At 39.3% G+C, this 140,540-nt stretch overlaps 2 protein-coding genes across 3 annotated transcripts in view; both read right to left on the bottom strand.

Annotated features, from left to right (window-relative positions):
• BVES (blood vessel epicardial substance) overlaps positions 1 to 1,637 on the bottom strand; it is a 46,700-nt gene extending 45,063 nt beyond the window's left edge. The window contains 1 exon segment of the mRNA XM_057375405.1: positions 1,535 to 1,637. The gene's annotated coding sequence lies outside the window, so the exon portion shown is untranslated.
• A 23,778-nt stretch (positions 1,638 to 25,415) lies between these two features.
• PREP (prolyl endopeptidase) lies at positions 25,416 to 113,017 on the bottom strand. Of its 2 annotated transcripts, none has more exons than XM_057375412.1 (15): positions 112,275 to 112,517; positions 111,426 to 111,500; positions 105,062 to 105,195; positions 102,156 to 102,286; positions 98,696 to 98,905; positions 97,343 to 97,464; positions 87,765 to 87,870; positions 72,594 to 72,785; positions 63,954 to 64,151; positions 61,483 to 61,586; positions 41,867 to 42,003; positions 37,147 to 37,241; positions 33,884 to 34,015; positions 29,468 to 29,624; positions 25,416 to 28,683 (listed from the first exon to the last, which is right to left on the bottom strand). In XM_057375412.1, the coding sequence occupies exons 1-15, from the start codon at positions 112,347 to 112,349 to the stop codon at positions 28,389 to 28,391; spliced, it is 2,163 nt and encodes a 720-aa protein (XP_057231395.1). In that variant the 5' UTR covers positions 112,350 to 112,517; the 3' UTR covers positions 25,416 to 28,388. The 2 variants fall into 2 exon arrangements, with proteins under 2 accessions (XP_057231395.1, XP_057231394.1); XM_057375411.1 differs by lacking the exon at positions 112,275 to 112,517 and adding an exon at positions 112,793 to 113,017 and having other exon boundaries at positions 25,417 to 28,683.
• Positions 113,018 to 140,540: the final 27,523 nt, after the last annotated feature.

Here is a 140,540-nt window from a genome sequence, read left to right as displayed (position 1 = left end):
TGTGTCCAACACATAAACACAGGCTCTCTATCATCATCTGCAGACACTGACCAGAGCTCTTTTTTTTTGCAGAGTAGGGGAACACACTAACATGATAAAATAAAATCTCCTCTCTGAAGAACCCACACACTTAATAAAAAAATCGAACGTAGCTTTAGCTAACAAGCCTTTTCTTGAATCTCTAATAAACTTCCTGTTCTCAGCTTTCATCGTAAAAGCTTCACCTGACACAAACTTTGCCTTCACAGATAACTGTGAAGGCAAAGTTTGTGTCAGGAACCACAACTAAACCACAGTTTGCAATTTCTTCTCTTTCAATATCTATGCTCCTCACAAGAGGACTTGCAGTGCACTTACGATTTGCAGACAAGGCATTTCTTTAAAACTTGACATATTAAGCTACTTTATTATTTGGCACCACACAGAACTTTGTGGAAAGCCTGACCAGCACCAGTTCTGCAGAAGTGGAAACTATCTCTCRTTTTGCTGTGGTCAATGAAGACATTTAAACATGTATGTATACAACCATATTCCCATTAAGGAGCAAAGCAGCAAGAAGCCCCAGTTCTGGGACTCAGGTATCCATCAATTACATCTGTGTAGCACTATCAGGCGGTCCGTGGTGCAACATTACAAGAGATCTGCTATATAAAATGTTTGCCCRTATAGTGATTGACAGCCTAAATGCACACCAAGATTTACAGAACAGATGAAGAAAATGTGATAAAATAATAGAGTTTGGAAGGACGTGYTTAGCAAAAAAATTATACAGTTTGGGAAAAGAAGTGCTTTGTGTCGCTTGTTCTATCTTGGGAAAAGAGCAACTGCAAATGCAATTTCTGGRTTCATCTACTCTTACCATTTGTTGATGCAGAGAGGGAAGAATCAAATAACGCCAGCCTACGAGGCAAACCCCCAGCCTGAGGGAAGAAATTCCCGGATCCCGAGGTGATTTTGTGACAGTAGCGATACTCCCGGAGCCAGCTCTTCCGTCAGTAAGCGGCAGCAGCTGCACCAGGCAGAAACCCCGATGCCGTAAGGGATAAACCCCAACCCGAAACACACAACGAAGAGTCCCAGCTCAGACAGAGCCCTGGCGAGGGRAAAGGGGAAGGGCTGGGCAGCGTGTCGCGCTGCTCTATGAAGGGGACACGGCAGAGCTCTCCAACTTCCAKGCAGGGCTGAGTCGGGAGCTCCGGTTACCCGGGCTGGGCGCGCAGGGGAGGAGCGCTCCCCTCCCGGGGCAGTGACCCCCCGTCACCCCGCTCAGGACGCCGCCGAGTCCTCGGGGCGGGCAGCCCTCCCTGGACGGCCGCTCCCCGCCGCCTCCCCTGCCCCGGCGCGGGTGTCCCGGAGCGCGGCGGTGCCACAGATATCCCCGGCTCGTCTCGCCCCCGGCCCCGGGCAGAGCGGGCGGCGCTCCGAGCGCTGCCTGGCTGGACAGCGCCGGCGGGGGGCGGGCGGAGGCAGCGCCGGGGCTTCAGCCCGCCCCGGCTCGGTTCGGCTCGGCCCCCGCCCTGCCCGCGCCCCTTACCTGCCCGGCGCCGCGGGAAAGTTTCCCGGCCGCCCGGACGGGACGGACTCGGGCTGCCGCTCGCCGCCGGCGGGCACGGAGCCGCGGCTGTGACTAAAATAGGCAGAGGAGCCGCGGGAGCTGCGGGCGGCGCCAGCACCGAGCGGCCACAGCGCGCAGGCGCCTCCGCGGGCCCGGGGCTGAGGGCGCGGGAGCCCCTGGGGAGCCGCGGGGAGCGGGGCCGGGCCGGGGCAGCCGAGGGGCGGGAGCTGCCCCCCGGCCCTCAGGGCCCCGCTCCCGGGCGAATCTCCCGTACCAGAGGGGCACGGGGGAGGCGCTGCCGCCGGCGGCGGGGAGCCCTCGGGGACGACAGAGTCCGGAACTCGGGCACCCTAAAAGCCGCTGCGGGCCCAGCCCGGGTGCCGCGCTGGGACGGGCACGCAAAACCTGCCGCTCCTGAGACAGGCGGGGAACGGTGTCTCCTTCGACACGGCTGTCTGGGGTTAAACTGTCTGTAACTGCTGGTTTGGAATAAGTGAAATTACAATCCTCTTCTCGTTCACCTACTCACCCCAGCAACGTGTTTGTTCCGGAGGGAGATGCACGCGTTCAGGGCCGCCTTYATCACAAGGCTGGCGCACCATTCATCCCCGGTTTTCAGTGACTTCGTTTCCGAAGAAGCAAATGCCTCCCCAAGAACACAGAGGTGTCAGTGCATGAGTCTTTCAGTGTACTAGCCACGCATTTGTTCTGGGCATCGCTTTGTATCCCGGGGAGGGAGAGTTTATTGACGGAGGAGGAGGAGGAGGCAGATTTACAAGTTGTTAAGATAGAAAAAAAAATCACAGCATATTAAATGTGCAACTCGTGTTACTACAGAAGCTATTTGTCAGTAACTGGAATATAAGTAATGTGTTTTAAATAGTAAGTGTGGAGAAGCTTTTGTGCGTGCCGGTGGCCAGCTCTGAGGTCCCACGGSAGGCTGACACGCTCTTTGTGCATCAGGGGATTCAGGGCAGGACACTGACGGGACCTTCTCCAGAAGTYAGAGGACAGAGCAACCTGTCCTGCTCTAGGCAGAGGGCTCAACACTTCTGTGAACTTGTTTTCCCGCGGGGGTTCTTTATTTTCAAAGATTTTTTTTTTGCTTCATGTCTTCCAGGGGAGAAGATGCGTACATTTTTTGAATAATTGATTCTCTTAGAACCTGAGAAAAAGCGAGTCAGAGCACTTTAAGGCATCCTGAGTTACATATATTCAAATCTTCATTATCTGATTTCAGATATTTACTTATTTTAATATTATCTTTRAGGGGAAAAGAAGAATTTTTATATWTCTATTATAGTATGTATTAAGRTTCTTGTARTTAACAAAACATTTAAAGGGGTTTCCAGTGTAGCTCCAATACTAACCTTTCAGGGATGCTTTGCATATACTGTTTCACAACTAGTTTAATTCTAGCAGTATAACTTGAGAGACTTTGATACTGGCAAAACTAAGGCAATACTGATTCATTTTTCTCCCCTTTTGTTTCTTTATACTTGTGTGGAGTTGAAAGCACTTATTCAGATTTATCCCTAGTTGCATTAGGCAAAAATTTGCCCATTCTATTTACTCTTCACTGGAACGATAACCAAGGGATGGGAAAATACACAACAAAAGAAGAATCCAAAGTTTTATTTCATCTATGTAACTGAAATTCCATTATTTCAAAAAAACCACTGTCATATCCATTAAGACATGTTCCTCCTAATCATCAAAAAAGAAGCTTCTGACTTTTTGTAAACAGCTCTCCGCTCACAGCTGGTACTGGATTTATGGGAGTACCTTGGATGCACCTATACCTGGACATGATTCATCCTAGGAGAAGCCTGAAAGCTCTATAAAACATACTGATAGCCTTGCTGCTGGCTCCTCCACTGCCCCGTTTCTAGATGCTTCTTGTAATGTTGCTGCAGCCAAGGCAGGGTTACTGGAGAAGGCGTCCAAAAGTGCCCCCTTAGAGCTGGCACCAGACCTTCCCTTGGGTGTGCCAACCACTTCCCCCAGAGAGAGGAAAAAGAAAGCTCAGTGTACRATTTCACTGTCCAGAAAACAGCCCCATCTATTTCTTCAGCATCTGCTTAGAGACTGTCTTATAGCATCAGATGGCTGCCTCCTGCATTATCTCTGAACTAAAGTAATGGTRTTCCCTACATCATGCTGTCCTCTAAGAGGAGAAGTTATCAATAACTGCTTAATGGGAAGATTTTTAATATTTTCTTAGACTTTTAAAATGTTTAATACATGTCTACTGCATTTTTCTTTCCCTGCATTGTCCTTGGTCAATAAAAATAAGTTATGAAGCAGKGGGACATGGTAGCAGGTGGCAAGATGAATTACCTCTTTAAGAAGCTATGTTCTTTTCCACTATGGATGTAATGTTCTTTCCAGGTAGTCGTAAGAGGGCTCTTCTGTAGGAGCTTTTAGTAATTTTGGAAAGAGAATTAAACTCTTTGTGTACTTTGAAAAGGTTTTAGCAGACTTATGTATAGTTGAGTTCTAAYGAAACTCATCCTCTCTTTATTTGTGAGTAATGAAGTAAACAGAATCAGGTTTGCATTTCTGTCGTAAACCAATTTTCATTGCTAACACTTACAAGCAAGTCTTCAACCAACTCGTGTCAGAACACAACATAATACTGTAATTCAGATCATATCCAGCCTGCAGAACTGAGCAAAATTCAAATTGAAAACCTTTTTTAAAATGTCATTCAATTAACAGCATTGCCTGTCAGGTACAGATAAAATAGTTTTAATTTATAGCTTAAATTTAGGAAGAAGCATTTTTTTTTTTTTTACACATCAGTAAAATAAAATGCTTAATAGTACACTTAAGTTTTTATCTTTCTGCATGTAAAAGCTCTCAGATAATAGACTTGGAATTTAATATCTCCATACCCTGAGCTGCAGTTAAGGTGGAGACCCTTAGTACTTCTTCATCCAGGTCTCCGTAAGGAAGGGTGTAGGAGATAYAGTTCCCTGACCAAGTGGTTCCACACCTTGAAGCAGCCTGACCACCGAGAAGGAGATTTYTCCTTCTGGAAACTGGCTCTTCCCATCCTGAGCTCATTTCAAACACCAACATGAAGAAGAGGTGGAGTAGTATGCAGTGGAGGATTTAGCTGTAACAAAAATTCACATATCCCAGTGAGTGGCTGCTGCTGGATCTGTTTAAATCTACTTAGTGAGTGCTTTGCTGGGTTTAGGTTTGTAAAGAGCCCTCTGTGATTCCTACATGTGTCCAGTCACTCTAGTCAGGGCACTTTCCACGGACCTTGCTGGGCTGGACCACAGGTCAGCCTCAGAGCATGCTTCTCTTGCCCTCAAAAACTGGAGCCCTGCAAAAATTTCATCTATTGTCAAATGTAGGAACCAAAGAAGGCTCTAAGATTTCTATGGGGGGGAAAAATGGGGTGTGTTGAAAGTCCAGGGTCCAGAGCACTCAAAGTGGGAGAGGAAAGACTTGCATATTCTCAAGATAATTTCCACTTTGCAGCTAATACGGTTTATTGCCAAGAAATCAAATCTGGAAGCTAGCACTAAAGCTGGACTGTGTGCCAAAGCCACTGTCCCATGGCATCGCTGCTTCATTCAGATACATCCCACAGACACTCAGTGTGTCCAGCGTAGGGTTAGCATGTTCAGAAGCTGGCAAACAGAGCACAGAAAGTGCTTGTATGGCAAAAAAGGGGTTTAGATTTGAATTGTTCTAGACAATTGTGCTTGGATGGGTGTTTAACCATGAGTCTGTGGGGATGTGGCTGAATGATGGCTCTGTGAGACGAGCTGCTTCACTGGGCTGATGTTTGTTGGCATCATTGCAGAGCTGTGGTTTAGTTCATCTCTCGAGTAAGATGTTTGCTCAGGAGTGAAAATGTAAAGTTWAAAATACAGAGTGTAAACCTAAAAGCTGTTCAAAGCATTATGTAACTACGGAAGATATCAACTGTGAAAGTGAAAAGGTTGTATTATAGTCAGGCAAATAAAGCAGGTACTTTCCATCTTTAAACAAATGTTTAAAGATTTCAGGAATGGAGATTATTTCTGTTAGCAGTATCTGATACTCTCTCTTGCTGAAGTTCTGAGCTGTCATCAGCCTCCTACTAGATGTTGCTGGAAAAAGGAAGGAAACCTTTAATTCCCATCCTAAGCTTGTATGTCAAATATTTTAGTAGTTACATAAAGCTTTCAGTMGTTGTTGGATTTACACTTCTTATTTTTAACTCTACACTCTCACTGCTCATTTTACTTTTTCACCTTCTTCCTGCTTACCCTTCATCTATTCCCAGAAGCCTTCTGCCTCAGTCCTTACCAATCAAGCTATTTTCACAAGCTTTGTCATTAACAATAGATAAAGATCTTTTAAATAAATTATTATCTTTACTTAGAAAGATCCAGATGACCAGATGTGCTAATGCAAGAGATCTGTTTGCCTGGGGGAGCCTGTGTTCTTGTTAAAACCAAGTCTGGGCTAGCTCAGAGTTGCATCAATTTCAGTTGACACACACACAATGTCATTTAGCTCTTTTTTCAGCCACTGTAGCACTGCATTATGAAGACACATATATAAAAATGTGTTACTTTAATTGCAGGTGGAAACTCTGGGTCAGACATAAGTCACTGAGCCCTAGCAGTGAACAGAACCAAGCTGAGCCCTAGTGGGCAGGCTTGTAATGAAAGCTTATGAAGTATAAGAAAAGCTACTCCAATATTTATCAAAAAATGTCTCCTCTTCAAATCAAACCCTTTATCTTGAAGCATTYAAAGAGAGAAATATCACCTAGCATACAAAGCTCCATGTAGGTACAGAGAGTGGCACGGTGCAGGGAGAATTCTGCCTGTACTCTGTATCCATTGAAGTGCAGCTGGARTATGGAAAAATCGTTGCAAATATCTGTTCTTGGATGTGGCTGCACTAGTTTAGTTCTAGGCTTATCTGCCAAGGGGCTATCAGTGACACTGAGATATGGGGCTGAATTCCACCACCCATTACATATTTCTGATCTGAAYGATTGGACTCGAAAATCTTAAAGGTCTTTTCCAATCTAAAATTTTCTATTATTCTATGAATTGTGGTCATTAATACAAAAAGGATTCCAATGCTGCAAACAGGTTCCCCATATCATTAACTATCTACGTCATGATCGTTGTTCTTACATTCTGCTTCAGACACAAAGCTTTGCAGAGAGCCACAGATAGCAAGGATGCAGCTATATTTAATTCAAAGGTATAAAAATASGAAGTGAGCATTCACTTTATTATGTTGCTAATGAATTATAAAATGTATATCATCAAAATAAATATTCTTGAAATTGCTTCCTAATGAATCCCTAACACAATGTGCCTACTCAGTTGTGTCAATGATTAATTATATTCTTGCCTCCTTCCCAGAATACAAATGCTTTTATTAAAGCAATCCAATGGCAGTAAGACAACAGACTCATTCTTATGGTCATTCATTTGGCTGTGGATTGATAGAGTTTTCCTTTCAGTGTCTTTAGAGTGCATCTGAACAGCTGCAAGTGGCTGTGACATAAATGAAAGTTCATGTCACCTTAAGCAGAATGAGATGAAAGAAAGTCTATTCATCCAGTTTCAGCTTATCAGCACACACACAGTCATTAAATACTAATATTATCTGGAGCACTGTGATAAATACAGAGCATACCGTGCCAGCTGCAGGCATCATCAGATGGGAGCTTTTTTACAGCATTCTGATGCAGRGAGGTGAATTATTCCAGAATATTAAACATTTCATTAGTTCTCAGCTTCAAGATACAGCTTTGAATGTGTCCRGTCTCACAGAAGTCATTACCACTGAATGCAATACTTACAAATTGGTATTTATGAAGTTCAGTGACTGCCACTGTGAAAGAGCCTCAGAAACCTTTGTGTAGGTGACATCGTTCTGCAAGGCTGAAAAGCAGTTGCTTATTTGCATAATGACATTCACATCATTGTTGAAAGATTAGGATTGATTTAATGAAAGTGGTCATGGGCAGAGAAAAATGCTTTTGTACTGAATTTAAATAAGACARTCCTGAGCTTAGGTATTCCTCTTTTGGCACCAGACACATGGAAAACTTTGACTGCCAGCTGTCCTTGGCACYGATGGGTTTCATGTCAGTGAAGATAATTAATGATGTTGTTTCTTATGCCCAAATACTTAGATGTCAGTAAGCAGATAATTTTAATCTAGCAAGTCAACATCTGCATTTACATGGAAAGAAAGGAGCACTKGAGAATTTATTTAGTATGGTTTGTYTTACATAATGCAAAGTGACCATTTTACAATGACAGGAAATGAGGAAGGGTGGTAGTAACTAGGAATAGTTATCCACATGTGGCTGTGGGATGCAATTCTTTCAAGGTATACAGTTTGGCTAAAATCCRTGAAAGTTAAAGGAAAAACCAAAATACAATTAAGCTGTTATGAAGAATATCCAGACATCAAGAACCCATATTTTATGTACTCTCTGTATTAAAAATATTTTTTAGTTAAAAAAGTGCTCAGAGTTACCTTGTATGTAGGCTGCAGCAAAATAAAATTGGTAACTCACAGAAGAAGAAAGTAAAGATTTTCAAAATGTGTGTAAATGCATTGGGTACCTGACAGAGTACCTGAACCACAACTGACTGCATTTGACTCTTTTACTTCAAAATCCAGCAATTACATGGAAGGAAAATGACATTAAAAAAAAAAAAAATCCAGACAAAACCACAGCAAAGAAGAACACTATTTCCTACACCTATTGACATTCCTCTTTCTAGGTTCAATCCTGCCTTTGTTTTTGCACAGGCATCTCACCGAATTTAGTCAGTGGCCCTCTGGATGACCCCTCTCCAAATCCATTATGGAAAAGGAGACTCTTCCTAAGAGCAGTGAGGTCCTGCAGCCTGGCCAGCAGGGACAAGGCAGGCTCTCACCATGGCTGGCAGATGATGGGTGCCTCCCAGGGCTGTTCATGCTGGGGAGCAGGGCCCTCAGGCTGTGTGCCAGGGAGGAAGGATGAGGGAAAACCCAAAGGCTCCCTCTTTGCAGTCTGCCGGGCTCATCCTGACTGGACAGAGCTGCCGGTGCCTCCCTGAGCCACGGGAGGAAAGGCAGAGGTGCCGGATGCAGTAGCAGACATCTGCTCCTGGTGCCAGGCCCTGGCTTGGCACCATCCCCCGGTTTGTTTGGGCAGAGAAGCCCTTGCAAGAGCTACTCAGACGCTTTGGGCAAAATCTGYTTTTCCCTGGCAGTGCCAGCAAGCGCCTGGCCAGCCAGGCTCATTAGCCTTAAAGAGCAGATGTGACCGCCTTCCTGACACCTGAGTTGGCTTGTCCCTTCCTCATTCATTCAGGTACAGATGACAAAAGATACAAACATTGGGAAGCCAGACCATTGTCTGTGTGGTGTGGCATCAGGACAGCTGCTGTTTCCTCAGAAAATCTATCCCAGGGCTTCCATGGCCCCCGGGCCATTCCCACAGATCGCTCCCTCCTCCTCATCTCCAGATGCTCGCCCAGACTGTGCCCATGTGCAGGGCCAGACCGAGCACGGGAAACAGACAGAGAAGGAGCAATTACTGGGTTAATGATCTCCGCTGCTACTGCAGAAGCAGATTTCTGTGCCATGGAAATCAGCAGGAAGGTACAAGAGCAACAGAATGTGGAAATTAGTGAGGACTGGTGTGCCAGGGCTTAGGGATTTATTTTCCCCGAACAGGAACGTGCTTCTGTTTTCAYTGAGCAGCGTGAAGCACCTCTGCTGTCCGTGTATCAGCTGTACAAATGCATCACAGACACAGCCCAGAGTGGGGGAAATGAGTGCCTTGAGGGAGGATGGAGYTCGGGATACATGTGCTCACACCAGGCACACAGACACAAGCCCAGATAAGAAAATGGATAACAACTGAAATTAAATTTACGGACTTCATGGCTTATTTTTTCTGGAAAGTGTCATCCACTTCAACATATTCCTTTATCTTGTTCTCCCTTGATAAGGATAATGTCTTTCAATTGAGTTAACTCTCCTTGTTGCTTAATTACTTTAAAAGAGGATCTCAATTACTCTTTTCAAAATCTGTTGCCAGGCATGTTTGCCTGCACTTATAGCAAAAGAGAATTTATTTTTCTTTAGCCTTTTCTGGCATTATTTTTACTATTTGTGGTGCATGCTTTGGCTAAACACATTCAGCCAAGAGTAACACAGACAGATCTAAATGCAGACATGAATGCTAAAATGTACCTTCAGTGGGATTGCTCTCAACAGTGAAGCTGTTCACAAGTATTTATGAAAGTGGGAACTGAATTGTGTTCCTGAAGGCTGGAAATTTGGGAAAGTCATTCTGCTTATTAATGTGGATTGCCTGCCATAATGCCAACAGGGCTGTGTATCAYTGCACACATAAAATTAATAAATGCTACTAAAAACTGCTCTGCTTTTGCACTTATTATATGCAGAGAAAATTATGTCTGTAAGAGTATCTGAGCATGGATGACATGATTGTCTGCATATGGAAATCAAAGGGGAATAAAGAAAAAATACTGTGTTATTACTTTCTTCCTGCTTCAGTGCTTTACTTTYGGAAGTAAACATGTGGACAGATACATATCAGAGATTTATCCAAGTTAATTTTCGAAACACAGCTCTCTGAACATGCTAATTTACTGTGCTATGGTATTTCTGTGCAGCAGCGGTAAAGTAACCATACGTGGTTTAGTGCAAAACTAACTCAGAGCTGTCTGTGCTTGCTTAGCCTTGCAGGCACATAGATGCATTAGAAATCATGTCCAGAAATTTTCAGGAAGTAAGATGGAACCTAGGGGGTGGATATTTTACTTTTTTAATATATTATTTGCACTGGTTACAAAGCATTGCACAGGAAAAAACAAGAAGTGGAAACCTAATTTATCACACTACATTTTACCAAATGGTCTCTGGCRTAAAACAACAACAAMCAAAAAAAYAACCTCAAGAGAGTGATATGGCTGCAAAGCTCCAAAATATTTCCCAATGTGCTTCTCAGCTCRTGTTTATCATAAAACAATACTGTAGTGCTATCTGTAATACACTGAATAACGCAAGATCCRACTTGAACAGTGTGAGAATCTCATCCTGCTGCAAATTGCTGAGAAGSGAAGAGAAAGGAAGGGAAGAGCAAGCTAATGTGAAAAACATGCAAAGCACAAACATTAGGTTGGATTTAGAGAGCTGCAAGTTATTTTACGAGCATTATAAACGGGATATTTTGTCATTTAAATTAAGGTTTTGAGATCTCAGCCAACTTACATTATAACTCAAGCATCAGCATTAAAATGAGGATCAATAAGTGGTGAAAACATTTGCAGATAACCCAGTCTCAGTCTTTACCCTCATGTGCAGGCTAAGCAAGCAGTGCTGCAGGGTGGTGATGATTTCCTTCTGTCCAGCTCCAGAGCCTGCAGCTCCGTGCCAGAGAGGGGCTGGTTCTCCTGCTAACCCACCCTGAGAGCTTTATGCTCCTTTTTGTCAGATGAGGCTCAAATGAAGGAGTATCCAGAAATAACGGAACCATCTGCTATACTTCATTACATTTCATCCTGATTTTTGGCATTGAGATAATAATTTGATATCAGATTAACGAGTTTTGATATCCCTTCCTACGCTAGTTGAAAACAAGCAGAAGAACTCCAGTTGTGGTTGCCAAATCTCCTTTTGAATCTTGCTGACTTCTTGATCTGGGTGATTTACTCTGGAAATGAGTGGATAATAAGTCATATGGAAAATCAACCGTTTCCTCARTGATAGATTCCCTGCATTGCCATTTCACCAAGGAAATTTTCTTGGCTGGAATAACAGCAATCCCTCTTGCTAGGGAATAATTGTTATAGCTTTTATAGATGAACATCACCTTCTCAAACCTTCACTTCTTTGAAAATGTCAGCAACAGTTGAATAAGAAAAAGCTGGTCGTGCTGTCTACTCTTATTTCCAAAAGGCTTTCAGTGAGGTCCTTCACCAGAAGCTGTTAAGGAAGCAAAGCAGCTGAGTGTCAAAAGGGAAAGTTCATGTGTAGATAAATAATTCATTTAAAAAAAAAGAAACCAAAGGGTGGGAGAAAGTGGTCATTCTTCATGGTGAAGTGAGATTGTAAGGGGAGTGTTGCAAGAAACTCTTACTGGGACTTGTGCTTCTCAGCACTGTCATACAGGACATGGAGAGAGCTGAGGAGCAGGGTTTGCTGATGATATGAAGTTAATAATTCATTCTGGATAGCAAAGATGATGGTGCAGACTTGCAGAAGGAGCCTGCTAGATTGAGTGGGCAATAAAATGACAGATGAAATTTGATGCAGACAAATATGAAGGTGGGGGAAAACCAATCCTATTTTCATRTATAAAAAGATGGGTTGATTGCTTCCCTCAACAGCCAAAGCTCTGGGCTATGACAGATCGTGCCATGAAAACTATTCATGCCTGTTATCAGTATRCAGTCTAAGGCAAGGCAAGTATTAGCAACTGCCAGGAAAGAAAGAAAGAAARAGAAAACTGGACATTATCATKATATCACTTTATATGTCCACAATTTCTCATTCCTTCTATTCTGCAAGCAGTTCTGGTCTTTCTTCCTTAAAAAGGCTCAGAGATGCTGAAAACCTTTCAGAAAAGGGCAACAAGGATGATCAAAATTACTAAACTGCTTTTGTATGAGGAACAACAAGAGGAAGGGAGCAAAACAGTCTGGAAAAGAGTGAGTGAAATGGCAGGGAAGTGAGTCAGCACAGAAGTTAATGAAGTGAAAGGCACTGAAAGAGAGGATCAACAGCACGMTCCTGGTACAGGAATSRGGCACTGGCAGAAGAAARTAGTAGGAAACAGGTTCAGCTGASAGCACTGGAGGTTGTTCCACCCTGMGGGTGTCCCTGAGGTGTRAGCTCCTGCTCACAGCCATGGATGTCCAAAGTTTGCAGGTACTCAAGGGGCACAGGATAAGCTCATGGAAAAGAGCTTAGTGGAGGATTACAGGAGACTGTGAGTCACTTGCAGGCAGTGCTGAAGAGAAGGCAACACCTTAAGAACTTTCTGATCTTACATTGTAATCACCAGCTTTAAGCATTTTAAAAAATTTGTTTAAAAAAAAAACAGATTTTTTTTTTTTAATAGGATAAATGGTGTTGCTTACCTGAAATTTTGAAACAGAAACCTACAGTGAAAAGACAAATGCTGTTTGAACCTTTACATTTGAGCCTGGTGTCGGGCCCTTCCAATTTACTTTCCTTCCTTGTCTGTACCCGCTGAGAGCACTCACAGGGAACCCCCTGTCTGAGTAAAAGCCGTGTTTGTGGCCACTGTGGTCCCTGAACTTGTTTCCGCCACTCGACTGTAGTACAGTGCAATGTTATTAAAAGTGTTCTGTTTTTCAATAAAGGTGGGACTCCTTTGGCCAAAACCACATTAAACATGACACTGAATCAAAATGTCCTGATCGTTTTTGACATTCCTATCCAGCTCAGCTCACAGTGCTACCTGTCCTTTAAAAATGATCAAAGAATATACAATTGTTTAAAAACTGCTGAGCTACAATTGTTTAAAAACTACTGCTCCAAGCTACGCAGGAGAACAGATAATACTGTGAATTGGAGTAAAGCCATGCTTTTACTTAGAACTAAAAGCACCCTAAGGCTAACCAGGAGTTGGTTAGACTAAGTGCTAGGCTGTGTTTAACATCGTGTTTTAGCTGCCATTTGTTAGCCCACTACATTTCCTTTGCGAAGGAGAAGCTTTGCTCTGATCAATTCTGTCGCTGCTAACGATGGGCGAGGGATTTTAGAAAGCATCCCCAGGGTGCAGAGAGCACTGCTGGGCTGTTTGCCTTCCTCCCAGAGTTTTCCTGTGGAAGGGTAAAATATAATTCTTTGGTTTTAGCAGTTAATTTACATCTGTTGCTGTCTCTCATCTGTTATTCCTCCTCCCCACGCCTGAGACTGTCATACTTTGTCCTTGGCATAATGGGTTTCAGTGAGTGTGTATGATGTAATGAAGAGGATTATTAGCTTCTAAATTATGACAAGCRAGAGCAAATGAAGACTTAAAGCAAAGATCTGATTTCCCTGAAACAATACTAGAATGAAATTAAAGAAATATGGAATAGGAGATACAGACAAAATTGTTTATAATTACCTTGGGGTTTTTTTTCTGTATAGACCACATGCTCTTTGCACTATTTGTTAAATAGACCAATGACTCTTCTGTCAAACAATCTTTTGGTAAACGGTCAGAAAGCCTTCTTTGGGGTGACTGTTGCAGAAGAAGAACAACAAGTGTGTAAGGCAGCAATCCCAAACAGCAAACCACTGAGGCCCTTTCCAACATTTTCTGAATTGGCTCTGTGGGTCYCCACTGTACTACAGACCACCAGCAAAGCCTGTAAGCCAAGTAAAGATCTCCAGTCTGTCTAAGCATTGCACTTGAAGGTCTGCAGAGACAAGGCTTGGTGCCCCAATCCTTTTGTGGCTCTCTGGGGCACAGCAGAGCAGGTGTGGAGTGAGTACAGGAGACTTTTAACCAGGTATAGGATGAGCTCTCTGCTTCTGATCCAATGAAAAGTATTTTCTTTATTCAACAGATGAATGCAGAAAACATGAGCTCAGAAACTCGAGCCAGTATCAYTTGGAAGCCAATATACAGCAACTTCACTTTTCAGATCTTTAGAGCATTCATAGGTGGTCTATACTGAAAAATGGGCATATGAAATAAACTCTGACAGCAGAGGCAGCATCTGAATAGTTGAACTAAGCTGCCAGTCTTTGAAGTAACTCCTAAACCCCCATGAAGTACATACTCACACCAGTAACCAGAAAGCTTTRCACTACAAAGCTTCAGCTGCTGAGACCCTGCCCTTGAAGAGTTCATTTGGTATCCAGCTTTAATTTCTTGCTATCTCAGGACAAAAGCAATTTGAAAACAATAAAATGCCACCTGATAAAGACTGCATTTGTATTTGTAGTTGCTGAACAGTTTCTATTTTTGAAGCCAAGTGAGTGAGTATAAATTCTGTATTTGTGGCAGCACAGTACTACTGAAACATATTTAAACACTTGAATTGTAAAGTTATGAGTAATCTCCTCAGAGCAGGGATATTGGTATCAGAGCGGTGACTGGGCATCCACTTCCAAGCCCTGCTCTGAGAAAGAAGGTAAAAATAACTGYGTTTCTTTTGGAGGGTGGCTAATTCTTGGGTGACTCAAGGTTCCCTTCAGAAGGGTCTCAGCCTTGCTGTCCGTGTTGTGGACATGAAATGCACTTAGATGTGCTTAGATAAGGCTCCCATTATGCTCAGTGGGGACCAAGGGCTGCACCCAAGCACCCAAACACAGGCACCTATGGCCATTTGAGGTGCTTGGAAGTATCTCCTGGCCAACTCCACTGCCTCTCCAGTGGTCTGTGGATGTAGAGTCTGGGTTGTATCGGTGCTGTGTGGAATCACAGATGCTCTCAGGCATCTCAGATGATGCACTGGTTTTGGCTGGGATAGTTAAGTCTTCTTCACAGTGGCAAATATGGGACTATGACTTGTATTTGTGCTAGAAACTTGTTTTAACTGGCGTGTTTTAGCTGCTGTTGAGCAGCACTGACACAGAGCCAAGGCATTTTTTGGCTCTCACACCACCCCACCAGTGAGGGGTGGGAGGTGCAAGGAGTTGGGAGGTGGCACAGCCTGGACAGCTGCCCCCAAATGACCACAAGGATATTCCAACTGACCACAGGGATATTCCAGACCATTTGCATCATGGAGGAAGAAGGAGAAAGGGGGAACATTCAGAGTTATGGCGTTTGTCTTCCCAAGCCACTGTTAGGTGTGACGGAGCTCTGCTCTCCTGGCCATGTCTGAATGCCTGTCTGCCCAGGGGAAGTGGTGAATGGATTCCTCGCTGTGCTTTGCTTGTGTACAGTTTTTGCTTTACCTGTTGAACTGTCTTTGTCTCAGCCCAYGACTTTCCTCACTTTTACCCTTCCAAGTCCCTCCCCCACCCCACTGGGGGCATTGAGAGYGTGGCTGTGTGGGGCTGAGATGCTGCTGGGGTTAAACCATGGCATAATTAGGCATCCCAATTTARGTGTCACCCTAGAGCTGGCATTCTGCAGGTTCCAGGTGCCCAGACATAAGAAGGTGGCTCAGTTTGAGATGCCCAAGGGTTGTCTGTGATGTCTCTGCAGGGCTGGCACACACCTCCCAAGGCCTGGSAAACCTTCACCCTTTGGGAGAGCCCCTGGAGGCTGAAGAAATGCTCAAGAGCATTTCAAATGTCACTAGACATGTGTGGGCAACTGAAGTGTTCCCCTGGTGACATACCATTGATCAGGCACTTCTTAGCAATCACGTGAGCTCATCAGACATGAGGGCTATGCAAGACTTAAAAGTTACTTGTGTAAAGATCTTTTAAAAATGTGTAAAAATGGGATCTTTTGTTGTTTTATCTTTTTTAAAAGAAGTGGTTTTTTTTGGTGCAACACAGAACTATAAAGCACATATATTTACTATCTGAATTACATTTTAACAGGGTGTCCTAGCAGACTTCATGCAGTCTCCTTTCTCTGATTTGTTTATCCATAATCCAACCTTTTACTATTCCCATTTCCCCTGCTCTATTTCTGAAAGAAACTGTGCTGAAAACACTCTGGAGAAGTGTAAATCATTGTAGCTTGCTTCAATCTGATGAAGTTGGAAGRATTTATATTAGGGAAGGATTTTGCCTTTTCATCTTCAGTTGTCATGGATTTCTCCAGCTATCTTTGCTGGAAAACCCAAGGGGTGAAAACTTACATGATGAAATAGTATTGTGTAATTTATTCAGATGGTTAAGATTTATCTGTTCATTATAAATTACAGATTTCTGTTCAGAATTTATTAGGTTTAAGGATTTTTAGAAAAATAATTTCTGATATTTTGATTAATTATAATGTGCTATGAAAGTCATCATGTGTCTTCCACAGAACACACTCCCATGTTAGATGAAATAAAGACTTGGAGGGCAGTAATGGATGTGTGGTCTAAGAATAACTGTACTGACGTGGAAAAAATATTCTTTGTGTAACAGAGGCATCACAGCCTTTAAGACATCATTTTTTCTGGGTATGTAAAGTACAAGAAAACYTTTCCTTTTCAGAATAATGGAATCTTGTCAGGAATTATGAGCRCAATTTTTCTTTTTCAGGTTTTAACACATTGCTAAAGAAATGGAATTTTTTGCTTTTGACAGAGACAATAGCTAATAATTCACTGTGCATGAAAATAATACCAAGATGGGACAAATCTGCAAAAGACATTGTTAACCGAGCTGACAACAGCCGTTAATCTTAACATTTTTTTTTTCAGCTGGCAAACTAAAAGATATTTTCCATTTTGCTCTGAAGATRTGTCTATGAGATTCATTGCAGCACCATGGTAAATGGGCAAGAATGACRTAAAAATGGGATGGTATAACCTGAATTGTCTGAAGGGCTTAAGGGAAACCTTCCAGTAGGCTCCTCCTAACCGAGCATCTTTAAACTGAGCTTGGTGCACATGCGACTCCCAGTGAAGTTGCTGGGAAACACAGCAAGGAGGTAACGGCATCCCACTGTGCATTTTACTGCTGGAATCATTCCTGCCTTTCCCTGCACATCCATGGCACCTGCAGCACCCCCACTCTTCCTGGCAGGAAAGGCAGCCTTTGCTTGATGAGGTCTGGTGGCCACTGCTGAAAGTGAAGGTGAGGTACCCAGGCCCTGGACATGGCAGGGCTCAGCTGCTGCAGTGACACAGAGCCCTGGGARGGGCTGGTGGCTCCCACAGCTGCTGCTGTGTCCCTGTGAGTCAGGCTTTGTTTCCTGAAAGATGGAAATGATGCAGGAGCCCGAAACCCACAGTTTGTCACTACTGTTTCAGACTTGTYCTCGAGGATCAGAGTTTTCCTTGCTGACTCTGAGACTGTAAGGGAAAGGGAAACCAAAGCACACAGAAAGGGGAAAAGAAGAAAGCGTCCCCATCCACTGGGCAGAAGCATTTGAAGATAACACTTACAAATCTTAGGGCAAATCTTGCAGCCAAATATGAATTTAGGAAGACAAAAATGTGACTGCGACAAGTCCAACGGAGGACACATGGGAAAATCTCTTGATCCAGCAAAACTGTCACTGTAGTTAAAACAATAAGCAAGARGTCACTGATTATGAATGGAGGCTGAGAAATAATTCCCCAAGTGCTGTTTTCAACTGGCAAGAATTTGGCAGGAGGCACTGATTAATGCTATTGTGCTCTAGTTCCTGTTGAGAGCTTATAGAAAAAGAGAGAAGCAGCAGCAGACCTGTTCTTCAAAGAAGTCTTATAAAGGTAAAGGTAAAAAGAAGTCTTATAAAGGTAAAAATCTCTCACAGGCTTACAAATGCTTTAGAAAAAGCTTGGGAGTCTTACAATAATGTAGGGTTATTTGAGCATGAAGGACAGTGCAGGGCAACAACAATATGCTCAAATAGGACTCCACACTTTAGGACCACACAGTGATGTGTTCACGACCAATTCAATGAATTGTTGAAAAAGAGTCTCASAGAATGTTGGCAAAATCAAGTAATTTTATTTTCAAATTGCTCCCTTTTGTGATAGATGTGTTTAATTGTTTCTTTCTTGGACAAAYGACAAATTTTCTGCAATTAAATATGAATTCTATGACATGCATTTTAGTGAGGGAAAAAACCAAATGGCAAGCCATTGAACCCATGAGTTTGACCAGAAAACTGTAAAACCACATTCTGCATAAATAACAGAGGTGAAAAATAGAAGTGAAAAGGCAGAGACCAGCGGCATCAGTGTCAGCATCTACAGAGCAGTCAGTTCATTTATAAAACAGAAGGAATGAAAGGAAATCAGGTTAATTGTCAGTTGTCAARCCAGCTTATAATTAAATGTGAGTAGAGCAAAGGATGTGTAGGTATTTAAAGGCATTTCTAGTAATGAGCTGGCACATAAAGCTTAGTTTTGTTTTGATCAGAAAACAAAGAGTTCAGGGAACTCCTTCATAACCCTTGTGTGAATCCAAGTAGTAAGGGAGCAGTAATGCATCGGTACATATATGGTCCTTTGCATAAAACCATTTAAACATTTCACCTGTTTCTCTCTTTGAAAACACTGTGCTGCTCAACCTTCCCACAGGCCACCAAACACCTCAGATTGTCACAGGGCATGAAGACACTGAAGGACTGAGCACAGAAGTGTATTCCTTTGGTTGAAAAATCCCATCAGTGGTGACGTATCATATTCAAAGAACATGTGATCTTAGTCTTTATAATCTTACTCCTTTTTAGATCTTAAATGGCTTCAGATAGCAAGAGCTGGAAAKGTTTTAAGAATAAAGGAAAACATTTCCTTTTTACAACCACTTCCTCACTKTTCTCCCACCATCTCTCTAGCTTGAACAATCTTCAGGATGCATCATGGAGACTTGAGCACCATAATTTTTAATTTWTTTAAAATTTCAACAGTAAATTGTACATAAAAGTGACTTGCTCCAGTTCAGAGGGGATTGTCTACACTTTTGTGATAAGGTTCAGTCTTCCCAGGACTTTAGTGTGCAGGTGCAACGGGGTCTTAGGCTGCCGCTTTTCTAATGCTGAGTTTCTCCCAGGGAAGAAGCTGTTAAGAAAGTTTGCAGGGCTCCCTAGGGTGACCTGCTGGCATGGATCCAGGTGGGGAACTTCCTGGGGATCGGGCACAGCTCCCTGGCTTCTTCCCTTTGCCAGCCACTCCCAAAATGTGTTCTCATCTGCCCCATCACTGAGGGTGGCTGTGATAATTGATGACCTTCACTTCCCAGATTCAAGGACTCAGCCAACTATAGGCATAAAATTAGCAGTGGCAGAACTRCCCTAGTGAGGTATACTGAAAAATGTCAACAGGTATTCCAGGGCTCTTTTGTACCATCTATGCTGCAACTTCACAATTGCACTAGTAYGACAATTTCCCTGCTGCTTTTGGGTCTGATCTGAAAGTTCATTGCCAAAATGGGAAGATTCACATGGATTGTTGTGCTTTGGATGAAGACTGMCTTCTGCTGTCAGTCATTTTTCAGCTTCCAATACTGAAAACCTTGYGTTGGGGGGATGGTGTTTCATGTTAAGGGATCCCCAAACTCCTCCATTCTGGATTTTGTTTGATTTAGACCCTGCTGGTTGTGTTTTCTTGAAATGAGAAAAGGGAAATGTAGTGCCAGACATACTGTGTGTCTGCAGGAGATGCTGTAATGAAAACAGCACGAAGCCTGCAGGAGAAGAAGCCCACTTTGTCTTGTGGGGGGTTTGTCTCTGAGACAATTACTGGGAAAAGCGGCTGCTGCAGAGGAGAAATCACCATCAGAGACAAAAGCTCTGCAAGCTCCTCATCTTCCAGCATGGAAAGCAGACTCAGACAATGTCTTTTCATAGRCAATTTCAAGGAATGAAATGGAGATGCACAAGAGGTGGCAGCAGTCTGTGGGGACAGCTTGCCCTGGTGAAATAATGAGGGAAAGGAAAAAACAACAGAAGCTAAACCACAGCTAGTTCCAGCTAGAGGAGCTAATTAAACAGGCCAGGAGGAAGTTCAGAGCAGCAGTATGTCTTGGGCATTACTTGTTTGTCAGCTAAGGACAGCCAGTTCTCACAGAAGCACCAGAGCCACARTGTTCCAAAAGTGTTTCTTTAAAAGCCAACAGCTGGAGTTTGCAACAGATGGTGGAAACACAGTGAACGCAGGGATTACACCACAGGGCAAAATGTGAATTGTAATGCTGGTTCTAAACATTCCTGATGGGCGAGAGTCAGCCGTCCGTGGATAATAGGCATGCTGTTGCAGTCCCCGCCGCATCCCAGAACTAAGATTTGAGCGAAACAGTCCTTAGGAAGACTGTTGTGGAACCATATGGCACCCAAGGAGAACAGCTAGTCTTCAAAAACTGTCCCAARGGATTTCTGAATTTCTAAAGAGTGATCTGGARCAAAGCAGAGAGAAAATGAAGCATAACCTCAAGGAAAGGTCTCTCTCTGCATGTGTTTGTGTCTCTGTGTGTGTGTGAGCCTGTAGCTTGTTTGTTCTGCCACAAGCTTCGTAGTGATTCCCACATGCAAAAGCTCCAGACTATTCAGAGCAGTCAAAGTTAAAAAGCAAGGTCAAAGAATGAAAAATGAGCAGTTGTAATGTGATTAGGAAAGATGAGAACACCTTTTGGAGCTCAAAGGCGGGTAAAGAAAGGTATTCCTGTTACATGCAATAGAGTGTAGAGAGAATGGGAGGGGAGAATAAGGATGGAGCTGCTGCTTTAAGATATGGACTCAGTGTCAATAGGAGGATCTATGTTAGACAGGTTTTAGGCTTTTAAGTCTGAAACTGTCATTCAGAAAACCCTGTCAATTCATTGTTTCCCTCCAAAAATGCCTCTCACAAAGCCAGGAATGTCCCTTAGCAGCTGGAGGTCTCTGCTGTGCCGAAGGCCTGACCTGGACAGGACTTCCCCTCTGCCCTGTGAGACAGGCCTTGGTTATTGAGTGGCAGGATTAGTTTCCTGCCAGCCTTGTGCTTTACAGTACAGCAAGACAGCTCAAACAAATGAGCCAGTGGCAGAATTTTGGAAAGCCCTGGAGAGATTGGGGGTCCCCAGCTTTCCTTGCCTTGGCTGCTTTTGCTGGCTCAAGGGGTCTCCTTGCCCATGGCATCCCCCTTATCTATAGATCTGGGTGGGTCCTGGGTTGGCAAGCCAGGGAGATCAGCTCCATGTTTCCGCTGCAAGAAGGTAAACTGGTATTTTCTAAGGTAAAATGGTATTTTCTAAGGAAAACTGGTATTTTCATCAAAATTTGTGCTGGAGATAAGGATGACATGTTCTCCCAAAAGGCTTGCACAGCCTTCTAGGGCTTGACAGAAAAGTAATTAGCTTCCCTTGATGTCTGCTGTCATCCTGAAGAGTGGMGAAAACCCAGAAATGAGAGGAGCAATCTAATAAGCTTGAAAAAAATACAGCTTTGAGTGTAGATGTTTAAAGGAAGAAAAAGGTAGCCTCTGTAATTTGGCAGCATTCAGGCCCTCTGCTGAGGCAGGGCAGGTGGCCCTAGAGAACTCAAGTTCCAAATTTATTTCCTGAGTTTCTATGTAAGCCCATTTTTCTCCAAGATCCACGTCACAGAATCAAGCACACTGAATCACTTAGGTTGGAAAAGACCTCTAACCTTTGACCAACTATCCCTTGTCAGGTAGACCACAGCATGAAGTCCCGTTGTTCCTTGAACACCTCCAGGRATGGTGACTTCAACACTTCCCTGGGCAGTCCATTCCAGCGCTTAACAACACTGTGAAGAAATTCTTCCTGATGCTCAATTTGAATGCTCCCTGGCACAGCTTGAAGTTAGAACCTCTGAATTTCACCATGGCAGCCACACAAAAATGATGAACACCAGGCTTCTTGCACCTTAGTTCAGGAGAGGCATCTCTCACTAATTGGATCTTAACAGGGAACAAGTACCAAAAATAATGAAAGCAGTCCAAAATATCTAATGAAACATTCTCAGTAACTGTCCAACTCATTAGCTGGAAGTAATTTTGTAACTTTGATACCCCTCCCCCTCATCTGACTTCTGGCAATCACAGTGGCCCTGGAAGGCTTCACCAGGCAGGAAGAATGGGCAGCAGGCCCATGGCAGCAAACTGTTTAATGACTGGGTTGTTGTGAGAGTGACTGTCATCTGTGAGAGGAGGATGTTTTCCAGCTTGTCCTTGGCAGCTGAGGCTTTGCTGAAGGATAACCACATTGCAAAGACAGGGAATGTCAAGAACTACTTTTGCTTTTAGGCATTTTGAGTGATGGGTGCWCTTATGAAGTTCAGATTTGGATCTRTATTTCCTTGAAGCTMAAGAAGGGCTGAGCATCCCTTAATTAGGAAAAGTAATCCCTTTAATTTCAAAATACAGCTAGAGGCTTGTTTACGTAGTCAACCACAGAGGTTTCTCGAACTCTTCAATTTATAGGCAGTGATCACTAATTGTTAATTCACTTTTTTACTGTAATGTGAAGTTTTTCAAGTTCAGTCTGGAACAAAGAAAGAAGGCTTTGGGCTGCCCTAATTGTGGCCTTTCAGTACCTGCAGGAAGCCTATGAGAGAGAAGGAGACAGACTATTTACTATGGCATGTGGTGACAGGACAAGGGGGAATGGCTTCAAATGSAAAGAGGGCAGGTTTATATTAGATACCAGGAATAAATTCTTCACTATGAGGGTGGTGAGGCACCAGAACAGGTCATCCAGAAAATTCTGGATGYCCCATTCCTTGAGTGTTCAAGACCMTGTKGGGCTGTGAGGACCCTGGTCYAGTGAAAGGWGTCTCTGCCCAYAGCAGGGGARTTGGAACCAGATGATCTTTAAGGTCCCTGYCAATCAAAACCATTCTAYGATTCTGCCTGTGTCTACCCAGTGAAACACAAAATGAAAGTTAAAGCAGTCAGGAGCTGAAGCCTAGGTCCCTTGTGAATGGTCTTATGTCTACAGATTTATGCCTTTTATAATGAAAACATGATTCTAATGCTGAGCAGCTTTAAACYAAACCAAAAAGCAGTTTCAGCAGTAAAATGTTAATTATTAACATCAAATATATGAAGTAGGAAGTGTTTAACAGCTTGGCCCAGCTACTGAAAGAGATACCTGCATATACCTACATTACAAAGCTTGTTCTACTGTAGCAGAGCTTCCTCTGAAATAGCAGCACTACCAAAARCCAATATATTTGGTTGAGAAATAATCCCATTTCATTTGAAACAATCAGAAGACAATAAGTATTGTTTATCTGTTTCTGTTACTGTTCCAAAGGATTCTGAATAGTGAAATGCCCAAGCCCTTTATTCAGTTTCTTTCTCAGGAAGGAAGCAACAGTCCAAGTCACAGCATTTTGTTACTTGCTGTCACAATAACATGCTGTTGTTGCACTCCAGAAATGGCCTAAAGGAATAAATCAGCATGGATGACAGTTTTTCACAGCCAAGCACTCCCCAAATGTCTAAAAAATTGCATTAACTGTAAAACTAACAAATAAACTCCTCTGTTATTTAGTATGTTCATAGTTGTTCAGTAACTGCTAGGTGACAAAGCAAACTTCTTTTTCTGCTGCTCTTGTCTTCTGATACTTTCAATGCAGCAAAGCAGAATATATTTGATGGCATCACTGAAATGCAACATACCTCCACATTCATCTGTTCTTCTACTGAGGGGATGTCAGAGGTTAAGTACAGCTCTTCACAGGGAAAGAAAAGCAGCATGAAAACCATGGTGCTAAGAATTAAATGAAGTTACCACCTCCCATTAGTTCAGGTGTCACTGCTGAACTTCTGCTTTTCTTCTGATCATTTCCCCAGTACTTTAAGAATGAGGCTGAGATAAAAATTGTAGATAATATTTTGGGCCCTGTATAGGTTACAGAGAAGTATCTAATTTAATGCTGTTAAGATTCCTACCTGTATGCATTTTAAAACAGCATGTCCCKCCACCTTAGGGGCTTCAAGAATAGTCTCTTCTTCCTTTTTGCACACAGAAGGCCTGAGAGGCATTGAAAGTACTGCACACATACAAACTGTAGTCACCTGAGCAGCACGTGATTTCACATTTGAGGGACATCATCCATACACTGACTCCAGCTGTTGTTCTGCATCTTTGGGAGCTGGAGAGGTTTAGTGAAGTCACCACACATTGACTCTTCTATTCAGACTTTCAGCATTAAACTGCGATGGGTAAGGGCATGAGCACCAAGTTTATTCCTTGCCTCTGTTACTCCTGGTTAACAARGCAGGGGGATGTCTACAGGAAAGATTCTCACTAAAAGGTTATTGCTTAGCTTTGGTTTTAAATGATTTTTCAGTTATTCTTATGGAAAATTAGGAGAAACAGCCAAATCCAGAATTTGAGGTAATTTCTGTGCCAGTAGCTAGTCCAGCTTCCACTGAGGGACTCCATCACCAGGATCGCTCTGCCATGAATAAACTGAAGACATGAGCTTATTCAGAATTTTCTATTCATGAATAATGTTATTTTGAGGACACACTATAGTTATCTTCAGGGACATGAGAACTGGAAGGCTACCCCACCTCACCCTTCTGCAAGAGCAAGTTAAAAAAAGCCCRTGGAATGCCTCTTTTTTTCTTTTTCTGGCATGCTGTATATGAAGGCAGARGCAATTAACGCAAGGAGAACAAAGTTGCCAAACCTGGCTGTTCAACCAGCAAGACCTATCCAAACTCTGCGAGGTCTGGACAAGGAGACAATTACAGAAAAGTGGTCTATGGAAGATTCTCAAAATAGAAGAGCTTGACAGAAAACTGTGTGGTTGTTTCCTAGCCTGGCTTCCAAGTCCCTCCCTTGGCCTTCCCCCTAAATCCTATTCAGCTTGGAAAAGCCCTTTCACAGGAGAGACTGTCACAAGTCTATAAGCAGATCTTYAGGCAATCCTGAGGGACAACCTCAGGCTAAAAATAAATGAATGACCTGGCAACACTGATCTTTGAAAGCAGCTGCTTGCKGTATTGAATCCAAAAGTACTGCTGCTCATATTTCTGCCTTCCTAGACAGAAGGCAAAGGAGAGCCAAGTCAAGAAAATCTTGATCAAGAAGCCCTAGGTGCCAGAGGCAGGTGTCTCCAAACTCTGTCTTGAGCACCTTTAATTCTTACATACTCACAGGCCAGCTGCCCTCTTCCACCCTTAGACAAAAGACTGCAGCTCCCAGTTGAAATCAGTACACACATCTATATTTTTTTATGTCTGTCGATCTATCTGTCTATATCTGTCTATCTATCTATCTATCTATCTATCTATCTATCTATCTATCTATCTATCTATCTATCTATCTATATTTTTTGCAGCTACCAAAATGTAAATTAACTCCAATGCAAAGGAATTCAAATATCTCTCTCTGTAAAGAAAATTAAGACTCAGCTTTTAAAAATACTAGTTACCTTTTTCACATAAATCAACTCTAATGTAAATGTACACTCATGGGAGGAAAGACAACTAAGTATCYTTACATCTATTGTGAAGAGTGTCAGGAGAAATATGTAAAAAGTTAACATATTTCCACATAAAAATATTTTTTTCTTCATGTAGCATAAGCCTTTTACAAGACTTTTTTGGTTTGGATCTTGGTGCAAAACATTAGCACCTATTTTTCTAACATGGTTTTGAAAAAGCAGATAGTTGTAAGGAGACTACCTTGCCCAGCTAGTGAATTTTGCTTCACATACTGGAAAYAAAAGCCATAAAACACAGAGCATCTTTATAAAATAGCATTTCCAGTATAGAGAAAAGAACTTAACTTTGAAGCAAGGCTAGCAGAAATTTCATTATGTTTTATACAGCAGGAATGGTTTGGCTCCAGGTATATTTAATGAAACCCCTGAAGGTTTAAATCCCACTATATTACAAGAGCATTACTCGCTCAGACTTAATTACGGATTCCAGTTGCAGCATGACCCTATCTGCCCCAATGCAGCAACTCAGATAACAGGACAGCTTCGCAACACCATTTTCTTGGCACCTGAATTCTGAACTTGGCACAGCTGATTAAGATCAAATAAATGTTGACATGAAGACCCTGTTACAGAAAGACAATGCCTTCCCAATTCACCAGCATTCCACAAGGGATACTCTGAAACACTTACTTTGTGAGTGGTGTCTCCAGCAAGCCAGCTCCACCTTCAATACTACTGATTATCACTCAAAGAGAAATGCTTGTTTCCAAACTCCCCAGATTATGGGATGTCTGTGATGACACCAATTCAGGAAACTCAGCTTCAACAGAAGGCTTCAGAAAGGAAAGGAGTTCCTTTCAACCAGTKCCAGAAGTTTTGTGTTTGAGCAATTGGAGGACACGGAAAAGCATTTTCAGGAACAGACCTAGAGATGCATTTGCAATTCACTGCACCTACACAGTTCAGCTCTATTTCTTGAATGTCTATGTCATATTTTCCACACACCCTATCCTGAAAAGCTCYGTACCAGAGGAGAAGCTCTGCCCTCTTGACAGTAACCGTAAATTCAACAGAATGCCACATGCCACAACTGTGAACATTTCAAGTGGAGATGGCAGTGCTGTATGTGCTTTGTTTCTACCATGTGGAGAAGCTGTTGAAAATTTCCAGATGATCAAAGAAAGAAGTTCACATACATCTGGAAAAAGGAGGGTGCTGAACCTGCACCCTGTTTTCACAGCCTGGAAGGAAAAAAAACAACCCTCTCCTCAACTCCCTATTCTGATTGTTTAATTCAACACTGTGATCAGAATGCAAGAGTCTACAGAGTATCTTATAAACAACTAGTAATGCCTGTGGATCCCAAATAAATCCCAGATCACATAMAGGTTTTAGGTGTGGTATTTCATATAAAAGCAGAAATAATTTTTAATTTTCTCCTAAAATCAAATTAACTATAGATAATAAGGACAAGGAGATTATGATCTTTTCTGGACTCCAGCGGGAACTTAAAGAAATCCAGATGATAAGAGAAACACAGTGTGACTCTGGTACAAATTTATTTTTATTTTTGCTGCTGTTCAGAGCATCCTCCTCTCCTTTAAGCACCACTCCCTCATCTTCCTCCACTGAGACACTGTTTGCTTAGAGATAAAACTCCTGAGCCCAGAGTTAAAATACACTCCTTAGGGTCTAYGAATATAATGACAAGCATGATTCTGGAAGATTGTATTAGTTCATCCAAAACTGAGAAACAGTGATGTTTCTCTCAGTGAGGGGCAACAAGACTAATAAAAGTTGATAGAATACTTTTTTTCTCTGCAAAATCAAACTCTAATTGCTGCAGTGCATCAGAGAYTAGACAGTAGGCAAATCTCTTTACAGCTCTACAGCCTAGATGGGAAAAATGGCAGTTCAAATAATGTTCCTGTGTCAAATCATTAGGGAATCTGACTATGAGCTCTTGTTGTTTTGCAGCCAAAACTAGGTTATATACGCATGTTCAGACTTTGGCTTGCTAGAGAACGTCCTGTCAGAAGCATCAGAAAAAACTGAACCTGAACAATCTGGACAAAGTTGTGGCTTTARGTTGAAGTGGGTTTTGTTTCATTTTGTGTTAATTTAATATTTGTTTGTTTATTTAAATCAGCATGTGGTCTACCCTTCRGAAACAGTTCAAGAAATAACTGCACATGGGTTGTTGGAGTGTATATGTATGGCTTGAGTTTTCTCTTCTGTGTGGAAATAAGTGGCAGAAGAGACAACTGGTGACATTTTAAAATSTCTTTGTAAGGAAAGAACAATTTAGCAACATCATTATTATAGATTTTAACATGTTYATGAACAGCATGTAATATATGCTTTTTAATAGTATTTGACTTAACTGGATTACTGTCTCTTCAGTTTTTCATGGTTATCACTGAACACCTTCAATTTACATTCTTAAATAAATTACTGTGTAAATAAAATATGCTTAGAGTTCTTGTATGCGAACAGTACTTACATTTAATTACAAATGATCTGGATATGTTTATAGGTGAAATACATTGAAATTGTTTACAGGAAATAAGCTCAACTAGCATTAATTTTGAAACCTAAATTTTCACAACAGTACTGAAAGTAGCTCAGCTATTTTTTTGAACATGCTTTTCAAAATGGAATTTGGAATGCAGTAGAAAAAAAATCAAAGAAATGCCAAAAAAAGAGGGAAGCACAGAAGATCAAAACTCCATAGCAGGTCAGATCAATAAAATATTAAACTGCAGTTCTTAAATGTAAGTACTACACCAAGTTGTAGTCTGGCTGTTCTTAAATGTTAAAGCCCTTGTTTTCTAAAGGAGACAGTAATAAGCATTTTGCCTATTCAATCCACTCGAGATTTAGACACCGTGCTATAAAAGCAAACATATCTGACACTTCTTCTATAACTTTAGCTGTTGGTTTTCCCGCTCCGTGCCCAGCCTTGGTGTCGACATGGATGAGAAGTGGATTGGTTTGTTTATTGCTCCGGCCCACMACGTACTGCAGGGTGGCGATGAACTTCAGAGAATGCAGAGGGACCACACGGTCATCGTGGTCCGCTGTGAGAAGCAGCGTGGAGGGATACTGGATGCCATCTTCTTCTGGTAGCTTGACATTGTGAAGTGGAGAGTACCTGAGAAAAGCACACAGATGTTTGTGCATCTTTTTCCTCAAGACCCAACAAGAAGGTCCCCTCCTACCGAAATCGTCACAGTGGCATTTGATAGCACTCAGAATAGAACAGTTCTCAGTTACAAAAATTAGAGCTGCACTAATGGCAAGTGACACATAATAGTGGCCACAGATCTCTGGCTCTGAAGAAATGTATTTGCTTCACATTTCAATTTCAGAGTGACATACACATACATCTCACTGAAATATCCAAAGTATCAGGAACAGGCAACAAGGAAACTGTAGCAAAATTTGTCAAGCCCATAGCAGGATCCATCTTGCTGGAAACAGGGAAATTGAGACTCTCAGCAAGCAGCTAAGAAATTAATTAAGATTCTATTATGGTCTAGTCCCATTCAATTCCTACAAATAAATCCCACACACTGTATAATACAATTCACAATGGTGACTGCCTCTCCCTCATGATAAAAAATACAATTAATGCAGTAGTTCACTTGAGAATATTCTGTTATGATAGCCTAAAGGAGTTATTCAGAAAGAAAACCTTACGAGCTGTTAAAAGCTGCTGGGAGAACAAGGTCTTTGAAAATATGACCACTTGATTCAACAGGGCTTTGAAGGCAGTCTTTAATTCAAAACTGACTTGTAAGGAAATGCTGATCTCCCTAAATTCAGTGTGGGAAATGATGCAGTMATCATTAGAACAGCTATTAATCATGACAACGTAAAACCATTGAGCAGACCACGCGTTTTAACAACCGCAGCAAGTACTGAAAGGCACTTACTTGCACAGCCATTCAAACTGCTCTTTACAGTCAGAGCAGCCATAGTCAGTGGTCCAMGCATGGCCAATGGTGTACTTGTGGAACTTGAGCATGTCCATCACTCCCACTTGGGCAATAGCACAACCAAACAGGTCAGGACGCTGGTTAGCACAGGCAGCTTTAAAGGGAAAACATTTCCATTAGTGTTCAGATCTTAAGCTCAGCAGTAAAAGGTTCACTACCAAATTGCACTGAGAGAAGGCTGTCAGTGAATATGAAGTCATAGACACTTTCAAGCAACACTGCAAGCAAATACACAAATAGATAAAAAACGTAACTCYGAAAGATGGTATATTGAACAGAAGAAGCATTTCTGTGGTCTTCAGACACCAAACRTGCTGTTCTATTCACACCATCAGACTGGGTCTGAAGGAGAAATGATTTTTTTAAGCACGTGAGATTTTGGACTACTGAACTGACTGTTCCTAAACCATTCACTTTTTAAATTTTAATATTAGTATCAAGAAAGAAAAGGGCACTAAGGATCAAGAGCCCTCCATTTACTGACAAAAGTTTTCTTCGATAATCACTAAGTAAACCCATATGAAAAAGTTTTGATAAAATCAGACTGCTACAAAATTAGAATAACCTCAGCTTAACAAAGTGAATTACTGCTGTATTTTCTTGTTTTACGATTTTTATCTTTCTACAGTCGGAAGGGAAAATTTCTTTAAGGATTATGCTTGCYTCATATATTTCAAAAATAACCACAGTAGGCCCATCAAGCTCACTGTTCAATTTATAAGAGTGGCAACTGGCAGATGCTCTGGGACAAGGTGTTTAACAAATACTGGGAGATCTCTCCTGTAAATTATTATCTGATGAACTAGTTATTTATGTTTTCTCTGAGCTGGAATTATCTCCAGCTATCCTATTAAACAGCTATTAAAACACACATCCTCTGTAAATACAACTATTTCCACTCTTAATGTTTATTCATCCAGTGTTCATCATATCCTGTAGCAGTAAGTTCCTCAATTCCAGTTCCTGTTTCTTGATTTAAACCTGTTGTCTGATGATTTTAAAAATTCCCCCTTTTTTTTTTTTTTAATTTTAAGAAATAAGAGCACTGAAATTTCCACATAACTACTACAATGGATCCCTTATTTAATTCAGAACTACTCACTGTCCATCAACATGGAGATATAATCTTTCCCAAATTCTTCATATATCCTCATTTTTGTCCGTTGTGAAAATGGATTGATTATTGCCATTTCTTGCCTCCAGCTAACCATGATATTTCTATGACATGACTTTGCTTCCTGTTCAGCAAGGACTTTCTTTCACAGCCTTATGAGGAACCTTGTCAAAAGGTTTTGAAAATCCAAGAATAATTCCTCACCTAGATGACTGTTACAAGGCCCATATGCAACCTGACTCCTTTAGAGAGCTGTAATACATTTGAAAGCTGCAACTTCAGCCTGCAGAATTCTTTATGTCAGCTATTATTTACTGGTTTCAATAGCTTGTCCATTAAGAGAAGTCAGATTTACTCATCTGCAGCTTGTGGATCACCATGACCCATTTAAAACTTGGCATTACACTTGCCCCCTTCTGTTCCTCAGATATTCAGGCTTAGTAGCCTGCAATTTCCTATCAGAGTTCAGTTAGGATCCTGCATGTGCACCATCTGTTCCTGGCAATACACTACTTTTTGTTGGATTGATTCATTCCAAAACCTCTTCTGCTGATGCTTCAACCGGAGTCAGCTCCCCAGAATATTCCTTATGAAGGCAGAAGGGTTCAGGGAACCCCCTACGCTCCTCAGGAGGGAACATCAATACAAACAGACCATTTAGTTTGTCTGCTTTGCCATTATTTTTCTTTAATGCTCCTTTTATGTCTCACTAACCTGCAAGTCCCACAGATCCTCTGGGCAACTTCCTGCCTCTGATGAGCATAGAAAAATTTCATTGCTAATCTTAATATTGGAAGCAATTTGCTCATCAGTCCCTGCCAAGAATTTACACTTTACCCTCTTTTCTTCATTCAAACATGATTTCTATTTTTTGAAAGATGAAATTTTACTTCTGGTCATCTCTGATATGAATAATGCTTATTCTTCCTTATTTATGAGCCATTTCCATAAGGTATATATAGAGAGTTAAAGAGATGCTAGGTAAAAGATCTTTGTTTTAACTGAAGCTTTTGATCAGATYCCTCCCCTTCAAGCTCTTTTCTTTTATAAACATAAATTGCATTCTGGTAGGAAAGAGTCARAACAACTACCAGAGCATTTTATTTTAATACTCTCTATTTCAAAGGGTCCCTTGAAGCACTGCCTGTTGCTCAGGACTTTTTAAGGGATTGCTGCTTGCYAGYTCAAATGGTTACTTCAGTAAGCAAWCACTTATGGACACACTCATCCATGCACACTGCACCTTTTTAATCAGCCATAATACCTAACTATATGCATTAATAAAGTGTAATATGGAAAAACAATATACTTGTGAATTTTATCTCTCAACACATAATTTTGAGTTTTAAAATTCAGTACTAAAGTAAGCCTTCAAAACATAGGAACTGGTTTTGTCTAAGCAAGCATGAGAGGCCAAACACAGCATTTGCAGGAAAATTTTCAGCTCACAGCTGTGCTGCTCTGCTCAGCTTGGGGAGCACACTGCAGGACAAGGAAGTCTTGTTTTGTGGTTGAATGAAGCAAGAGCTGAGGGCTTTCCAGTCCTTAGAGTCACCTCCTATTAGTCTGACTGAAAGGAAACAGTATTTTGGAAGTGACAATACTCTTCCTTGTCAGTTTTTTCTTCAATTAATAAGAATAGCGAAAATCTGACAGTGGGTCCTTGCACCTAAAGGATGAGTTATGATCTCTAGTGWTCCATCAACAACTATTGCAAAATTTATTCTTGCTTTGATGAAAAAGGTCTTAGAAGAATTTCCTAAATTCACATAATTTTACCCAGTCAAGGAAAATTCCTATCTGGCTCATCAAAAGGGTGGAAATCCTGCTTGATTGCAATTTACCAGTAAATGCAAGGRAAAGATTCTACCAAGATTTTGTGGATCAGGGAGGTCTAGATTCCTMATAMCTGTCTGCTATCAGAATGACATACSCCTTTGYAGATGTCACTTGCTTCCCCTTATAGACACAAGGAGCCCAGCTGAATAGTTCAGCCAGTATACCATGGGGTTATTACTGAAGCTGGGTAGAATGAACCTCTTCCTGACTGAACCTTTAGTCCACMTAACCATAAAACAGTATTTTCAGAAGCTATGTAATATATGCAAAGTTCAACCGCATTTTCAAATGTATTTTCAGGCTCACATAACATTGACTTATGCAATGCTTGCATTCCCAAATGGAGTGCAAACCCTTTAATCCTTTATCATATTCACCCATTTCTACTTTCAATGCACAAGCATATCCTTCTCTTGTATGAGAAGCATACAAGAAGAAASCAAAATACAMRTCTACATGTACTTGTTACTTGATCRTTAAACCAACTGCTTTTTAGAAATAATAATGCAGTTCTAGCTAAAATGGCTTAGACCAAAAATCTGTATAATTCCAAATCTTGTTTCTTATGCTGATGCTAATCCACTGAAAAAAGAAAATAATACCAACAGAGCCAGTATAYAGCAGCAGAGAAATCCAAAAAGAAGAACAAGAAGAGTAGGCTTAGTAAAACTGCTCATTTTCCGTAACTCAGTGGTTTATGAACTTGAGGTGCCTCTTTTTTCCCCCCTTCTCACACAAGTAGCTCAAATCTGTCACACAACTTTTGTGCTGCTTCAAAAAAGGTAAACAGACCCCCATATTATTACTTTGTGTTTCCTTTTCGTTTCAAAATTGCACAACATCACCTTCTTTTTTCTTCTGCTACTTTCAGACACATTATGATAAGGATCTTATCAGAAATAAATTTTGTAGTTCTTAGACTGCTCAAAATATGAGATCTTTCTGTGAYAAGAGTTTCTGTTTAAGAAAAGGCTATTAATTTCCTGGAATTTAAGAACACAGCGGTGAATTTTAAGTGAAGAAGATGTATTTGTAACAGACCACACACAGTTTCCCAATGCTACATAACAAATTTATAGTTCAGCAGTTATTTTCTATTGGTAAACCTTAAGAAAAATAAAAAAAAAAAATCCCAAATGTTTTTTAAACCATTCTTGCTTTCTGTGYGATTCTCCCACAGACTCTAAGTGTGGCTTTTAACAGTCAGCCATTGCCAGAGACTGCAGAATCCCAATGTCCTATGCAAACAGCAAATGAAGTRCTACAGTATATATTGAACACTTGGTACTCATTAATGCATTGACTTTCTGGYGACTTTTGACAGGCATATCTCATCAATTTTGTCTGGTTACTTTGATAAGCCCAGCACCAAACCAGGGAAACAGATAAGCAGTTCTTACCAACTAAGAGGCCCCCATTTGAGCCTCCATTAATAGTCAGCTTCTTTGGGGACGTGTAGCCTTCCTCAATGAGATATTTGGCAGCACACTGAAAGTCATCAAAGCAATTTTGTTTGTTGGCCAAAATACCACCTAGCATGGAAACAAAACAAATCAGTTGATACCATAAAATCCTTTGGATATCATCTCTTCAGAAAAACATGTGTGCAAAAATACCTGGGAACAATTCCAGTTTCATGAACATTTTAATAATTGATTGCAGCTCAGAAAGACAGCAAATGTGAAAGATTCTGTCAACACAGAGAGGGTATAAGATGGTTCTGTCAATAACTCAGATGCTTTCAGAAACTCTGAATAATACATACCAATACTGTGGAGTGAGYGCCAGGTAATGTTCCCAACCAGTGAAAGGAAAGCTAAAAGCTTTGCACAGCAAAATATATACAAAATGACCACATACGGTCCACTTGAGGTTCGAGCTAATGGGACTTTAGTATCATTAAACTCAGTAATAGTTTCTTGAGGCAGCAAAACTTCAACTCATAAAACAAGCTGTATAAAATAAGCACTTCTAATTTTCTGGATATATAATATGTGGCTGGTAATTTACTTTTTTTCTATTAGTTTTTTTCAAACCAGACGATATACAGCTATGGTCAAAAAAGGGACTTCAGAGTTCCATCTTGCTTTGAAATTACATTAATTACGTTCAATATGGAAATGCTTAAGATACTGCTATTATGTTGAACAAAATTCCAAATGTTATCAGACGTGTGAGAGAAGAAGTAATGACAGAAAATGTAGGTCCAGATGACATCATTGATAAGACTTCCAGGTTTGAAAACAAAAGATTTTGCAGAGTGGGTTAGGGAAGGAAACAGATGTTTTTTTTTCTACAATCTATCAATTATTTTAATCTGTTTAGAGAACGCACAATTGCCCAAATCTCATAATCKTCTTGTTTGTTTGGCAAGAGACTAGCTCCTCTCACAGGTTACCCTACCTTAAGACCAAGGTAATCTCARGCAATTAGATGTTAGTAAGAAATGGGAAGAAGGAAGAAAATCCTTGCATTCCTATAGCAAAGGCTGTGGCCCAGCCAAGCAAGTGGGGCTTAAGGATGCAGAAACTGAAGACCAATTTCTTCTACTTTCTTTAAAAGCTCAATCTTTATTCCAAGATGATTACCAAAATCATCTGTGTTCCCACTGTGGTCCATGCACCTCCAGGACCTGGAGGGAAATTAATTTTGCCCTAAAATAAGTAAAATGAGCTATAGTCTGGAGTTGTCTCTCTATCTYCATTGTCCATCAATTGATCCAGACAACCAGTTTACAATGGTTGCTTCATTTCTACGTTGGAGAAGTTTAGCAAGGTAAGTCTGACATTTAGTCACACAGATCTTGTAGAACTGAAATCAGTATACTTTTAATTTGTTGTCTTTTTTTTTAATAAATACACATAATTCTCATATTTATAGAACCATTGAAGAGAGACATACTGGGACAACAAAGAAGTCTTCAAAAATGTGGCAATAAAGGAGAAATAAATCTCATTCTTTGCTCAAAGTACTGGGCTGGTGTAAGGTCAGAATCCCTATCCATACAATTAAACCTAAACAAAGAAACTTCTGTAATTGCTTCTGGAATTAAAGAAGAAAAGATACATATTTTATTTGAAACTACAATAAAAGACTTGGGTCAAAATCAAGCAGGAAATAGGTGGATCAAAGAAGCATTATTATATTAAGATAAAGTTTATTTAAATTTATTATAAATCAATCAGCAAATTAAAATTAATGACAGATACTTCATCTTTAGCAATAATATCCTGTATCTGCAAGCACATACAGCTTCTATTTATGAAACTATTACATAATTAACTCAATTGTGAGGAAATGACCCAGACAAATAGTTACCACAGATGAAATAGTAAAATCAAGATGCAATGATCTGGAAATACCATTTTGTCTGATAAAAAGGTATTATGGATTATTGCCATGGTAAATTGCTGCATCATAAGCACCACGGTACACTTGCCTTCCTGACAATATTTCTGGCAACTTATCCACCAGATTCTTGGACTATGAGTAAAGTGTCACCATTAAATAATGATGGGTCTGTTACAGAGGTAAGAAGGACTTTTTCAGGATTTTTTCTCTGGTGGAGAGAAGTGGACAGTTGTCAACAATATGGCAAGTGGACAAGGACAATTGAATGTTTAAGTTAAGCACATGATCAAGTCAAGATGRGAAAAACATGGACAGAAATACATCAAAAGTGTTAAGAAAGGGGGAAAAGAGACTGACAGTGCTTTGCAGTGTTTGACTTTGTTTCCCTGGGGCATAAAAGTCAGCTTAAAAAAACCTAAAACACCAAATGGTTGCCTATAAGTTGGGATTCCCCAAGAGTGTGGAGGGATGATGTCAATGCACTTTTGGAGCTGACTGTTCTCGTACGAACTTCAATCACAGAATCACAAAATCATTTAGGCTGGAAAAGACCTTTAMGATCATCRAGTTTCAACTGTTAACTCAGCACTGCCATGTCCCTAAAACACACCTATGTGTCTTTTAAATATCTCCAGGGATGGTGACTCAACCACTTCCCTGGGCAGCTTATTYCAGTGCTTGACAATCCTTTCGGTGAAAAATTTTTTCCAGTCACATTCATCAAATATTAAAAAAAAGAGATCTATTCATAAATGATGCAAAAACAGTAAGCAAGAGTTATATTCTGAACTCAAGAGTTCACATCTTCTGTAAAGTTCAGCAAAGCTTTTTTTTTGTGTGTGTGATACCAAAAGAGTCTAAATAGTCAGTATTGTTGTCTTGGAGATTTAGAATTATAGACCCATGTGCACCTACAAATAATGAAAGAGGTATGTGAAAGCAAGCCAGGTCTTTTGCAATACAGACAAATATCTTCTGAAGTTCAGTTCAAGATAAATAGCTACATTTTACAGTATTTAAGTCTAGGGGACTTGATCTTGCTCAAAGAACCACAATGGTTTTCTTGGAAAGTACTRGCTTTGTAGGAAACTGTTTTTAAGTAGGCTGCAAAAATTAAAAGAATCTAATGAAACCCATCAGATTAACACTGGAAAACAAACAGATCTAACATGTAAATAAGGAAAAAAAAATCTACTTTTTTGCAGAATAAGTAAAATGCAAAAGGAGATAAGAGCATGGAAGAGAGAGTGAAAAGAAAATTTTACAATTTTCATTGCTAAGCCTGTAGTTTTGTTGGCCTGCATGGACTTACCTTTGTGCCAGGTCTCTCCATATTCACCACCGCCCCTTATGTTCGCCACTGCTAGCACACCTCCCAGGTGTCGCACAAATATAAGTCTTGACACACTGGAAAAGCAAGCATGGGGGATTATTTTTATTTTCCAATTTTTATACATCTATCACTTCTGCAAAAATACTTTGAGGGCAAGATCTCTCCCAAAATCAATGATGAAATTGTGAATGAAGTTGCTCTTGATGGCAAATGTGAGTAGTCAGGCTTTTATTAATGRTCATCCATGGAAATGAAACTCCCTGCAGCTTTGGGAGAGGAAGGAACCAGTGCTGGTCCACTCTTCCTCCCTTAGCTCTGCTCTTTGACAGAGAGTGGCCTAACAGATGACCACTCAGGATGTGTCACCATTTTTAAAAACTAGCTTCAAAGCCATTAGTGTGCAGACTAGAGTTATGTATTACTGCAGTACCACTGGACCTCCATAGCTTTCTGAACTGTTCCTCTTTCATRGGACCTCCACTTCTTCAGAGAGGAAAGGAAGACAGCCCAAAGGATGAGAGCAATGAATTAAGATCAGCACTTGATCTTTGTTTATGAGCAGGTATTTTCAACCTAMCTTCTGCTCAATATACTTCTTTTARACCTTTATAAAACTGTRTTTGCAAAGAAAAATTCTGTATCTACCATTCTTTTGTGCTGTGGTCAGCAGTCAGTGCTGGGCAATCCCATTCTTGTTCATTTTGCTCTCATACTGCTAAATACAAAACAAAGAGTGTAACAYAAAATTACAGGTTCTATCTCCCCTAATATCTCCTGAACCTGTCTAAAAGCTAAAATAGCAYATTTTTTAAAAATGTCAAACTACACAAGTATCAAAGCTATTACTATATGTTTTTAAAATGGACTGAAGTAATTTAAGTTACATTTAACAATTAAARGAAGTACTCAAAGGTACCTCTAAGTTGAAGGAACCAGGATTTATAAGTATAGAATCAGAACTTAATTTTTAAAAAGTGAAAATTCCAAGTTATCAGACAGCACAAAACGCAAATTTCACACACAACCCTACTACTGTGTCCTGTGTTTTTCCAAGTAGATTCTTGTTTCCAGATTTGATTTCAAGTCAATTTGGTGTCYGAGTCACAGCAAACTGCCCAGTCAACCTGGATGTCTATGAAATGTCTCATTCTGCAGAGGCAAGYCTGGCTCCCTGCTCTTCCCTACAGCCTCTGTAGCCTTTTGGTCATGACCCTTCTTCTTCCTTCTCTCCTGGAAGCCGGCAAGGAAAGGACAACAGGGTCAGGACAGAGTCAGTGGAGGAATCAGAATATGGATCTGCCCTGGAAAGCTCTGTCCAGACTCTCTAATCGCTCTTAAGGAGAATAACACAGAAAGTAATAAATCAGGAATTGTTTTTACAGTAAAGAACAGTGTGAGGAGGTGTGCTTCACAAAGTAAGAACTCTTTYCCAGAATTACTGATCTGCCGTCAGGGTGCTGTATTAGAGCTGACAGAAAAAGACAAGCTAGTGCACAGGTGATGGGAAAGAAGTCCTGAGTCACTGGACTTGGTTGCTTTCTCAGCTTTTCTGGAGCTGAAGGGAGTGGTAACAGAATAAGCAGTAAGAGCAATTTTCCACTCTGYACCGAGAGCTGCTCTGTTGCTTGACCTTTCTCCAGGCTTACAGTCTCTCTCCCCTGCACCACCTCTTTGCTTAAATGCTGTGAACAACCTGGCAGTGAAATGCAATTTCACAGTCTGCTGCACAACCAGCTGTAWTCCAGGATGAGTTAGAATTGCTTCTCCTATACCCACGCAGGCACACACAGAAGGGAAGGGAAACATGCTGGYTCCTTTAGTGTAGTTAGACAAATCTGAGGCATTAGTGGTGGGTTTGTGATGGCATTTCCCCAGCAGCTCTGCCAAGCCACTGGTATCAGTTCCATCAGCTTTCACTTGCACTTGTTATGTGGGCTGTATAATTAATGACAGTGCTCTAGCAAGCACCATCTCAAAAATGCCACCAAATGCAGCTCTCCAGTCCAGAGAAGTGCATGAAAGATGCATGCTTGCATTYAAAAATAAACCACTACTGTAACTGACTTAATGACCATTCAAAAATAAACCACTACTGTAACTGWCTTCATGACTTTGACCTATCATTCCTGCAGTTATTTCTGGATCCTGTTACCTGTTGGTTTGTTTCTGTTGCTTTCAGTGAGAAAGATTTTTTTCACTTTTGATGTGAAAAGGAACGCCAATTTCTGAATTAAGCAGAAATAAGCTCCCCAATACAGAAAGATGGCTCATGCTAATGGGTGTGAAATACCAGTAAGAAAACACTATACTGGCTGGAAGACATGCAGCACAGAAATGAACCACTGGAAAGGAGAAGATGGAGTGCTTTGTGGAAATTTCTAAGAGCCTTAAGTTTAAATTAAAAAAAAACCCAGGAGTATTTAGCCAGGAATTTTTTGTTTGTTTTTTAAAAGTAAGCTGGCTACCACTTGGTTGCATTTCCATAGCTACTTCTCAGCTCAGGATCAGGTGAATGATGTGGCAAGCCTTAGCCTTGGCCATCCTGGGCTGCATTCTAGCAGTAGTGGTCATTAAAAAATGAAAAAAATAACAAATTGTGATGTGAGCTGTGGCTGGAAYAGCACTTGGACTTGGGAACTCCTTCTGGAATATTGCAGGATATAATAACAGGGATGGAGCAAAACATTAGTGGAATCTAGCAGGTAAAGGGTGAACGAGACATCCTGCCTTTCTGGCATAAATTCTCTCTTACCATTTCCTTTCCCTGATTTTGCCTGCCTACTTTTGGAACACAGTCCCTCACCAAGTACTCAATTCTCAACTTATTAGCCATAAACAWGTATTTGAAGGCTTTGGCTTCTCTTTCTTTTCTTTCAGAAAGACAAAGCTGAGAAATTGTATCTTGATATTACAGGGAAAGAATAAGGAGAGAGGTGTGGCCAATCATGTTTTATTTACACTGTCAGTGGGATAATATATTTTGATCTGGAGGTCACTCATAGTTCTCTGTGCATTTACTTTTAAGAGACTGTTATAGATTCATATTCTTAATTTATGAACTGTATAATGAGGGTTTCATAGGGTTCAGGAAAATATAGGTCACTGCTCCTTCCTCCCATCTTCCTCTCTTTTAAATGTCAGCTGCACCCTTTTGCTGCTGTTTGCTGGACTCCTACGAGAATCAATTTTTAACTTGCCAAAATGGCAGAAAACCACCCACTCCGTTTTGCTGGGATAGTTTTCTGTCATTCTTGCAAGGTACATCAGCGTAGCTAAGGCTCCAGCAAGCACCAGGGCCAATGGATGGGAGGTGGAAGTAGGCACTGTGAAATACCTTCTCCATTTGCCAGCAACCAGGCTGTGTCAGCTCTACAGTAAGTGAAATTTTACCTTAAATCAATAGATAGCAATATTTATTTTACATTCTTTAGAAGAAAAAACATGGTAAGTTTTACCACAGTTTTCAGCATCTMCAATAAACTGTAATAAATCAGTGGTTGAACCTAACTAAAAAGGAATTTWAAAACTATGCTAGTTATGTAATTATGTCTCCCAAGAACCACAGGAAATTAAAAATGTAGCTTTACGAGGCAGATAAAAAGCTTACAAATAATCACAGAGCACAAGATGGGAGGTCCATTGTTAGACAAGGCATTTACTAGAAACGATGAGAAACTGTAAATGCTATTCAGAAATACAATCACAGCAAACAAGAAAGGCAAGCACTACAAAGGATTTCTTGAAATGTGTTAGCTCTAAAGCAAGAATGGTAGCACCTAAACTTAATAGGATTGTTTCATAATTGATTATTTTTCTGTGGTGAGCTGCTCTTCTGCTATCTGAAAAACTGCTCCTACTCAGCCCTTTCCATTTCTATTTTCCCCTGTCTCACCTAGAAGTATTTCTTAAGTACTGAGACAACCTCTGCCTCTTGGCAAGTCTATTCAAATTGCCTTGCTTAAGAAATAAGCCTTTTCTTTAAAGAGATCATCTATGCAATAAAGCTCATGGCTTTTGAGAACTACAAACCCTGTTCTGCACACAGCATTTTTGGTTTATAATGTGTTGTTTTGCATTTGCAAGGACAGTATAATTTGCATCTCAAGACAGAATCCTCTTTCCTCTTTCTTGATCATATGGGACACAGAAAGATTTTGCTTCTGATGCAATTTCAAAAGTATAATAAGAAAACACAGCCGAATTTTAATTATTTACATTGATTTAGCCAAACATTTGATTTTCTATAATATCTAGACATAGATTGTTTAACTTGGAATAARAAAACTTCCTTTGTTATTAGCTCAGCAAAGGGCTCAAATATTTCCTTAATATATATGTCTATATGCTTTTCTCTTGAACTCAGTGACAGAGTGGGAAGAAGTTAAGGTACAATCCTAAGGGCAGGAAGAGGTTAAGGTGTAATCCTAAGGGCAGGGTGATTGCTGCAGACCTCAGGAGACCAGAGAACTTCTCTGCTCTGACATAATTTCTTCTGTGAGTCTGGGCAAAACCCTTGAATTCAGAACTAATAAAGCAGACAAATGATGCCTGGGCACTGTTGTGTGGCCCTTATGGCCCCCATCTTGCTCCTCCAGGACCTGAAATGCATCCTRTCAGATTCATTGTCCACCCCGCCCACAGTCAGTAACAGCTGTTAACACCAGATACTTCAGAAAAAGATGTGAATCACTCTGCTTACCTGTAGCTCGGTGTAATTGATATGTTGAAGCCTCCATATCCATACAAGAAGGCAGGATGAGAACCATCTAATTTAATTCCTTTCTTGTGAATAATAAACATTGGGATCTTAGTGCCATCTTTGCTAGGGTAGAAAACCTAAGACAAGAGAAAAAGAAATATGAAATTTTTTTGGAGGTGAGCATTTCTGAGGTGTCTGACAGGTAAAACCTTCCCAGCAATTTGCACCAATTGTCCAGGTCAGGTTCAGTAATGGACAGCACCTGCTTGGTTGCTTAATAGCTCTAGAAAATGCATCAAAATGAGACAACACAAAGGGTATGATGGWATCCTGTTTAGATATCTTAACCATCAATTCTACATACAAGAGGGTTTAAGAAAACGTTACAAAAATAATACAATTCTCTGCATAGGAAGACAGTGAAAACACAAAGGGCTGCATGGACCATCACATGTGAAAAGAAAGACTGAGCTGGCACAGAGAATAAAAAGAACTAAAACCAGATTTCCCATCTAAATTTATAATTTCTAAAAATGCACCCTTTTTAAAAATTCAAACTTCAGACTCTAGAGAACAGTGGACAGAGAAGGGAGAAACTCATGGTAAGGTGGTGACTTACTGAGAAACCACTAAACATTACAATATTTTAGACAACAGAGAGCTGCTACTACAAAAAAAYAGATAAAATTCTCTGAAGATCTGATTTTGTACTTCAGAAATCACTGAAGATTTTACWAGCAATCTTTTCTTGTAAAAACATAAATTTCACCACCAGCAGAAGACCAAATATACTTTAAAAGTCACAGGACTTTTTTTTTTCTTATTTATACACTAGTATTAACATTTCTCAATAGAGGAACTCCACACACCAGATTCAAGAGTAAAGAGAAAATTCTGAGAAGCTGAAGACACCATTTCTTATTCAGTCTTGTGAAAACAGCAAAYAGCTGCCTACTCAACACTTGCATCTGCAGCATGAACTCACCAAGGCAGGACTTCATGCAGCAAAAACGGACTGAGCACTGCCCAGCCTTTCAAGGTTGTCTCAGGGACACTTCACCTTGTCAGAGTGGTAACACAAGCCATCACAGAAGCTTTTGTAACACTCAGTGCATTTTCAGACATTGCCTAGCAACAAGAATCAGGAGACCCAACCTTGCAGAATCTCCAATCCATCAAGGAAGACAACTGAACTGGCTTTCAGGAAACCAGCTCCCAAAATACCAAATATCCACATAGCACATGCTTTCATATGTCTTTCTATTGCTGTCATAGCACWGTGTGAAGTTAAAAACTGAACTCCATGTACACAAACAGAGACTGTAATTGTTTAACACAGTTCCCACATCTTCTTGATTTGGTGCATGTCTCTGCCTGCATACTCTAATTTGGGATCCAGTGTGTCATACTTTGCCAGTCAAGCAAAACACATGGCTGTGAATGCAGTTTACTGCTTGTCCTAAAATTCTCGCTGATTCCTTTCCAGCCTTGCTATAACATCATTGCAGCTTATATTCTAATTAGAATAAAAACGCAGTAAATGAAGAATGACACATTCTTGTAATTTAGTTGCATGTTTACTATCTCTGCTTTTAAAGGAAATAGTCCTGCCATGATTTATAGAGCACACGATTAACAGGCTCTATTTTTACAACACATGAACCTCACCAGTAATATGAACCTATACAACACATTTATTCTGAGCATTGCCTGTAACGTGAAACATGTAAATCCACATGGCATGTTGAAAACAAAGTAATCACTTTTAATTTTAGTTTAATCTTTGCTAAGGAAATGTGAGAAATTTCAAATRAAATCACATCTACTTCCGAAGGATTTACCAAAAACTCTAGACATATTACAGATAAAAAAAAAATCAGTATTTCAGTAGATAGAAAAAAAATCAAAACAAAAGCCTAAGGGAATTTTTACACAGATGAAATCAGAGTTTCCAACTACTGCCATAACTGTATATTTACTGACAAAGTGCTCAGTCAGAACAGTAGAGCATAAAGGATTTTCGCTTTAAATAGTTACTTGAACACTATAAACAAATGAAATAACTGATGAACAGGAGAACCGCTGAGGCTGATGATGAGGAGTTCCAGAGACTCTTCCCTAAAAATGCATCCAGCAACTCTAGCTGCTGCTGGCAATTTTCAGGAAGTGAGCACCTGCCCTTTCTACATTTCCAGAAACTTACTTCTAGCCCTTTCCTGATGATTAAAGTATGCCACTRATTTTACTGCTGGTATCTGAATGAGGACTTTTTTTTATAATAACAATTCCCTGAAAACTGACTTCTGTAGGGCTTTTATGGTCATCAGTTAAGATAAAAYAACATACCATTAAATGAAAAGTCAACAGAAAAAAAAGATGCATGTAAAGCTGACATTTGTAATTTAAGAGTTTTCACTCGTATCTTGGCTAAAATAATGATTAMCTCTCCCTCCAAGATTAACTTACAAGAGGGGGGGTGGAAATCAATTCAGTGAGACACTAAGATATGCAAAGCTACTTAAGCTTCTCCAAATAGACTRTTTTCAACAACTGATTCAATCTCACCTTTAAATTAGCTGTTATCTCTGAAGCAGWGTCCAATGGTTTATTCACGTAACCAATAAAGGGACATGTTTCTATCTCAAAGATTAAGGTAAAGTGCAAAGGGCAAGCTTGAATAAGGATTTCCCAAGATGGTGTTTCATGGCTAATTTTAGACACTGTCAGCTTTTACAGTAGCAAATGCTCATAAAAGGGTACTCCCATTTTCTGCTTTATCACAGACAGGAGTGTTCCACTTGTGTCACTCACATTATATTACACATTGCTCATATATTTTCCAATGAGGTCTCAAGTCMCTAAAGTCAGCACATATGAGAAGAGGACAAGTTAGGAAAAAATATTTTGGAGGGAAAAGGATGGAGAAAAACATTTCAGAARTATTATTATGAATGCTGGAACTCACCATTCAAGGAGGGACATACTAAAAATATCTTCAGTCTTTAGGAATGCAACAACAATGCTGTGTGGTTGACAGGGCACTCCTGCTGCATGCAACCCTTGGTGCTATTCTAGGAGCACACTGCTGGAGCAGTACAGCAGCCCTGGAACAGTTGTAGCTCACTTTGTCTCACACTAATGTCCCTATGTGTCACATGGCAGAGGGTCTCAGTGCCAAAATCACTTTCAAATCAGATGCCAGAACCTGAGGCATACATTTATAGTCTTCAGTCTACTTTTTTTGACACCAGGAGAAAGCAACACTGTTTGAACAGTTACTCATTACTATAAACTACACAAAGATTAAGTTACATAAGCTAYGCAAAGCCCAATATTAATCATTCTTTAGTGCAGACATATATATTTATAGCGTGGTGTTGGTTTTTAAACTTAGCATTTGAAAGCTATTTACACTCTATTTTCACCTGAAAAAGTCAATGGAATTTTAGTCCAGACAGTTTACAGAGTAAGTTTTACAAGCAAATACAGTTAATGGCTCTGTGATTTGGCTTGTAAATTTACTTAGGAGTTAGGCAGGATAAACAAGTTTYATACATTCACTCCTGGAGAGGTTTGTCCTCTTAATTATTAACTGCTTGAAYTGTGCAGTATTTGTGTTAGGTGAATCTTCAATTAGGGAAGAGGGGAACTATTACATGGCATTGCAGATACAGATCTAAATTCAGAAAGACTCTATCCACCTCTACCTCCGCAGTGACAAGATGCATCCTCTCCATCTTAAGTCACCAGGAGGCTTTTCAGAAAAGCAAAAGGATTTGAAAAACAGAGTTTGCAGATGAAGTTCTTCTACAGAGATATCTACAGAGATAGCACTGCCAGACATTGCTATATACAGAACTAGAAATAATTTTGGCAATCATCCAATATGCACGTCTGTCTGCATACTCACATTGTGTGATATAACTAAAAATACATAAAACTATTGACATTGAATGGTCAATGAATTCACTTCAATTTTTAAAAATTAAAAACCTCAGCAACTTTTGAGTWTTTAGTTTCACATTTTCTCCCTTTCAGAACTATTTTCTCTGTCKATATAATGAAGAGATTAAAAGTTGTATTATAATTGTATTGTAATTATAATTGTTTGGTAAGAAAAGTGCACCTGGTATCATCTTGCTTTTACAAAACCTAAAATCCTTCTACACAAAAACCAACTCCAAACCTGTATACATTTAAAATTAATTTTCAAAGGTTATATTCAACACAAGTTTTGAAATACTGCTGTATAAAGCAAATTCAAAATAATCTTTTCTATATGGGTCTAATGTATATATTTTTTGAACTGTGAACAATATCTGAATGTTCAGAAATCTTTTAACATTTGCCTGACTTGCCCATTAATGGCAATGCATTAAAATCCAGTTACAAAGTGATTAGCTTGTCTTGACAGAAAGAATTATTTGCTGCAGATAAAACATGAATTTTATACATGAAAAGAAACTTTGATTTCTGAGACTTGAAAACACCCCCTAAGTCACAGAAGGCTAATTATTCCTAGGAAGCCAGCAGTTATTCTAATAATGTCTCTCCCAAACTCTCTTTCAAAATCAGGTATTATGTACCAGAAATAGCAATTGTTTCCATGTCTATGTGTGCCTGATCAAAACCAGGTAAGAATTACACTTGTCATTAGACTGACATCCATTGTAGGAAATGCCAAAAAATTTTACAAAGAGCAACTAGAACGGCATATAAGTCTCTCTTGAGATGCCAGGACAGAAACATCATTGATTCAAACAGAATCATGTGCTCCCTTCCACACCACCTGTCCATAGCCCATTCCATCACTCATTGCCTCTCACCTTACAAAAAACCTGACACTAGTCTGGGGCTAAAGACTATATAGCACATCACAAGCAAAACACCCTACTTGTTGCAGCAGTGGCATGGATCCAAGTATAAGATCACCAGTGGCGCTGGGCAACTCTGGCAGCCAGCCAGTGGCCACCTGYAAGAGCAGCTCTTACTAACCACCAGCTTTTGTATTCTTATATAGAGCATGAATCAGAAGTCAGGAAAAAATAACAGAGAACTGTTATCACTACAGAATTGGAGGTTTCCTTTCTTCAGAGGGGAATCCTCATCAATCTTCTTTAAGCCTCTTAAATTAGCTTCAAAGCAATTCTATGTGGGTTGTAAAGCTTGCTTAACACAGAGCTGGAAAGGGGCCAAAGTAACTCAGTACAGTTAAAATTCATGCAGGTAAAACTCAGAAAGAAGAACACCCACCACAGATATTTGCAAAAGCACTGTGAAAATAATCAAGAAACGGCTCAGAAGAAATTGTTTCACCACCCACCCACCGGCACAAAAAGCAGACTCATGCTGACAGACGCAAAATGCCAGCAAAGTGCATTTTACCAGAAATGCCTCCTTGCTACTAGGTTCAGCTTCATAGCTGCAACTGACTGCAGGGAGGTATCTCACAGGGTGGTGGGAAGATGTAAGGGAAGACAAGAGAAAAATACAGSTGAAAGATCAGAAATCCTGCAAGACTGACATGGCAGAAATTGCTTTTAAATTACACTTTTCTAGATTAGTTCAAAGACCTCATCATGCTTACACAAAGCCTTAGAGGTAAATGGGATCCAATGAGACACCCCCTYCATACTCTACTTCTGCAACCAAGGAGTTTTCTTGCCTCTTCTGTTTATCCGTTGCCCTTTTCAGTGAGATCTCAAAACTTCCTGCAGCAGAATAATAAAAATCTGCCATGTGCAGTTATTTCTTTTCTTTCATCAATTTGCCTTGAAGATGACCCAATGYATAGTGTAGAGACAGACAGACATCAGATAGATAATTTTACCTTTTCATTTAAATATACACTGTAGTCATGTCAAACAGAAAAATGTCCCAGGGGCCTTTGCAAGTTACGGTCTCTTTTCTGAATTACCTCTATGCCTATGAATTCAGGAAATGTACTACTATAAAGTAGTATAGCATGAGACAAGCAAAGGGATGTCTYGATGAAAGCAGCACACCGTTATGAATAAAAACATAAATAACAGCTGCTGGCTAGTCCATTTTCTTTCATTAAATCAAGCTTTACTTCACTGAGTAAACTGCTCTGACAAGAGACAACTCACTGCAACAGTGTGTAGGCATGAGAAAGTAAACACTACTCATTTTTACCATGCTGGAAATCAGCTCAAGTTGTAATGAGAAATGGTATAGAAATAAAAATGTAGAGGCAATTTACCATGGGGTAAGCAAGGGGAAGAACTTACTTTCTGAAAGCTACTTCACAAGAAATATTCTTATTTATGGTTTTATGATGTGGAAAGTGCAGTTTTATGATACAGAAGGTGTACACACCTAATCCAACATGCTGAGAAAGAGACAAATTCACTCAAACAGTAACTAGGCAATTCAGCTTTTCTGTTTCTGACTCCAAACTTGCTCTAAACTTGCTCGGTCATCTCAACACAGATTTACTGTTGAGTGCTTACAAGCTTCTGGAAGATGACACAAGTGCTGGATTTTTGCCCTAGGAGCATCTACACAGTACAGAATGCTCAAATTTCACCTGTAAACCTATAACCAAAAATTCTTGCACAGAGAAAATTCAATCTTGACAATGGGATGACAAGTGCCAGCTTGTGTCAAAGCCTCAAGAGGATCTGTGCATTTCCTTACATGGCCAAGAAGCATTGTTCATGACTTTGAACAGCCAGGAAATTTCAGMGGGCTCTGCTCTCTCTTCCTTAGAGAATCATACCATGTTTATAGATGTCAAGCTGGCTATCCAAAATCAGAAGTGCTATAAATCACTAAACACATASAAAAATTCTGCCTGTGGCTAGTACAATACTAAAAATTTATTAATGCATTTTGGTTTGAAAGGAAACAGAGATCATCTATACCAGACAGTGAATGTTTCAAAATAAGTTTCAAATCACACTTTTTGTGAATATTTTTTGTGAATAAATAGGTCATTAAAAACATTGTGAAGCAGTTCCATGTGCATTTTTTCACTCAAATTACAGCTATATRTAATTTACTTTCTGAGATAACCTTGAATTTTAAGTTATTCATTTGTGCCCCTATATGATTAAAAAATACCAAAGTGGTAACAGAAGGGAAAAAAAATTCCTTGAGAATGGTCAAGGAAAAACTAAAATCCTGGGAAATATCTGGGGTGCTATCTTAGAAAAAGCAATTCTAAGGTTCAGATGGTATTGATTTCAACAGTTTGCTGTGGAGACAGTACCATTGTTTTCAGATTTACAGCAGTCATTTGTACAATGAATAGAAATCACTCAGTAAGTAGCAAGAAGCAGAAGAGAATTAYGAAAATAAGTTTTCATTCACTGTTGTAACAATACTTAGAAAAAAACATTAAATCTTGTATAAAGCAACCCAGCAAAAATTTCAACTGATGGTGTAGTTTCCAGGCATATATCAAAAACAAGACTTTGAAGGTGCTTAATTCCAGGAACACCAAGGAGTGTGCTGAAGCACCCTWTTAATACTCTTGGAACAGGGCAGAGAAAAACCAGTAACAAAAKAGGAACATTTTGTTCTAAAAAGCCTTAAGACTAAGGACAGCTTGCAACAATCTTTCCTTTCTTAGGCATGAACAAAACAGCAAAAGTTAATAAACTTGTATCAGACATGGCATTATTCACAACTAATAATCAACTATCAATAAACCAACAGATCCAACATCTCATGATGTCAGAGTGAGTGCTAACATTTCAAAAAACATCAGTAAGAAGAAAGAAAAAGTCAGGGATGTTCTCACTGGTAAGAGACTCYCTGATTTCAGGCATTCTACCATAACACTTTGAAGCTTCTCTGCATCCAGTCTATWTTTAGCTGTTAGAAGGGATCTCTGTTACTTTCAAAAATAATTGACAAATTGGATGAAAGCAAGCAGTTCAGGGAGTTGTCAGGGAGAATTTATGTAGCAATTTTTCCGTGTCTGTGAGCACAGAAGCTGGAACTAAGGAAATCATCCAYTTCTTGATATCATTCATCTACACAGTTGAAACAATAGTTACTGTGAATAATAATGATAGTTCTTAGAGGCTTCCCTCGTCCCATAAATCTCCTGGGAGATGTCTCAAGGACAGAGTAGAAATAATTAATCTTAGGAAAGATAATATTTTATCAGTATCTCTAAGCAGTGYTGATAAAATCAAATCAACTACTAAATGAAGATGCAAACTAGATTACCATTAATAAAATTGCACAGTGATGAATCTGTGCTGCATCATAAGCAGACAAAAGTCCACAGAAAATCAGTGACTGAACTGTTTCTGGATAGAAAGTAAATTGAAAGAGATCTTTCACTCTTTCTTTCTTTCTTTTCCTTCAAAAAAAAGTTCTTTCAGAATGTCTCAAAATGTTCTGATTTTTAAGTTTTTACTACTTCTGTTCTTATACTGAGGACAGATAAGAGAGGTCTGCAGAACAATCCCACTCATACGTGTTCCACTTACACAAGTTTACAAGTCTACTTCTCTGGATACTTAGCAAAGCACTTTGTGCTTAGCTTGTCCTCTCTTTTCAGCAGTGAATCCAATTTAAGAAAAAACAACCCATCAAGTCTGTTGACAAAGCTATTGACTAAGCTTTTTAAGCTCTGCCATACTGTAACTAGTCAAATTTTTTCCTGTGTTTGGTATAAATGGAGTCTATGCCCTTCAAAGCAGCCAGAAACACCAACATGTTACTAAGAGATGTAATTGTATTATTGAATACTGATGAGAGAGGTTCTCCAAAACTTCCTCATTACTATGTAGCAAAGGTAATTTTCTCAGTATAAGCTGAACTGCTCATAAACATTATATGATCATCTTAATGTTAATATGCATCCTTTTCCAAGATAATCATGTTCACAGTAAATGCAACTGTTACAACTTTAGGTTACAAAATATGCTATGGTTTGCTTCCCTTCTCCCCTTTCCATAGCAGAGTCTGCTCCAAGCAGTGGCCACAMAGATTCATTTACTTTGCAGAGGTTGTCATCTTAAATGTCTCTGTAAGATCTCACCAACATTTGAAATTGCTGTTTTCCATCTCAAATCCATTAATCTGCTTTCCACCATGATGATGAATGTTAATGAACAACAACAAAAATCCTAATCCACCAAGCAGTTTTGTCCCTGGGTAAAGAAGGCAATAATTTTATTGGGCTGCAGTGATGATGTGTGTGTGTGTGTACATATATGTATATGTACATATATGTATGTATACCTCTCAATAGATTATCTGCATTTTTTACCAATTCTAATTTGGTTTTGTCTCCTTTATACAGTTAATGCATTGATATCAACATTAATCTTCCAAATGTAATTTATTTCTCTGTCCTGCTTCAGGCTGTGGTTGGTAAGGGCCTTGTGATGGTCTGCATTTCCATGCTATCCAGCACACTGTTGAATGTGGTCCGTAATTAAGACTCTTARGTCCTTCAATAATGCAAACAAATAAAGGAGCAACAACCTTCTGATTTCTTCTCTGCAGGCTGCCCTACGTCCTTCAATCTCTTCATAACAGTTGTATGCCAAGTGTAATAAATAACTGCATAAACTGGTTATGAACTTGTGTGCGCCTGGAGGCCTGCRACTCTGAAACACAAACCTCCCAGCTCTGCCAGAGCCACTTCTATTCTGAAAACACTCCAGTTCCTGGTAGCCTACAGGGACACCACTCAAAATGAGAGATGCATCCACTGTAAAGTATTTAAATGGGAGTATGGAGCTGTGGTGAAGCTTAATTGCTAACAGGAAACAGAGACACTGCAGAAAAGAGGAGACAAGGGAGTGCTTTTTGGAAGGAGCAACGAACAGAAGGCATAAATATCTGAAACAGTAAAAKGCAACCCAACAAGGCCAAAAATATAACATACTATATAGCCTGATAGATGTAATCACTACAGAATAGTGAACAAACAACTAAAAAGTAATTTAGAAAAGTATCTTGGAGTTGTAGACATGCCAAACTGAAGTTGAACAACAAATTGTTAGGGAAAAGGCAAATCCTATGTGGGGACATATAAACCAAAGCATCATCCACAAGATGTTATGAAGTAACCCCTCCTGCTGAATTCAGCATTGCAAAGCCTCAGCTGGAGTGCTGTGTTCAGCTGAAACCATRGCACACCATATGCTGAGCATCTAAACAGATTCCAGGAAGAGAAAGTGGAGTGATAGGAGGCCCAGGAAATACAATCCACTAGAAAAAGTGAACAGAGTGCAGATTTTTCTTTTGTTTTTAATCTAAAGGAAAATAAAATTGGTGACAGTTGCTAACTATATAGAAGTTTGATGTAAGTAAAAGAGAACGACATTTCTTCCTCATCAGAGAGGGACACAAAACAATGCATTTCAAACAGAAGAAGGGAATTTAGGTGAGATTTTGGATGTATTCCCTATTTCCTGCAAAAGCTTTTTAACAGTAAACTCAGTGAAAACCTGGCACAGATTGCCTAGGGAGTGTGAACGCTTTTAGGTACAAGGCATATGGAAAGCAGACAGGGTTGGTACAGGTGGAAGTGACCTGCCACAGTGCCCTGGACAGTTCAGCAGGCTCTAGCTTTGGTAGCCACAACAACCAGCTTTGGGACCTGGGTACATGCCCATGTCACCACACCTCTAAACACATTAAGGCACTGTAGTTTCTTCCCTTACCCAGTCTTTTTGTTCCTTGTTTATTACAGCACCTCTGCTTTTCTGCTCATAGCTGCAACCACCTGTTGGGCAGTAGAAGCTGGTTCCTCTCTTCTTGCATGAAAAGCCAGTATCCTACCTCCTGGGACTCCAAAAGATTAGATGAGCTTTTGAGATKGTTCTTATACAGATTTCATACTATTTCAAGAAGAGAAGCTTCAAAAAGAGAAGTGGAGAAGACAGACTCTAGAACAGAACACTGCCTTTTGCCTTTCACAAAACCTGACAGAGAAATGTGAAGGCCATCCAGGGACTTTACATACGTAATAAAATCTACAGGAACAGCTGGTGAGAACAGAGATATATTCAAAACCCCATCACTTCCATTACAGATTTGTATTAGCTAAACTTCAGAAAACGGTTTAAATATTTAAATATTAAACAATTCCATGTTAAGACCAAAGGAAACACTTTTAAAATGTGCTCGTATATATGTTACAGATGTGCAAACACCTATTAACAGAGTGCCCAGCATTTTCTTTTCAAGTAATATAAGCTTCACTAACAAATAAATGACTATAATTACTATGGTTCTGGAAGTTTGTTTGAATTTAAAAACTGTCATATGGCAGAGATACATACCCRTGTATAGAACCCTTGCTAACAGTAAAGTAAACCCTCTTCTTCGGAAACATAATGACTTATTAACATTAAATGGACTTATATGACACTGCTAGCACAGTGTTGAAAATACAACCAGAAAAGTCTGACTATCTTGGTGAGCCAGTAAAAGCAGTCAGGGTGTCTCCCTGTGAGGTCAGTGGCTCMAATGCTGGCCCACACCAGTGATGACTGACAACTGCACTCATCTAATGATCTTTTGCCAGCTGTGTGAATAAAACTGATGATTRTGGTCCCAGAGCAATCTGTCCTCAATGCAGCATGATCATCACAATTAATCCCCAATCCCCCAGCCAGGCTTCATGAGGCAAAGTAATGGGTGGGCAGATGAATAGAAATATCCTCATTCTGCAGAGGAGCACTCTCATTCTGAACAATGCTGGCATGCCAAAGTTTGACATTTATCCTTAAAAAGGTGACTGAGAAAATCACTTTTTTCTTTCAGTAGAGAACTATGCTGAAATTTCCCATTTTTRTGACTACTTGGTTTAAGCAAGAATTAAACAGCTAAAAAGAAGTTTTAAAGCATTTTTTTTGTGGAATCATTCTGTGTTTCACCCTACACCACTGATGGTATTGGCCATTCCATTGCACTACAAGACACACAAACACCATAATGACCAAAAGACTGTTTTGTCAGCCTTTATTAATATTAGACGTATCAAGAGAGGGGCTTTTTATTAATGCTGAAGTTCTCTGAACTGCTATTTGTGTAACATTTTAATAACTGTCTTGATTAAGTTTTCAAACCACATCTGAAAACWCAACTCTGAGGATCAGCAAACCACTGCCATTAGAACAGCAAACCATGTCCCCAGAGCAACACTTCACCATAGACAAATTTCATTCTGAATGTTTCTGTTCCTGTAGAATGAAGCTAATAATATTCACTACCTTTGAGAAATAACAATGATAAACCTATACAAATGGGAGAAGAGAAGTTGKAAATAGATTCCCACTGAGGAACATTAAATAGAATTCTTACTTATCTTGTAAGAGAGTTAATTAAAATAGCAATGTGTTCATGCTTAATTACTGGAGGTGAGTTCAATCAGAGAAAKGAGTATGAAAGCTGGAGGAAAAATAAAAGGGAAGAAATTCTTCAGTGACTTGTTTAGAAAGAGGACAAAATCCAAGTATTTTCGTAATAACGTTAGCATTTTAGTATCTCCATGTCAGCAAAGTATCTATCTACTGAGGTTCCTGAAGACTTGAACACACATGTTCATTTAAGGTGTCTGAATGAATGACTTTTTAAATCTTTTTGATGGCAAAATGTATTTTCCCATTTACTGTAAAAATCAAAACTACTTTTTATTTACAATCAACAAKGCAATCATTTAGGACATGTGAGGCAATCCTTTAAGCTCCACAACAATTGCTAAAGCTCTGTTTAAAATGCCTGTGTGTAAAAAGGAATTCACTACACCATGTTTAGTGGTTACAGGTCTTTTCTATTTTGCTCTGGGTTTTAAAGAATTCTGAGAAAGAAATGGAGCATGGAATGCAGCTTGGGATTAAGTATGCAAACTAACATCTCCCTTCACCAGAAAAGTGGAAAACAAACCACTGCAAATTCAAACAAAAGTTCTGCTGAGTAAGGTTTAAGAACAGTATTTCATATGAGCTTTAGTTAAAGTACTAAGCAATCACTACTCTTGTAAGCCTTAAAACAAATGAACATTTTCATGAAGTCTAGAGCATGATGGTCCTATAGGCACATCCATTTGAAGAAGCTCTCCAGCTCTCTGCACACTCGGCAGAAAAATAAACAATTATTATTAAAAGCTTGGAACCAGTGAATCACAAAGCCTACATGATAATCCAAATGAATACAGAGAGTATTATTTTAATGTTTTAGTATTATTCCCCACATAATGTGGTATGGTAGACTGCAAATTCTTCCTAAGAACTGCTTTGCACTCCTCCATCCCAAACCACATTTCCATTGTTCTGCATTCTACTAAATAAAAGTTCCCAAGTTCCTAAGCTGTGCATCAATTCCCTCTGGTATCTAAGAAGGGATAGAGCAAATCCAGAAATTCAGACCTTAAAATAGGATTTTAACTGGATTAGTAAAGAAAGCAATGCACTATTCTGTCACTTCACCCTCTTACTTGGAATAGAGAGATCTGGTTCCTACTCCAGATACCTAAGGGAGATTTGAACTGCGTTGGATGGGGCTACTTAAATATAATGGATGTAGAGCTAGCTGCTACTCTGTTCCATCAGCATACGGGTTTCAAAGTTAAAGAGCATTTAAGGTCATCATAAGAAATCCGTCTCTTGATACTCTATCGACAAAAATGCAAAGTCCTTGATTCTAACAAGTTCCTCCCTTAAAAAAGAGTGCAATGTGGCTGCAGATTTGTTACATTTAATATACAATCTCTTGGCTTTCCAGAACTACAAGGGCCTTTAAACTAGAGCACCACATTTTCAGTTACTGTTTCTTCACTGACCTCCAATTAGAAGAGGTAATGGWAGACTAATGTGGTGTTTGTAACAACCACATGCCAAGGGTGTAAGATATTACATTCACACAGGCACATYGCCAGTGCTGTCACAGCTGTCACTGTGATTTTGTTGATGTCCTCCAGAGCGAGACTGGTGCCTTGGTGCCAAAACACGAGGTGAGATCAGAGCCAAAGCCTTCAGTCTCCTTCCCGGGAGCTCTGAAAGAAGTGGCTGAAAGCTTATTTCCCCCCTGCAAGAGAGCAGGTGTCTGCCACACTGTGGAAAGCACTGAAACTGTGCTGTTTGTCACACTGCTTCTTCCCCCAGTATTTCACAGAAWCACAGAATAACCTGAGTTGGAAGGGACTAAYAAGGACCAGTGAGTCCAACTYCTAGMCCTGCACAGGACTATTCCCAAGAGTCACACTATGTGCCTGAAAGTATTGTCCAAATGCTTCTTGAACTMATTTTCTTCCTWACTGCAACACAAAACCTCATGGAAATAAAAGGAATAAATTAGGAACAAACAACAATAAGTTTTCCCTAAGCATTTTTCTAAGCATTCTATCCTCTCATCCCATGAGATCATGGCAGATTCAAACCCCAARCACTGTGAGAAGAAAGTCTAACTCYTYAAATATCAACCYCTTTTTTGTTGTGATGGATTCTTAGGAGAGGGATGAAAATGATGCCAAAATTACTTACTCCTCTATAGAAAAGGGGAGAATTATTTGTCTCTGCTCAGRATCAGTGTAAAGGACATGCCTTTAGTTCTCTGGTGTAAGAGTGCTTTGTCTCAGCAGATAGATTCAAAGCTACTGAACTTTCTCCAAATTCCAATGATCTACTGATATAGAAAAAAATTGCACTCGGAGCTTTGGTCAACGGGGTTGGCATTTGGGCTGGCACTGTGTAATACCTTTGTCAACATGGACAGTGGGATTGAGAGTACCCTCAGCAAGTTTGCTGACACAAAGTTGTGCAGGGCAGTGGACACACTGGAGGGAAGGGATGTCATCCAGAGGAACCTTGGCARGCTTGAGAGGTGGGACTGTGTGAACCTCATGAAGTTCAACAAGGCCAAATGAAAAGTCCTGCACTTGGATCAGGACCATCCCAAACACAAATACAGGCTGGGCAGAGAATGGACTGAGAGCAGCCCTGAGAAGGACCTAGGGATGTTGGCTGACAAGAAGCTCAATGTGTCCCAGAAATGTGCACTCACAGCCCATAAAGCCAAATGTGTCTGAAGCTGCACCCAAAGAAGCATGGCCAGCACCTCACCACTCAGGTGATGCCCCACCTGGAGCACTGCATCCAGCTCTGGGGTGCCCAGCACATGCAGGACACTGACTGACCTGTCACAGCAGGTCCAGAGAGGGGACATGAAGATCATCAGAGGGCTGGAGCACCTCTCCTATGAAGAAAGGCTGAGAKAGTTGGGGTTGTTCAGCCTGGAGCAGGGAAGGCTCTGAGGTGGCCTAATTGTGGCTTTCCAGTACTGAACAGGGGCCTGTAAGAGGGCTGGAGAGGGACTTTTTACAAGGGCATGCTGCAACAGAACAAGGAGAAATGGGTTTAAACTACAAGAGGGAAAGTTTAGATTAGATATTCGGAAGAAATTCTTTACTGTGAGGCACTTGAACAGGTTGCCCAGAGAAGCTGTGGATGCACAGTCCCTGGAAGCGTTCAAGGCCAGGATGGATGGGACTTTGAGCATCCTGGTTTAGTGGAAGATGTCCTCTGCCTATGGCAGTGGAGTTGGAACTAGATGATCTTTGAAATCCCTTACAACTCAAAGCATTCTTCAATTCTGACATATATGTGGATAAGGGGAAGAAACAACATTAAGACCATCTCTATAACCACTCTCTGTAAAAAAGAGAGCTTATTATAATATCAACTCTTGCATTGTTTAGCAGATTGAGCTTACTACCATTTTCAGAGGTCRCTGCTTTCCTCTGTTATTTTTATAYTAATGAGGGAATCTAATGCTCATGGAACGATACCACCAGCAATAGCAAGGTCCAGGAATAGCATGGGCAGGTGCTGTGCACAAAYTTCTCCCACAACTCTGTCAATCAAGCTCAAGCCTGACTCATCTTGTCTCAGTGTTGTATTTTTCTGAAGCAGAGATTAATCACTGTGCCAAACTGTAAGGTGTGAAGTTCCACTTGGAATGAGAATGACTGTAGACAAATTTTCCCTATCAATGCCTCCCAACTTGAAATCAGTGCTGCAAGGGCTTGGAGATGGGAATGAAAGACTGAATAAGAAAAGAATAAATTTCTCATGAAAATTACTTTACCTACAAAAACAATTTCTGCAAAAAAAGAGGAAATTCATTCCAGTCTGAACAGAAATATCCTTTTTAAGACTTATGCTTCTTGTATCTCTGTAGCAATATCTAAACAGCAGCTGCTTTTAAATCAAACTAAGCTGTAAAACCAAGTTGTGTTATGAATTTCACCTTTCTTCTGCAAAAGCTAATCCAAAGTGCATCTGTCAATWGCAGCATCYATTTTTGGTTAATCTCAAACTATTWTAAGTACTGRAGGGTATTCAAAGAATGGTARAAGGAGCCAAACAATAAAAATGTTTGCAATTTTAACACCTAAMAGCCTACACATCAGCCGAAAAGTAGGTGAGTTGTGAGCCACACCAGAAGACTGTTTATCCACGATTAAGTGTCACTGTGAGGTGCTAACATGGAGAGGCATGTAAGAACTTAGTTGGCAACTTTACAAAGACAAAATAAAGGCTTTTTATTTAAAGTAACAGTTGAGTTACTAACTGTAAACAGTAAACATTTTAGGGCAAGTGTTGTTTCTAAGTTCCTGCAAAAGTATTTTTTTCCTTCTGTAAAACTCACCCCAGGCTATTGCCTGAAAAAGTCTGTAATTGTGATAGATGGAAGTATGCAGGGAAGCAAAGCCAAGTTTCAAGAAGCGCCTGGCAGAATTATTAATGCAACTTAATGTATCATTTAACAAGAGTAGCCAGGATAAATTTTTGATGTGAGGCAAGCATTTTAAACAGTTTGACTTTTTCATGAAGGTCATGGAGTCTTTCAAGGTAAGGACATAAACACAAGCTACAGCACAATAAATTAGACAATGTACTTGCAGGGTATCACATGGAACCTACAACTTATAGATATGTTCTTACTCTGGTGTGTAATATGAGTTGTGTAACATGTATGTTGAAACAGCTCTCCCTTCAGCACAAGGTAAGCTAACTAATTTGTTCCTAGTTTGGGCTGTCAAAATGTAAGATCTTCACCCTAGGTACAAAAAAATTAGCAGCTCTAGCACAAATTTTCTTAGAGTCGTAAACTTTTATTCTGGTCCACCACTACACTGTACAACATCTGCCAAATACTGTAGGCTGGATTTGAAAGACCAAAAAACAGGCTCTGTGGCAATTTTTCAACTGCCATTAATTCAGGTTTCATATACACAYGACACCTTACACTTCAGTTCAAATCTTGACCCRSTTATATTCAAAGACTGTTAAAGAAMAACTCATGAAAGTTTCATATAGGCTACACAGCAAAGCCAGGAAGAATGCCAGTATTAGTAGGTATTTCTTCAGGTATAAGAGAATAAAGAAAGAACCTTGGCAGGAGACCTGCCTTTCATTAAGGACATGGATTAGCACTAAGTCAGCAACATTMTTCTTTCCTACTTAGTAATTCTGATGAAAATTAACATTTATTAAATAATTTCTGCAGCATTGTTTATTTTCCTATAATATTCAGGTTTTGACTACTTTCAATACATTTCTTGATTCTTAGTTTTGATTTTTTCTCACAATTCCCTGAGTTTCCATATGGCTATGCATTCATGCATTCATGCAGGTGACAGCCATTTATACCCTGCTTTGATAAACTTCAATCTCTCTTTCCCTCCTCCAAGCAGAAGCACCCTCAAGGCTCTGCGTGGGACCCCACAAATGGAAACAAGGACTGGAGTCATATGATGTGTGCAGCACTGACAGGCTGAACTATTACAAACTTGAGCAGGCAGTCCCAGCCCTGACCCTGACAAACAGCCTTTTTCAAAGTTCAGTTGTGATTTCTCCATGGATTTGAATGAAAGATATCAAAAACTAATTTCCAAGATGTTGACATACTCAGATAATTTGTTGGTAAAAGGTAATTGTTGGTAAAACTGAATGACTGGTGATCCCAGTGTAACAACAGAGGTCCCATTTCCCTAGAGCCGGAACTGAGCAGGAGCTGAGAAAGGAGAAAACCAGAAACAGTGATACTGACTTACACCACATTACAGCCTAGCAGTGAATCTCTACCAGTGCTTTACAAAGTGAAGGTTTCCAAGGGCATAGCACCACCATGCTTCCTCCTTGAAATTATTTGTATTACTGGTCTACTCTACCTTAATTTAGCATGTAATTGATTTACATGTAAWACGAGATTTTATTTTTCCAGACATTTATTTTATAAAATTTGATTTACTAGAAAAATACATTATTTCTAATTTACAGCAACCTCTTCTATACCCTGTTTAATTACATGGGTATTTGTGCTTCATTATTATCCTTCTGGGTTTGATGGCAGCATTATAATTGTACCAAATTCTTTTCTTAAGAAAATGCACTTTTCTTTCTCTTATTCAGCTCACTCTGCCCTAAAGTTATCCTGCGGAAGGTCTCTAATGAACATGCATAAAGCAGCAAAAACACGTTCTTTGCGAGAATGTTTCCAGCAAATTGGCCTCTACCACACTCTTATTTCTGCCTGGAGATGCAGAGACAAACAGAAGGGGCTCATGTACACATACTACTGTCTTTATGCTTTTAGAGAATCTGCCTTGTGCATGCGTCAGAGGCAAAATAATTAAGAGAAGTATCTAATTTCTTTTCAAAGACTCCAAGCCATGCTGTCACATTGTTAGTTATCTTCTACATAATTTCACAGTTTTCCAGGCTAAGCTTAATCAAGTTCCACATTTGGCACTAGATCTTGTTATGCCTTTGTCTACAGAATGAAAAGCCTCTATTCCATTCTTACTTGTACTCTGGAGATGAAAAAATCCTACATATAAAATAATTAATCCACCCTCCAATATTTCTTCTATAAATTGCATGTCTTAAACATGCTAAAAATCCCAATATGATGACTGTTTTTCTAGACCCCTTATAATTTTGGTTGCATCACCATCCCTGGAGGTTTTCAAAAGACAAGTAAGATGTGGCACTTAGGGACATGTTCAGTGATGGACCTGGCAATACTAAGTTTATGGTTGGACTCRATCTTAAAAGGTCATTTCTAACCAAAATGATTCCACAATTTCAACAAATTTCCATGAACTCTCTCTAGAAGTTCCATATCTGTATTAGAAGTCCTGACTAGGGCATAGTACTTTATCAGGGTCTTAACAAAGCTATTTTTAGTGGAAAGATCACTTAGTATTTAAAATGTATATTCTTCATGATCTTTTTAGTCATAATACTTGTTRTGAGGTCACAGCAGTTGTCTGTGAAGAATCCTGTATTCCCCTGAACCTGTTACATGTAGTCTGTAGCTTACATAAAAGCTCTTTTCCATAGAAGTAATTTTCTCTTAACTTTGTAAACCTTAAATGTAGATAATTTTTATACACTTTCACTATGTATAACAGGCACCTCCAAAAGAGTCTCCACTCTACTACACTGAGATACTTGTCTGACCCTTTAGGAACCTACAATAGCATTTTAGTTCAAAAAAAAAGGATGGTTCGAAAGCAATTAGAATTGGTGTCTCCTCACCAATAGCCAAATCCAATTTTTTGAGCTCTTGCATAGGTGATTAGAGAAGACAGCAGGGCGCATGTTTATTACCTGAATTGTCTGGTAAACCGARGGATCAAATCCTTTAACAGTCACTTCTCGGAAAACTCTTGGCTCCAGTTCCTCTTTGGTCAGATCACAGTGATATATAATACCTATAATACACAATACAGTGCAAATTTGTCAGCTTAATATATATCCATCATTAACAGGATGCCAGTTCAGGCACTGTGACAGAGTAATGAATGGTAAAGGCAACTCAGCAGGGTGAAAAACAGTAGTTCTGGACACATTTTTTCATTAATTATATAAATTAACACTTACATAAAAGCATTTCATGTAGGGCAAAACCTTTCTGTGCAGAAGGAGTAATTCATATCATTCACACAGGTGAATTAATGGGGCTGAAGCAAATACGGAAAAAGGTTTCCATAAAGTTAAAAAGCATTTCTTGAGAACGATAATGTTTGAAGAAATAAATACAAAGTCAATTTTAAAACAGTCCCTTTAGAGTCACCAGACTGAGAATAAATATACTAAGAATTTCACTCAGCGCAACATTTTTTTGTTCATGATAAAATATTTGAAATTAAAATTCAAATGGACCCCAGATAACAGAGAGCTAAACATCCATTTTAAATTGTGGCAGACTAGAATATGTTACCTATGGAACTGAACAAAATCTGGTCTCATGTAATTTCTTTTACATCCTGATCCTGTAGTTTTGAAGACAACTTCACCTGAGTTGTGCCTATGATTTCCAAAGGATTGTGCACATGAGAAAACTTACATCTATAAATAATATGAAACTTATAGGTTGCAGCAGAGGCTGAATCACAGGGACTGCAGCTATCTAGGCACTACACAGATGTGTAACTAGCCAAGAATAATTCTGCATCTAAACTATAGATCTTATTTCCTGTMATTCAACTCCAATAACATTTGAGTATCCGTCATACAATGTAACTATCATGTTTGCWCACTGGTTAACATATCAAAAAATCCTAATATTCATGCCTGTACTACAGATACATATGATACATAAACTAACTTGAGTGTTAATTATTCTGGTTTTCTCCTTTACAACAAGYTGGTCCCTGCAAATTTTGAAACATATATTAGGGAAAAGAACACTWAAAGGTATGGCAGTAAGCACTTTACTGGGACCTTCAATGTAATAAAATTAACCAAGGTGGACAGGACTTGATTGAAATACTGCTGTATTGTGTGTATTATAGACACATTCAGGAAACAGAATTAATTATTACAGAGGCTATAACTATAAAAATTCGTACCGACTAAAACGTGAAATAATGAGGAAACCTATCTGATACAATACAAATCAGAAGGACAGATTGGCAAACAAATGCAAATGTAAGCGAACATGTCTAGCAACTGATAAAGCCTCTTTCCATAACAGTGCATTTACACGGACTAAAAGGAGGACTACCTTAATCTGCTGGGAATTTTTTTTTCTTAGTTTATCACAAAATGACTAGCAAGCCCTATCAGGCTGATAGGTACAAACAAGCTTTAAGGCAGCATTTCCCTTAAAGATTAGGATCCAGAAAATCTTGTGAAAGTGCAGTGTAAAGCACTCCAGGCTGTAACAGACAGAGCTGTCGTTTGACACACAGGCACCTGCCCAAGCTGGGTAATGTATTGGCAAACACTACACACAGAGCAGACAGAATTGCCACATCTTAGCAGAACACATGATGAAGGACAAGCACAGCCACAGACTGCATTTCCACAGCCAATCAACCAAGTGTGTTACAGTGACATGCAACTCAACCCCTGGTACTGCATTCTCTTGYTCTATTATAGTTTTAGTGTAAAAACCATTGTAGTATTGTAAACATACTGTAATACTGTGCTAAATAAAGGCAAAACACCAGAATGGTCACCTAAGAATCTGACTAGAGTGGACAGCAAGAATAACCATATTCTTCAGGGAATAACAAAAATTATTTTACAGTGTCAACATATAATGGTTTATAATGCTTTGGACAACTCCAGCTTTGCAGGACTGTACAAAGAAAATTCCCAGAGCAATCCAATGCCAAGTACTGTAAGGACAGATAGATAGTAAGGATGCTCAAAAAAGGCTGTGCATAAATGAATCACAAAACTGTCAGAGAAACAATTTCTTTGACTTTTATTAGTGTTCTTTAAAATAGTGATTAAAAATCACATTAAACACATTAACCATTAYATTTGACTGGGTTTTTCACCTTCTATCTTGCTGTATGAAGCAAGAACTATGAGAATGCTACAATTTTATCTCCAGTACAAGTTAGTCTTGAGTCTTAATGCAGGTCTCTCAAATATTAGCAGGCAAATTATTTAGGCTTGATGGCTCAAGTACTGATACATTTTCATGTGCACAACCACTGCTTACATGGGTGGAAGCAGTTTTATCTGCACCTTAGACATAACAAATAACTCCTAAACTACAGAAAATGAGAAAGACACTGTTCTCAGGAAAAGGAACAATAACACAAGAGAAAAAAAAAACTTACCTGGAGATAAAAAGGAAGTAAACTGATAGAATATTTCAGTGTCCTTCTTTTGGCCACTATATCCCACAATACTGCCAACCTCTAGGGGGAAAGTCTTGAGATGTGCACCAGTGGCTAGGTCATGAAGCTGCAGGACATTCTTCACATCATGCAGGTAGCACAAAACCAGGAAATTGGACCTCACACAAGCAACCCATTCTGCACAACATGGAAAAGAAAACCAAAGAAAACAATCAGACATACTCTGGTCCTAAATTTCTTTAGCATACCTAAATGCATGCAGGAAAAATTTCTGACATGCACTGCCTTTAACTCTTAAATCTTTGTAAATGAACCCAAATTAAAGCCTGACATTCTCTGGAAACACATTAACCATGCTGTTTAAAGTTAATTTATGCAGACATRGGAATAAAGAATTGCTTAATCAATATGCTTATGCATTTGGGATATTTATAGATCAATACTGCTCTTAAATATCACATATTTCAATGCATAACCTAAGCAAAACATTTATCTTTGCCAGCAATACTTATGGAAAGTAATGAAAATCAAAACAATCATTATGATTTAYACTCAAACTAAACCCATAAGGAAAAAAGACACGTGATCCTGTATTGCACATTGAGGTATAGAACCTAGACATTACTATTTGTCTTGGTTCTATTGCTTAAGGCTAAGCAATCAGGAGACTATTCTTGTAAGCAAGCCCTACTGGGTTTAGGAAAAGCCCTATTCTGGGATGATACTCTCATCATGCCATTAAAAAAAAAGCCCCACATGCTTATTCAACAAGCTAATGTTGCTAAACAGCATTCTTGAGACTGTAAGGTAATAGGAGAAGGATGCAGAGCAGTGAACTCAATCTAGTAAAAGGATCCAGGAACAAATCACTCTGAAGAGGTTCATTGCCTTTATGCCTCTCCTGACAGTCCTAGTCCTAGTCCTGCCTTGCCTGTGCAGCTGTGCAGAAATGAGAGCTTCTGTCCCAAAGAACTTTCCCCATCATGAGTTTGTTCCTTTTACTACACATATGTGAACCTTTCTTTTCATGGCACGGTAATTTTTTAACTGGACATTAGAAAATTAAAAGCAATTAAAATAAAATATCTGGGCTGCCAATTCCTAAAAAATTGTGGTTGTACTGACTATCTCACTTCAAACTCCATCTCTAGCCTGTAAAGTGTAGAAACTCTTTGGAACTCCATTTCACCCAGGATATATCATGTAACGTATTCTCTCCTGTTTCTGTGCTGTTGGCTTTAGATTTCTAGTGACAAGTATATTTATTTACTCATACAGACAGGAGAAAGATTGAAATGTCTTAATTTTGCTCAGTATTTCTGTCATTTAAGAAATTACTTTGCAATAAAAGTATTTTAACTTCTCGTTAATTCAAAAATTGAATACAAGCAAGACAAAATACAAACAAGGTTAAAAATTAAAGTAAGTATCCGGAAGGAGGTAACATTTTTGTTTGTAAGAATAGGTAAGGAGGTGATTCTTATCATCTTTCAATTATATATACACAACTTCTTCTCTGACAAGTCAGACTGGAAATCTAAATCATGGGCAAAGCACCAGCAGTGGACAATGTATTTTTTTAATTTGCTGAAGGCAAAGAATGAGGAGACGGAACCAAATGAGCAAGAAAACGGAGGTAGGACTGACAGGGGCACACTGTAATGCCAAAGTAGCACTCTGAGATGGAGAGTTTAACATTGGCAACATTGGTGGAAAAAATACCAAAACACAAGCATGTAAAAACTGACGCAATTTCAGTTTTATGCTATTTTATGTTATTCATATTTTAACAGCTTTTTCCAGTTTCCTCCAAGTCCTATACAACCAATTAATTTGAATTCACAGAGTTGTAGAGAGTCTTATAAATGCATCTTTGCATATTCAGGTTCCAGAACAAAAGTTCAAAGTTGTACCATGTGCSCCTTCCATTAAGGGTAACAAGATTTTTTTGAATTGAAGGTCAAAACTCATTATTTTGTCGCAATTAACTTCTTTAACAGTCCATGCTTTCATATAGAGTTCATATAGGCCTGTCATGATCCCCTAGAGCTCAAAGAGCTTCAAATCCTTTTTACTTGCTTCTGAAGGACCAGTGAGATACAATACTTGTTTGACTCTCCAGAAATACGAATTCACGTTTTTAAACACCTAAATAAAGCTTTACTACACCCCTCTTCCCAAACACCACCACTCACATTTTTTTTACCCTAAACTTTCTAACTGCCTCATGAGCTTCTAGCCTAGATTTGCAAATTTTCCAATCAAAGCCCCAGAGTACACTAACTGAAATTTCAGCCATGAAGCCATGACCTGAAATAATGAAGTACAGCATAACATAGCAYTGTTTATAAATTAGTAATTGATGTGTCATTTTAGCCCTAGAGTGGCTAAAGTTTCTTAAGTGAGGTTGGAGAACGTAACAAACTTTGTAAGTTTAGAGTTCTATTCAATTACATATTTTGAAAGATAGAATCATTTTGGGCTATATAAGAAAGGTAGTAATTTAAAGTATTTTTTATATTGTCACTGCACAAATTTGCCAACATTTCTAAGTTATTTATTAATACAAAGTGGTTTATTAATACAAAGTTTGAATTAAAAAGCTAGCATCCCAACAATAACACACCTTTTTGCATGCAGAATTAATAGCTCTGCAATGAATATGAGATCCCATGAACTTCACTGGTATTCTCTGCAACATCTATAATTAAAATATCCAGTTTTACTCTCAAAATTTCTAGAAAGAAGTTTCACAAAATAGATTATAGACACTCTCAGACCAACTTCAAATGTATATAACATATAGCTTTGCCTCAATAAAAAAAAAAAAAAATTAAGGATTTTTATTTCAAAATGATATTGTGATGATGCTGTAGTTCCTCATTAATTATTTGATAAAGAAGTTCAGTTTAATGGATTTTTTCATTCACAGCTGAAGTACATTATTACTTTGACTTATATATAATAATGAAGAGATATTACTCCTTTTATTAAAAAGATTCAACTGCCCAGGAGTAAGGCTGCTGGCTTACATGGGGATTCCTGCCACTAAGGAATTTGCCTAGGAAGCAAAAATATTAACTCTCCATCGCCTCTTTGGTTTACAAACTAGATGCTCTCAGTAAAGTGAAGATAACAGATGAAAAGACAATGCAAAATGTTTTTATAACATTCCATGAGATTTAGGAACACAGCTTCTGTGTACAGTACCTGTATTATAACTGGGTTTTGGTGCATTGCTAACTGCCTCCAAAACTTACAGTAATGAAAGCTACAAAGAAATGCAAAAATCAAAACAGAGCAAAACATTGAAAAAGACTTGAGAAACTAGAACARAAAGACACTAAGAACCAACACTTAYACACACAGCAAGCTAWAACAATGYTGAATTATCAACAAGATCTATTATTTTGACTGCAAGCTTCAAGCTGAGTCTGTTATTCCCATGCTCAGCACTGAGAACCACAGATACYGTTGGGTGTGTTGCCTTAGCAGACAAACTTTAGGTTTTGCTTGTGCGCAGCAGGATACATCCTGCATGCCTCTGCACTTCCTAGAAACTTTTAAGACTGTGTGCTTTCAAACCTCCTGTCTGAAAGCTAAGCCTGACACCATTGCTGTAGGCACCCTTTACAGACAATGGGGAGAAACGAACACCTTTGGAGTGCAGTTGAACTATTTATTTTTGATACCCTGTTCTGGGATACTACGAGTTGCTTGCTGAGCAGTTTCACTCACACAAGTGGTATTTTCAAAAAGTTACTACCTGAAACCTCTCCAGTATATAGRTCAGTTAATTCTTACTTAATACCAATGAACAGAGTAGTTACTTTCCTGGTTGCACCTAAATTTATCCACCTACCTACTTACAACACTCATCAAGCACAAGATTCATATTACTACACAATAAACACAAACAGGTTGTGCTCTCCAACCTGACCATCTTGCTTCAGGCATCAGAGAAAGATGAACACACTTGGAGGCAGTCTTAAGTACTGAAAGCAGGTGTGAAGGATTATCCCTGGTACCGGCCAGTTCTCTCTGAAGATTACAGTGACTACTTTGATGACAACAGGTTACAGACAATTTTTCAATAGCTAAGTTTGGGCTAGAGGAGATACACTTCTTTATGCCTAGAAAACTGAGCTCAACCATGTCTAGAAATTACAGTTCAACCTTTCATAAATTCATATACTGCTACTTTCCAAAAACTTTTTTGACAGCTTTAATTAGTCACAAAGCCACTCACTTGGCACCTGCAGTGCTGCTATGAACAACTTTTTGAAATAGTTTCAGGGAAAAAAATGGGTCRAAACTTCACACTAAACATCTGTGCCACTAACCTTAGTGATTTGAAACAGTTTTGACCTTTCCTTCCTGCAGCAGTAGCTACAGCATGTTAAGTGTCTAAATGTACAAACATGCTTAGACAGACACAGGCTGAAATGCTGATGGAGAAGAACATACCCTGCTAGAAGAGCCAGGCAGCCAYAGACCTTCAGCAGGAATTGCTGAGTTACTTGCTGTACATTGTGCTTATGTGTCCACTCAATGAATAATCAATGTATTTCAATGGAGTGCCAAAGCTGTAGCTGCAAGACAGACCTGGAAGGGCATGCTGTGTTTTTTGGTCATTACAGACAGTGACCATAAACTTCAGTGTCCCTCCAGATTAACAGGTACCAATGCTGATCTCAACCAAAATTACCCATAACCACCATTCAAGGTTACTTACCGGTAAAGCATGAGCAATTTACAGAATAAAACATGAACAATACTGAAATATGCAAGCAAATGCTGACAAGCCCTCACAATATAAAGGATATGTCTTCTCAGTGAGACACCATCCTCAGTGGCAGCCTGCCATGTTAAAGTTAATGGAAAAGTTTCAACCAGTTTCAACAACTCAAGGATTTGGTGCTCCTTTTGAACTTTCCTTCCTGGCTTCACTACAGTGCCAAAAGACAAATTTCAGCTGCAGTAACTCCCCTCCCCATCCCCTAAGCATTTATGAATTAACTAGCAGGTTAAAGGTATACAGAAAAATACTATTTTTCACTTGAGAGTGCAGATGGTAGGTGAGGGAAGTGAAGCATTTTGTATGCGCTGAGTTTAGGTGTGCAGATGTGTACAWGGTACAGGGAGCATTGCTAGCTTTRCCTGTTCCTGTTAAATGGCCAAGTGAGATTCAAGGAACTGTTCAAGACCCCTCTCCATATCTACAACACATTCTTTCAACCTCCTTCCTCAGGAGATCTATTCTACKTTTCATTGTCACAAGGAAAAGGCTGGATTTTAACTGTCGTTCTCCAGTTGCCCTGTTCTACCAGTGCTGAGCACTTTGGGTATGGTGAGGGTGYCTCACAGTTCTCAAAATGAATCATTTAACCTTCTAAACCCAGCAGGTTCATCCTGTGCCTTAGAATTAGGGTTGCAGTGTCTATTACAGTCAATCTGCATTTATGGTTTCATAGCTGGCTTTCAATTCAGCATGCTTCTTGCAACTATGTGGTCATTTAAAGCACAAGTTCAACATTAGACGTGACTCTCTCCTGTGGTTTTATTTAAGACTCCCTGAAAATTAAAGCACTTCGTAAAAAAACTCCAAAGGGGAAGAAACAAGTCTCATCACACTACAACATGCTCTGAAGCCCCCTCTTCAATTTTATTTTAAAATAGCTGTCATTTATTTCTTCCCCTCAGCTCACAGAGTAGAGTTCTGAATTTACCTCATCTCTGTGTGAAATCCCTGCCGACAGCTGTAAAATGAAGTGTGTGTACAAYCTCAGTGYAGGAATSTGCTGCACATTCCCCCYATTTCCCAAATTACCTAATTTATARTAAGTTCTTGRAAAAAAAAGGGTCAAAGCCAATACAAAAGACTATCTTAAAGAATCTGCTGAGGAAGCCAAATGACATTCACACCAGCATGTAAGTTATTTCTTAGTTAGATTGTATTAGCCACAGCAACTTTCTAAGAATACAACAATACATTGTGGAACATCTCTTTATGCCAGTAATGGATACTGACAGAGATTCAAAATTCTCAGTCCTGAATTTAGTATTTGTAAATAAATATATTTCTGTATGTGTAACTGCAGCTTTTATGAAATTGAACCTATGTTAACACATGGAAACCGGCTATGGCTTCCAGGCAGGTCACACCAGAGCACTATCCATATATCCCAATAAAACACATTTGTCACCTAGGGTATCACTAACTATAACRCTTACAAAGAAATACTAATACAGCTAAATTACATCTTGTTAAAGTCACTCCCACACATAGGTAAAAATTGGACAAGAAGCAATGCATTTACCCTCTGAATCACTGCCATCTTAGCTTTTGCAGAAAGAGCTTCATTACGTTGTCATCTCTGCATCACAAATGCAATTCATTTGACTGCAAAGTTTTCAAGAATGAATTATTAACTGTCTTTTCTATAATTATGTCTTCCTTAACAAATCTTAGAATGATTTWAAAAGTCTCACATGGAGACTGGCTTGCTTTCTGGCTGTATCAAGTGAAGGAGTGGGGTTTTTCATTTATTCAGGACTACAACTTCCTGAACACGACAAAACTCCCATACCTTGCTGCTAAAGATACAACACTAATCTGCAAGTGTCTGTCACAAAGAAGCAAATGAACAATTTAGATTTACTTTACTACGTGATCTACTACAGATTTATTAAGATCTACTTAAAATTCATCTTCTTATGGAGACTCTTTTATTTGTTAGTTTAATCMAATTTCTTTACATACCACTCCAAAAAGCTAGAGAGAGAAGAGGCATATGATTGCCTATTCTGGCTTCACAATCAAACACAGTAAAAGATTAATGACCCACAACATATTCCTGAAAGTCACCCTGATGATTTTATATGACAGATRATGTTTGCTTTCAAGTGTTTAAGAGCTGAATGCCTGCTGGGTTTACAGTCTAAAGGCCAATGTCCTCAGCAAACCCATTCATTTGAGCTTTCTGTTTTCTAAGTGCAGTTCTAAGTGCAGTTCTTGTTAAGTTTGTACAGTCAAGGCTGTCATGTATAAGACATTAAAGGAATGTTGCATGTATTAATTTTTTTTGTTTGTGCATGAACACGAACTCATCATGACTTTGCCATTAGAATGAAACCAAAATGGAGTTGAGCTAAATATCACAGTGGAGTGAAGAGCAGATCTGGCATTTATCTTTCGGGGAAGGAATAGATAATTAGTGCCCACAGTGCCCACAGAGCCACTGGTCAAAGTTCCTCTGGCTGCCTAGACCACTTTTCAGGTAAATCCACACATGACAACCATATTTCAGGTCAGTCACATGTTTCTGTCCCATTCTCTTTAGACTCTCACCAGTCCAAGTCAATTCTTCCATTTGGTCCCACTTTATAAATTATTATTAYTYCACTTCTTAGGACTTGAAACATACTTTATTTAAGATGCAGGTTGTTCCTGATTCAAATAGCTCACCATCTTAAGACAAGGTTTGTACGTCACTAAGCTCTAATTTGCTATATTTCCATTCACTGCACTTCTCTCAATATTCTAGACTCCAGTCATTCGCAACATCACTACAATTCTGCAATTCTGGATACGTTCAGAATCAACATTTATGTCACACTGGGGACATCTAGGCTGTGGCGGAAATCACACAGGACACAATTGCGAACTGCCAACAAATAAAGATTTTATTTTTTTTCAAGTGATAGAAGCCTTAAGATGACTCTGAAATAGTAGTAAACTAGATCTGTCTTAGTGAGGAAAGACAGAAGTTACTGTATATACACATCTCAAATCATACACAAAGAGTTTTCTACTCATTCTACAAAGCAAGTCTTCACTGGAAARGTAGCAAATATGAAGGAATTTGTATAAAAATTGATTAATAAAAATGCAGAATGTTTTTTAATAGATGATTATGCTAGTCARATAAATCGTAAATGTATCTTGTACTGTATGGAGAGCAAGCTATATAAACATACACTATGCATCTGTCAAAAAACTGCTCAGAGGAGGTTTTTCWGTATTATCTGAAATTAATTCTAACTTTTCAGAAAACTTGCTGCAAAATGTGTCTTTATTTTAACTATATCAAAACCGAAGATTTATGCTTTTAACTTGCTTTTATACTTTAAGAATTCCGTGCCCTTCAACTTTCCTGAGGGTTTTTTTTACAATTATTGCTTACTCCTCTTATTCCAGGAACAAAAGAAAACCCTGTCTCAAATTCKGACCAATTCTGTTCAAAGCATACTGCAGTACTGACAGATTTGCTCTTTCCCTTMTTTCTGCTTACGAAGTCCCTCTTGTTGTAATCCTTGACTGTCTAGTAAACATTTACTTCACTGACATGAAGCAGGAAAATACTTTCCCCTCATTGCCTACAAACACAGAACTAAAGMAAAGACAGATGAACTTCACTAGGGCCACACAGGATGTTGAAGAAAAAGAGATATTCTGAATTGCTTACATCTCAGCAAGTCCTTTACTTGTAAATCCTAAACAAAGTTTAAACACAGGAAAATGCAAGAAAGTCTGTAAAAKATCTTTCAATAGACTAATTACTGAATTAATTTGAAAAAAGCAGAACAGAAGGACTTTAACTTGACATGAACTCTTACCTAGAACATCCTTCTCATGTTCAGGGATGAGAACTTTCCATTTGGATTCATCTGGATCACTGAAGTCAATGTTGATTAACCGATAATTTGGAGAATGGCGGTTTGTCTTGAAAGTGAACACTGTTCCTTCATTGGTAACATACTCATACTCAGCCTCAAAGTTATCTATCAGCTTCACCCAYTGAAGAATTCCTGCAAGATCAAACACGGAATGTTAGTTCTTCACCTCCTGAAACAAAATCTTTCAACATCTGAGGCCAAGACCTTTCTGACAATTGTTCTAGGTGCTTTCTTGAACAATGGCAGTGACCAGAAGTAGTACAGCTATGGAAAGGCCAAAATGTGCACTAAGTGTTAAGAACTTCCAAAGAAGGCTCCAGGTTGATAGGCTGCAGTAGAAAAATACCAGTTCACAGACATGTTAACGTAACTGGTTTTGAGGAATTTCTAGCAAAATATACACAGAAAACTGTCAGAATTATGGCTCGTGTTTGCACCAGTTTTCCTAAGGGTCTGCTGGAGACGTTTGCCACAGAAATGCTTCTACCACAGTGGTTGCTGTGAAGCCAACCCCATTGAGCACATCAGGTTCTCGTCAAGGGAGTTCACAACGCCCCCTTCTGCAGATTTAGAAKGAAGGGTTCTATCTGAGTTGAAAGACTGCACTAAGATTTCAAGCTCAATTTTATTTTTAACAGCTTTACTAAAATTGCTATTTAATTATAAGGAAATGTTTGGGGATTTCATTTTCTGCAAAAAATTTTACTTTAAATGGAAAGTTTTCCATTCTCCTTAAAAGCCCAGAACTTCCCACAGTATAGAAATTATGCTATCGGAATGAGTACAATAAATTTCAACATAAAGAATTTTTCTTTCAATTCAGACAACATTCCTGAAATGCTGTGCTGCAGAAGCTTGTCATCACTGAAGGACAACTACAGTTAGCTGAAACATCTGGGTTTGTGAAGAATGAAATTGCATTTTCCCTATCAAACACCTAGAATATGACACTCAGTAAAAAAAGCGGACTTCTCTCAAACATGAATTGCCTCAGTTTCAGACTGCAGTACAGAATGGGTGGTATTGACTCAACCTGGAGATGAGATTTTAAGACTCCACTGCTTTTTATTCACATTTTCCCTTTTTTGCAATAGGTTGAGAGGTTAGTAGAAAGAAAAAGCAGCAAGGCTAGACAGAATATGCAATATACTTGTTATACCTACAATCCAACCTATCCTCCAAACTTATCTCATACAAAGTCTCACACATTAGCTATGCTGAAAAGTCAGAACCCTTGTTGATATGAGAAACCAAAGCTCTTGCATCTTAAAATAACATTTAGTGCACTGTCTGCCCCATTCCTAAAACTACAGGTTGGGTCCTTGCTTTTAAGTATAAACAAATAAACTGTTCATAAATCTGTGTGTGATACTCTGTTATGCAATGTTTCCATCAATAARAAAGCATTTCAGCTTATTTTATAATACAAAAAACTGAGCAGAATAATGAAACTGGTTCATAGTGGAGCTGTAATTACTGTAAATTTAAGAAAAGAAAAGAATAATTGAGGAAGCACTGAGATGACTAAGGTCATTTTAAACCCATTAGATGTAATAACAGTATAGTCAGGCCTGGTACATTCATAAAGTTCATCTCTCTTAATTGCCATTTTGGTTTGAGGAAAACTTTTCTGTCTCTTCATGCAAAGTGAYAGATTAGCCAATTAAATTCTACTTTGCATACTGCTGTAATATAAACTTTCCAGAAAATCCAGTCAACTTAGTATCCTGAGTGAATACATTGTCCCTTACACTTTGATTTTTGCTGAGACCCAAAATTTTGCCCTTCTCAAGAGACTTCAYGGTGAAGAAAAATCCTGCTACATCCCTCTAGTTTCTGTGAGTTCTACAGAGAAAACCTGTTTTGATGCCCAGTAAAAGAAAGCAAATCCAGCCTGCTATGAACACTATAAACACCAGTGAAACCATTTTAAGATCCCAAGTTATGAGCACAGGCATTTTAGTAAATARAAACTTTAACTACAGAGTAACATCATAACAATACTGGTTTTTGACAGAATGAAACCACGAAATGGTCCCACTGAAGAACAAGACTTCATAAAAGGGAATCGCCAGATTTTAATCCCACTTTTTAAATGGTAAATGYGCACAATAGTTATAGTCTGCATGASTGCAACAGAACTTGCAATCCATGAAGAAAAAGGACAATAATGTGACATTAGGGATTTACATTGCTTCCTTCCAACTCATTCATCCACTCCCAAATGAACAGCTTGTAAAAAAGTGAGAGGGTTGATGTTCTACAGGGGTGSACTTAGTTGTTATTATACAAAAACAAGAGCATCTATCTTATTAAAGTGGCTGTTACACAGTCCTTAGAAGACAGATATTGCAGATGAATTATCTCTAGACCACTATCTCAATGAAGTGGTTAAATATGCCAACATCTAATCCAGGATCAGAGGCAGTAATGAGGCAACTACAGGCAGCCCTTACATCAGACCCATCATTCTGCACAGGGTGTGTGCTGTAGCCCTCCAGGTAAGAAGAGGAAACCCTTTGCAATGACACACATATCAGACATAAGAGGATGCTTCTTTATGGCTGGTTGCAGGTGACCCATAGTTGTGGCTGTGACTAAAAGGGATGTTCCAGCATTGTTTCAGATCCTCCTGCCTAGCTCTCTCCTTYGGACTAGGAATAACAACCTGGTGACAAACACAGGCATTTCATGGGCACTACCATGGCTGAAAAGTGATGGGGGGACACATTTCTGCCCAGGTCATGCCGGTGGCAGCACAAGGAAGGGACAGGCCCATATAGCTCAATAACATGGCACTGCCCCCTGCCAAGCATTCTGGACTTGCCTCTCAATAACAAAAAGAACAGTATGTCTGTAAGTTATGACTTCAAAAAGTATTTGAAAAACAAGGYGAAGGACAGGCATTCAGTCCATTCTTCATGAAAAGAAAGGAGGAGAGGGAAGAGTTGAAGAACAGGACCTTGATAAGACAATTGGCGGTTTAACCAGCAGTCTTCTGAGAACATGGATCTTTGAGGAGCTTCACTGAGAAATGGCATTTGTAGTCCAGTCTACTCTTAACACCTGAACCACTGAAGACTTCAATTTAATCYACATAAACAAACAATGAAACCGATTTATCATATATAGGAAAAGCATGACAGTTTCCTRTATACTACTGCTATACCCTAATCCTTTACCCTGCATTAAAACACACTGCTGAAAAGATACAGATGRTTTTCCTATATACTTCACATCAGTCAGTTATTCATCATCGCAAAACTGCATTACAACAGGAACTGCAGGTAGAATTCAGGGGACAATAAAGCCATTCCAAGGAACAGAAAATCATAATCCTACAGAGCTAGACTTCTGCTAAGGACAAAAGCAACATCCACTGTACAGACTTTGTACAGACACTGAACAGATTTTTTTAACAGTTTTTGGATTCACAGAAAATCACAAGAAAAATTGTATCAGTAAGCATCACAGAATAAGCCCTCAGTCTGGTACTAGCCTCTGAACATAGTAAAACATTCCTTGGTCTGCTGAGAGCTYTGTGTGATAAAGCAGGTCTGTAACTGAATGATGACAAGTATAGGAGAAGGAAAAGCTAATTTGAACAAACTGATAACATCATGAATTATCACAAGGTCTTTTTACCAACCCTTTTTAGATAGAAAGGATGGAGTGGCTGAGAGTCACTGTTAATCACTTCACAAAATGYTCTCAATACTTTCATATTTCATGGAAAGGCCAAACAATCAATTCACGGCAAATAACCTCTTGTCTGTGCCTGCTGGATAGACASGGTTTAATGGTAGTGTTCTCTTGACACTGTGAAAAAAGTTTTCGAAAGGCAAACACTTGCAGTTGGCTCTTCAAAACAATCAGCTGAAGTACATGTTCACCTCCATAAATTCCGTTCTGTCTTGTCATTTTTTTGCAAGGCAGTTTTTCTAGATATGGGGCAGTGCTGAGAAAGCTCAKGAAACAAATCAGGAGGTTTGGCTCATAACAAAGGAACAGAATGGAACAAAGAGCGATACCACATTTTATTATCATGTGTCAAGTAAATAAACTTCTACTCAAGGAAAGAGCGTGATTTTTTTTAACTCCTAGATTTTCAYAGAATCACAGAATTATTTGGGTTGGAAGGGATCTTAAAAGTCATCTAGTTCCAACCACCCTGCCATGGATAGGGCTGCCTTCCACTAGACCAGGTGGCTCAAAGCTCTGTCCCACCTGGATGTGAACACTTCCAGGGATGGGACATCTACAACCTCTCTAGGGAACCCATTACGGTGTTTCACAGTACTAATCCACATTAGATGGATTTTCACTGTATTTCACAGTACTAATCCACACTAGGTTTTATGTTCAATAGAAGACAGATAATCTCACGGTAAACAGCACACATCAAATTGGAAGAGACTGTTTCAGGGCCCCTGTGGCATGTTCATAACATATTCTGGGAACTGAATGGCAGATACCTTCACTCAGACATCTACTTACAGAGGAGAATCTAAAATTTCTTTTTGAATCATGCAATACTCAACATGCTCTCAAGCGCTTGTTCTGATCCAGGCAGTTACAAACAAGAAGTTATTTTTTTTCTTTTTTCTTCAAAGCCACAAATATTTAATTTTCTCACCCTGGTCTGCAAAGACAAGAGAGATCTGGACTCTCTTTAAAAGCAAGATCTCTCTCTGTCTTGGGTCCTGACTTCACTTATGAACATCTGAGGGAGGGAATACTGGAAAGCAGGTATTAAGATGTCCCTGAAAGGGATGCAACTTTTGTGTTTGCATTGAGAGAGTACTACTCATTCTGMAGATGATGGATGACAGCTACTCAATGATCATGGAAAGCTAATGTACTTGCCATCTAAAAAAAAAAATAAATTGAAGGAGGCAATGTTCATTCCTTTGTGTTAAGAAGTTCGGACATGTCAAGATATAATCAAAGATTAATCCAGAAGAAAGAAATCAAGCACTTTTATGAGCAGACATTTCTCAATCAGTTYCAAGGCTCCAATTTTACTTCCACTGGGATAATCACTCAAAAGACAGGAGAAGAAAATATATATGATTCATTTTGAGAGAGTTATAGCTTATGCCTTCWGACAGCAGAACACAGCAACAGAAAAGCAGGCATCAAAGATAATCTCTCTTCCTCACACTACACTTTCTCCAATATAAACAAATTAAAGCATGAATAACCTCATCTGAAAAATAACTTCATTATGAATACTACCCTGGTGGTGYTCAAAGCCAGGCTGAAWAAGGCTTTGAGCAACCTGGTCTAATGGGAGATGTCCCTGCAATGTTTTAACACACTCATTGTAAAAATCTTCCTCCTTATATCTAATCTAAACCTATCCTTTTTTGAGTTCAAAACCATTACCACTTTTTGTATGGCAACAGACCCTGCTAAAACATTTCATTCTATCTTTATTACACACTCCCTTTAAGTTGCAAGGCACTAACATGGTCTCCCTGAAGCCTTCTCTTCTCTAGGCTGAAAAACCACAGCTCTTTCAGTCTTTCCTCATAGGAGAGCTGCTCCAGTCTTCTGATCTTCATCATGGTCTTCCTCTGGACCTGCTCCAACAGGTCAATGTCCTCTCTGTGCTGGGGACCCCAGAGCTGGATGCAGTGTTCTAGGTGGGGTCTCATGAGAGCATGGCAGAGGGGCAGAATCGCCTCCCTTGCCTTGCTGGCCATGCTGCTTTGGAGGCAGCCTAAGACACAATCGGCTATCTGGGCTGCAAGCATGCATTGCCAGGTCATGTCCAGCCTTACCAATCCACCAATAGCTAATCCACCAATATTGCTAATAATTTGCTTCCAAAAATATATATAAAATATGTATTTATACTTACAYTTGTATACATACAATAAAAAATACAGTGAAAGCTAAATTCTTTGAAATTGACATTTAAGGGATCTGAAACTTTTCTTAAATACTCTGTTGTTGATCCTTCCACATATTTTTCAAGACAACTAATTTTTTTCTCCCAATTTGTTGGGATACAATGGCCTTGTTTGGATATTCATTTTTGAAACCTTTTTTTAAAGTTACTTCAATCACAGAAAAGTTTTTCAAAACATAGAAGAGTATTGTCTCTCCCACCACATTCCACTTTACAGCTGATGTCTACTGTCTCCTCACTATCTCTTGTTCATTTTCATTACAAAGGTTTTGATCCACTTTTTCAGGCTACACAGCACGTACTGACTCATCCCTTTGATGTTGCTGTATATAGCACTGTTCACTGCTTATTTATTTATTAAGAGTGCCTGATAAATTGTAAGACTAAACTAATACACAAAAGGCCAAACAATCCTACTTTCAACACCAAGTGGACAAACATTACTTTTTTCCACCTGCCCTCAAGWCACATACATGCTTTCTTCAGTGTGGAGAAAAAAAGAACAACCTTTTAAACAAAGAAACAAAATAAAAAACTTGTGTCTGATAGCCTTGCTCTTAAATTCTTTGTTGCAACCTTTCTCTGGCAGTCTAGTACAAAGCAATTCCAGCTGACAATAACTAAGCAACCAGCAAGCTATGAACTTCTGTGTTTGCTCAATTTTTATCACATCTTTTCAASTATTTTTCACTAGCTCCTATTCCCCTACATGTGTCCTCCTACCATCACACACTGCTCCCACAAGTCACAATCTCCAAGCAGACCAGTACCCAAGCATAAAAACCCCTCTCTCTCTGGAAAGCCCCCGTACCTCCTACTTAAGCCAAACACGTGTTTATCTTCCCTTCCAATCCAACATCTCAGGTGTGCTTTCCAATGAGCCAAACCTCTCAGCTCTTTGCATTCTGGAAGTCGCTGCAGCCTTTCACTATGGCTATGTTTCTATGTGCCCAGAGGTTGTAAGAAGAGCCACCTCTTCTTCTCCCCATGCTGGACTATATCCCTTCTTTTTCCCCACTATTCACATGCTTCAGTCCCCCCAGAAGAGCAAAGTGGGGCTCTACCCAGAGCTCTGAGTCAATGAATCATAAAACAGTTCCACAGTGCTCACAAGAGGATCCTGATATCTTTATTAGGCTTCCTAGMTGCTACCACAAAATAAAGAAAAAGGTCAATATTAAGGACAAYGTCAACAAAACCAATAGGCCATGTCATGCTGGTTTAAGTTCATAGCCAAGGGTGATTAAATAGCTTTCATTTATTTCTTGCTGCACACAAACAGATCGGTGCTAAATTCCTTCTTCACGGCACCAAATCACATATTCTAAAGAGTAAACAATCAAGGCTGACAACCTAATAGAAAAGAAACAATCTCATTTTTCAAAAAAAGGGAAAAACAAAATTATTACCAGCACAGAAGCATGAAGAGACATGCTACAGAARAAGACATGCACTGTTTTTGTAGTTTGGTTGGGTGTTTTTTTTAATTTGGTCTTTAATATTTTCTGGTTTGCTGGGTTTTTTTGTGGGTTTTTTGGTTTTAGGGTTTTTTTTTTTGTAAGGTGTACAACAAGGTTTGCTAATATATAATTCCCTAATCATTGTGTATCCAGATGTTTGGCTACTATGAGGCACTTTCAGGTACACCAAGAACAGTCAGGCAAAGTGATTAATGAGAGAAGTTTTCTTGTTGACTGGTTCAACAAACAAGCAAACCTGAGTGCTGTCTATATTCTGGAAGACAAGTTTGATAAAATAGCTACCAAAAATTGTGCCTTACAGTGCTCAGCTACAGGGTAAATAGGTGTGCTTTTAAAGAAATACTTAGCATTAGATCACTTTTAAATGTTTGTTACACGAGTCAAGAGTTGAAAAGCCTACTAGCTTAGCAAGATAAGTAGGAAAATGTGGAGTCTTGAATGAGGGATAACCTTCTGGACACGAACCCACAGTGCTGTACTTCCTGACCCAACAGGGGTTGCACTCTTGCTACTGATTCATAAAGCAAAATTAAACTGTATGAGTTGGCTGACAGAGTGGTCAAATCCTGACAAGAATCCCTTAATTTTAATTGTCCCCGATCTTTCTAAACTCACCCCCCAAGCAACTTAAGAGGCAAGCACAAAGGGAAGAGTTTCAATATCCACAGCTACTTAAAACAGAGTACAGCWACCCCAAAAGCTTGAAGAAAGATCAACCAGTTGTCTTCTCCCTGTGGGGGATCTTCTCACAGCATTGTCTTGCCACAATACTGTGAACTATGACTACAAGCCTTGAGAAATTCAGTATTTGTAAAATACTGATATGAGATAATAAAAACTTTTCTACAAGTGTGTTCAGTTGAATTGGTTGGAAACATAGAGTTCCAATCAGTAAACCTGGCCGTTTCTAACACACACAGTTTTGTCACAAAAACTATGCCACAAACTGGGTTAACCTGGTAGGATTCACAAGAGGCCTATGACAGTAGGGGAGGAGGGAAAACAATATCTTCCCAAATCTCTTATCTTTTCAAACTAATTTAAAATCCCCATTAAAAATGAAGCTATTATGTATTTGAYATAGGTTACTTACCACAGTGATTTTCTATTCTAAAAAGGAGCATTCTTGGCACAAGTAGTTCACAATGGCCCACTTAAAAACCTAGGAAATAACCTGAACATTTGAAGAGGAAAATGACTCAGTCTGTACACAGCAGAAATGCTGTGGAGGGGGGAWGAAAAGCATGAAGAACATTTTAGCTACTCTGGGAGGTAGAAAAGATGCTCAGATGCTCCTTGTACTATTCATGGAAAGAAACAGAAACACTACTGTGTAGATTATCTTCTGGGAAAAACAATCTGACAAGGATTATCACAGGAGACTGCACTGCAAATTCGATTAATCTACAGCTGTTGACAAAAATATCATGCTAATGGCAYAAAGGGGGAAGACCTATCRACACACTYAAATTTTCAGATGTAGAAATAGACAAGTCAAATCCTTTTAAGTTTCCTAAACATTTAGAAATAAGTCTATTCTTATTTATTAGAGGTGATCTCCATTCAGAGACAAGATGACTTCCCACATTAACTTCCACCGGACCACAGCCTGAGAAATACATAAAGAATCAATGAATGCACAGGACACGGCTTTCTTCAGTACAACAGAACTAATAACATGTCATGGTTCCAGAGAGTCTTTGATGATTTCATTATCACCTCACTTATTATTTAAAGGGAGTACATGCAAAAAATGGCAATAACTCATGCTGTGCAGGAAAGTAATGAAATGCATTAAATCAAGATTACTAAAGCAATAGRTAAGTGTCAAATATCAGGCAAACCATGTTATCTAAAAAGATAAGTTGTGAGAAAGTTGAAACAAAGGTTTCCTCTTCATCAAAGTGATTCACTTTGGATTGTTAGCAAAATAATTTTGTTCCCTTTCTTGATGATTCCTGTGGAACAATCTGGGTCTTTCCTTTCAGTGTCTCAGATTGAAAAGGCAAAAATTTACTTTTTTGTTTGTACTGTCTAGACAGACAGCAAAAATGGAATAGGCCTGTAATTRAGCATAAATATGTAAGAAGTTCACMATTTAAGAAGGCAAAAAAAGGTTTTACAGCTTTGTTTTTTCAATTGAATGTGCTTAGCTGGTTGGATTAATCTTTTCAAAACAGCCAGAAACTGTTGAATTTAATTTGAAATTTAAAAAGGAAGTATTTTCTTTCCATAAAAAACATGCTGTGTATATAAATAAGGATAAAAAGGGAAGACTACACATTCCTTTCACCTACTGGGGAAAGAAATATCTGAGCTCCTGTAAGTGTGTTATGGGCTATATTGTGCTGCTTGATGATTCCCACAGTAGCTGACTCATCCCGGAATTCACTGCCGTCTTTCCAAGATCTATCAGGCAGATTTATTAAGTGTTTCCTATTTCCACACATGAAKCATACTGTTTAATTTTGCACTCCTCTTTCTTCTTTCTTCTCCTAAGATGGATACCCCGCTTTTTACTCTGCTTCCCTACTCTACCTTGCAAATTTAAGCAAAATAATACAACTAGTTAATGTGCTCTTTGAGGGAAAAGAACTTTTTTGTCTCTCAGAAGACAAAATGAACTTTATTCTGAGCAAGARCGTCTCTTAATATATAGACAAAAATATCTTTAGAAAATTGTGCAACATCTCTAATCTATAGTAAGTTAGAAACAAAGATGACAAATGAGCTAGCTAACCTTAATTCTAACAACCCTTAAGTACAGCACATTTACCCTTTCTAAACCATGACTTTACAATACAAATAAATTGAGAACTATGAGAAATTTGTTGACACCAGACTTGAAATATTTCATGAGTATTTCATAAGTCCAGCTCTGTGAAGYAGACTAGTTCAGCTAAATAAAACAAGTCCCCCAAAATGAAAATAATAATGAAGAATTTTATGAATAAAGTTCATAAAGCTCATGACTGAGAAGACTTCAACTTGTATTTGATCATATTAAATCTGCCACCTCCCAAACTCTGTATATCCAGTGCAATATCGCCAGATTGCATTAAGTTTTCCTTATTTTTCTCTTAAAGCCTCAATGAAACAAGAAAAATTATAAAAACAATCACTATTTCTATATAACAATATCCCATCAAAGTGACCCRACTATGAATCATTTAACTGAAACACAAATGACTTTCACTGAATGCAAGGGCTTCAACCACAATATTGCTATTCAGTACAAGAGCTAGTAACAGGTAACAAGCCCATAAAAYGTCTATGAAAGGAATAGTTTATTATCCTAATTCCTCTGCAGTTGAGGGAAGTCSTAACTTTTGTTTTGCTTCATCTGACAAGGCAAGTCAGGTCTGCCTATTCATCCTTGCTGCTACAGCCAGGATGCTGYTGCACAATGACACAGTCAGCATGTTTAGCACAGGAGCTGCTCCAACCATAGTGTGGTTTTAGTCCATAAATACACACACATGTGTTTATCTTGACCTACTGCTCAAACAGGGCTTAAATTCTAACATATCTCAAAGAAATCAAACAGTATGAAGGACACTTCCATAACCAGCCTCTATGGAATTTTAAAGGACAGGTCCAAACCCTGGAACTGATACAAGGAATAGGTATGTAAGGGGTCTATTACAGAAGGAGAAAAAAAAAAGAAGGGGACAGGACAACCTAAGTACAAAATTACTGCAAGCCCATTTATACCAGTTGTGTCCCTTCAATTCTGAGTTACACTCGATATATTAACTCCTTTCCCTTAATTACTAGCTCTGGTACTTTTTTACTCTTCATTACAAAAATATAGTACTGTCTCTTGACAGAAGTTTTCTTTGGTCAATCAATTTCAACAATCCAGTAAGTAGTTTAGTCAATAACACCTTAATAAGGCGTTAAAAAGAAAAATAAATAATAATTTAATGATAATTTTCAGCTTTCAGTTGCAAATTCAGACTTATTTGCACGTCTGTCTTCAGCAAGCATCTCCAACCATTTTGACAGAAATAATCAGAGCCTCTCCACTATTACTTCACCTCTTCTTTATGGTCACTAAATTGGAGTTTCACTATCAAATTACTCTGTCCTTATAACAGCGTCTATATCAGATGTGTTATCTGGTAGATCATGGGYTACCTATAATATCATCCATTTTATTTCATTTTTCAATTTCCCTCATTCCTTCTCTGCCAGTCAGTACAATTACTGAAATGGCTAATATTCACTCAAATAGTCCTGCAACTAGTTCTGTTATTTTCTGACATCTTCACAAACATCTGTGTCTTAATAAGATCAGTTTCTATCTCCCCTTAGCTTTGTAATTTTTTTGAGATGCCACAGGAGAAATGCTCCTGCTTTAATTCTTCAGGTTGCTTTCAGTTTTGTGGAATTTCTCTTTTATTTTCTCTCTTTAATCTTAGATGCATGTGAGCTACAGGCCATGGGCACATTTTGCAATCATCATGGGGGTCCAAATCTGTCCAGAGAGATACCTGTATTTCACATGGACTGAATCTCATGAAGCACAGGAGAGAAGCAGCCTCAGCTAATGGTCTAAACAGGTATGTTCAGCCCATCACCTTATCGTACCCACAGTCTGGAGGTGATTCTCACTYTACCTCCAACACAGAATTTGGCAGCCACCAAAGTCCTTCATTACAGCATAAGTTAAGAAAATTCATTAATCATCTCATCCACTTTGGATCTAAACACAGTCAATGATGTAAAGCTGTTGGATGAACATGTGGCGTGGAGTAACTCTGCCTTGTTGTCACACACCTGACTCGGCTGATAGCCTATTCGAGGAACTGAGTTTACAAATTTAAAACTCAACAGAACTGCCCATTTGTCCATCCTACAGGTCTCCTTAGGATCATATACCTCCCTATCAGTCAATAGCACTTGCCTATGATATTCCAGTGCATATTCCCAGTTACAGGTGTTAGACTTTATTACAACTCTGAGAACACACTTGTCTAACACACTATGAATTGATCTATGACTTACAGTTGTCACTTCTGGGAAAAGTCAGAATAGAAAACAGGTTAAAAGAGATCTCTAGAAATGCAAGAGAGCTCCTTCTAATTCGTGCTTGTAAGAGCTCCTTCTAATCCATAGAGGAGTTCTGAAACTTCATCATCTCAGGTCACCACAACCTCCCAGGGGTGACAAAACCCTGCTGAACACCATGATCCAAGTAAACAGAGGCACAGGAAGGGTGCATCTTAGAAGTCCTCTTAAAAGCGTACAACACGTAAACAGTCTTGTATGCAACAAAGAGACAAAAGGCTCTGAACACTGGAACAAGGGGAACCTAGKGGTGTATGGGTTTTTATAAAGTCATTTGACATTCTAACTCAATTTATATTAAGATTCAGCATCAACAGTGTCATCCACAAATTCACAGGARAGAGCAGTTATGAATATAACAGTTGGAAGCCAAATATTCATTGAATTTCATGTCTCTGACAATCCACAGGGGAGAGAACTTTGACTGAAAGTGGTTTAAGTCTAAGATGATGAAAATTTCTTCCAAAGCCATCTCCACATCTCAAGTATCCATAACGGTGCTCATCTGAGCAAATCTTCAAGATATAACAATATTGTTTATGCCACAAACCTATGTTCTCACCTCTGCCTGGCCAACTGCCCTCCTGCACATTCTTGTGAGGGCTGGACCACTGAGACACCTGCATTTCCATTACCACTGATTGCATTTGGGAGCCAATGCTTCAAAAAGCAAAGTGGGATCAAGCATCTCTTATTTTTATAGAAAGCAGGATGCAAACAAGGAACAGGAGACATTAATACATGCACATCTATGAGAAAAAACAACGATTGATCAGCAATTCTAGGTTACCTCATTCTGTACTATTGCTACACCGTTGTCCACCTGATTAAGCAAGGAAAAAGTATCCTGCAGGCTAGCCAACACTGAAAGCAGAACTTTAAACTAGAAAAAACAGAGGAGAAAGAGATTGCTCAACAAGTACAGAAGATGTGGATTGGGTAGGCAAGCCAAGGGCCTGGGTGATAAGAAGGAAGCGACACAGCAATCAACAAAACAGAGCTGAAGTGGAATCTCTCCAAGTACCAGGATTGTGAAGAAGGAAGTGTGTGCAAAACAGCCTCATGAATAAAGTTCTCAAACCCGTACTGAGGAATCAGCACACCTGGGTGCCTGCCTGAACTGCCTCTACACTSATGCACACAACATGAGAACAAACAGGAGGAGCCAGAAGTCTGTGTGCAGTTTCTGGACTGTGACCTCATTCGGATGATGGAGATATGTCGGGATAACTCACAGGACTGGTGTTCTACAATGGATGCTTAAAGGTTGTTTGTAACGACTGGCTGGCAAGGGGCGGTGACTTGCCTTTTATGTGAAAAACCAGCTCRAATTTGTGGAGTTCTGCCTTGGGACAGTTTATGAGGCAGTCAGTAGCTTACAGGACAAGATTAACAGGCAGACTAGCATGGGTGCAACTGTAGTGGTATATGCTACACAGCATGCAGCAGGGATCTACTGTTTACGCTATATACTTTGTACCAGGCAGAAGTAGATGATGCCTTCCAGGCAACTGAAAGAAGACTCATGTTCACAGGCCACACTTCTCATGGTGGAAATTCTAACCACTGTGATGTCTTCTGTGTGGAAGGACAACACAGCAGGGCTTAAGCACTCTAAAATTCTGCAGTGCCTTGATGGTAACTTCCCATGGTGATCATGACATCAAAGAAAGAAAGGTTCCCTGCCTGACCCACTATGTATAAACAAGAAGAAATGGATGTGCACGTGGAAATTGCTAGCAGCCTTAGCTGAGGTTTGGTTGTAGACAAGTCAGTAGTAATGTACCCTCCATAGCCCCAAATACTCTGTTAAATAACAAGAGAACAAGTTTCTAGAGATCCAGTGTTTAACAAAGAGCTACTGCAATATTTATTCTGTTTTTGAAGTTTCTGAAGACAGAAGCCGCAAGAATCAAAAAAGCTGTGTTCAATGCAAAGCGTATTGAGGAATACCTTTCAATAATCTAAGACCCTGGAAATACAAAATCACCAATAAGTTAAACCAGCTAACTACGCCAACCTTCAACAACAGCCATACAGAGTAAAGTGCCACACTTTCAGCTCACACCAGTGTGGCTACAAAGTTTAGCACACAAAAGCCAATGGCTAATCCAACTAGAAGGCGAGGAAGAAGTAATTCATAAAAGTCTATTTGAAATATGAGTAGGTACTTCTAGTATAACAGTGGTGCTACCAAATAACACTGAAGGATTATAGTTTATTTCCTAGTACTATACATAGAAAAAAAGTTTAGGCCAGTTACTTTTTTCAAAAAAGTGCTATCAGCACTTAAACGGAGATATATGAAATTTTTAAAATACAAAAAATGTTTAAAAATGGAAAAGCACTAGTGGCATAGAATGAAATGGAACATGCATGGGGTAAGGCTGCTTATACCATACCAATTTTTCCTTGTGACCTTTTAAACAAACTACAGAACTAAGAATGGACTTTTCCATCTACTGATACATAACACGAAATGGAATGCTAGCAGTGCTTATTTTATTGTAATTTCTCCATCAAGGTAGCTAAGCAATACACTATTTTAATGTATATATACATACATTTATATTAATCCAAACAGTATTTCAAATCTTATATTGTCTTAAAAGGAAGCAAAACTTACAAAACAACACATACCTGATATACCCTGAGACTCTTTCTGTAGATCACAGTACCACAGTCTGTTCACTGGATCACAGCCTTCTCTGATAGACAGCAAGACATAGCGACCATCATCTGACACCTGTAAGAAGTTACAGAAAAATCAAAGACAATTCACGCTCTGGAAAAAGAAAATTTGAAAAGTGAGATCACACACACAAATCTAGTGCTGCTGTTAAATGAACATTATGAGCGACAATCCCCTTATAAATTATCTGATGAAGCTTCTTGGTTCACTTTTGCACGTGCATGTACACCCACAACAGAATTTCTGAARTAGTGTCTGCTAGTATAGGAAGTCATCAATTATCCTTCTTGCTGCTCGGGCTCGGCAAACAGCAAAGCTTTTGGAAGTGCAAGTCCAACAAGGAAAGACACAAAGTAACAAGAAGTCATCAACTTAGCTTACCTCTCCTGACTGAGCAGCTTTGAGCATATTCCAAAATCACCGTATCTAGATGTTTTTTTTAACAGAGCTGACAGAGGAGGCCGTTTCCTGTCTACATTCTTATATGATCATATGTGATAGAAATTTAAACCCCTAGTCATAAAATATCCATCTGGGTTCTGGAAATTTTCCACTTGGCCCTATACACATCTTCAAAACAACTCTTATACAGATATTGTAAATTATGYATAATTTACATTATTAAAATTATTAAAATTACTTCTTAGATATACTTCAGTTTATATTTGTAACATGCACAGTATCTGTAGAATGAATTATGAAAAATAAATTTTAGACTAATTAGGTTCTGTATTCCAACAGTTACACAATTTTGAAGACACAAGAAGGGGATCTAGAAACAAATCTCAAGTGTATGAAAATTAACAAAAAAACCCAACAACCAAACACYCCCCAAAACAAAAACAAWCCCCAAATGAGTRTTTTCAAATCGTTTTTTTTACAGGCATTTTGTTATGAGCAAATTATACCAGGAGGAAAGTCCATACAGCCAAAAGYTCACAAGACAAACAGAAAAGAACACCTAAGATTCCTAGCCCCCAAAAATCCATTGTATGAAAYAGCAAACACATCTTTAACAGGGTAGCCTGCAAAACTGAGGTGTTTTACCTCCTCCTTTCTAGAAACAAGTGTATCTAGAAACCAAAATTAGGTGATCTCTCGTGAAAGATGTATCTTCAATGTTTTTAGATAAGTTGTAATTGCAGATATCAATTAAATTAGGAAAATGTCTGCAATATGCTGCTTAAACATATGTCCATACTTGTGAAAGCACCAAGTTTCCTTTCCTTCCTCATCAACCAAAAAAACATACAAAATAATTTTAAGAYATAAAAACACAAATTGCAGTTAAACTCAAGAGTATGACACACAAAATTCTTTCAGTCACGGTCAAAGGCAACATATTCTCTGATTATGTGAGTTAAACAGTTAAGACTGATCACTTTACCCAAGAAAGAACAGAGATCTGCAAATATCTGATGTTGCTTAAAGAGCAATTCAGAACCTCTGATGACAGCGAATCTGAGTACATCTAATTTTCCCTTCCATATTCTCAGCTGGACTAGTTAAGAGTTGATAGCAGTTTATGTTTAATTTGAAGTAAGAATTCCCAAAGCATCTTGCTGGTGGGATACCAATTATGTCTGTTTCTATCACTAAAGCTATTCTTGTACCAGTAAGTTCTACAAACCAAAGGAATTTGACAGAAACAGGACAAGACAGTTGACTGCAGCATGCTAAAATTTTCAGTATTATACCGCAGATTTAGACATTCCCACTGCAAAGTTACAGTTTGATGAGCAATCTTGGCCAACAGCATTAACTTATGCAGTCTCCACCTCTAGCTCTTCCTACTGCTATTGTTGCTTGTGTCCCCRCAAGTTCATTCCCCTTGTAATGCCAGTATAAGCATCTACCATTTGTGAAGCAAACCAGTTTGGGGAAATGATCAACATTAAGGAAAAATTTAAAACCTCCAAAATACAGAAAAGAAAAAAGAATCCAGAGGAAAAAACCCACCTAAACAAACRAAACAAAGAATCCAGGAGGGGAAGGAGAAAGAAAAAGGAAAAAAACGCAAACAGTCCACAATAAAAAAAAAGAGGAATAAAGGAAGTCCCTATGCCAGATTAGTATCTCAATCAGTTCACTGTTCAGTTGCACAAATGGCCAAGCTAACCAACTGCACAAAGCATCWGGAAACATAAATAACAGGGGTAGAGATTGCTCAGGGCAGCTCAGATTGCAGCACTGACAAATGTGTAATCACAGCCCAAATGCCACTGRCCCTTCACTGTAAACAGACGAGCCTGGGTTTCAGGATGGCAAAAGGAAATATGGTTTACCAACTATCATTTGGACTATTCTTACACTGCTACATCATCTTCATTAGCTGAGCTGCAATTCTTGCTCTCAGCTCACAAATTTATGAACTGAAATGTCATACTASTACCTCACTCAAATCTCAGAATAGATTCATGCTTCAGCATAAGGAGGACAGCTGCAATGTCAGACCTGGTTTCCCACATTTAAGATGAAAAGGAAACATATCTCAAGAATTTCTGAGAGAGATCTGGAATTCCAGTCAGAGCATATTTCTCTTGTTAAAATAATTACTATAATTTCAAACAACACCCACTGGTAAAAAGTAAGCAGGCTATAAAGCAATTGCAACTCTTAAAACAACATTAAGTATACGTCAAAACAAGACAGAAGAAATCCTTTAGCCTTTCAACTGGAGCTTTAAAAAACCTTCAGCATAACAATGATTTTAGCGGCATAACACAGCACTAACCCCTAACTCAGCACTAGTAAAGGAAGGATCATTTCACAGARCTGATGTTTGTATGTAGCTTTTATTTTCACTATTACTGTCAGTCAGTTGGCSACATTGACCTTGTTAGAGCTATTACTTCTTAAAAATTTGTTGTGACCATCATCCTAACATACCACCATACACAACCCTATCATGGAGATAGCTATACTCCCAAGTACTGTTTTAYTTACTCTTTCAAACACCAAAATCTTTAAATCCACCTTTATAAAAGAGTTGTGGTTTATAGTGGGGCATTTTTTGTGGGTTGCTTTTTCCTAGCAAATTTGTTTKAATTTTACATGTTCTCTCCATTTTGATGAGAGTAACCATTGCTTAGACAAACATTAAGAGATTAAGTGATTTACTTTTAACTTCAATATATCAATRAGCAGCAAAATATGAAAAGTTATTTAAAGCTTAATTAGAAAAAGAATCTTCTAACCACTTAAATATTTTCTTTCATTACAAAATATAATTARTTCATTATACAAGCCATATAAGGTACCCCAAAGGGTTATGAAGATCCACGGCAAAAGCAAAGTTAAACATTTTGTCAAGCAGCAGCAGATTTCGGACCAAAAATTCATACATAATTAAACAAACAATAACGAAAATGAATGAACAGGAGAAAGCTGTCAGGTTTTTAGACTTGCTGGCTTTATGTATCACTCAACTAAAATGTCAATATGAGAGATTAGAGTGTTCTACTTTCAAGTCATGTGCATGCCAACGGTGAATATTAATGCAAGTTCTGTGAACACTACCGGGACAGTCACCATTGCCAAGCACGGGATAAGGAACAGCTCTGTATAGTTCACAAATAGGGRCCCTTAGACTACATAGTAATATACTAAGGCAACTATATACCCATACACACCACTCCTTTACAGATAATTAAATTCAAAGATTTACTRCTTTTACCCTTTTTTATCATCAAGGTGGAAAAAAATCTAATCACTGCAAAATTTGCTTCTGTGTAACAAGGTACTAAAAATAAAATAAATAAAATTCAGTTATTAGATCCCATGCCTGTGTTTAGAAAAATATRAACTCTCTTCTTAACTGCAGGCATCAACACTATGATAATCTATAACCTGATCTGCATCTGCAGTTATTTCACAAACTACTGCTCTTCATGCACTGGTGCCCTTTGCATATGAAACAGAGCACTGTCATTGCTATCTAATGCATTTCCAATGAAGCACAGCAAATAAATTACGTACAAAAAAAAAATAATAAAAATTCAAAGTTCGCAAAAATCACAGACAGAATCAAAGCTTTCCAAAAAAGCTAAAAGGTCAAATTACAAACTGAACTCCATGTATCCAGCCACGAAAGATGAGATCATCCAGAAAAAGAAAAGATGTATGGCAATAAAGATGCAACCATGCAATGCATGGCATTAATAACTAGGAACTAAAAACTCATTACATCAATAAGCTGCATTTTAACACTGCTACAATTTTCACTATATGTTATGGATGTAACACCTTAAAACTACCCACAGAGACTGACTAGATKTTTTTTTTAAATACTTATTTATGAATGAATGCAGTCACCAGACTCATGACAGCAGTTACTTCCTTAACTTTAGATATATGCTGCACAAAGACTTTTGCATAATACCACTGACCCTGGATATGACTTAGCTAAGAAGAATTTACATGCAAGAAACCTTTCACTTGATGCAGAAATTACCTCTTCTGTTATTTATGAGTATTTTAAAGCTCTCTATCAGATGAACAACGGAAAACATTAAGCACAAAAATCCACAAAGCATTTGGCTTCTACAGACAAAAAAGAAAAAAATTACTGTAGAATTTGCTGAAGCATTTGGTAAGTAAAGAGCAATTACACTGAACAGCCTCAAGTGTTCTAATATCACAGATGTGCACATGCACCTGTGCCACAAAGATCTGCTTGCATGATGACAAAGAACCCCCACTGTAGTCTCTCAGTCTTTCAAATTCCACTTTTATTATCTCACTTATTAGAAAAATCAAAGCTATTTTCTTTCCTAGAACAGGAAACAATTTTTTCATTAAATGATTGTAAATGGTTGTGGGGTTTTGTGGGTTTTTTTTTATGGGGGTTGTGGGGTGTGGTACTGGTTTGTTATTTTTTTTTAATGAAAGGAACATAAAGCTATGTTCTGATATTATCTTTGCAGTGGTGCCAGAAAGTCACTGAACCTTGCAAATAGCTCCTATCACATTTTATGTTCTTGCAGTCTTTTSAGATATTGAGGTTTGGGGCAAGAACTCCCTTACACAAAGCAACCTCTTGGGACTAGTCAKCACAATTCAAGCCACCTGAAGCTGCTACTCTCGGGCTGTAAAGGCTTTGTTTGATTTTCTATTTGCAGAGAAAAATGGTTTTGGAATCCACTAAACTTCAGAAGCCCTAATGATGGGTGATCAAAGGAATGCATAATTTCAGGTTCCGACATTCTCAGGCGCAGGGTGACACACCTTATGCTGAACTTGGACATGATTATATACAAACATTCTGATGTGTTCTATCCTCCCCCTCCCCAGATTAGAAAACTTGCTGTGGATATTAATTCAAATTCCTTGTTCCAGCTGTACTTTTTTCCTCGAATTTTAGATACAATGTGCTGGTATAAAGAACACTTCTATTCTCACCATATCCTATTGAGACTCTGCTAAGTTTGRGTGGAAGGAGCCCTATTGAAAACAGAGAACTGGGATTTTGACCCTAGATCACTGTGCTTATGACTATTTAAATTCCAACAGGACACCAGGCAGCCTTGTTCAGAGGAGGTACATGCATGTTTACATGCATTCTCTTTCCTAAGTCTAGCACAGAATCAAATCAGTAGTCTTCTGGGGTGACAAACATCCCACACAATTTTTACTGTGGCTTTCAGTTTGTTTTTTGAGGAAGGAAAGCACCACAGCATCTGGAATCTACCTATGTAAGAAATTACTATCTACCATAGTTCCATGTGCAGCCASGATTACCTGTCTCTTTCTTAACAGTAAAATTCTCCAGGCCTAATGCCAGGGATGTAGGAAGATATTCATACCAGGCTTCTATTCCAGATTCAGCCTTGACTAAGATAGTGTAAGGTTTTAGGAAAATTCCCACAGCCCTGTTTTACCCAGCAGTGTGTCTCACTTGAGCAAACTGACAATGTTTTCAGCCCTTCCCCTTCATGCTGCTCACTCTTCCCCTGTGGATGCTTCAATGCTGCTGCAGTGAAAACACTGTAGCCAGCCCACAACTGGCACAGCTTACTCCTCTGTGYTCTGAATTTCATTTGCAACATCACCTCCCTGGTTTAGAACCACTGATGTTAACTGACAGCTCTAAATATAAAATCAAAACCTAAAAAAAGAAAAAAAAAATTGTCAAATTCAGAGGCAGTGCACAGTGTTTGTTAAACAAACATTGCACTTATTTCACCACTAGCAGAATTGGGATAGGAGAGTTCCCCTCACCAACTCCTTTCTCTTCTATTTCCTTTGCTGCTGGTACCATAGGGACTTCTAGCACTGCCAACTGTGAAAGACTGTTACATAACTTATTGTTTAACTTTGAGAGTAACAGTCTGTCTGTGAAAGAGAGATATGCTCAGTCAGTCTGAAGAAGCAAGAAAATGCCACTTAAACAGAAAAGCATGGAAAGCTCCATGACATTGCAAAGATTTTAAAAATCTTCATACCAGACTGCCCTCTGCTGGGATGTTAYTCAATTAAACTCTGTCCCTGCTCTTCACAACACCCCCACCATTCTAGAATCTGTAGCAGAAATGCACATGCCTTTTTCTAGACTAATGAAAAGGTTTAATAGCCTCTTTTTGAAAACTTATATATCTGACTAACAATAAACAGATTTTTTCCTCACAAATAATCCATTCAAGTACAGAGCTGAAAAAGCATCTACATTTCTCTGCCAACACCACTTTCAGAATCCACAGATTTTGTTTAAATCAAGCATACTCTGGGCTGGTGTTGAATGTATAATGAGGACAAAACCCCTGAGGCTATCTTCTTGCATATTGTCTTGTAAATATATTAAGCTGACAAAATTTTATACAACCCTCTTTCGCCYCTATGAGTGACCTAATTTCCTATCTCCATTGAGAATACACACTATTCTGACTCCCTACACTGCACCTGAGACTAWTTTTTCTGAGGCATCATGGCAACATTATTACTTTTACACTCTTCAAAGGATCTCCTTGCTGGGTGCTTTTCATTTGCAAACGATCTATTTCTGTTCCTTGACCTTGGTTTCAAAAGCTGCAAATTTCGTTTAAACCTGAGTATGAAAAGTTCAACTCTGTCYCCAYCACAGAGAAAGGTTTGGTATTTAASACTAGAAGACCCAYWCCATAACCCAACTGTCTTCCAYTGAAGCTTGTGTAAAACACAGAGAATGTTTCTACCTGGCAGGACTAGCAAAGCTGCTAAAATAAAAACGTTTTTTAATGTATCTCACAGGAACACATGAAAACATGCATTTTATAACACATAGAGCCGTATTTTGCAAAGCTGTATTTTAAAACCTATAGCAGCATATTAGAACCACAGAAGCATATTCAGGACAGCACCAAAAAGCCATATAATTTGATTTTGACTAATGGTATTTTAATTTTTCCCCCATTACTTTGTGGTCTTCCACTTTCTCAAACACTTAGAAAAACTGACCAGAAAACTTCCTGGAATGGCCTGAAAAGAAGATTTTTGACCCATTGCACAAGGATGAAACCACATTTTGCAATTGCACTGTTTCAGTTTGGTTTTGTTGGTTTGGGTTTTTTTTTCAATTGCAGAGTATTTTTCTCCTGACCATTAAAAGCCATTTTTTCATTAGTATCCGTAAAACAGAGCCACATTTTACAGCTGGAGCTCAGTGCACAACCCCAGAATATCAGCTGTTTTGAAGTATTCTCACTTAGAAAAGTTAATGATTATTTACAGAGGTGGATGGATCTCTGCTTTTYCACGCTTCCTTAAAATAGCATTTCTTCTTAAATACCAACATCTCTGGAAATTTATGCCTCCTAGAGGTGAAGAAAACCACCAAAAGCAGCCATACCATCCAGTGACATAAATTTATTAAACGAGAGCCCATAGTAGGGAGGTGTTTCTCTATGCACTGTCCTCCCCACTTCCACAACAGTTATGGGGCTGTTTCAACTCCAGTGGTTTCAGAACTTGTATCTGTGCTACATTCCCTTACCTCCCTGTTCTGCAGCAAAAGCCTAATTAATCAGACTGCAACAGTCCYTCCCCATGGAAAATGAATTTGCCTTCACAACAACGTGTGTAGTTTAGCTCATGATATTGGAAAGAAATAATATTAATAATATGCATCACCCGCATGAATCAGTGGATACATCATTACAAAGCATCTGTCACCAAAAGAAAGCCCATTTATGGAACTAGGGAAAAATAAAGATAACTATTTCCAAATTCCATTTTATTGACAATTGAACTCAACAGAAATTACTAGTTTTTGAATGGAAAAAAAAAGAAATCCAAAGTTCCATTTGCAATTTTCYACTGATACTCAGGTCAGTTTTTAAATATATGTTTCATGAATACATGAGATTGTGTAAAAAAGGTTGTGGTTATTTATGGAACGTACAGATAAGTCTGATTTGTTAGAGAAAGCTCGGTGTCATCACTTTGCTTGCAAACCCTTCACATTCTCACTCAATGTTTCATTTCAAATCCCACTGTTCAAATTCTTTGAAAGAACCTTTGTTTTCTGGCAGCCTGCAGGAAAGATACCCCTAACATTTTCATGGGTTAGTATGTTGAAAAAGTAACACAGACCAATGATCAAACTTCTCAAAAGTATTTCTGGAAACTGAATACCCCAAGCCAGGGTAAAAACTACATATTAATCAAAAGTGTCATTCCAAAAGAGACCAATATAGAAACAAAATGTGCTGATCAAACATAGTAGGCAGGAGAGTACAGAGTATTACAACAGGTATTCATCCACTGARAAACACCAGATCCCCGATAAATGGAATGACCATCACTACATGACAGCAGCACTTTGAAACAGTGAACCCAACTGCACATTGCTAAATATAACCTGGAGAATAAAACACATATTAATTACAAAAGGTTCACTGCGACTTTGCACTATCAAGCAGTTGTTCACTAAAATAAGCTTAAGAAGTCAAGTCTAGCACCAGTCACTAGTTCCATTTCCAGTAACAGTCTGTACTATATGTGTGCTGATAAAATTTGCAGGGAAACTTGGAATTCTCCAGCTGTACACACAGTATTAGCAGATTTTGACTTGTATATCTCCATTCTTCAATTAAACAAAATAGACGTATTTATTTTTCATGGAAGAAATATTCATTGAAAAATAAATATAACCACATACATGGCAGGGAATATTCATATATGCTGATTATCAGAATAAACTTTTTGCACAGGAAGTAGAAGTTGGGGCTAAACACTGACCAAGAAGAAACAAGAACAGTGACACATTGCCCATCAAATGATACTTCTCTGTCTTGCAATGTGTATCAGGCAGAATGACCACAATGAAGAAAAAGGGTATATGATTGTGTCATTGCAGGCTGGAGGAATGAYTTAAAGCAAAGTAGGCAGTCTTATTTTCAGGAATTCTTAATCAATTATTCTTAGTTCAATTGTCAACTCTACAACACTAACAAAAAGTGTTCTTTTAACAAAATGTTTTCAAATTAATATCCGTCATTAAAATATGAAAAACTGAACAAGATAATGATAAGCTGCAGGATGTTTACCATACCTCAGCTCCACCCATCCATTTTGGTTCATCAGGAAATTCAGCACATAGGATATCTTCTGACTGGTTAGTTCCTAATACGTGATAATGCAGCTTTTGGTGCAGATTAGTGGAGGTCTCAGTGCCTAGTGAAATGCAGATATTTAAACCAGTAAGTTCTCAAAGAAATCCAACAACAATCACATGAAACCCTTAGAAATTTCTGTATCCCTTTGCATACAAAAGAGAAATTCAGAAGAGAGAACTAAGAAAGGTTCCAAGCCACAACCATTCCCCTCCAAAAAAACATTCTCCTACAAAACAAAAAACTTCACAGTGGAAACCCTTTAAAATAGTAAGCCTTTCCTTTTATTGTTGATAATACCTACTTCAAACCTGAAGATTTATCATTTCAAGCTTTGCTTTCTAGCAAAGCAAGCAAAATGAAGAAAAACAAGCAGCCCTGCCACCCTCTAATGACATTTTCATTTCCATTTCACTCCAAGCAACGAAGGGGAGATTTACTGCTAATTAACATTCCTAGAAACCTTTGTACTTCCATTTACTGAAAATACAAAAGTGATACATTATAAAGCACTGAATGAGGTGCTACTTGATTTAAAAAAAAAATTTCATTCTTGCAAGTTTCCAGCACTTTAGCTTTTGAACTACAAACAGGAGGTTAAAAAAAAGCTCAATGAAACAAGGCTGGTATCTATCTTGCAAGTCTGGCAAACTTACAGGCTTCAAAAGCAAATACAGAAGTAAAATTCAGACTCTCTATAGTTTAACGAAGAGCACATGCCCAGAAGAAACTTTCCAGTAGCTCTATCTTATAATAAAAGGTGCTAAATTCCTTCTCCACCGGCACTCCTCAGAAATTTATTCCACTTTGTACAATGCTCCTTGATTTTTGCTAGCATAAACGTTTTGTGTTGCTTTGCTGTGAACCACAGAATAATTAATTTGGCTGAACAACAAAAACCTACACCCCACACTGCTATTCATTAGATCAATCTCCCAAACCAGCTCATCTATGCCCACACAAATTCATAAGGAGAAAGATCTAACAAAGCTGTCACCAGACATCAAATTCTAGCCAACAACAACAATATGGAACCTAATTAAATCATTCCAGAGAAAAGGAAAAGGAGCGGCAAACTTTTAAGAAAAAAACAAGGGCAAGTAGACAAGAAGTGACTCACATTAACTGAGCATAGGCTTTGGCCATACAAGACATAATTTGATCTCTAATTGCATAACCAATACTGCTATTTATTTCAGTAAAAATTTGTAGAGTTAATTATTTGTTGCACCAATTTACTGCAAAAGTTATTTTGCTTCCACATAGCATGCAATAAGTATGGTCATACCTACCATCACTTTTCCCCTCTTGCTTTGGGTAGCAGTTATAGAACATGCCTTTTCCATCATGGGTCCATGCCATGCAACTGAATTTAACTCTCTCCAAAGTATCTGGGAGATCCTCAGGACCTTCTACTTTCATAAACTTGATAGTAACCCAATCAGAGCCACTAGAACTCAGGCCATATGCAAAGTATTCACCATCTTCACTGAATGCATAACCTAGGAAACAAGATGAAGAAAGGTTAAACTGGGATACTAGTTAAAGGAACTGCTCACCAAACACTAAGAGAAGGCTTATTTTCTAAAAAACAGTGCAAGCAACTATATCGGCTACAAATGGGATTCACAGCACTTTATCAGTTTCTGCGGACTTCTCAATTAGTTCACAGATCCAAGCTTAGGCACAGATACTCAGTAAGTATCCATGTTCAGTAACATAACTTATGCCCAACATCTGAATTATGGTTTCAATCATATTTCTTYTACCTCCTGAGTTTGGCAGGTAGAGCTGGAAAATGAAAATGCACACAGAGAACTTAAGAGTGAAATTTTAGGAGAGAAACAGTACCAAAGAAACCGACAGAGATCTAAGCTATGTACCTTGAAATAGTGTAAATACCACTTAAAAAATAGAGTCACTGAAAACTAGACCCTTTAAAACCCTGAAATAACTGGAAAATTTTGACACTAGCATCCAGATAGGTAATTACCAGTATTCTCAGCTAAGACCTGTGATACTTATTTCACTGTACCCAAACAATGAAGAATAAAGAGCTTCCATCATAGTTGATAAGGATCAAATTCACGCTTGCAAATTAAGTCAGGTGAAGAGACTGAATCATCATAGGCCTGTACAGACCTGAAAGTATCTACCAAAAAACAACCTAAGAAAAAGTTCCATTTCATAGACATGGTGGTTTTGAGAAGCACCACTGTGCCACACAAATATATTCTCCGCCATAAGAATGTAAGAGCGGCAATTCTGATTCACAACAYGATTCCACCTAGCTGTTCTCAGGAGCAACCACAATGTGACACCTACAYAAGTAAGAAAAACCATATAATTATGGAATGGTTTGGGTTGGAAGGGATTTTAACAATCATCTAGCTCCTACACTCCTGCTGTAGATAGGGACACCTTCCAGCAGATAAAGGTTGCTCAAAGCTCTGTCCAATCTGGCCTGGAACACTTCCAGGGATGGGGCATCCACAAATTCTCTGGGCAACCTGTTCCAGTGCCTCACCAYCTTCACAGTGAAGAATTTTTTCATAATATCTAATCTAAACCYATTCTCTTTTAGTTTAAAGCCATTCCTACTTGTTCTATCACTACGTGCCCTTGTAAAAAGTCCCTCTTCACTTCCCYAAAGTACCCACTTTAGGTACAAGAAAGCTACTGCACAGTCAACCCACAGCTTTCTCTTTCCCAGGMTGAATAATCTCAACTCTCTCAGCCCTTTATCATAGGAGRGSTGCTCCAGACCTTTAATCTTCGTCATGGCCCTGCTCTGGACTCACTCCAACAGGTCCGTGTCCTTCCTAAGATGGGAGTCCAGATTTGTATGGAATACTCCAGGCAGTGTCACATGAGCTGAGCAGAGGAGCAGAATCCCCTYCCTYGCTCTGCTGTCCATGCTGCTTKGTAYGCAGCCCAGGATTAAATTTGCTTTCTGGGCTGCAAGTACACTTTGCTGGCTCATGTCCAGCCTCTCATCTACCAGCACCTCAAGTCCTTGTTAGCAGGGATGCTCCCAATCTCTTAATTCCCCAGCCTGTGTTGATACTATRCAACAAATACAAAATGCAGGAATAAATGCAAGAACAATGTGAGCACATCTAATATTTCCCTCAAATATTTTTATCACCTTCAACCATTTTTAGTTTAGCAGACTTCTTTTCCATGCAGTAGTTGGCTAATGCTCCTCAATGCTTCCCTTCTCCTTGATTATGTCTAGCTCATCTTTTTCCACCACCACCATCCACTGGTAAGGGGTTCTACAGATATACTTCTTGCAGCATGAACCACCACCTTCTTCTGTTTGCTGACATGACTCCCCCTGCTTTCAYTTGCTATTTCCTCATTCTTGCAGCAGAAAAAATGACTAATCAACCCTTATTCCCTCTCTCCATCCTATTGCATRACACAAATGATTCTGTAGACCTCTAATATCCTTAATAAATTGTCCATTTTCCAAGCTGATTAATCCAGGCACACTCAATTTTTCCTTGATTGCTCCTACTGCCCTCCTCCAAACTGTATTTCAGAGTCCCTTTTGACCTGAGGAGACCRGAACTCGATTTAGTATTCAATGGTACAGTATAAACTGGTGGGTTRCTAATGTAATGGTGTCTTCTGTTTTGTTCTCTGTTTCATAGAATCATTAAGGTTGGAAAAGACTTCCAGGATCATAGAGTTCAACCTTTGACTGATCACCATAAATCCCGGCATTAAGCAGCCACATTGGGTTGTTTCTTGAACACTTACAGGAATGTATTTCTTCCTAATGAATAAATTAATATTCGATGTGCTTKTTTGGCTTCCACCAAGAACCAAGTTGACACTTCCATGGAATTATGTATTACATTCCCAAGCATTGTTCCCAAGAGATCATGGTGAGCTCAAGAGTTTGCTCCATCCGTTCCTTCATAAATGAGGTTAGGATTGTTTGTCCCCTGTGCATCACATAATTTATCTCCACAGAGACTTGTAACTGTTAATTTATTGCCACTCATTATGGTTAAGGTCTTCCTACAGCTTTTCAGTCATTCTTCAGTCTGGAGTATCTTTGTATTGTCACCAAACTCTGCCACCTCACTGCTCACTCCTTTTTCTGTTATGCATCAGCATACTGAACACTGCTAGCCCTAGCATAGTCCCTGWCAGAGCTTTACCATCAATTTCTACTTGACAGCCCATCAGTTTTTCCTTTCCCTGCCCTTAAATAATTTATCAAGAKCAGGAGTTTTCCCTCCTGTTACATGGCTTCTGGTTTTCCAAATGCATTTGGAAGGAAACTTTGCCATAAGACTTCCAGAAATACGGAGATTTTATGAACCCAATTCCTTATACCCACAGATTAAGGCAGAACTTCTCATGAAAAGAAGCCATACTGATGTTTTTCAATTAGGTCACACTTAGAGAAACATTCACTAATTCTGTCCTCTGTTTTTATTAACAGGCTTTGAACAGACTTAAAGGACTTTTAGGTCCAAGAGTCTGCTTCTACAAATGAGCAAGTACCGAGTGTGAAAACAGCTAAGAGAAGTTACAGCCCTAGTGAACACAAACAATTTTTTTGTGATCATAAAAATGAATGCAATGTTTCTTCACAGACTCTAACCTGATGGCTTGTATAGTTCAGAAGAACATTATACAAATCCACATATGGCTATTGTGATAATTTTAATTAAATCTTCAACTTCTGAAGAACACTGAGACTTACTCAGCAGGAACTGCTGTCTCACTAACCTCGTAAGGCCACAGTGCCGTCATCAGAAAGCTTATTTGGATCAAGAAAAACTTTGGCTTCGGCATCCAAGGAGTCTTGTACATATAAAACTCGCTGATTCTGGAGCCCTGTATTGTAGAAGTGGAAATACCTAAAAAGGACAAGAGGGAAAAATTAGGTAGGAAGAATTCTGATTTTCAGTTAGGCAAGMACAAAGAACATGTATGAGATTGTCMTGAAKGGAATACAAGACAAATAAATAGGTTAGGGAAACACAAGWTTCATAGCATCCAAAATACCCTTTRAAAATAAAASCTGAATTTGTCACAGTGWGTTTCAWAGAATGCTAAGTATACTATAAACTCCACATAACTGTCTATGTTAATCTCTGGCAGCTGCAGCATTTCTCTGTTACAAGTACTGKSMCAGTACTTGTAACTCCCATCCCTTATGTTCTCAGCTTTGTCATTCATGTAGCTGCTTTCAATCTGTACTGTGTGACAGACTTATGTTCAAATGAAACTGAACCAAAACTGTTTCATCGGTATTTACCAACGTCCCTAAAAACGCATGTGTTTGAAAAAGTTGTAGGAAGAGATAATTAGAGTTGTCTCTAGTGAGTGAGACTGTTCACCTCCTAAGACACTACAGAGCTCAAAAAAATTAACACTCATATTCTACTCAAGTCAGAGGTCACTTTTCTTCCTTCATAGAACTTTACTACACAAACACGCGACTTAACAAACCAGAGAGAAGCTTCAGTTATGGGAACGAAGGAATTTACAGAGCAACGTTCAAATCTAAAAATATGTTCATATAATCCCTAACACTGACCAGTACCTGGGTACAAACATGGGAAGTTGGTAAAGCCAGAAGGGGAAAATATACTCACAAAGGCCTGGTTAACAATACCAGCTAGTAATACACTCAAGTAATAATAATAATGCTCAGCGGTGTGAAACTGAAAGATTAAAATAAATAGAAGAAAAAGAAAACTAATTTTCCATTTGACCGTGCATTCTCTTGCCAATGTCACCTCTACAATACTGGGCAACAAGCTGGGAAGCAAAGTTTAAACAAAAAGACAGACAWAGCACCTCCCTGGGCACCCTTATTTTCTTCAGACTTCACAGAACAGTTCTTTAGACACTGTCCTTTAGCAGCTGTTCTTCATCAGAAAACTGGAGTAGTTAAATTTAAGAACTTCTAAGTGTCATGGGAAGTTTAGAAAATTTTCCAAATAAAATAGGCCCTTTCCCCACACCTTATTTAGCGTAACTTAACTTGGTAGAGACCTCTTGATCACCTGAAACATGCCAATATAGGGCTTTTCTGTATTATTTTTGAACTGCTCTAAGTCCAGCACATGCCAAAGAGTATCACTCCGAAGGACTAAAAAGACATCTATTAAAATCAAAGTAAAGTGTCAAATTACAAGTACATTAAGCTCCTGGCACAAATGTTCTTCCTGSAGAACAGTCAGCTGTATCAAATTAAGAATTTGTATCTCTTAGCAGAGACTGTATTTATCACTGCCATGAGCATTAAGCCTTAATAGCAACATTAAGCCTTAACAGCACTGAAGGTAACAACATCCAGAGATGTTTGCACTGAGCAGGGAGAATGGGYCAGAGAATCCAGAGCAGTCACTGACCAGACCAGTGACCTGTCACCTGCTACATCTGCATGAGCGTTACATACAAACAAGCTTTGCCTGACTCACTCAACAAGGCACAGTTCCCCAGATGCAGCATTGCCCTAAACAGCTCCACTGTTTCTGGGCTTAAACCTCACACCTCTATACACTGACATGCTGTGCCCCATCCATGACAATTTAAATCCACATCAGCTGGGGTTCACTTCCCACCAGATACTTTAAGAAAACCCTACACAGTACAGAATTTCTCCCCCTTAGTAACAAGTATCTGTGCCTTCCTCACAGCACAGATCRCTAAAACAAACCCCTCTGGACATCTGTGTAGATCTTAGGGCAACAAGATATCCTCTGCTCTTTCTATGGATGATGATGAACACATACCTGGCATATCTGGGTGCCCACTCAACAAGGATCAAACACATTGAAAATAYTGAGAAAAAATATCTGTGCTACCCATGATTAAGAGTGGCTGGTTGCTCACACTACCTCTTTTTCAGCTGCTAAAACAAYCTTTAGATGTTATTAAGTTAATAAGCAGTTTCATCCCTTTACTCCCTTTCTCTAGAAGCTTTTAGTGCTTCTAAAGGAGGTCACAGAAAATTCAGAAGCAGCTGCACACTCCAGACCTCGGGTAAAACAGAGAAACACCATCCCTTCACCTTGCCACAGAATCAGAACAGGGATCTAGGTACTAGAATGCAGCAGGATTTCTTTAAGAAGACAGATCTTTTTGCATCAGTTGCTTTAAGTCCTCAAAATTAATTTTCCCTTATCCCCTGTAACTACAGGAAGAGTTTTTCACAAGGGACTTCCCACTGTTTTTCACTGGTTATGACTAAACAAAAAGAGCGACCAACATAAGTGCAGTATTCTAGCAAATATTTTGAACAAAATGCATGTGATGGACATGCTACTTTCAGATGACATGCCTCTAACTATGCTGACAATGACCAACCCTTTCTGAAATGAACTCCTCAAAGCTTTACTTTTGCAACAATTACTCTACAAAACTGTCTGATTTCTGATAAACTCACAATTTCTTCTTCCTATAAAAAGACAACAAAAGAAGAAAATATGATTGGGAACTGGAGACAGTCAAGCACCTCGTGCTCTGCATCATGTAACACATGTTTATAGTGGGTTACTTCTCTTACTTCCCAACTATAAAGAAATAAATACAAATATAATTTATAATTTTCTTTTCTAATTAGTAGTTGCTTCTGACTTGCTTCACATTCATCACCACCTACAAAGACATTCCTCACATACCTTTTTCCTTTCTTGAAGTGGCAGCTGTACTTAGGATAATCATAGAGTTCAGTCATTCGTTCCTTGAACAGTCCTCTGACAGGACACTGCTCAAGAAAGGGSACTGTAAGCTTGTTCTGAGCCTCCACAAATGCCTGAAAGAAAACAATTCAAAAAACATGAACTCAAGCAGAAATGCGTATTTTCCACACAAAACATTTTCAGAAGCAATGCATCAGACATCTTTCTTCCATATAGATTATGCGGTGTCACAGAGGAAGAATCCCACATGCTTATTTGCATTGTGYCACAATTCTGTAATAAGACTAAACTTCTATCCTGAATAATGACTCCCCAGGGCAGACACTGGGGTAACCAGCCAAAAGGCCACAAAGCCTTCTCATCATTCCCTTTAAAAAACCCCAAAAAACCAAAATGCAACCCCAACAACCAAAGAAACCCTAAACAAACAAAAAAMCAAACCAACACATCAAAAAYYCCCAAAAAMCAAAGTAACAACCCCAAAAAGAATACCATGCTTTTAAAAACTCTTCTCATATTTGCCTAAATGACAAATACTGCCCGCAGATTGCACTATTACTTCAGGAGCTGTGAAAGGTCTGGGAAGGGCTGTAAGATGTACAAAATGTCACGTGCATCATCTGTTCATATTATTAACATAACACACAGAATGAGTCCCAGCCAATATTTCAAGAGAAGCCCTAAGTACTGTTCACAGATTAATTTTTCATTACAAAAGGCAAAGATACCTAATMTCTGAAAACTTTGAGAAGTCTGGTTTCTTTAAAACACTCCAGCTCCCTGTCACAAACACTTAAGAACAGTGATCAAAACTGTTACCACTCCAGCTGTTTGTTGCATTCATGGAAAAGCTGGTGCTCTGAAGGTGTTTCATCATCATGTTCATGGTACACGAACATTAAATTAATACCTCAGCATCTTAAGGTGAATCACAGCTGCTAACAAGCAGACATGCAGGCTTTTCTGTCTCTAACATGAAGTAGGTAGGACAGGACACCATGTGTGGCTGTAATTCACAGCCAAATGCTGCAGTGACAGCGGAGACACGCTCAGACTCCAGCCTCTCACCTCCAGCATGAAATCCTGTCCACTCATCTCTTGCTTACACGGGGCTCTTTTCCAGAGGAGGCTTTGAAAGAGTCTATTGTTTTCTACCTGTCCTGAATCTGTCACACAGCAATCAGATCAATGCATTGTAACATCTGAGTTACACTTCATKGCAGGGAGTGACCCACAGGAACAGCAGGGCTAAAATCCACGTTGCACAACTTATGTTTCACAGACCTTCAGAAAAATCAGCTGCTGTACAAGCAGAGTAACTGGCCCACACTTACCAGCTCCTATCAGTCACRTATTAATTCTTCAGGTGAAGAATTAATTTGTGCACAGCACATCCCAGTGGTAAGTCACACAGCCTCCACATTGTACTGCTATAACTGTTTCCCCATCAGATGGTGAAAGAACTTAATCAAATCTACCCAAGAATTACGTATACCTGAACTGGTTTTCTCTAAATGGAAACAAATGAATTTCAAAAACCACATACACAAAAATCTCGATGGTGGAGCCTACACAAGTCAACTAACTTCTTCCAATGCTGTGACATTTTCAGAGAAAGGACAGCTTACAAAAACATGCGTCAGAACATCCATTGTACTGGATGGGCAAAAGCAYGTTCCAGTTGCATGTAGTGAACAGAAACTGGCACACATCTTTGTTTCATCCATCAATAACATCAAAATTAAAACACTGCTGCAAGGGTATACTGGAACTGTGTTACTCACTTTTAACTGCACRGACACACCTTACCACATCTGATTTCATTTAGTGATATTCACAGAAGAAACACAGACTATTCCTTACATGCCTTTGTTGCACAAGAACATGCAATTATTACACTCACAACTGTATCACTAGTAATTTTGCTATTACAGGAAAAAGTATTTTCTCATTTCCAATTAGTATGCACTAAAGGTTCCAAGATTATTTGTAAAAGGAGTGTCACTGCTGTCTAAAAATGAAGGAAGGAATTACAGATTTTTCAAGGAGTTTTATGGAGAAAAATACAGTCCAGTTTGGAAACTTTTGGTTTCCATGCTTTTGAGCATGAGGTTGCACTCATAAACATGCAAAAAAAATCATAACAAGCAATATATAATTGAAATATTGCTCTAGGTAAAGTACAGGAACACTTGTCAGCAGAAACTTTCATTGTAAATAATTCTATCCACCATGCTGAGCTAAGCAGATGCCACCCAGGCTACAGAGCTAACAGGCACTGTACACCTTCAYGAACCTAGAGAGAAAGATTTTTATTGCACCTGTCAAAATCTGTATCAGACAATGTATCATAATCCTTGAACCAGCTTTGAAATTTGCTAGCTGAACAAAGGATAGAATAAGGAACCAAGTAAGACAACTCTTTACGGCTATTTCAGAAATTTGAAAAGCAAGTAATATCTAAAGCATTGTACTACAAGTAGAGATGGTCCACTTGAGGCTGAAGTGTCTGGCCATTACTTAAATAGGCCAATTGTTGTTYTTAAAAAATCGTTTAACTAGATTTCATCTAAGAAACGTATGGCACAAACTTTTTAATCATACTTTTTTACAACCTATGAGCTTTCTACATTCTACCAAGCTACTCTGTCAAGGTAATTATTCCACTGACAGTATACTTGCCAAGAAGCAGCCTCAGAATAGGAACTGTTTTAATATTACTGGTCTTTGTTATTAGTCTGCGAAGTATTTACAGTTCATATATATATATATATAGATATTCAATCAAGGGTAGTTCAGTGCAACTCCTACAAGAGAGCATATACCTTTCCCAAGGTATTTTATTTACAAAATAAAATTAACCAGACTTCTTGTGACTTGCCCCTTAGCATTTACTTTTTTAATGTTTAACAAATATTCAAAGTGCAATTGGAAAATTTATCAAAATGTCAACAAAACACTSGTCTATTTTAACTACAAATCCATGTAACTGTAGATCTGAGAGTTTCAATTCTAGTCCTAATTCAAATAGACTCATGTTCACAATAGTACAACCCAACCCCACATGATCCCTGCTTTTTCATCACTTGTCCATCTCTCATATCTAGAACAAGCTCAGCATTACTGTCTGCACTACCAGTGAGTTAAGATACTTTATGTAACTGACACAGCAACAAAAGACTTCGCTGTCGTCTAAAGAAGAGCAAAGTATTAAATGAAGAAGCTGAAAGTCCAACTAAGCCAAAGCTAAGGCAACAACAAAAGTGTGTTTTGTAGTTGTAACCTATGTCATTACCAKAAGTGTTTCACCAGCATAGCACATTTCAACTAGGGATGTTTCATATTTCAGCCAGGGATGTTTCCTCCATCTGTCTTTAAAGTCAATGGTCAAACAGAAGAAGAGCATAAATTCTCACATTCTGCACTTCCTTTCCCCAAAGTGAGACAGGAACTTCCCTATCTGACGAGAGGCTCATTTTTATTTACCTATCTGGAGAAGGGAGTTTGTTTGCTTATCGCTGCCCTTGGACTGCTCCAACGAAGCTCCCACAGAGGAAAAAAAGTGGTACAGCAAAACACATAAGATTGTGAACATGAAAGTGTACACTTCTTGAACAACAGCTTTATGATTGGCTTTATCAGCTCTAAGACTGTGCACTGGACCTACTTAGCCACCTGCAGACTTCAACCACCATCTTTTTTGTCACATATAAATGCACTGCATACATAACAAGATCATCTTTGTGATCTGGCTGAAAAATTTCTAATGCTATTTGACTTTCACCTCACTAAAAGTAGACTGTGGGTGGCTAGAAAAGGAAAGACCCCATTCTTGGACCATCTTAGAYCCAACTATCATGTGGCCTTGGGTGACCTAGATTAAGCACATATGTCAATAGAAAACTAATCCACAAAAGTCCTTCCTCCCAGAACATCACMTTGTGATGGTTATACCCATGCAAAGGAGGGACAGAAGTATTCACATCAGTGCAAGGAAGGGAAGGAAGGCAGAGAGAAACCACACAACCACTTAATTTAATGGAAACCTGCAAATTATACTGGATCAGGTACAGCACCATTTGCACTCTACTCTGCAAAAATACCTGATTAAGCCAATTACAAAAAAAAGTTCCACCTTTCTATGTTCAATTGTTTGTAACTGCTAACTATCAAGAGTCCACATGATCATTTGGACTAGCCACAGGAAACAAATAGTTTTTTTATACTTATAGTAGTTGCGGGTAATTTCCTTCATCCCAGTCCCTTTAACTCTACAGTGGAGATCTGGTGAAACCATCATGAACATTTCAGAGTTAAAAACAACCTCGCATAACTTCGCTTCTTTCTCCACGCTTCAAGGAATAGCAAGCTTCATGTTCTGCTGACTCAATACAGAAACTAAGTGAAGCCTATTCATTTATTTTCTGAGAGTGCACCAATGTTTGACATGTCTATTTCTGCTGCACCTAGAAAAGCAGAATTMCAACATATCTGGGTATCTATTTGACAGAATTTTTTTCTGACCTCTTCTATGAAGGAGGCAAACCAGCAAAATACTTTAATTCYCTTGGTTCAGTAACTCCTGAAACTTTGGACTGAGATGATATACTTTCATACTTACTTACACAGGAACTCTATCCACTCCTTTTGCCATACTGCTACTGCAATTCTGCACTGCAGAATTCTGCCAAGGTGTGTGGTTTTTTGAGTGTAGCAAGTAAGAAGTAACAAGACCTTCATTCCACCAACATGACAACTTGTGTCTGGGCTGCTGTGTTTTTGTGAGGATAATTCCCTATKCCTTATTTTGCCTCCTATATAAACTACAAGCTCTAGAGAATGTGATTCACTGTCCTCCAAATGTTCTCACCCAATGTGCTCACAGTATGTGGCTACAGGACTGAATACAGGACATAAGAAATCAGGTCTCAGCATTTTCTCATTTTCCAAATCTTTCACAGGATCCCAAAAACCACTTTAATAGGTGTCCGTAAGGCATCTCCAAAAGAAAGACATAACCATACCTCCCACACATACATCCCTCTCAATGTGGTACAAAATTATTCTGTGTTTACTGTTTCTTAGAGATACCAGAATTAAAAAAAAAACAAACCAAAATTCTCTCAACTTTCTAAATATCTCATTCTCAATATTAATGTCCATGGTAAAGTTTTTCACTAAAACCTGATCCCAAACCAACCTTTTTAATCCACATGAGTATTTATACATGCTGATGGATTTGTAAGAAAGGAATCAGTTCCTAACTGTACATACATTATCTTGCTCTTGACAGTTACTCTAAGTTCTGTTTGACCAACCTCAGGTTCATGAAAATGTATAAGGCAAGCATATATGCAGGAGAACTCAGAAGGAATCTCACTAATGGAAAGCAACATTGCAGGATATTTTCGAATGGAGATCCTGCCCTTCATCATCTTCCTGACACAATCATGCATACTGGGCAGATGCCAGTGTTTCAGATCAGGAACTACAATTRCCACTAAGTTAGCAGCCATTGAAAAGGAAACCCCCTTCACACTGTCACCTACCATCATCCCTGCAACTCCCTATGCCATGAATATCAGAGGAACTGGCTCACAGTCATTATTTTTCATGATTCTCTCTCAGCAAAAGACTGGTTCCAGCAGCACCGTCTCACTATAACAGACTACAGGCTGAAAACACTGCAACACCTGCAATCTGCAATGACAGACACTAACAAAGCCTAAATTCAGGAGGAAAGTATTTTTGGTTTTGCCTTTAAAAAAAGGGTAAAAAAAATGTACTCACACACTTCGTCAGTTTTTGAAGAAAGCAAGCCAAARAAGTTTTCCTTCTACCCTTTCCTAACTATTTTGTTATGGTAATTTCAGATTTCAGATGTACTTAGGACAGTGGACAAAGCACTCTAAAATTTACGTGTTTCCCTTCAGTACAATAACATCATCTTGAGCATCCAAACTGGCCAAGAAAAATGGGTGCAAGGTAAACAAAGGTTTAGTTTTGCAGATTCTGGAATCTAAGTAATACCAAGTGTTGCAGACTTTCATAGAACCATAGAATGGTTTGGATAGGAAAGGACCTTGAATATCATYTAGTTCAACCCCCCTGCTAAGGGTTGGGACATTTSTCAGTRAATTAGRYTGCTCAAAGCCCCATCCAACCTTTCCCCCATTAAAAYATAGGGAAAAAATAATGGCATTGCTTTTGGTGCCATGAGATACCACATGAACTAAACCTTCATTCACCATGTAAGTTTTCAAAAAGTATTGGCAGGTTCTTCAAAAGCAGAGTACCTATGCATCTGGTCTATAAAAGAGAACCAAGTGAAAAGAAAAGTTACCTTCGTCTGCTCGCTATCAGGATCTTCAAGCCAGCAGTACGGATCACTGATTTTACATCCATGATAATCCGACACCTGAATTCATAAAAGATAATTATTTTAAAAAAGACACGCACACAAGCAAACTCTATCTGTCAAGGAATGATAGMATGATGAAGGGCATTTAGAATTTCACAAAAACATATAGTGCTAAGGAGCAAAGAACGAGAGAACCAACACACTGCTCCCAGGTGAGTTATAAGTATTACCATTCTTTGGTGATGACACCACGGCAGTAGAGTAGTCCTCAGAAAAAAACACAGAGCACCAAAAAAATAGTGAAATGCACATAAACTCCTTCCACGAAATAGATTAGTAAGCAAAGAAGAAACCCCACCAACCAAACCGAGATCCCTAAGGTTTTCAAGCCAAGTTATAAAACCTGATTACTGGATGTACCCAAAATATAGTTCCTGGTTACACAAATGGTCTCTGGTTTAGCCCTCCCRACTACTGTTACCCACAAACACGTGCATAATGTACATATAAATAATAATTTTTAAAAATAATCAAATGCCTACCCCCAAAACAACAAACAAAACAAACCACAAAAGATGAATCCACATGGTTGAATTTACCTCCTTCCTTCCTCCAGTACACAAAAAAACACTAGGTACCTGCTGCTAAGGCTTGCACAGTTCAGCCTTTAAGTCAACTATGAAAGTAAGTACTTTAGGTTTTTTCCCAGCTTTGGCTCATACGGGCAAACATTTTGGTTTAAATGCAATGTAAACAACCCCAGGACCAGTGTCCAATGCACATTGCWTTACGGAAGGGAAAGAAAATAGAACCCATTTTAGCCAAACTTACACCGTAATCCCTCRTGTATCCAGTTACACTGGGAACACAGGGAGATGGGACCATGTTACAGATGTGCCATCTCATATAAATAGACTATTTGTTCCTCTGCTGACGCTGCTGCAGCCCGGGCGGAGGCCTGGCTTTCCCTGACACACACAGCGGTACCGAAGCTCCCGGACCCRCCGTGGGGCCGCTGCTCCCGCACCCCGACTCAGGCCCCGCTGCCCGACTGAGAGCGGCTCCCGGCCCCGCACACGCGGGACGTGCCCGGAGGCACCGGCCAAGGGCCCGAATCCCGCCCTAATGAACCCCCGGCAGCCGCCGCGGCCCGCGGGCGTGACAAACCCGGGACTGCCCGCACGGAGCACGCCGGGCGTTCCGCGGCCGCAGCCGAACAAAGCGCCGAGAGCCGAGGCAGCACCGCCCGCCCCGCGGCGGCCCCGCGGGGGATGAGAAGCCGGGTGCCCCTCGCCCGGGCCCGGCGGCCGCCGCACGCCGGGGACTGTCCCAGCTAGCGCCGTACTCACGGCGGTCTCGTCGCGGTACACCTCGGGGTACTGGAAGGCCGGCATGGCGGGCTGCGGCGGAGAGCGGCGGGTTGCAGAGGCAGAGACAGAGGAGGAGGAGCAGGAGGAAGCAGAGGAGGAGGAGGAGGAGGAGAAGGCGAGGCGCGGAGGCGGCCGCGGGGCTGGGGCCGTGTTTCGGGCCGTGGCGGCAGCAGCCGGCAGCAGGCGCGCAGCGCGGCACAGGCGGAGCGCCGGCGCCATAGGGCCGCCCCCTGCCGGCAGCGCGCCGCCAGCGCAGCTCCCCCCGCGCAGCGCCCCCTGCAGGCTCGCCCCGCGCAGCGCCCCCTGCAGGCTCCCCCCGCGCAGCGCCCCCTGCAGGCTCCCCCCGTGCAGCGCCCCCTGCAGGCTCCCCCCGCGCCGGCAGCAGCGGGGCGGGGCGGCGGCGCCTGAGGGGGCGGGGGCTGACCGGGCCGGCCCTGCCGTCCACCGCTCTCGGCCTCTGCTCTGCCCTCCTGATCGACCTGCTCCGGAGGTGTGTAGCCAGCGCCAGCCGGGTTTCATCCTCCTCATAGTAAATGCTTGCAAAAGAATAAAATCGCAGATTTTCATTCTTTTTCCGCTCGGCTCCCCAGCGTTGACACGCTGTGCGGGAAGAGGCTCGGGTCTGGCTCGCAGAGTTGCCCTCTGTACCGGCGCAAAAGCAGGAGCTGCTTCCTGGGTGGGGTTGATTTTATGATTCTGATTCTGTGACTTAGGTGGCTCCAAGCCAGGTCACAGAATCACACATAGATTAGGTTGGAAAAAAACTCTGAGATTATCAATCTATGAAAGAACACCACATTGTCAACTGAACCGTGGCACTAAGTGCCACATCCAGTCTTTCCTTAAACACCTCCAGGGATGGTGACTCCATCACCTCCTTAGGCAGCCCATTCCAATATCTAACCACCTTTTCAGTGAAGAAATTCCTCCTGATGTCCAATCAAGCCTCCCCTAGTGCAGGTTAAGGCTATGTCTACTCATTCTGTCACCAGTCGCCTGGGAGAAGAGACTGACCAGGCCAGAACCTCCTTTCAGGGAGTTGTAAAGAATGATAAGCTGTGAGCTTCTCTTCTCCAGGCTAAACCTCGCTTGGTCCACTCAAACATTTAGCATATTTCCATTCAACGTGCCTCTATAAGTTGCCAGAGACTCCCCTTTGCACTAAAAGTGAAGGACAGGTTGGCCACCTGATCCCAGTGAAGATAGCCATTCCAGCACACCAGCCCAGCTGACTGGTGCTTGTCCCTGTCACCCGCAGTGTCAGAGCCTGTAGTCCCACGCCAGCCCCAACTCAGGCCTGCACAATCAGTCTGTATGAAAGAGTGTCCAGATAAGGTGTTACAAGTGGATGACTTCAGGCTTAGCCATGGGGTGTTTATTTTACAATTGTATTTCCTTGAAATACAATATTCCTCCAGGGAGAGAACTGGTGTACGCCTCGTGCACAAGGGAAACATGCAGAGGGCAGGAGATGGTTTGGCAACATGGGTGAACAGCTTTTCTTCCAAATGAAGCTGCTGCCTGCAGCTTTTGCCAAGCTGTTCTCTCAGCCTGGGGAGGACCTCAGTGCAGCTCTTCATCCAGGGTAAAATCGCGTGTGTGTGTATGTGTGTGTGTGTGTGTGTGTGTGTGTGTGTGTGTGTGCGCTTAATGGCACCAGCTGGAAACACAGAGGCTTGTGAGTGATGTTTAAAGGTCTGGTCAGCCCAAAGGGTGCTCATAGTTGTTAATAAAGTAACCACCTGGAACGACAAGGACCTAAACATTAAAATAACAACATCGCACCTTTATAGTTACAGCTCAGAAGTGTGTTTTGATTGCCCTCTCTGAACAGAGTTACCATCTCTAATTTGGCATCCTGTGTGAAGGTTGAGGGTTGTGTACATATGAACCATGCCAGCCCCATATGATCGCTGTTACTAGGTGACATAACTGTGTTCATCATCCTTGCTTGCATCCTGAACAACACCCTTGTGTCTTCTTCTCTCTCATCCCTTCTCTTTTGGTCGTTTTTCCTTCTTACATTGTTTCTTGTTGATCTTCTCCCTCTGCAAGGCAGCAGGACAGCTGCCGACTACGACTACACCTTTTATTCTGGAGCTCAAGAACGTGCCACCAGCAAGGATGTTAATGGCAATGCCTTGACATGCCCGATGCTGATAAAAGCTTGGTAATTGTCTGAGCAACTTGCTTAGGAAAATACTGGCAAGCCAAAGCTGTTTCTGTCTAAAGTTTCTGAGACAGAATTGTATATGCACACAGATTTGCATAATAGGGAGTATTATTCACTCAATACCTCTGTCAAGCATTTGGCTCGCCGGTGTGCAACACAAACAAGCTGTACATGAGCAGTTTGTCTGAGAGTTTTGAGCACCAGACTGCAAATTAATTTCATAGACAGCAAAAGCCATGTATTTGATTCAGAGCTGCAGTTTGCCTCGTGAAAATGCCTTTTTCAGCCCAAAGGTGTTATCCGGGATGAATATATTTATGTTTGTCCAGAATGCTGGAATGTCCAAGGCTTGTGAGTACCTCTGGCTCAGCAGCCATAAATCCCAATATCCTGGGCATTTCCAAAACGTCTCCGAAAATCAGCTTCGTGCTATCAAAGCAGCCAGTGTGAGGTATAGTGGAAGTTTTGTGCTTCAAAACAGGGAGCTCCCTGAGCGGGCGGGAGAGGGCAGCCTGGCCACGCTTCTGCTCCGCAGCTCCAGCGGCAGCGCCCGTCTTTCCTCARGCTCCAGCAACCCTTTCAAAGCAGGGCAGGGTAATTCCTGAATGGGCTGGCAAACATCCAGTAAGCATAGCAATTRTGCATGACAATACTTTTCAATTCATCCTGGATACAGAGAAGGTGGGAATGTACAAAAAAACAGCCCAAGTAGGTAGTTGTCCAAGATATGATCTTTGGATGTAATTTTACAAGCAGTAATGTTCTTTCGAAGATGAGCACCAGGGACAGAAAGTGAATTTTCTCTTTCCTGTAAACTTCTTCCTTGTTTGTCGGGGGTAGTGTGGGGAGAAGAAAGCGAACAACAGCAAAAGGAGCAAATCTACACTGTTGGATCTTTTGTTATCAGAAAAGCAGTTAATACAGGCTTACATAGTGTCTAAAACACTCCCCAGAACACGTCTTTCTTACCTGACATCATGCACCCCTGTACACATGAAAGAGATTGCAATRTGTGATCTGCTAACAGAAATCCTTATAATGAAAGGTGTAGACATCTTCTCCCTTTTTCAGTATGTTTGCTTAAAACAAAATTAAAAGTGATTTACGTTAGGTGTCGTGGCTGAAAATTTGGAGCATATATCAATTGTTTAGTCTTGTAGCAAAATATAAATTTCTACTAAAAATTTTACCTTTTCTTGGGTCTAACCMATGTCAGCAGAGTTCAACTGTGATATTTGCTGTTTTGAGGATAAGTTTCTGAGAAAGCAAACAAATCTTCCTATATTTAAAACAAAAAGTTTGCAAATCTCTCAGTAGTCTTTGTCATCTTATCACACTCCCATGTTAGCRTGATTCTGATCATTTGCAAAACAGATACTGGTCTCTACTGATATTAATTATAATTYTGCTGATCATCCAGTCATTAGCAAATCTCTTTCAGCTTAGTCAGCATCTCCGCAATGACTCACTGCAAGTAGTATATTGACTCAATAGGAAGTGAACTCACCATCCTGGTCAGGGAAGATCTGACAAAAAATCTAGCAGCAAATTTTGTTTTTACCTTTCCTTGTCACCCTTTCCCCAACCTCACTCGCATTATGACTTAGCAATAACTGGAAACTTTTCTGTTACAGAAGGAAGACACGTCTGTGCTTTTGCTCTTGTTTTCTTAGATACGTTTTTTATTTCATTTATCTATTTGTGTGACATCAATTCTGCTGTTCAGACGTTTATCAACAGGTGTCAGCAGAACCTCAGCCTTGTGCTATGATGAGCCTGTGCTGAGGTATACAAATAACTCTGGTTTTGAAGGAATGTGACTCTCAAAGTGCCTGATGGGGTTCTATTTTGGAAGCACTGACTCAAGCCTAAGTCCTGTTGATTTTCAGTGATTCTTTGATTCCTAAATTATGTCCATCTACTCTACACCTACATGTTAATTATAGTCAATGTGTATTGTTTATGGATAATTAAAAGACTGATTGTTTTTGAGCTGAATTATGAAGTGACTTACATAATATAATATGGTTTTATTATCTCAGTTACAAACATTTCTATGTGACATAGGTCTGGTCAATATTTGAAAGTACAATCAAGCAGAGCAATATTTCATTGTGGTAAACTTCTCTGTACATTGAAGTCAGTGTCATGCTGCAGATTTATCTTCTAGCTTTCCCTGGGCTTGTGCATTGGTACGCTTACACTGCTGGTGCTGTGAAGTCCATGCAGTAATGTAGGGTGTCCATGAAGCATTAGTATGGCATTGCAATTACAAAATAGTATTAAAAGGTAATTTTAATCGGGTAGGCAGTCTAAACCAGCATAAYTAAACTGACATAGGAGGGCGAACACACAGATCATAGTATAACTACACCCAATCAAAAATAAGTTTCTTTGAAGGATTTTTTTTGGACCGATGGAAGTTGAGGTGTTTTAGGTTTACCTATTCCTCGTGTGTTTCACCTGAAGTGAAGAATGAACAAAATCCTAACTGTAGACAAGACTGATGACCAAAAATTTTTAATTGTTTCTTTTTTATTAATATTAAATTTTAACATATAATTTGCCATTAAAAGAAGGATTTGCCAAAACCCAGAGGTCACATAGTAAAATCTGTGCCCTTGTGTTCCTCGGTAGAYAGTCAATACTCAGGTCTCACTGCATGTGGTGTGCTTGTTCAATTAATAAGTTTGCACAGGACCTTCAAGGTTGGTATGTCTGGTGCCCACTTATGCACCAAATTGCTGTGTGTTCCTGACACCTGGATTATACTTACTTCAGCATTTCTGGAAATGAATCCTAATCTTCTGGAAATCAGCTGGAGCCCAAATATTTTGCCAAATTCTTAAGTAAGCTCTTGCAGAAGAAGATAGAAGGAGTTGAATTTTTCTTGCTGCACAGTGTTTTACAGAGGAGAAAGAAAAAGTCCAAAAAATTCAATAGAAGCTTTTTTTCCCCTACCTGCTTCACTGAATCTTGAATCAGCCCTCTTCCACCTCCTCCCATCAAACAKCACTCTGAAAAAAGATCTATCTTTATAAATATAATTTTCTATCTAAAGAAATTCTATTCATTCTTTTGTGGGGAAAGGTAGAAAATCTATATTAGCAAAATGAAAATATAAGTGTTAATTTTCAGTGTTTGCTTTTGTCTTTCCAAAGTATCTGTTGTTGTTGTTGTTGTTGTTGTTATTGTATGCTGCAAAAATACTTTTGTATACTAACTCCTGCCTTCAGCATCAAAAGCAACTAAGATAACCTTTATACTGAAAAGGACAATAATAATTCTTACATGGCAGTATCTGAAAATGGAGAAACATGAATTGGAAGAAGGCTTTTCATTCTTTTCCATTGTGAAAATGTAAGGATTAAAATTTTCTKGCTTAGGATGAAATCTTCTGCCTATTGAAGTCTAACAAAGTTTTGTCGTGATTTCAAGAGTGTAGGAATGTCACTCCTAATCTTGGCAGTGAGCAAACCAGAAGGCAGCTTCCTGTTAACAGATTATGACACGTTCACAGAATTTGAAATACACTAAACATAGGGAATCTGATATATTTTTCTTGGAAAGGAAACCAGTTTTAGCTMCTTTTAAAAGACTTCACATCTAGAAATATCTTCTTCTGCAGTCATCATCTACCCATGTTTAATACATTTCGAATGCGTGTGTTCAAATGGCTTAGAAATGAAGCTTTCTGTTATGCCTCAGAAAACACACATTTGGTTTGGGTTATAATACTATAGAAAGTATAGTTCCCTGCAGAAAGAATAAATTTTGGAGTCAAAGCACCAGAAATGTGCTTCCAAGACAGATTAGCACATGCTTTTGAGAAGAGCCTCTCAATACTTGGGAAAGAGAAATAAAAAAAAAAAAACCAAATGTAATTCAGTGACCTCCAAATCTGAATTTGAAASTAAATTGGACACTGGGCAAGGTTATCACACACAGCGGTGATTTAGCCACCCTGTATAGCAATTAATTTAAAATAATGCCAGTACAATTCCACAATGAAGGCAGAAATAAAGAAGAATGAAGGAATAAGAATGAAAAATATTTAATTCCAGAAGTGCCTTTTAAGAAAGGCACCAGATTTAAGTAGATACTAAATAATTATAATAATTATAATTCATTTTTTTAACATTTAGGGATAACTTTAGCCTCTTCTCTTTGTAAAGATGTGTGAGACAAACTTAGTCCTGAAACTGAGTAACACTTTCCAAAGATCCTGAATATTAATTCTCTGTATTTCTAGTATTGCAGACTCTGTGTAATTCAGATGTGGACCAGGGCTTCATTATCTTATTTTCCACACATGGCCATGTGGTAAAGATGCTCAATGCATTTATTATCTACTGCTTTCAATAAAAATGAAGAACACAAAACAACAGGGAGCTTACATTCAGAGACATGGAGGAAAATAATGTGATGTTACACGTTCTTATGCATGTAACACTTGCAACATGCCCATAATSTGGTGTTTTGCAGCTTTTGGAAAAAGAAAGCTCCTGGGGAAATGTTGAAGGTGCATAATGTTAAAGTTATGTATGTTTTTACAGAGAGCTTCACCTTGACTGTCAGAGCCATGTAGAAAGAGGACATTACTGATGTGAAARGTTCCTGAATGTGTGATGACAGCTGATGCCATGGGTTGTCCAAGGGGGCAGCGTGGCTGCAATCTGCACCGAGGAGAMTTATGTTGTGCTTGATGTTGGGGTAGTGGATGGGAACATGGGGGGAGAGGGGAAATCTGCTTACAGCTGTAGGCATGGAGGAATGAGCAGGAAATGGGTCTGTCAAAATCAGGGAGAAACATCTTGTGGTGAAAGGATGAAAGCTGGATTGGTAATGTAGCTAGGTGGAAGTATGAGGAAGGTCAAAGCTTTGAAGTTTTGTGAATCAAAATTTACACAGAGCCTCTAGAGTCCTGTAGGTACCTGAAGGTACTGGACAAGCTCAAGGCCCGAGCACCAGAACAGCCAGTGATGTTAACCACAGTGACTGGAAAAAGCAGTAGCAGAGAGAGCTTAGAAGACAGATTAAGAGCTCTGKTAAACCATACTGAGCTTGAGCCGATGGCGAGACATTCAGAGAGAAGCAGGCTGAGCTTYGGGCTTGGACAGAAGGGAGCAGACGGGTGGATTTGAGTCATCAGTGTGAGCAGTTGGGTTTGTGTTTACAGACAACCTTCCCCAGAGAGGAGTTGGACTTTCCAGAGGGAGGAGGGAAGCTGACCAAGGACAGAGCCCTTTGGAGCTCACAGAAGGCTGGAGAAAAATGAGGGCGTGTTATTCTCCCATTCCAACATGTGATTTGTTGATAAGAAAAGCTTTTAATAACTAATTTTACACTCTACTATGAAAACTTTTAAAGAGACACATTCTAATGTAGTGTGGGGCTGGTACAGAAGCCCTATGTGGTTTATTCAGTAATAGTCACTTTTGTAGAAGTATTTGAAGTTTGTCAAGTTATAACAATATTATTGAAAATGAATGTTGTACATGAATTTTGTATTTACTTCCCTTGGAGAAATGTGCTGGAATTCCAAAGATCCAATACATATTAGAAAAAGTTAAACATGTTTCTTCTACTGGAAATTTGATTGAATTTTTGCAAACTTTTTTTTTAAGGTTTTCTATCCCTATGGTTTCAAATTCTGACAAAAAATGTGGAAAAGGAGAAATTGAGACAAATTTCATGGAAATTAATTCCTCTTCTGAGTGTTTTTATTAGTTGTTCTCCCTTTGCCTTTAGTCTAGACAGAGGAGATATCCTTTTCAGTGACTAGAACTGGTTCCTGAGTACAGCCAGAAAACAAGGAGCAAATCAGAGAAATTGCAGAAATAAGTATGACATGTCTGGGTGGAAGAAAATTCCACCAAAAAATTCCTCACTAACTTACCTCTAATTCATTACATCTAATTAATCTAATTAATTTTTGCCTCTTGGCAGGTCTCCTATTCTAAACTCTGCACATGCCTGAGAGTCATCAAAATGCACAGGACAGGGCCAAGGTAAAACAAGGCCTCTGCCCTATAATTTCATAGACCAACTATTCCAAAACACTGCTGAAATTACCCAGGTAGGAAGAACTCTTTATGAATCTTGAGAAAAAAATTTAAATAAGCATTTATGCTATATAACAGTGATGGTGCTCAGYTCCCCTTCACCTTGTTCCTCTAATATGTAGTGGGATTGTGAAGTCAATATTCTTCAGCCATTTCTGATGTTTAGCTTCTRTAGAGCCAACAGACAACTGCAGCGGGTTATTTGATCATTTACAAAAATTATTTAATTATCTACAGTTAAATATTCTAGAGGAAATAAAAGTACTTGGGAAAGAAATCTAAATGAGAGAAAAACAAGAATTAAAGACTAGAACACTGCATCTTCTGCAAGAAGGGTCTTGCTTGCCAGGTAGACTTTCTTTGATCTCAAATTATGTTRGATGTTATGTTGTTGATGTTAGTGTTGTAAATAATCTCTCTCTGAATCCACTAATTAAATCTTTTCATATTATTCATTCCCTCCTACCAAAACTTACTTTAATAATTAAAAATGTCATTGTAATTTATTCTAACCGTATGACTATTTTGTTAGTTATTTATTTAAATAATTTTATTTTATTACAACCTCACAAAAATACATCCTCATTATTTAATTAGAGATGTATGTGAAAAGCCAAKAGGTATTTGTAGTTAGGCTGTGTTTGTTCACTTTATTTATGCAGTTACTCTTGCGAACTTCAGGGTATTAACAAAGGTATAAAGGGTAACTGTTGTTACCACACAAAGTAAAACTTGCAAAATATCTCCGTTTGCTTCATGATAAGAATGTTATCTAARCCTTGTAAGCACTAAAGAGATCAGAGAAAGAAATGTGTAATGATACCTGGATTTTCTTTTTGTCTTGTGGGAGGCTGGCATGTTGCTGTAAACCAGCATTCTTAATCACTTGTGYACTCGCTGCCCTTTTACTGATACCACTCACATGGAGAAAGACRCATTTCCACACAGCTCTTAGAATTTCTCTTTTCCTAAAGCTAACTGAAGGCAGCTCATCTTTGCTCACAAGGCCTTTGCTCATACTGGCAGCTCTGAGCTGGGTCGTTTTAGCCAAAGACACATTGGGGCATCAGGTAGCTATGGAATAACAGACTTGCTCCAAGACTCAAACCTTTGGAAAATCACAATAAATTTAGTAACTGTGCCCCTAGACCTACTAAAGAAACTGAATTTGTCTTCTAGTTTCAGGATCATAAACCTAATGGCTTCATTTCCTGGAAGGTGCTGAAAATAAATTCAAGACCCCTTGTTCCAGGGAGTGGAAAAGTTGGCAATTAGTCTTCTCCAAGGGATATCAAACGGAATTAGTCCCTTGGCTGCAAACACAGGGCAGCTGTCCCTTTTCTCTTGCAGAGCACAGAGCTGAAACCATGGTTGTCTGAATTAACCCTTTTTGTCCCYGGAGGCTGCCTGATATGCAAAACAGACACTGTGCCAAGCACCAGGCTGGAGCAGGTGATTTGCCTGCTGAGCCATCCACTTCCTACAGCCCACCATGGCATGGGAGGTCAACTCTCCCAATATACTCCTCTTAACTTCTCCTTTTTAGGAGGATTTGCTCATGATTGGAGAGATGCACCTAGTGAACAGAAGGAGCATTACATCTGAGCCTGACACTTCACAAGTCACATTAAAAAAAAGAGATTTATTCATGTCTTCCCTGTTGCCATTCAACCACTCCCATCCCCCTCACAATCTGTCTCTGAATGGGAAAGATCAGGTTTGGAGTGACCTGATGAAGAGATGACCTGAAGAGATGAGAGACTTCCTGGGAGTCTGCCTTAGAAATCATTCAACCAGCCCACAGCTCATGGCTTTACAAGTCAAATTGTTGGGTCATTATTATGGGCAGGTCTTCTGTGGAACCTCATGGTTCTGTCACTCCACCAGGTTCTGGCCTTTCCTCAAGTACACTGAAGGACATCTTCACCATATGTGGGCAGAAATGTCAAGATACCACWCTCTGCATTGAGTAAACTACTTGAAGTTCCTTCTGCAGTGACTCAGGGASGACCCCATCTGGTTTAAGAAAACAGAGAATTTTGGAATGGCACCACTGGACRACCATCAGCACATTTGTTGTCCAGCTTGCACCTACAAAAGTGATGAGTAACTATCAGGAGTGAACACATAGCCAAGTTTCCAGCCCATATACCTAAACCTTTCTGCCAACATCCAAGTTAACTGTGAAGTGGAGACATCTTGCATTGTTTTGCTACAAGTTTTGCAGTTTCCAATGGTATCCAAAAGCGTGCTCTGAAAGCTCATTTACCAGAATGTTTTCCCTATGCTGTCTGGTAAAGTAAAAAATGTCCAGTCCCATGAACTCAGGTCCCCCTCTTCTTTCCCCTGTCCTTGCATACCTGCACRCTCAGCACTTCCCTCACATAAAGCATGATCTGCCTCTAGGTTTGCTTATCACAGTCTCAAGAGTTAGTGCTATGCAAAGTTAAAATCTGTTGAGCACAAGGGCATTTGACCCTGACCACAACCTGCTGTTCCTTCAACAAACAATTAAGACATTCCATGTGTGTCTAAATTTGAAAGCAAACCCAAGAATTAACCAGCTTGTTTTAAATAGGGATATAAATGAGAACCAGTCTGGCCATTGCCTAAGAGATAAGCCAAAACTTTGAGGTTCAATAAAAGTTCAGTCACTTCCGAAGGGGCGATCTTTATTTAGGGAACCCGGTCTTAATTTAGGGAAAAGGACTTTATTTAGGGTTTTAGGGAACACAATATCCCCCTGAATCTCATTTCTATTTGAGTAAGTTTCCTCTRGGTATGGATGACACTAAAGGAAAATAACGCAGCCAAATCCACTCTTGCCTTGCACAAATAGTATTTCTGTGGGATTTCTAGTTCTAGTGTGCAGTAACAACAAATAAAATAGTTGCAAAGGTATCTGCATAACTCTGTGTCTATCTCATGGCTTGTGAGAAGAAAATGCAGTAAAAGAAAACCTGCATTTACTTGACATAGAAGCCTGGCTGGTATAACACAGATTAACTTTTTAAAAGATGCTAACAAAACATAAATTTTAAAGTTAGTGGCACCTTGCTTGATCAATTTTATTAGAATGGCAAAGGTGTTATATGAAATGGTGTATTAGATCCTTTTCTGGATCATATATGTTAGGAAAATCTAAAATAGTTTTAATGCTCTATCTAGGTAAAAATGCTATAATAAAACTACTTGTATCAGGAGAATTTTAAAGTAGCTTTTTAGGATGAAAATTTTATCTGTTGCAAAAAAATAGATGTAAGGAGAACTTTGGTTCTGCTTAATAGTATGAAGTTAACAAAATCAGTAATTAAGTTATGAGATCATGGAAAGTGACTATACCTACACATTTTTCAAGCTGATATGGAGTGCAGAGGGTTCGTTTTTCAGGGTTTGTAGATTGAAGATTACACATTAACCAGTAACCTAGCTGATAACTCTTTGGACAGAGTCCATTCTTCTATGTAACATGGCCTCACTTGTCCCATGCCTGATGTTTTACGAGAGCTCTAAAACTTATGCTTGCACTGTTTTCTTGCAAATTATTTTCCATGTAGGTCAATAGAGCCTTTCCTAAAGGATTCAGCAAAATATTTGATGATTTTCATGTAGGTAAAATGAAACCTTACATGCAAACTACTACAGGGAGGGGTTTTACTTCAGAATACCAGAGTGATCAATTATTCTTATCACTGTTGAATTGAATCTGGAAGAACACTGCTGTTTGCCTAAGAATTGCACACTACAGCCTGTCACTACAGTGTAAAGCTTAAATACTTCAAAGTRTTTAAGTACCTAACAAGTACTGTGATTTCAAAGAGACTGGGTACATGAGCATCTYTGAAATCATAGAGCCCTCTACATAAAATCAAGGCAGTAACAAGGTCAAGGGAATTTTATGATGTTTCTGACAGTTCTCCTTTTTCTGAGAGATTTTCTCTGAGTAGCAGAGAAATTGTTAATATGTCTGAAGTTGCTTATTTAATATTCTATTTTGACAAAAGAGAAAGGTAAGCACATTGTTACAGCAATTACAGTACAATGATAAGATTTGTTTTGAAAAGAAGGAAATTTTCATGCAATAWTTTAAAGAGATGTCTCATGGCAGCAGCATGATTCAGATGAAAGTCAGAAGATCCATTTGTTCTGTAAAAACACAGGAGAAAATATAGGCACACAGTGGTATTAATTTCTTCTTAATTAAAATCTTCAGTGTCTCATGCTACAAGTGARCTAAAATTGTGTAGCCATTATAGTAAATTAGCACTCAAATACAACACAGTGGTACCAACATTGAATTCTATTGCCCTGTAGATCCTTTGAGATAGTTTCTCATTGCAATCTTATGTAAATAAAGTGAACGTGTACTATTCATTAACTAGCACATAATTTTYGGTATGCATTTGTAGCCTTTACAAAACATTCATTTTCAACCACGTAATTTTTATGTCTCTTTGTTCACAGACATGCTACAAATCATCATGATGTTGAGGTTTTCTGTTATTGGTAAAAAAAATTATAGGTCTTTTGTTGAAATCAATAAGATTCAGAGCATTTAAATGACTGTATTTGCAAGAGAAATGTTGTACTGAATCTTTTGACGCACCCATTTGTTCCCACTTCCCCATCCTAATCCATTTTCATTRTATGGCATATGTTATTAACCATACATTTGATACRTGCCTACTATTTAAAACCTACTAAYTAATACTATGATAATTCAGTGGGTTTTTCAAAACAGCAGGATTTTCAGCCCAAATAATTTAATTGCTTTGCCCCAAATTTCTRRTTTTCCAAGAAATTTCAAATTAACAGCTTATCCACAATAAAAAGCAAATATCAAAATGTTAAAAAAAGTCCCCAAAAATTTTATTTTATATCTAGCAATGGTAATTTTCATTTGGAGTCATTTAAAAATACATTTCTTTCTGTAATGTACAACAAATAAATTAAGTTTTCACTCAACTGTGGCAATAGTTGCCTTTTTGAAAGGCAGCAAACCCAAAATATTTAGAATACTTTTAATTAACTTCAGAGAAATCATATATTTTTGATTTCCTGAAAACTCACTTTAAAAGGCAGATAGTACCTTCTTGTTTGATTTTGCCTCTTTTGAGGAGCTTCTTAAAGATCAGAAAGTTTAGAGGTCAATGGGATGATCTGACCCTTGGTAAGTGAACCCCTAATTATTCCAAACAACTGAGGCACTGGGGATCTGGGATCTTCATTATTCTCTGAAATGTGGTGTTTCCACTGAGCTCTGTTGAGAGATCCCTTTCCTCAATCAGCTCTTTGCCTGCCCGGCAATTCTATACTTTACATTCTTGTTTTACAGATAACACAAAATCTGTCAAACGAAATATATACTTGATCTTTCTTATCATATTGTTTTACCCCAAATGATGCAGTGCATGGTATACAATTTTAAAATAATGCTAGAAACTATTATATTCTGCTTCCAAAAATGAGGCTGTCTGAAGCCCTCAGATGCTGGCAATGTCTTTTGAAATCTTCAGGAGCATGATCCAAAACCAGCTCAATGAGGCATTTTCCATTGTGCAATACATGTTGCGTGTTACAAAGAAATAGATGCGTTTTAATTTCAGGCTTTTTAGGAGCTGTGGAATTTGTTTTAAACAATCAGTTTAAAGGCTAGCTCCAAAGTTCACTGGTCTCAGAAGGCTGAATCAAGCTGAAAATGGTTTGTATTAAATACTTCACCAAGTGAAAATTCAGCTCATAAATACACCCATCACTTACCCAGCTGACTAGATCCTTCCACATCCTGCTTTGCCCTTCTAGTGAATATAAGCTGAGTGTTGCCCATATTTGCAAAGAAAGACCCTTGTTACTGAGGCAAATTGTTTTTAGTTAGATTTCAGGACTGTGACCTGTGCTCCTAAGATGTAATGATTAATGATTCAATAATGCACAAGCTTGAGGCTCTAGACCCCTTTTCTTTGGGTCTTATATGAACAAAATGACAAAGTGCTTTCTGACCCACGCTTCAAGAGATACAAGTTTTTTAAGGTATTTTATTAACACACATGAACCTGGTCAAAAATGAGTAAGAACTGGGGAATTTGTTCAGCAAAAATAGTGACTGACCAGGAGAGATCTCCAGTTAGGAGTTCTGCTTGAGTTAAATAGGATATTTTACTTCATGCTTTACACCTCAGTGAAACAAGTTAGTCTTATTATAAACAAATAGCCAGATTTTTGTCTTTCACCTATTTTTTGTTGCAGGTTGCTGTCTTTTAACTTTGATTTGTATGGCAGCTCTGTCTGTTTTGTGCTGGTGTCCCCACAGGACCCTTTGTTTCCTACCTTTGAAAACATTSAAAACAAACAAGACCCTTTCTCTTCCCATAGACAGCACACATAATATTACTGGTTATCTGCCTGTGATAAGCAGAGCAGTATCATTTTACATGACTTGAAAGGGTCATCCATATCGTCAAGCACAATTAACTTGTCTTACTCTCACAAAATGGGCTGGGGGAAGTAACTAAGAGGCCATACATGCCTGGAAAACAGTTCCAGGACAAGGAGATTCCCAAAAGGCACAAAAAGCTTCTAAACAACAAGCACAACAGGCTTTCTATTGAGAAAAGAAGCTGTACTGCACCTTCTTGATGTGATACCTCTGTGGTGCCTGTGGSTGTATGCACTGGAGATGATCAATTGTATACAAGTTTGAGCAAGTCGAGCTGCAGGATTTAACTTCCTGCTGATCCCACTTTTGAAAAAGCAAATTCTCTAAATAACTCATTTCTAGAAAACAGTAAAAGTTGTTTTGGGGATATATCCAGGATACATGCTGAAATCTCGCAGAACTTGCACTGTTTCTCTATTCAGTTTTTGTTTAGCAGCCTACCTAGATCAGAAACTGAGTGGTAACTCTAGTTCTCTGAAGGAGGTTTCACACTCTACTTACCTTTCAGTTCTTAAGACTAATACGTGAAACAAAGATTCTGCTTAGAGGAGAAAATGTCCAAGTAACCACTGTGTAGAGAACAATGTTTGTAATTTAGCCTGTTAGCATATCCCCTCTGAATCAGTGTCCCAGCTGATGTTTAGGGGAATGCCATGCTGTTTYATTCAGGTACAATGATGTTGATCACTTGGGCTGTGGAGAATGGCATAGCAGTTGTCACAATAACACAGCTATTAAAAGCATGATGTGACCAAATACCATATCAAAGTAGTGCTCTAGTGACATACATTATTCCTGCAAATAAATGAAATATATTTTACTTCCTRTCTTAAGTAACTGGGTAGTATTGCTGAGAAGGTGCTGACTTCCAGCAGAAGAGTGATTGGCATCAATAGCACATCCTTTATCCTTTAGAGATTTTTCTAAAATGCTTCAGGATCCTTTAGGAGAAAGTAGCCTGTTTAATGCAAATTTTTTGTTTATTAATAAAATGACAAGTTTGAATCCACCATTTTATTTTTATTACTAATGAAAAAAATCTTTACAATGCCAATCATTTTGTGTCTGTTCCTAGTTTAACATGCCTGTATATGGAGAGATGGCCAGGAGAAAGTTAGTTAGTTAGTTAGTTAGTTAGTTAGTTAGTTAGTTAGTTAGTTAGTTAGTTAGTTAGTTAAAATAGAGAAATAATTAAGCAATGCCTATTTTCTGTGTTTTTAAAAAAAAAAAAAAAAAAAACCAAACAAAACCTCAAACCAAACCAAAATAAACAAATAAAAAACCCCCAAACCCCTGTATACTTTTCCTCAGCAAAAGAAAAAACTGGTCCTGGGTAAATTAAATATTCCCAAATAATTTCTGTCCATTGTATGTTATCCACTGATGGAATTATTTTTATATGCATTTTCACCTTGACAGGAAAAGAAAAGCTGGAAATGCTTCGTATATCCACTTTTATTTCTCTGACAATTTTAAAAGTAAAACTGGAATGTTTTGGTAAAGAAATCAAAAAGCCCTTTCCTCCTCTTATCCTGAGGTGTATCAATTTTTTTGCCAGCTCTASGCTGAGCGAACGCAGCCCGTATGAGAATCGGGAGGTTCGCAGGGGTTTGGGACAGGCTGCAGAGGGCGAGAATTGTCCGGGAGGGAGAGCGGAGACCCCGCGAGGGGCTGAGGAAGGACCCGCTCTGTCGGTGCTCGCAGCCGCGGCTGCTGTAACATGAAGCTCGGCAAAGGTCAGCGGCCGCGCTCTGTAGTCTGCTCTCTGCCTATCTGTGCCATCTCTTGAAATAACAGCGACTTCCAGGACTCCTTCACCTTCTTCCCTCTCCGGCCCCGGCATCCCTTCCCTTCCCAGTCCTTCTCTGGCACACATCCTTCAGCGCCACTCTCTTTTCTTCCTTGAGCTTTTCCTGTTGTCATCACCAAGACCTCTATGTCCTTTATTGTGCTGTGTCCTCTCGTTGCCTGGCTCAAAGGCTATCTCTGGCTCTGGAGATAAAAGTCTCTGCTAAGAAAAAGATGGAGATTTAATTTGGGGAAAAAAAAAAAACAACCCAAAAACAACATAAAGGGTTAAGAAAAAGAAACATGCTGGTGCCTTGTTTTGGAGACAAATCCACTCTCTGTTTTTTAGTCATAGAGGTAAATTCCAAAATTGCCCTTAATTATCCACTCTCTCCTTATCAGACCCAAACTTTGTGAATTTCCYGAACAATCTATTTATGATCTGTACCCTTGAAACTTGGAAGCAGTTCATTTGAGAGAAGCTTCCATATTATGCTGCCAAGAGGATTACCAAAATAGACCTGCATTGTTATTTTTGAGAATTCATGACCCTTCATTCGTTTGTTTGTTTTAAAAGGTTTTTGTTGGGTTTTTTTTTTGATTGAAGCCATTTTGCCTTGGTGACAATGAAAGTGGAAAAGGGTGTTTTAAGCAATAAGAAAGTAATTGTTTAAGTTTGCAGTGCAAATTATTTCAGAGTGACCTGTGTATTTGAAACAATGAGATTGCTTCTTTAACATGCAGTAGATCAGGTACTAAACAATATGTACTGTGCTAAGAAATTTCACTGACCTGTAACTGGAACTTTGGGCAGAAAAGTAATTTCTTATGTACTTTCAGGACATAGAGCCTTGATTAAACTTTCTTCTGAGATGAGAAAACTGTCCCTGCTGCAAGAACTCTGCWTAGGGCTGTGGGGTCACATGTGGCTCCTTTTCCCAGGTGTTTCTCACAGATGTGCCAACAATGGGTCTCCTGCTGCAGCGAGTGTTTATCACCAGCAGGATCTCCTCCACACCTGCTCAGGTGGGGCACCAGCCTGGTAGTGGGCAGGGGAGTGGGAGACAGGCTTTGCTGTTCAGACATCAATCCTGTGCAAATTAAACAGCCGTCTGCAGAGAGATACATTGGTGAGTCCCTTCTCTTGACTGCACATGTAGCAGAGAAAGTAACCCTGTGCACTGTCACAGCACCACACTGATGTTATTGAGGGGTAATAGCAGCCTCCTCTCTTCCTTTYATTGCTAAATTGTTTTGCTGCAATACAGCATAAACACAAGGGAAAATCTGTGGCATCCAAATCATGTTCCTACCTGAAGAACATTTCTCATTTGARWAAAAGCAAGSAAGCAAACCAAGTGAAGATTCTCARCATGATAGAAATATGATGAGCAGTGCACAGAATTTAATAGACTTTGTCATTAAGTGTTCCCCAGTGGCTGCTGAAATATTTGACCAGAYTCTCCAAGGAAATTCAGTTATGATTAAGTATAAAAGACAGTAGGGCCTATTTAAAAGGAAGGTATCTGTAGTAAAACAGTTTGAAAATGTTCTAGGACTAACAGATCATTTCTAAAAACTTCCRTGTACTTTGCCACAATGCTGTTCCTGGTTTCAAAAAGACATCAGCTTGTACTGACAGAGGAGTCAAAATAAACTCTGATTGCTGAAGGTACGTTACAATTTAGGATGATCCTTATATATACACTACTGAAGATAACAAATACCTTCCTCAGCCCCAAGCACCTGTGCCCTAATTCAGGACTGAGCATTGAAGGAATGCTCTGAACACACACATAAGCATATTTGTAAATAATACTGTGCACATAAATGTTGCCTTCTCAAACATCATGATACTTATTAATCAGTGGTTTGTTTGAATTGCTTGTTCTTTAATTAACTTTTGAAGCTCCTAACACCCGAGGCAAATCTGAGCTCAGGACTTACAGACATGGTGCGTCCATCCTGAAGGTTTCTTTAGGAGATTCTGAAAGGAAATTGCCAGTTTTCACACAGAGTACAAGTACTCYTTGCCCTTAACAAATGCATGGACATCTGACTATGTCATTGTCAAATGCCATTGGATAAATATCCCTCTCATAAATGTGATGGAATTATATGCCATTTACAAGAACATCTACTAAAAAGTAATATTTTAGATAAAAAAAATCAAATGGTAATTTCTTAAAATAATGAGTTATTTCATAACTTCAGTGAATAGACATACTTATAGGAATATTCATKCATTTCTGTCCCCCAAACCCTGTGTTTATCTTTTAAAAATGATGACCAAGACACTGTTGTCTGCATTAAGATAAATGGTAGGACTTCAGGTCAACTAATTGAACTGATAACTCACAGGAGGAAGTCCTAATCTTTACAGGTCTTCCTCCTTTCTTTTGCGCTATTATACCAGAACAGCCCATTTATTTGACAGGTAAAATTATAGTAAAGAGTGATTGATWTAAAATAACATCATGACAGAAATTGTGTGAGTGAATGGTAGAAAGTATTTAATAGAAAGTATTTAACAGTTTTGTAGCCATAGCGAATAATTCTCTTGGCTTTGATAGGTTGATTTAGACTGCAATCYGGAAATAAGTCCTGCTCATCCTACATGGCATCACAGCTGCTACTTTTCTGTCATCTCTTACCAGTGAAGAGTTTCTATGCTACAGCGTAGAGGTTGTCTAAAGCATTGAAAAGCTATTTTATTTTTCAGCCTCTACAAACCTTCACATGTGCAAACCAAGACATCCTTATGCTCTTGGGTGAAGACTGTGGGCAGCAAAAGCCTTCCCCTGCTGTAATGAAACTAAGTGTAATAAGGATGATGATCTTTGAGGAAGACAAATGATAAGATATATGAATGAACTCCTGTCTAAAGAATATTATAAATTTCATCAACTTCCCTTTCTAGGGCCTGGCACCTTGGGGCCCATTTCTTGGACTTGCTTGCCTTACATAATCTTATTTAGAACAGAAATTAGGACACATTTTTCAACCACTGAAACAGCAGGTTCTGAAGATCTACCAGAGATGATGGAGAAAAAATACAGAATTACTTCTAAAATGAATTTATTAATGGGATTAAATAACAAGATATGATGATGATCTCTAGGCATGGGCATTAATATTTAAGCCATGATGCTTYGTTAGTTTCATGTCTGAACCTTCTGATCAGCCCTAAAAGCAGAAGTGAACTCAGTTCACGAGATGAGCTGTGCCGCATTAATGAAAGGTTTCACATTTCTGCTGGCCACTAGTAGAGACCAAAGATTGTTTTTTTTTCTTGACATTAAACTTGACTCCAAATTTGTTTTGTGACTGAAGAAAATTTCTTTCACTCTTCTTCAGCAATAAACTGCCACAGTAAGAACAAAGATGCCACGTAGAATGTGCTGGGGCTCCTGTCTGCTTTCTTGGGTGCATGAAATAATCATCAGATTTGGAATCAGGAACACATTTTCCTTTATGCCCAATAGGTGAGGCCCATAGGTGTCTGGGAYGTAGTGAGGACTTCTCTATAGAAGYGCAAATAAATCAATTCCTGCCGCCCTGTGRKMAAACYAGACAGCAAACATARAGGGRACATTGCCAGCAMACTTGATTTCTCTTGCTCCCTTCTTGTGGCACTGCATGGCCCTGCAAGAATCTTCACAAATCTTTTTTCTGCAGTATGCTGGGAATTATATGACTTGTGGTAGATGGAGACATGTGGAATACATGCATCCTTTTAGGCTGTTGTCTGGGACCTAGTCTGTGTGATAGTCTTAGATTCCACAGTATATTAAAAAGAAAAAACAAAGGAATGGAAGGTAAGAAAAGTCCAGGACTCTGTAACAAACCCAAACAATGCACTGCATTCCTCTCCTCTTGAGAAGAGGACAAGAAAACAAACATTTTATGCATATATGAAGGACACTACTTGATGCATTAATGACAATTACTTGCAAACTTCTGGTGTTTGAGCTGTAAGACTCCAATGCACAGGCTYGAATAAAGTAAACAAAGTCGTAGGGACAAACAGGGATTTCACTTTGTAACACCGTAAGTATTTTTAACATGCTAAGCATAAACTTTATGTAATTACATAGATAGGGGAACTCAAAGGTAAATGCAATGGTTAATATTCACAGCATGTGTATCTAAAACATGTTATTTATTGACCATTTGTACTATGAATAAGTGTACTTAAAGACACTTYAGTGTAAAGTGTTACTGTGTGCTAAAGATCTCTTCACTAAATGTTTGTAGAGTCCTGAGTGGTTTGCAAGTCAATTAAATCACTGATGGAACAGAGATAAACACTTCCCATTGAGAAATGTCACATCACTCTTTCTGCTTCATTTCATTGTGCCATTTAATGCACTAAAAGGCATTCAAGTGACACAGCACCAGCTATGATATCATGGCATGGGCTGTATAACATGCCGAGCCACATGCAGATGGATAAACAGTATTGTAGTTGTACCAGCTGACACAGAGAGCAGAGACAAGCTGTCATGTATTTATTTTTAGGGCACACTAAGCTGCAGCCGCAGTCTTGATAAATGGGTTTTCTCCCATGCGTTACTCTCTAAGGAGCAGCATGCAGGCATGTGCAATTTAACACCTGCTAGCTCTCCCATCCTTGAAAATGAAGAAGTGTGGCAACCAGTGTTGTCAGGATCTTTTTAGGATTAGGTTTCCTCTTGCTTTCTACAAATGGGAATGTCAGCAAACACTGTCACTCTGCTCTACTTGATACATCACTCACATTTTTCAGGGTAATGGATAAAGCACTAGAGTTTCAGAAGTGCTAACTAGTGGCAGTTCAGTTAGTATTTGCAAGAATTTGCAATTTTACAAACAGATGAAGTATCTACCTATTTTAAACTGTCTTTATGAAGAGCTCAAGATCTCTGTAGTTACGATAAAGGTAAAAGCATTCTTAGTGAGCAGAGAAACAATATGTCCCTTTTTTAATATGAGCCCTCATGAATTACATTTTAAAATACTTGAAAGCTTCCAGATTTTTATTTCATTTTTTAGATGCTCTGCTACAGTTGATAGCATGCTGTTTAATAACAGCAAAAAATATGTCAGAGAATATGACTTAGAATTCATTCTTATATTGAGTGCTATGTTTCATTCAAGTCAGAATTGTGGAAGAACTATACAGTAGCATTTAGAAGTATTTTGTGAGATAAACACAGAAAAAAAAGAAGCTCAGTGCACTTGGGAATTATTAGTGCACTTGGGAATTATTAACCTTCAAGTAAATGTTGGTGTCATATGATTCATATTTTATGATAAATTAATGCAGCACCCTGAAATAGAAATAAACAGGGCTCCAGTTCTCAGAAATGTGCCTTCATTACTGTTGAATCTTGGCATCAATAACAATGGAACACTAAAGAAGTGTCCTTTTTGCTTCTACAGGAATATTTTTGGAACTGTGTTTTGAAAATACTGTAGAGCTTGTAGYTGCAGAAAACCAAAGTGTGCTAGGTTATGGATAGCCATGAGTGAAACTTGCTGCATTTCCTAAGCAAAGCAGTGACACAATATTTTCTCTGTTCCTCTTGCCAGCTAATAGTGCTAAGCCTCCTTCCCACTGCTCCTGAGCCACATTTCCAGCACTAGGTGCGTCAGATGAAAGAGACATGTCCCTCTTTTCCATTCGTGCCTTTGCTCACAGAGTGAACCTCAATTTGACCTTGATTATTTTTATATAATCATAGCCATATTTTTGATGATGTCTTTAAAAATAAAATCAGAAAATTAGTTTGAATCAGGAAAATGAGGTTGAAAAGAACTGGAGATTTCGCTTTCTGGTTTTGGGAAAGCAACAAGACATGACATGATTAAAAGAGAAATATGCATACAAAACCAAAGTCAGGGGTTTGTGTATATTTCTTGTCACCCTACTGTATACAAGAGGAAAGTCATTAAGGTTGCGAGTCATGAGAGTTCTTCTTGATGATAAAATTGCTTTGTCAACAAAAGGGCYACATATATTAATGTATTGTATTTCATCTCCTGCTCTTTCTGTMTATATATTATGTGCTTGCTCATTTGAGTATAATAAACGCCTAAAATTTACAGCTTCTTCTAGGATTTTTATGTGAAGTTAACTGAAAACAGATTTTACTTGGGAAAAGAAAACAAAACCCACTACAATGTCTGCAACTGAAATGCTTCTGCTTTGGAATCAGTTCTCTGAACAGAGAAGGTTCTCAGTGAACCACTGCTGCATCTCTCTGCTGTGGAACCCTGTATGTAAGGCTCTCTGGCAGATGGGAACACCGCCTCTCACCTGTGCATGTCCTCCTCAGGAGAGCAGAGCATCAGGTRTTTGCTTATTTACACTCCTTTTGGACCTTTGGCTTGACCTGTCATTGCTTACCCYGACTCATCTCCAGCAGGAAGGATGGAGGTTTATCTCCTTCTGTCCCAGAAGGATCTATCTGGTGGTTTCAGAGTTCTTCTGGGTTCTGGGAAATCTGGAGATAAACCCTCTGAGGCTGAAGATACAAGCCAGATTTCCTGCTTCCTGGAAGAAGGGACTATGGTATCATGGTATCATTTCTTCTTCATCCAAGCTTAAGGAAATACATGGCATAACGTTGCTTCCCTATTCTTAAGTAATAGACACTCAKCACATTCTCATTCTGTTGTGGACARCACATKCCATCAAGAGCTGAAKGACACCAGGAGGTCACTTAGAAGAGCATTTGGGTATGGATGAGTCCAGGCATGGATGCAGTTGGCAACAGARCTCTAGCAAGAGAAACATCTCAGATCTGCAGTAACAAGCATCCAACCCAAATCCTGTAGRAGTCAAAACAGATAGTGCTGTATTCAAAGTAGAGCACGAAAAAACCAAACTCTTCTTTCCAGCACAGACMAGCTATGCAAAAGCAGCATTAAGCCACTTCACTGTTAAAACTTTAGAACAGACAAACATGGAGATTATTGGGAAATTAAAAAAAAAATTCTTTAGAAATTACTACACTACACTAGAGATAAGAATACACTTTAGAGGAAATTTTCAGAGAGCTTTGATAAAATATTAAGTATCATAACATTTTGAAATAGGCAACATCTTCCAAGAATTTCACCAAGGTCCTGTATTTTTTTTGTCCAGGGGAAAAAGGAAGTGTGAAAAAAACCCAGAGCAAATGGATAAATCTGTAATATAATGCTGCAGCAAGCCAATCTTTGGGCAGCATTTCCAACTGCAGCTACTGAGTCCAGATGCGGAGCTGCACAGAATGTGTGACACAAGTCAACAACACATGTGATGATCTGCCCTTTCATACCCCAAATCCTGCCCATCTCAGCCTTTTAAATTGCCACAGCAGTCATATCGCAACTTAAAATCTGTCTTTCCCAGTTCCTTATGTTTGCTGCCCTGAGAGTTACTTTTGAGGCTAGTGGAAGGCAGGAAGTTAGGTGCTGTTATTTTTTTCCATGTGTATGTAAAACTTAATAGACTAAACTAGGAGGGTCAACAATAGGCAAAATTAAAACAGTTCTAAAAATGAACTAGACAAGAGGAAACAATTATAGGGCTGCTATTTGGAGGAAACAAGCACTGGGTGGTTCAGTTGCTAACACAATGAAGGAGACAGCCCATGATGGTGCTTCTAAACCCTTCCCGGTCTGATATTCCCAAATTGTCCAGGGTTGTTTACTTGCCTGGAACAGTGCCATGGACACATCCTGATAGGTCAGGAGTGATCCTCGGCAATTGCTGTGAGAAATAGGAAGCAGGCAAAGAGGGCAGTTGTAAGTGACATCTGCTCCTTTGAGGAACAGCGAGCACTTTCCTCTCTCTGGGTTGTCTGAGGCAACGCCTTTGGTAAAAAAATAATACCAGGAGGGACCATGGACTGCAGAAAACATTGTCAGATCACCTTCATGGCTGCCCAGGTCTGCTTTTAGGATGTCAAAGTGTTTAGTAGTACTCCTGATGCCATACCCCCAAGTCATTAAAGCAATATTAATTGGTGGGGAACAAAAGAGAMATGACCTTAAGCCAAATGTACTGACTGGGAGCTTAGACAACTTGCCCTGGTTTTTGTGTTGACACAAAATTACACTGCCTGCATCCTTGGAATGCTCAGTTTTCCCACCTGTGACTAGAATTCTTGCTTTCTCCTTGTCCTTTGAATGATACATTCAGCTGTAAGGGGTTTGTGGCAGGCACTGTCTCACACTGGGTGTTATTACTCCACATGGCAGAGCAATGTTAGGTTTCACACTGCCTTAACAATAACAGAGACTCCTGAGTCCATCTGCCTTACTGCTGGTTAATGAACTTATCTACCAAACCCTAGATCTGTACCATAATTAGTTTCACTTTTGGTGACAGACATTTGCCAGCCTCTCTGATGTCTAGTTGAAAGTTAATGATTAAAAAGACAAAGGCCTTTGTGGATGGCAYGGAAATGTCACAAATGGAAAGTGCCAGGAGTCCAACAGATATATTACCCAAATACCCATTGATAAGCAGGACAAAGATAAGAGAGTTTCTCGAGTGTCATTTTTTTTGTGCCTCCTAAAATGTTTCAAGTAAATGAAGGTAGACTAAAAACTTTCATTCAAAAGCTAAATAAAAAAAAATCCCAGTGAAATGCTTTTAAATTTCTGCTCTGGAGAATTTATGGAAGACATAATGTATAGATGTTCTTGTCTGTCAGGTTTTATGATGTGAGGTGAGAATGGTGGTTTTTTTAATCCAGAAAACAATGCAGATCACAGCTATATCATCAGAAGCTTACCACATGGTTATTCTTTTTTAGTTGCAAACATTTTAATTGCAACTGCAAGAGACTGAAAAATCCTTCCTGATAAGCGTGCTTTTCTGCTTTAAAAATACAATRGAAAGCTACCAAGCGTGCACCAAAGCTCATTAAATTAAATGCTAGGGATTATCTCTGAAGGTAAGTGAATATAGAAGGCAGGTGGAGATAATGAAAGTAGGATATGATCCCATTAACATTTGTTCTGTTACTGCACCCACTTTGCTGTCAGCTCTCATTAGCATCCTACCAGAAAGCTGCAGAGTAGCTGGTAACTCCAGCACCTCTGAGAAGCYGGCCACTCCTGCAGAGTGAGGAAAGGTGCTGACAGCTCCGTGTCAGTCAGGGCAGTCACACACCAAGGAAAAGTGCACACTGCAGGTGAGGCTGCACAGAGGTGCCTGGTACGCCCTTGTCAGCACAGACAAATGCTGGCAGTGATGCAAGAGTTCTGCTCAGGTCCTACCACAAAAGTGTAGCCTCTTTCAGTGTTTCATTGCCTCACACCACCCATTCAGCTGCTCATGATACTTCTTCTATGGAAAAGTGATTTAGCAYGATGAACGTGTCCCAGAGCACATGCAGCACCTACAGACCCCTCTGTAAYACATAGGAACTCAATGTACTCTTTAAACACAGGCAGGCAACAAGGGTGGTGCAGAACTATGCTGGYCCTGGGGCAGCTCAGGGAAGGGAGACAGGAGAGGGAGGATCCTCCCATGACACTCAGCCTGCAGGAGGGGACAAGGGTGACCTGGTGGGGTCTGCAGCTGTGTCCCTCAGGCTGCATGGGTCTTCCGAAGAAAGAAAGCCAAAGGGAAAGATGACAATAGGACAGCTCTGCTTGCATCTGGCTCTGCCCTCCAGAGTCCCCTGGGAACAGGAGAAAGGCATTTTGCTTCTCTCCAAGGGCTTTTTTTCCTGGAGAATCACAGTCAGGTTGGTGGGAAAACAAGAACCACTGGGATTTAGCTCTTGGGGCTTGCTCAGGAGACTGAGTTTGAGCTTTCCTTTCCTAGAATTTGAAACAATTTCTGCAAACACAGATTGACCTTGCTTGTTTATTCTTCCTCCAGAAGATGAGGAAGAACATCTAGAGCAAAAAAACATCCATTGAAGAGTCCTTATGACGCCCCAAACTGGTAGCAATTATTACATGACSGTAGAAATAATTAGTAKTAGTAGAATTTGCAGGAGGAATGGRGGMYGGCAGTCWATWCATTGCTAGTCCAGCTCATTGRCAGYTCATTGCCAGTCCAGGMAATCCGCTTTCAGCCAGTRCCCTCACTGTTTTTACCTCCTTCTTCCCTGCCATTCTTTCCCTTTCCTTTGGAGTTTCTCCTGTGATTGCTCTCCCTTCCTTGTCTATCTATGTAACTAATCTCTTCCTAATTAAACCCTACCCCAAGAACCAAACTCCCAAATCCATTAATCACTGCTCCCACTGGTTTTATGTTTTAGTTTTCCCTTACCCTGTCTCTAGTTTGTTTACATTCATAAAAAAACCCTAATCTATTGAGGTGGGAAAGCCCACTATTCCCTTTTTCTATTCTAAGTCTCTTTTACTTCTTTTCTCTCCCACTCACCCCCTAACTGCCCCTAAGGCCCTGAGTCTAATAAACATAAATACAATTGCATTTGGCTTTGAAGCACATATCAGCCCCAAACAATAAGATACCATACCRAGGATACCTATAGGCTATGCTTCATTTTTAAAACTGTTTTCCTTCCTCTTCTGTGCTCCTGTTTTCATTGTCTCTCTGTTTTTGTTTGTCTTCTCTGCCCCATTTTTCATCCAGGACCTCTCTCTGCTTCACCCCACCCTTGCAGCCTCACCTCAGAGGAATGCAAACCAAATAACCATTCAAGGCTGGWGAACTTTAAAACCCATGACATTCAAGTGGGTTGGAAATTAGACAAAACAATTTTACCCATCCCTTGTTTAGGACCCTGATGAACAGCTTGCTGTTGCTCCTGGGTTAGAGTGCAGAAGGATGTGCTGCTGCATGTCTCCCTTTCATAAGGGAAACACTGGAATGTGGCCGGGTACCAAAAAGCCTGTTGCAACATGGTTTGTTAGAAGGACACCCTGGATTCCCCACACGCATCTCATTTATGGGGTTTTTCAGCTCACCTTCTTTGACAGTGAGCGCATGGAAATGGCAGGATGAGTCTTGTTGATTGCTTAAGTGGAGTAATTTTTTAGGGTAATGAATAGRCTAGTTGGCAAATCCTCTTGGCCTAAGTTGAAAATCTATCCCAAACAATCAAACAAAACTTTGTTTTCTTGAGCAAGAAAACAAAATTAGAAGGACTCCCCAGTTTTCATTTTCCTGGTTTTTATAAACCATTTCTTAAGGCTGCCTAAGAAAGGCACATGCCATCCCTTTATTGTCTTCAAAAGTCAAGCAGGGTCCAAGATGTATTTTATTTACTTAGCAAGTAGTTTAAACAGTGTGAGTATGAGCAAAGC

Source organism: Malurus melanocephalus, unplaced genomic scaffold, assembly GCF_030028575.1.
Source record: "Malurus melanocephalus ecotype Western Australia unplaced genomic scaffold, MMel_1.1 scaffold_248, whole genome shotgun sequence".
Lineage (NCBI taxonomy): Eukaryota > Metazoa > Chordata > Aves > Passeriformes > Maluridae > Malurus > Malurus melanocephalus.
Note: the sequence above shows the minus strand (reverse complement) of the source record. Positions and strands in the feature narration are given on the sequence as shown.